At 37.9% G+C, this 144,179-nt stretch overlaps 7 protein-coding genes across 15 annotated transcripts; 4 read left to right on the top strand and 3 right to left on the bottom strand.

Moving 5' to 3' along the window:
* The first annotated feature begins 24,813 nt into the window (after positions 1 to 24,813).
* On the top strand, positions 24,814 to 32,519 carry LOC113535812 (interferon-induced GTP-binding protein Mx1). Its single transcript, XM_026929338.3, has 12 exons — positions 24,814 to 25,141; positions 26,432 to 26,569; positions 27,173 to 27,327; positions 27,510 to 27,648; positions 27,797 to 27,995; positions 28,252 to 28,330; positions 28,450 to 28,572; positions 29,073 to 29,214; positions 29,557 to 29,715; positions 30,454 to 30,530; positions 30,666 to 30,923; positions 32,018 to 32,519. The coding sequence occupies exons 1-12, from the start codon at positions 24,952 to 24,954 to the stop codon at positions 32,240 to 32,242; spliced, it is 1,884 nt and encodes a 627-aa protein (XP_026785139.3). The 5' UTR covers positions 24,814 to 24,951; the 3' UTR covers positions 32,243 to 32,519.
* Positions 32,520 to 33,476: 957 nt separating this feature from the next.
* LOC113535702 (interferon-induced GTP-binding protein Mx1) lies at positions 33,477 to 41,170 on the top strand. 2 transcript variants are annotated; one of them, XR_003403632.3, is made up of 13 exons: positions 33,477 to 33,797; positions 35,434 to 35,586; positions 35,816 to 35,970; positions 36,403 to 36,541; positions 36,659 to 36,857; positions 37,666 to 37,744; positions 37,833 to 37,955; positions 38,456 to 38,597; positions 39,061 to 39,219; positions 39,366 to 39,442; positions 39,620 to 39,877; positions 40,162 to 40,438; positions 40,643 to 41,170. XR_003403632.3 is itself a non-coding variant. In XM_026929206.3 (12 exons), the coding sequence occupies exons 1-12, from the start codon at positions 33,608 to 33,610 to the stop codon at positions 40,384 to 40,386; spliced, it is 1,899 nt and encodes a 632-aa protein (XP_026785007.1). In that variant the 5' UTR covers positions 33,477 to 33,607; the 3' UTR covers positions 40,387 to 41,170. The 2 variants fall into 2 exon arrangements, 1 of the variants encoding a protein (XP_026785007.1); XM_026929206.3 differs by having other exon boundaries at positions 40,162 to 41,170.
* A 1,494-nt stretch (positions 41,171 to 42,664) lies between these two features.
* Positions 42,665 to 47,107, bottom strand: pcnp (PEST proteolytic signal containing nuclear protein). Of its 2 annotated transcripts, none has more exons than XM_026929276.3 (5): positions 46,963 to 47,107; positions 45,715 to 45,920; positions 44,353 to 44,421; positions 44,209 to 44,264; positions 42,665 to 43,206 (listed from the first exon to the last, which is right to left on the bottom strand). In XM_026929276.3, exons 1-5 carry the CDS (start codon positions 47,003 to 47,005, stop codon positions 43,098 to 43,100), a joined length of 483 nt encoding a protein of 160 aa, XP_026785077.1. In that variant the 5' UTR covers positions 47,006 to 47,107; the 3' UTR covers positions 42,665 to 43,097. The 2 variants fall into 2 exon arrangements, with proteins under 2 accessions (XP_026785077.1, XP_026785078.1); XM_026929277.3 differs by having other exon boundaries at positions 45,715 to 45,917; positions 46,963 to 47,102.
* A 1,991-nt stretch (positions 47,108 to 49,098) lies between these two features.
* On the bottom strand, positions 49,099 to 53,196 carry mylz3 (myosin, light polypeptide 3, skeletal muscle). Its single transcript, XM_026929303.3, has 6 exons — positions 53,065 to 53,196; positions 52,712 to 52,739; positions 50,953 to 51,096; positions 50,068 to 50,238; positions 49,759 to 49,836; positions 49,099 to 49,559 (listed from the first exon to the last, which is right to left on the bottom strand). The coding sequence occupies exons 1-6, from the start codon at positions 53,065 to 53,067 to the stop codon at positions 49,531 to 49,533; spliced, it is 453 nt and encodes a 150-aa protein (XP_026785104.1). The 5' UTR covers positions 53,068 to 53,196; the 3' UTR covers positions 49,099 to 49,530.
* Positions 53,197 to 57,242: 4,046 nt separating this feature from the next.
* On the bottom strand, positions 57,243 to 64,137 carry lancl1 (LanC antibiotic synthetase component C-like 1 (bacterial)). Of its 3 annotated transcripts, none has more exons than XM_053229786.1 (11): positions 64,020 to 64,137; positions 62,871 to 62,968; positions 62,667 to 62,784; positions 61,784 to 61,991; positions 61,543 to 61,690; positions 59,905 to 60,051; positions 59,637 to 59,819; positions 59,236 to 59,412; positions 58,695 to 58,767; positions 58,329 to 58,407; positions 57,243 to 57,840 (listed from the first exon to the last, which is right to left on the bottom strand). In XM_053229786.1, the coding sequence occupies exons 2-10, from the start codon at positions 62,955 to 62,957 to the stop codon at positions 58,331 to 58,333; spliced, it is 1,218 nt and encodes a 405-aa protein (XP_053085761.1). In that variant the 5' UTR covers positions 62,958 to 62,968; positions 64,020 to 64,137; the 3' UTR covers positions 57,243 to 57,840; positions 58,329 to 58,330. The 3 variants fall into 3 exon arrangements, with proteins under 3 accessions (XP_053085761.1, XP_026784451.3, XP_053085760.1); XM_026928650.3 differs by lacking the exon at positions 64,020 to 64,137 and adding an exon at positions 63,316 to 63,983; XM_053229785.1 differs by lacking the exon at positions 64,020 to 64,137 and adding an exon at positions 63,385 to 63,981.
* Positions 64,138 to 64,993: 856 nt separating this feature from the next.
* LOC113535562 (zinc finger protein 585A) lies at positions 64,994 to 84,743 on the top strand. 4 transcript variants are annotated; one of them, XM_026928963.3, is made up of 9 exons: positions 64,994 to 65,240; positions 65,995 to 66,049; positions 67,819 to 67,939; positions 68,036 to 68,152; positions 69,645 to 69,916; positions 70,107 to 70,174; positions 70,352 to 70,542; positions 77,186 to 78,530; positions 82,894 to 84,743. In XM_026928963.3, exons 2-9 carry the CDS (start codon positions 66,011 to 66,013, stop codon positions 84,098 to 84,100), a joined length of 3,360 nt encoding a protein of 1,119 aa, XP_026784764.2. In that variant the 5' UTR covers positions 64,994 to 65,240; positions 65,995 to 66,010; the 3' UTR covers positions 84,101 to 84,743. The 4 variants fall into 4 exon arrangements, with proteins under 4 accessions (XP_026784764.2, XP_026784761.2, XP_026784762.2 ...); XM_026928960.3 differs by lacking the exon at positions 77,186 to 78,530 and having other exon boundaries at positions 64,995 to 65,240; positions 82,557 to 84,743; XM_026928961.3 differs by lacking the exons at positions 64,994 to 65,240; positions 77,186 to 78,530 and adding an exon at positions 65,247 to 65,524 and having other exon boundaries at positions 82,557 to 84,743.
* Positions 84,744 to 88,823: 4,080 nt separating this feature from the next.
* On the top strand, positions 88,824 to 105,945 carry LOC113535442 (macrophage mannose receptor 1). Of its 2 annotated transcripts, XM_026928727.3 has the most exons (7): positions 88,824 to 98,569; positions 99,036 to 99,180; positions 101,080 to 101,121; positions 103,251 to 103,640; positions 103,816 to 104,160; positions 104,356 to 104,718; positions 104,805 to 105,945. In XM_026928727.3, the coding sequence occupies exons 2-7, from the start codon at positions 99,036 to 99,038 to the stop codon at positions 104,807 to 104,809; spliced, it is 1,290 nt and encodes a 429-aa protein (XP_026784528.3). In that variant the 5' UTR covers positions 88,824 to 98,569; the 3' UTR covers positions 104,810 to 105,945. The 2 variants fall into 2 exon arrangements, with proteins under 2 accessions (XP_026784528.3, XP_053085897.1); XM_053229922.1 differs by lacking the exon at positions 103,816 to 104,160 and having other exon boundaries at positions 88,824 to 99,180.
* Positions 105,946 to 144,179: the final 38,234 nt, after the last annotated feature.

The following is a 144,179-nucleotide window of genomic DNA, read 5'->3' as shown; positions in this document are numbered from 1 at the left end:
AGTACATCTAATCCCTCACTATAGGTCTATAATATAGCCTGGCTTGTTTCTTAGCACAGTTGGGGAAATGAAGCAATCTCACTTCTTATAAAATCAAGAAAATGGCAACTTTGCACAGCACCGGGGTTAAAAGCACGATTAAACCCTCCCTGTCATGGTTACGCCTTGAGACCGATGGCTATAACGCCATGCAAGGTGTCATATACTAACTGAACTCATGAGCATATGTTAGCCACCAGATGTGCCGTTGGTTGTCTGCTTTCGTCTTGGCAGCACCGAGCCTTCTGCTCCAGGCTAAGGACTTTCCCTTTTTTTTCTCCCCCCGCTAAGCCGCAATGACATGACGTCTCATTCTTTCAGGTTTTTTAAGATAGATGTGGCTCCTATAGGCCATGTCTGTAATTTAGTCTATTGTACTGGGATGTTACACAGAAAAATCGTGACAGACTGAAAGCAGTCATTTAAGAGGGTCTAAGCCTCGGTCTAAAGAAACAATTAAGGGTTCCGAGCCCGAAAAGCTTCATGGAGCTGAACTTTGACCCTCAGGGTCGAGGCACAAAACAGGGATTAGTAACCATCTGATTGCTTTTTGTTACAGAATGGTATACAGAGTGATTGGAGTGAAAGAGATGAATTTCTAAACAGGGGAAAGGACACAGGGAAAAAATAACCAAAGGATCCTAAAGAGAAATGGGTATAAAAGAGATAGACTCAATAGCAAATAGATTTGCATTTAATACGCTCTATTTTTAGGGTTTTGTTGCCATGTTTTTTTAATGAGAGTAATTGCTTTTGTTGTTTACCTCAGAAAAAAAAAATAACACACACGTGACAAGCCCCAGGAGTGGACAAAGCTGTGTTTCCTTGACAAACACTAAAACAAAATGTGACAGCGATGCTCGAGATGCATGAAGCAATTTCCAGGGAAGCAGGTGAAGACCTAAGATACAGCCTTGAGGCACACCATGAGTCTCCTCCACCTCCTTCTTCTCCTCTTTTTTTTTTTCCACGCCAGCTGGTCGTCTGGCCTCACCAGTGCTGTAAATCTCCAAATCGCTTTTCTCTAGGTGGCGGATTTCACACGTTGCTAATTGGCAGTAAGGAAAAGAACTTAAAAAAAAAAAAAAGCACTGACAATTTCAAACATTTGGTCTCCCAAACACTTTGACCTTTTGTTTGCAATGCTTTGTTAATTAAATTAGGGGTGTGAAAATTAGACAAATCTTGTCAGGGAACACAATCAGCTATGGAGACATCTGTTGCAAATGATAGCTGTAAAAAAAAAAACAAAACAGCACTGAAACTTTTTTTTTTTTACAACTTCATATGTGGGGCAAAGAAAGTTGATGGTTCTGTGTTGTGACAGGATGTCGAAAAGGAATGCAGGCAGAGGCTGAACTGAAGTGAATTCATAACGTCCCACATAGAGCCATATATATCCTTCATAAAGGCCTCTGTAGTGTGTTGTTTTATGTCTATATGGATTCAGATCTGACTGCAAAAGCCATATAGATTAGATGTCTACAGATCAAAATCTGATTACTTAACCCAAATCACAGGTACAGTTATGAGTGGTTAAAACAAGGGTTGGCTTTTTTTTATTTATTTACCACAATTTTGTTTAAATATAAATTAGAAATTTGCAATTGTCACTCACAACTATGCTATCTTTCTAGAAATTGTTTGTAATTAAAAAAACATCAGCATTTATGAAGCACCAACAATTGCAAATTTGTAAGAATTCACTCTAACTTGGATGAAAGAATCATTTCACATGATTCATATGATTCATATGAATCCAATGAAATTGCTTAAGAATTTCTACAAAATTACGCGTGAAATCAGGTTGGATTTTTCACAAATGGTAAAATTGCATACATTTCTCATGAGATCGAGTAATATGTGAGCACATATGGTACATGTTATGCCCTGAAATTGCACATGTGAACGCAGGCAAACACATCATATTAACAATACATATCATTTTAAATAAACACACATGCTACATGTGAATCTTTTAAAAATTCACATGTGAAAAATAAATGAAAAATTGTGAATGAAAAGTCACATCACATGAAAATAAAAGAATTATGCGTAACAAAAAAAATCACATGGAAATAAATGAAAAATTGTCAAACAAAAATTACATGAAAAATGAATTGTGTAAAAAAGAAAATGACATGTGAAAACCAAAAACACATGTACTACATGTGAAAATAAGCAAATTACGTGCAAAAATATCCATATGTGAAAATAAATGTAAAATTCTCAAGAAAATCACAAAAAAATCACACAAATCAAGTGAATTGTGTAAAAAGATCACATGTTAAAAACAAAAACATGTACTACATGTGAAAATAAATGACTCATAAAAATCATATGTAAAAATGAATTAATTGTGAAAATAAATGAAAAACTACATAAATACAAGATTTGAAAATAAAAGCATGCGCACTACATGTGAAAACAAACATGAAAAAATAAATGAATTGTGCAAAAAAAAATTCACATTTTTAAAATAAAGGAATTACATAAAAAAATACATGTAAAAAAAATAAAATAAACTTTCACTACATGTGAAAATAAACTGTGGAAAAAAGAGTTCAAAATAAAAGCACATGGACGACATGTGAAAATTGGCTAAAAACACATTAGCATTGTGGCATTAGCATGGCAGGATAAAACACACATAGCTTTCTTAAACTCAGGGAGCTGATGGACGGATCGAGCCTCGGTTGACTCGCTGCGGGCCGTCTCTGATTATCAACAGGCTGATGGATGAGGAAAGTGCTCTCCCGGGTAAAGCTCAAATCCTCCATCCTAATCACATTTTCCCCTGACATTCAAGACGGGTCGCGGGTTAACTAGCGTACAGGGACGGCTTGATTTTAATGGCTTTCTACTTCAGATGAACCGTCCCGTCCCGGACATCAGAACGAAATAAAGCGGCTCCTTCCTCCGCCGAATCGTCTTCTTCTTCATCTTCTTCTTCTTTAGTTTCTTGCTCTCAATCATCATCAGGCCTTGTGCAGATGTGATTAAGTAATGACCTGATTATTCGTTTCTCTGAGAAATCGGAGAAAACCGAGTAACTGATGGAGCTTATTCAGTCTTATAGTCTTCCAACAGATGCTAGAAGATTCCAGGCCAAATATGGTCGAGTTTCAGGAGCAGTTATGGCACTGGTTCATGAATTGTGGTCTAAAAGTAGCTGAAGATTTTGAACATTTTCACGGTTTTCAATGTCCCGACTGCAATTAACCGTATCTAATGCGTGTTCTGTATTTTCGATTTTTTGTCTACAGTGAAATAAAACAGAGACAGAATCCAAAGCAAGCACACAGGCAAGCAGTTTAGGGCTAAGCGTCTTGCTTCTGATAAATGGCACATGACCTTGACCAATGACCTACCACTATTGACTTCAGTCCAGTACTCATCCATTTAGACTCTGTTTTTCCATGACAATTGTTTGACTTTTGACACAACAGCACATTGTCATGTTAAATAGGCTGCACAGTAGAAAGAAAAATGGAAGCGTGTAAGGAAGAATGAATACAGGAAAAAGGAATCTAATAAATCTAGCTGGGGCGAAGGGGGGGGTGCTGTGGGGAAGGACATTGAGAGGAAAAATATGAGTGCATTTAAAAATTGATGCAAAAAATAAACGTTTAAACAAAGCAAGGAAAGATAGAAAAAAGAAAAAAGAAGATGGATAGGCAAATGAATAAATTACAAATGTGAAGTAATAAATAAAACGTGGAAAAGAAAGAGGTTAATGAAGTAAAAAGAAAGAAAGACAGAAAGGAAGGAAGGAAAGAAGGAAATAATAAAAGAACGAATTAATTTAAAAATCGGTGTAAAGAACAAAGGAGCTAATGTAAGGAGAAAGAAAGAAAGAAAGAAAGAAAGAAAGGAAATAGAAAAAGAGTGAATGAATTTAAAAATGGATGTAAAGAAGAAAGGAGCTAATGTAAGGAGAAAGAAAGAAAGAAAGAAAGAAAGAAAGAAAGAAAGAAAGAAAAAGAATAAATGAATTGATATAAAGAAGAAAGGAGCCAATAACATAAAGAAAGAATTCATTTAAAAACAGATGTAATAAAGAAAAAGTAAAAAAGAGATGTAATAAAGTAAACAAAAGAAAAGAAAAAAGAAAGAAAGAGTTGAAAAACTGATTTATTAAAGAAAGAGTGAAATAGAAAGCATCTAATAAAGTAAGGAAAAAGAAAGAAAGAAAGAAAGAAAGAATTGAAAAGTTGGATATAAGAAATAATAAAGAACAACAAAATTGAGATAAAGAGTAAATAGAAAAAAATGAACAAAGAAACGAAGAATATAAAGTAAGCAAGAAAGAAAAGAAAGAAGAAAATGATGAACAAAAAGAAGTGACCAGAAAATGAGAAAGAAGGAAAGTGTGTCAAAAGAGAGAACTGAAAAAAAAGAAAGAGTGCGGAAAGAAAGCAAGAATGAAGAGAGGGAAAAAAGAGAAAGAAAGGGAAACATTAAAACGGAGAAGCTCTTGAATAAGTTTTTCTAAACTTTAGACAGAATTGCGGACTGAAGATCTTGTTAGGTTGGACATCTTATCGCTTCATGCCTGTTTCCAGCAACATCGGTGTCTCTGAGCTCATCGTCCTTAAAAAGGACCTCACACTTTGTCCCTCCTCCTCCTTCTTCTTCTCCTCCTCCTCAAGGCAGCCGTTGTTTTTTCGGGCCTACGTGTGAGATCTACCGCAGAAGTGGCGCTCCGGTAGGCTGGAGGCCATATGGGCACCCTGTTGCAACAAGCATGCAATTAATCCTGAATTAGTTCAGCCAATCTGCCACACGCAGCAATCTCATGAAGCCTCCGTGTGAAGCTGAGCGTGTGAGTGAGTCTTCCAGGACACGTCAGTGCATCCGCGCGACATTCGTTTGACACTGAGCTCCAAGAATTTCCGTCCACACGTCTCTCTGGAGACGCGCCGCGACCTGGAGACACTGAATAATTCAGGGACAGCGTTTGGGATTCCTGGCGCTTCAATTATACAGTACAAATGATCACTGAAATCCTACACAATTTATAAAAAATGTGTTTCAACTCCGCTGATAAAAATGAAGCTCGTCTATATAATTGTGTCATATCTAAATAAGAAAGTTCGATTTTCTCAACAGATGTATTTTTTTACAGAATTGTTAGCTAGCATGCTAACTTTAACCTGACAAGATTTCTGAGAGGATTTTAAAATTCAAGTGTAAAAGTTCATGACCCTCACTGCTAAAGCTAGCCAGCTGGCTAATATAAGCTAAGCTGACAGGATTTTGGAGTGAATTTTCAACTCATAAGCATACACATTTATAATATTCACTACCAGCAGCTAGCTAGCCAACATAAGCTAACATGACAGGATTTCTTCGAGGTTTTCAGGCAGAAATGTTCATTGTCTTCACTGCTTATACTAGCTGAATAGTTGTTAACCTGACACAATTTCTGACAGGAACTTATTTAGCTCATATTTATAAATAGATATAATCTTTACCACGTATACTAGCTAGTTAGCTAACTAGCAAGGATAGTTAGCTATGAATGTTCATTGTCTTCATTAAAGTTCATGACCCTCACTGCTAAAGCTAGCCAACTGGATACCATTCATAAGTCAGAAGTCATAATCATAAACCTTTATAAACTTCCCTGCCAATTGCTTGCTAGCTGGCCAACATAAGCTAACTTGACAGGATTTCTTATAGTCTTCACTGCTGATGCTAGCCAGGTGGACAGCTTTAGCTAACCTGACAGGATTTCTAAGAGGAATTTGTCATATTCATAATCTTTACTGCTTATACTAGATAACATAAGCTAATCTGACAGAATTTCTTAGAGGATCTTTGAAGATAAATATGCAGAATTCTTACTGCTACTAGCTAGTTAGATAACAAATGCTACTTTGAGAGGATCATGCTACATGCAATTTCTGAGAGGATCTTTAAGCCATAATTATAAATATACATAATCTTCACTGCTTATACTAGCCAGTTAGCTCAGATGAGCTATTGAGACAGGATTTCTGAGCAAATTTTTTTGATTATGTTGATAAAAATATGTTGATATTCATGACCCTTACTGCTAAAGCTAGTCAGCTGGCTAACATACACTAAGCTGACAGGATTTTGGAGTGGATTTTTTTTCAAATCATAATCATAAACATTTATAATCCTTACTACCACTTGCTAGCTGGACAACATAAGCTAACATGACTGTATTTCAAGGTTTTTACCTGAGGTCTTAAGGTGTGACTATTTGTAGCCTTCGCTGCTAATGCTAGGCAGCTGGGTAGTGTTAACTAATCTTTCTGAAAGGGTTAAAAATGTTTTTAAGCCATAGCCAAAAATATTTATAATATTTACTGCTTAGCTAGTTATCTAAAATAAACTAATCTGGCAGAATTTCTGAGAGAATTTTTGTCATGTTTATAAATGTATATAATCCTCACTGCAAATGCTAGCTAACATAAGCTAATCTGACAGGATTTTTGCAGAAGATTTAAGTCATATCATACAAGTTCATAATCTTTATTGCTTATACTAGCTAGATTGCTAACATGAAATAATCTGACAGGATTTCTTAGAGATTTTCAGGTGTGAATTTTTATAGTCTTTACTGCTAATGCTAGCGAGCTAACTAAGATTTCTGTGAGGATTTTTAAGCCATATCCATAAATGTTCATAATCTTTACTGCTTAGACGAGTTATTTAGCTAACAAAAACTAATCTTACAGGATTGTTTAGAGGATTTCTACAATGTTTACACCCCACTGCACTACCATGCCATACTCATACACTGTATTCTTTTTTTATATATTTATTCTTATTATATATTATTTATAATGTTAAATAACTTTTAGTATAGCTTTTGCTAAAATAAGCTAGTTTGACAGGATGTCTGAGAGGATTCTAGGCCATATTCAGATTTTTTTTTTAATTTACTGCTTATGCTAGCTAGTTAGCTAACATAAGCTACTCTGACAGGATTTATGAGAAGATTTCATTTTTTTTTTAATTATAATTTTACTGCTTAACAAGTTAGCTAATATAAAATAATCTAAACTAAGGATTTCTGAGAGGCTTTCCAAGCCATTTTCATATTTTCGTAATGGTGTACTGCTTATACTAGCTAGTTAGCTAACATAAGCTACTCTGACAGGATTTCTGAAAGGGTTTAAGTTTAATTTTTTTTTAAATATAATTTTATAGCTTATAATAGCTAGTTAGCTATCATAAGCTACTCTGTCAGGATTTCTGAGAGGATTTTTAAGTCATATTTTTAAAAGGACTTAATCTTTGAAGATTTTGTTTTATCAGGTTCCGTATTTGGAAAAAAATGACAATAAATACCGTCTAATGGGAAAGCACACTGTATTTCATTATATTATCATTAACTCTGATAAAATGAAGATGATTATTCTGAAGATATGGAAATTTGATGGATACCTGTGAGCTCTGAGCTACACACCCCTTCAGGCATCGTGCTAAGACACTCAAGAGAGAGAGAAGCCGAGGACAGGAAGGCATTCATTCTTTCTTCAGTGAGAAAGATAATTTCCTGTGACACGCTCCACCAGCATGACATCATAACTCAACGCCGCTCGTCTCGAAGGTACATGCGGGTGGCGTATATCAACTTTATTGCTTCTCCTTCAGAGCCGCGAAGTCCTGAATCAAACGGCAGATCTTTATCTGAGGCTGCGTTTGAAAAAAAAAATTAATGAAGATAGTGCAAATAAGAGCACGATGATGAGCTAAATCTCTCACTTTCATTTAGCTCTGGACACATTAGTCATCTCAGGTGAAGTGCTCCTTTAATCAGTTTGGAAAGTGATTTATTGCGAGGTTTGAAGTCTAGCGCGAGGAACCTCTCCTGTTCCAGTCACGTTGTCTTCAACGCAATTTTGTTATTTTACGTAGACAGAAAAGTTTAGCTGCTATATTAAAAGCTGCTCTATTACGTTATCAGGTCAAATAAATGTTCCCACCATACCAAGCATCACATGAATAACTATTCTAAAATATATTAAAAATTAGATGGCTCCACCACACTGAGTGTAAAAACTGAAAGAAACATGACATCATAAATATATAACGAAATAATTTAGAACAAAAAAACTAACAATATCATAAAAAACAATAAAATACAAATAAAATAGAAATTAATATTAATATAATTAAAAATAATTATTAATTATTATTAATAATTAATATTAATATTTATTAATATATAAACAATGAAAAAATGTTTAAAAATAAAAAAATGCCTCAAAAATAAAATTTAAAAATGACAAAAATTTGAAAGTAGATACAAAAAGGGAGAAAATTAAACTATAAAATAGGGAAATAAAAAGAAATACAATTAATATTATTTTAATAAATAATTTAATAATATAAATTAATACTCTGAATCTCTGTCACTCTTTTTGTTAGTCTCTTCTCCTCCATCAGGTTTTTCTTTTCTCCTTGTCTATTTCTTAGTATCTTTCTTGTTCTTTTCCTATCTGTCCCTCTTTCTCTTTACTCTCTCTCTCTCTCTCTCTCTTTTCTTTTTCTTCCAACTCGCTCTTCCTGCTCCATCCATCTCTGTCTCTCATTATCTGTCTTTTCTCCCTTCTCTATATCTCTACCCTTTTCTCTTTGTCTCTCTTCCTGTCTTTATCATTCTCTCCCTCCCTTTCTCTCCTCCTCTTTACTTCTCTCTCAAGCTCACCCTGTTCCTTTTCTCTTTTTTCGCTCTTTCTCCATTTTCCCAATTTCCTCTGTCTCTTTCTCTCTTCTCCATTTCTCTATCGTCTATCCTCTCTCACTCTGTTTTTGTCTGTCTCTCACTATTTGTCTCCTTCTCTCTCTTTTTCCCCTCCTCCATTTCTGTTCTCATTTATGCTTCTTCTCTCTCTCTCTCCTTTTTCTGTCCATAGTCTCTCTCTTCTTCCTTTTCTATCTTGTTTCTTTCCCCTTTTCTCTCTTCATTTCTCCCACTTTCTCCCCTTCCTCTTTCCTTTTCTCTATCTTTGTCTTCCCATTTTCCTGCCTTTTTCTCTCATCCTCCTCTTCTCTATGTATTTTCTCTCCTGTCTCACGCTATCTATCATCTTCAGTTTTCTGCTTCTCTCTCCATTTCTTCTCCTCCTTTTCTACTCTCATTTTGCTTCCCTTTTTTCTCTCCTCTCTCATTTTTGTCCATAGTCTCTGTCTCCTTCTTTTTCTCTCTGCTTTTCTCTCAGTCTTTCTTCCTGTCTCTACCTTTTTTCTCTCTCTTTAGCTTACTAAATCCTCTTTCCCTCTCTCTCTGACTCACTCTTCTTTTTTCCATTCTTCTTCCACTCTCTGTCTTTCCATCTCCCTTTGTTTTCTTCTCTCCTCTCTCCCCTTCTTCTCCTTTTTCTTTGTTTTTCTTCACTTCTTTCACTCCCATTTTTCTCTCTTTCTCAATCTCCCTCTTTCCCTTTCTTGGTCTCACTCTTCTTTTTCTTCTCCTTCTCTGCATCTTCCCATCTTCCTGTGTATTTCTTTCATCCTGTTTTTTTGTTTGTTTTGTTTCCCTTCTTTCGCTCCTCTCTCTCTCTCTCTCTCCATTTTTCTTCATACCATCTCTCTTTCTCCTTCCTTTTCCATCCCTTTTCTCTCTCTGTCTTTCTTCATATCGTTCTCTCTCTCTAATCTGCTTTCTAACACCTCTGTCCCTCTCTCTCTTTTTTTCCAATTTTTTCCATTTCTTCTCCCCTCTCTGTCTTTGTCTATTCCTCTCATCTGCTCTCATCCTTACTCTTCGCTACTTTCTTTAATTCTTATTCTCCTTTTCAGTTCATTTTGCTTCCCCTCTTCTCTTCTCTCTCTCTCTCTCCCTCTCCATCTTTCTGCCCTTCCTTTTCATTTTTCTCTCCCCTTGTTTCTCTTTAATCCTTCTCTCCTTCTCTTCTCCTTTCTTCTCCTTCTCTTTCTGTCTATTTCCATCTTTCTTCCTGTCCCTATCTTTCTCTCTCTTCCCTGCTTTCTCTTCTCCTTCTTCCCTCTACATCTCTCTCCTTTTTTTCCATTTCTTTCCCTCTCTGTTTCTTTCTCTCATTTCTCCCCATTTTCTCCTCCTCTCTTGAGTTCTGCTTTTGTTCTCTTCTCTTTTCCATACTTTCTCTTTCTCCTTGTCTTTTCTCTCTCCTACTTTCTATATGCACTTACATTTCGAGTCTTTATTATTAGTGTCAGATAAAATATTCATGCAATATTCATCTACATCTCTCTCTCTGTCTCTCTCTCTCTCTCTCTCTTGTCTTTCGCACTTGACACCTTCATCCCTGTCTCAAACCTGCAGTCCGCTAAACATTCCTCATTTTTCATTTGTCTCTTTTAACGTTCGACTATTTTAAAGAGATTGTGAGGTGTGAAGTCCACGTGAAGTACACACACACTCCCCCTCATTCCTTTCCTCTCATGTGCACTTGCACTTGATTCCCTGCCTTCATGGTGTGTGTGTGTGTGTGTGTGTGTGTAAATGACTTTCCAGGCCAGAAGGTTCCAATTTAACCGCACGCAGTGTATATTTTGCATTGGGGAGGAGGGCACGCTCGACATGTCAGAGAAAAATGGCTGAAAATATATAATTATGAGACCCCAAAAATGGCTTCAGTCCGCTCCATTGGAGAAAAAAAAAGGGTTAACTAAACATTTCAGTGTCACCGGGCAAGTCCAGTGCGGTGAGGGAGAGTTAATAAACACGTCTCACAGCATGTGTTTGGCCTTCCAAACGCCCGGGTCATAAATTACAGAGCAGTGTGTTTGTCTCAGCTCCTGATGGTTTCCTTCAGAACCCTCGCTCCTGACAATCACCACAACACAGCTGTGAGATCCGCTCTGGACCCCTGAGCAAAAGAAATAAATAAATAAAGTTAAAAGAAATTAAGAATTTTAAAAATGTGGGAGTAAAAAAAAATAATTAATTAAAAAAAAAAAAAAAATGTTGGGGGTAAAAAAAATGAAGAAAAAAAGAGATTAATGACAAGTTGAAAAGAGTAAGAATAATATTTTAAATAGATATTTTAAAAAAGATATCAAGGGAAAAATGAATAAAAAAAGGTGAAAAACACAAAATACAAAATAAATTTCTAAAGATAAAATTTTTTTTTTTAGTGGTGTCACATAGGCTACTTATAAAAATGTCCTTGGTTGTTAGAAAGCCACTTTATAAAATAAACACCTAAATAAATAATAAATAAATCACTTCAAACACTCCTGATCAAAAGAAATGAATAAACAAATTGAAAAGAAATTCCGAATTTTAAAAATGTGGGAGTAAAAAAAAAAGACTACGTTTTAAAGGTAAAATTAAAGAAGAAAAAAAAGACATTAATGAGAAACTGAAAAAAATGAAAATAAAATTAATAATATACACGGGTACTCGATAGATATTAAAAAAAAGATCTCAAGGTAAAAAAAGGAAAAGAAATGAATAACAAATGTGAAAAAAGCAAGATACAATATAAATTCTAAGCTAAAAAAAATTAGGGTTTTTTTTTCTTTTTTTGGCTGATGATACATAGGCTACTGTACAGGCACTATGTAAGTTAAACATTTAAATTAATATTAAAGAAATCACTTCAAACCCTATAAAGAACAGTAAAATAAAACAAAAAATCAAAATAAATAATTGTAATAAAGAATTTGTGAAAATAATGAAAGTGAGGTGAAAATGTTTTTTAAAGGAAAATTCCAGAATTCTGTAAAATACAAGTATAAAGAAAATACATACAAAAATTGAACAATTTTAAAGTTGTGTTGGGGTTAGAAAAAAAATTAACAAATTTTAAAAGGTTAAAAGGTTAATTTTTTTTTTTATTTTTAGAAAATTAGAAGTGAAAAAGAAGACTGTAAATGGGTAATAAATATTAAACATTAAATAAGAAAAGGTTGGGATAAAAAACAAATAAAATAAATAATATAGAATTTTTTAAAAAATGAGGAAAGAATTTTGAAGAGTTTATTAAAAATATGAAAGAAAGTAAGTAAAACAAATTAAATAAGAGTCTGTTTGTTATTCATGTTAGTGAGTCAAGTATTTGTATGTCTAAATATGTGTGTGCATGTGTGTGTGTGTGTGTGTGTGTGTGTGTGTGTGTGCACCCTCAGGAAACATTTCTATTATTTCAAGATTGCATAAACCAGATTCCATTAAAGCAGGAGTGCTGTATAAAAAAAAAAACACTCACAGCAACACTGGTCCATTGAGTCCTGTGTGTGTGTGTGTGTGTGTGTGTGTGTGGAGAGAGAGCATATGAGTGCAAATTTAGTGTGTCACTCTCTAAAAGTAATCTTTACTTTAATTTTGAACTTTTCATCTTTCAAAACTCTCTTTTTTTAACATCTTAAATTCTATAATAAACACAATATTGTTATGATTATTTCATCCATTTATTTTATTTAAAATTTTATTTTTATATATTTATTTTATTTGTTTTCACCGGATTTTTTTTTTTTTTTTAGTTTTTAGTTTTATTTTCTCTTCTTTGTTTTTCCATAAATTTGTATAATTCTTTGTGTTTTTGTTCTTTATCTTTCACCAAAACTACTTTACTTTTTCATTAAATAATTTTTTTTCTTTTTTTTACATTTTCTTATTTACACAATGCATATTGACTATACATGCACACACACACACACACACACACAAACACACACACAATATATATATATATATATACACATATAGGGATAAAAATAAGATTGTATTAATTCACCAAATGATACCAGATTCCAGAGTCCAATACTCAGCTGTGTCTGTAAGGTCCACATGTCCTTTGGGGTACTCACAAGTGCCCTCTACGTGCCATTCATGCGCCATTAAAGCCATTAAAAAAGCCCAAAGCACTAAAACGAAACCTGATCCTCCTTCTACAATGTGATATAAAGTACAATATTGCTATGACTGGCACCTTATGAAAGGAAAACTCCGCCCTCAAACACATTCGATCTGTTTATACTGAAATATCTGGTAATGTGTTTAGCAAATGTCTTGGTGTTTTTATCATCCCTGTCAGAAGTTAGCGGATGTGCGGTGTGCCAATGTCACGGGGAGATGTTGCTAATGCTAGCAGTTACGATGGCGATCAACTAAAGGACAAAACAGTCGAGTTGCTGTGGAGACGTTGATGCACGACACAGTCGCACTGAGTTACGGCAGAAACTCGGCTCAGCTAGTTAGCGATCTCTGAGATGACAAGCACGATGTTAGCATGAATGCTGACGCTTTGGAAGCTGATCTGTTCAAGACTGAAGGACTAAAGCGCCGCTGCATCGGTTTCTTTAAGTAGAGGTGACATATTACATTTTTTGTTACTGGATTATAAATAATAAATTCTTCAATAAACAGTCATTTAATTGAAGACGAAATATTTAAGATACCTGGATGGTGACCAAGAATATTGAAATAAATAATTCAAATTTTTATGTAAATATTAATTTCATAATTATTTTCATTCATCTTCAGTAAACCAGGTGGGAGTCAATCAATCACAGGAATTATTATACAGTTTTTAAAATTATTTATTTATCTGTCTGCCTGTCTGTCTATCTATCTATTGATCTATCAGTATATCTTTTTATTTATTTATTTATTTATTATAATCAGTCTTTCATTCCTCTTTAAAAAACAGTTTATCCTGATCTGGGTCACATTATTATTATTATTATTATTATTATTATTATTTATAACGATCAATTATTACATATTAATTATGAGTGTTATTGGATGACAAATGTTGTAATTTAAATTATAATTAAACCTTTAAATCAATACTAATCATTTACTTAAATATTTATTTAATAATGTCACAGTGCCATGGTTTATTATTGGGGTTTATTGAATTTAGCTCACGTTGTTTTCTCATTCATTCATTCATTCATTCATTCATTTGTTGCTCAGATAAAAAAAAATTTCTCACATTTTTTGTCCTGTTGGAGTTGGAGTAGAACTGTTCTTCGACTGATCTTCCTAAACTCAACATTTCTTAAAGTGTTATGCACCATTTGCCAAACTGATCCTTTTTTTTTTGAAAAATGCTTAGATGTTGAAGACCTTTAACACGAGCAGACTTGAGAGCGTTGCTCGACAGATGTGTTACATTACGGCTGGAGTGAAAAAAAAAAACGAGTGAAGGAGTCATTAGCATTTAAACCTCATGTAGTGAAGTGGAAAGAGTGTGTATGTGTGTGTGTGTGTATCGAAGGAGGAAAAGGAGGTGCATTGTGGCGACAGAGCTCCCCACCCAGCGTCACACAATGGAGGAAGTCGTCTCTGCATTATGTATTGTATTTAGCATCGAGCTCAAGTCTGAGGCGGGGAGTTTGTCAGATTCTGTACACAAACCCAAAGACACAAATCATGACTCAGGCACAAGGCCAAGTGCGAAGAAAATGGATAATAGCTGCACTGTAGAGTGTGTGTCTGAGTTGATGAATGCTTCTTGGATACAAAATTAGCGTTAGCTTCTGAATTAGCGGCTTTGCGATTCAGGGATTGCGAGAGCATGTATAAAGTGTTTGTGTTATAAGTTATAAGTTTGAAACTTCATGCTAACTGGTAACTTCTTAATGTTAAGTGTGTTAAACTGATTTGTTTCTAAAGAGTTAGCATCGAATTACGCAAACATGACTATGGACATTTTATTCAGATCAAAACACAGGTGTATATGCTAGCTTTCATTTATGCTAGAAAAAAATTCATGATAAAGGAATATACAACGCAGAGCGGAACAAACACGTGAGTTAGCCTTGTACAAGTGTTAGCTAAAATGGAAGCAAAACAACAAATCTTGACAAACTGCTAACTTTCTAGCATTAAACAAGTAATTATTAAGTTCCAAAGAGTTAACATGGCGTATGAAAAAGTGGATTTATATACCATCATTACACAAATTAGATTTCCTGGGTAGCTAAATACAAGCATGGAGCATGTTAGCATAGAGAAAATAGAATTTCTTTTCTTTTTCTTTTCTTTTTTCACTACTAGTGGATAGAAGAAATTGGATTTCATCCTGACTATTTTAATATCTTTACGTTAAATGAGTTAAAAATTGTGACAGAGCATAGCTTTCAGAAATCAGAAATCTGTATGTTGTTTTTGCTAAGCATGATTGATTTAGCAAAATGTGTTAGCATGGAGAAAATGTTCATTTCTATAGGCACAACTGTGGATTTTTAGGGCAAGGCATATAAAAGTGTGACTTTGAGCCATGTTTAAATTTTTTAGCCTCTTCCAGATGGGTTATAGATAAAAAGCAGTGAGAATATAACACATCCAGCCATCACTTTCATCTTCGCCATTTGATGCCGCCTCAGACTGCACGCAGGTTTGACTGTGTATGAAAGTAGTTGAAGCAATATAGTCGAGGCAATATGGCCATTGAGCAGAGAACATCTGTTCAGTGTCCCAGAAATGTAGAATACAAGACCATTTTATGCTACAGCTCGAGCGAACTGGCAGCCGTTACGCCAAATGGCTTGCGACAGAACGCCGGTGATTAATCTGTGGAGAATTCGTTTGATATATATTCAAGGCATGGCGTACACGGCGTGTCAGTATGGTGTGAATTTCCAGAACGAGGAGTCTCTTCAACATCGTCCGCCATGCTGTAATGTACTACAACCATCAACAGTGAAAAAAATTTCAGAAAGATATACAACGTGGTTGAGGGTATTAACACGGGCATGCCAGAAGAGATGATATCACCATGGGGATTTGAACAAATTGGGCAAATCCAATATATCTGTTCAGAGGGGTGAAGCCATCAGTCAAAACATATCAGTTTCTGTTTATCGGGATTGCTTTATGCTTCTTGGACCATGCTACTAATTTCTGTCAGCTACAAATCTTTGCCTTTGCATCCTGAGACATTACAATAAGTTACTTATAAAGTTTATATATAAAGCAAAATTCTCAGACCCAGGGGTAGGTTACTGAGGAGGAAATGGAAAAAAATACATGCAGACAAAACACTCAAGCAAAATAATACAAATAGACAAATCATTCAGACAAACAAACGTGCAGAGAAAACAAAAACAAAATAATACAGATAAAATGAAAAAAAAAAAACAAGAGGGTAGTAAAATCGAAAATAAACATTCAGGCAAAATGTTACTTAGATTAAATGATAAATATAGACAAACCGCAAAATATAAACAGACAAAACACTGAGACAAAATACTGCACACAAAATATATATATATATATAAATTTCAGAAAAAATAACATACAGAAAGAAACATTCAGACAAACCTACATATTCAAAGGAATCATATGAAACAAAACAATACATACAGACAAAACAAGCAAAGCAATACATACAGACAAAACTAGAGAAAATACTTAGAAAAGTTAATACGTTAAAAAGTGAATATTACATGCAGACACAAATATTACTTCAGCCAAAAATTTATTTACAGACAAAGCACTTGAAAAAAAAACAGACAAAATTCTCAGTCAATATAAGGTAGATAAATAATTTGGACAAAATTATTGATACAGACTAAACAAACAAACAAGTATTTTGTCTGTATGTAATATTTTAACTGTGTACATTAATTTGTCTACATACATTCTCTGTATTATTTTGTCTGTGGTTTGTCTGTGCCTTGTTTGTGTCTTGTCTCTGTGTTTTGTACATTTGTTTTTTTTTGTCTGTATGTATTATTTTTGTTTTTTTGTGTTATTTTGTCTATGTATTTGTATCTGTATGTATATGTATTTTTGCCTGGATGTTTTATGTAATATTTTAACTCTTTATGTAGACAAATTAATGTACACAGTTAAAATATTACATACAGACAAAATACTCTAGACAAAACAATACAAAAATACAAACAGGCATAATATGTGGGATAGAATAATACAAAGGACAAATGAATGACACCTACAGACAAAACACTCAGACAAAAAATACTCATTTGGACAAAATAATACAAGAAAAAACACAAACAAAAATAAATCCAGACAAAACAGACAAAATAATACAAACAAATACTTAGACACATAATGCACACAGACAAAACACCATAATACAAATAAAACAATACAATACAAACAGACAAACCACTCGGGCAAAATACTACAGACAAAATTCAAACAAACAAAACACAGACAAAATAAACATTCCAGAAAAATATTACAGACAGAAAAATAACAATAGTAATAGACACATCATCATTGCACACATGTAAACAATTAGACTAATTTTTCAGTCATTTGATGATGCTCGTGAAATAAATCTGTACACACAGGGTTTGTGGAGTTTTATTTTTAAACAATTTTGTTTCTGACAGTTTTTCAACATTAAGGAACTGGTAATTTTCTGGAGATTTTTTTTTTTTAAATTACCTTGGCATAGAGGAAATGAGACTAGAAGTGGAATAGAAGTGGAACACAATGGTCATTATATATATAACGGTAGAGCAAATAAACGTCAGCCGATTATCACACCACTACTGTACACACATGAGAAGATGATATTGTGGTTTCTCCCACAGTAATCATCATACCGTCCATTAAACACAAATCAGAGTGATTCTTTCCGATGGTACAGGACTTCGAAATCATTTTGGTTTAATATATTTCAAAGTCTCTGGACTGCAAAAATAAGCAGACAAAAAAAAAAAAAGACATTCTGGTTTACATTAGACTCTGGCCTGATTAGGCTGCCTAGTCCAGAGATAAAAATGACACATGAGGAGGACCAGACACACACACACACACACACACACACACACACACACGTATCACTATGGTGGTCTTAAACTAAGCGTTACTCTGGCTTAATACTACTACTCCTACTACTCCGTTCATGTATGCACATGGCCTAATCATTTTTCATTCGGTGTTAAATTTCCCTCAACACACAGTCATGCTGTGCTAACGTGCTAACACAGCTACCAAAAAAAAAAAAAAAACAACAGTAATGAAGGAAAAAGGCATCAAGAATAGCTACAATGTCACTAAAGGAGTTAAAATGCTATTAAAAATGCTTCAAATTTTAAAATTCTACGTCGAATCAAACTAAAATGTTGCTCCGGAAGCTAAAAATGTTGAATACTCAATTCCGATTGGTCGAAAAGTGTTGATTCATTTCTTATACCAGCAGCTCTGAGAGCAGTGTAACTGCAAATCACAGCATTATATTATAATAAGTTCATTCTAATACGTTATCGTTTCTATAGTAACAGCTTATTCGTAGGGATTTTTTTACGAAATGGAAATGTGTAATTATTGAGATGGGGATGTTTTCTGTAAGATGTTTTCTTTAACATTTAGGGAAGGAGTCTCCAGTGTCAGTGGAGTTAAAAGTCGTAACTATAAATGGATAAAATGTATGATGTGTCGTTCTTAAATTAAATAATCGTAATTATTGGCAAATGTCTGTGGTATAAGAGGAATAAAGCATGTTGGGACGTGTTGTTTTTAGGAAAATAACGGTAACACCAGCTCTGTTTCATCACACCATCCTGACGTTGATTATTTTCCTGTAACAGTACAACACTGTGTGAGTGTCAGCGTGCTATTCCTTACTTAAATTCTGGGAAATGAGCGCCAGTGTTCCTTCAGGAGCAAAATTAGCTTTAAAAAAATTGTACATTTGCACTCAAGAGGTTAAAATGTCGTGAAAAAAGGATTACACGCTGACTCGGTTACACACATGTACTTTTGTTCCTCAGACTTTTCTCAAAGCTGGGACTTATGGGTTCTTGTTGAAATCGACGGAAGGAAGCCGAGCTCAATGAGGGGAAAGGTGTGTGTATGTGTGTGTGTGTGTGTGTGTGTGTGTGTGTGTGAGTGCGTGTGTGTGTATGTGTGCGTTTGATTGATTTAGACAGGAAAGGGTCGGGATAATACATGATACTCTGTAGACTGTTATCTGCGGAGGAAAAGGTCATTCCCATGCGCAAAAATAGACAATCGCACGTACGCTGGATGGAAATGATGATGATACGGTGAATTGTGCGGATTATTTATGGCGATGATGGTCTCTAGCATGTTTACATGGGGTTGAGTATTGTCACATGCACAGGGTTCGATTTTCTTACAAGGAGGTATTACGGAAAGTAACTTTAAGGAAGAACTGCTGTTATAGAAAACTAATCAACAAGTGCATCATTTTCCTATAACAGCACATTCTGAAGTGTTTTATTCCTCTTATATCGCAGCAATTTGCAAATTTTTTTTTTTTAAAAGAACACATCATACTTTTTATCCGTTTACAGTTGCATTTAATGTTATGGAACAGCCATGAAACAAGTTAGTTCCTGTTCTGAGTTCCTGTAAGAGTGGATGTTCACTCTTTATGGTGTATTGCTCCCTGTTCAGGGTTCATTTCTAGGGCATGTAGCTACTTTTTCTAGGGGACATGATCACTTTTTTAGGGCATATTGTCAGTTTTCTAAAAAGAATCGTCACTTCTTAGGGTGTGTGCTCATTTCTGTAGGAAGTATGGTCACTTTTATGGTACTTTTTAAATTCAGATGATCACTTCTTAGGGCATAAAACCACTTTTTCTAGGGTGTAAGATAACTTTTTAGGGCATAGTGTCACTTTTTGTATGGTGTATGGTTACTTTCTAGAGTACTGTATAACTTTTCTCACTTTCTAAGGTGTATAGCGACATTTGTAGGGTGGATTTGAACTTTTTATGGTATATTGCCCCTTGTTTAGGGTATAGGGTCACTTTTTAGGGCACACTGTTACTTTTGAAGTTCAGATAATCACTTCTTAGGGTGTGAGGCCACTGTTTGGGGCACAGTGACACTTTTCTAAGAAGGAATGTTAACTTGTTAGTGTGTATGGTCACCTCTGTAGGGTGGATGTTCAACCCTGATGGCCTGTTGCCCCTTTGTTTAGGGTATAGGGTTAATTCTAGGGCACATTTCTTCTCAGGTGGATGGTCGATGACCACTATTTAGAGCATAGTGTCACTTTTCTTAGTAGGACGGCCACTTCTTTGGGTGTATAGTCATTTTTATAGGATGGATGGCCACTTTAGCACACATGGCTACTTTTATGCGGTCGCTTTTCAAGTCATTTTTTGAGGTGCGTAGTCACGTCTTGGGGCATATTGCTATTTTTGTAGGCTGCATGACATTTACACATTTTAGTGCTTATTAGCGTATCCTAGGGTGCTTTTATGGCCTTTCATATTTGTAGGTGTTTTTATAGCATATTGCCCGTAGATTAGATTGGAACATACTTGATTAAAATACACACAGACTGTGTGAATAGTAAGTAGAAGATTAAAAAAAGAAAAAAAATTAAAACCTTTTTATTTTTGTGAGATAACTGGCGACAAATTTTGAGCAACCATCTAGTGCCATCTAGTGTTTAATGCCAGCTATATATCTCTTTATTCAGACTGTATGACTCTATACACCTAAAGACCATCTTACTATTACCCCTTATTACATCTAAATGGGTTTTAATAGAACAAACACATCATTAAGCACATTTTTAAGGTTCAGTATGTTTACCTTCCATGACATACGTCTATGAGGTTGCAGATGTCAGCTTTACTCTATTGTCAAAAAATCCTGTTGATTTTTAGTATCTTATTGGAAAACTACTTGTGTTTTATTGGAAATAATGTCTTGTTTTTGGAAGGTTTTTGGAAATTACAGAGTTTTTGGGAGTTTTAAAAATGTCCTACAGGATATATATATATATATATATATCCTGTAGGACATTTATTGGAAATTACACAGGATGCTTTGGGAGTTTTAAAATCCTAAAAGGTTTTCTTTAAAATTAGATTCATCCTATTACATATATACAGTCATGTGAAAAAATTAGGACACCCCATGAAAGCCTGTGTGTGTGTGTGTTTTTTAACATAGTTAAACATATGGACATTTGCTCTTCATTTTAACAATATTGAGAGATTCAACTAATATAACTAAACAAATAAAACCAAAGAAAAGTCTTTGTAAAATGTAATTTAAAAAAAAATCCAATTTCTTGTGAGGAAAAAGTAAGGACACCCCACATTTATTTGTACTTAAAATGGCTAAAATTACCTACAGGTGTATCACATCAGGTGCAAATTATTAGAACATCATTACAGAGCATTTTGAAGGAGGCTTGCATTATTTAAACCTCAGACATTTAGTTTGGTTTGCTCTTAATTGTTGAAGTGAGAGGTATCACCATGGTGAGATCCAAAGAGCTTTCTGAGGCCTTCAGAAAGAAAATTGTTGATGCTTATGAGTCTGGTAAAGGATATAAAAAGATCTCAAAAGAAAAATCATTTACAAGTGGAGAACATTTAAAACAACTGCCAACATGGACAGGTCAGGCCGTCCAAGCAAACTCACCCCAAGAGCAGACCGCAAGATGCTTAAAGAAGCCTCCAAAAACCCTAAAATACTATCACGGGACCTACAGCAAGCTCTTGCTACAGTTGATGTCAAAGTGCATGAATCTACAATCAGAAAGAGACTGCACAACTTTAATTATCATGGGAGGTGTGCAAGGAGGAAACCTTTGCTGTGTAAAAAAAACATGAGAGCAAGACTGAAGTTTTCCAAAGAACACATAGACAAAGGCCAACACTTCTGGAATAATGTGCTTTCGACAGATGAGTCTAAAATTGAATTATTTGGACACCATACCAGAGGACATGTTTGGCATAAACCAAACACAGCATTTCAGCAAAAGAACCTCATACCAACTGTGAAACATGGAGGTGGAAGTGTTATGGTTTGGAGATGCTTTGCTGCAGCAGGCCCTGGCCAGCTCACCATCATAGAATCCACTATGAATTCTACATTGTATCAGAAGGTGCTTGAGGAACATGTGAGACCATCTGTCAAACAATTGAAGCTGAAGTGGAACTGGACCTTGCAACATGACGATGACCCAAAACGTACCAGTAAATCCACCAAGGACTGGCTGAAAAGTAAAAAATGGAGAGTTCTGGAATGGCCAAGTCAAAGCCCAGATCTAAATCCTATTGAGATCCTGTGGGGTGATTTGAAACGGACTGTGCATGCAGGAAACCCCTCAAACATCACACAGCTAAAAGAATTCTGCATGGAGGAGTGGGGCAAACTTTCTTCCAGTCGATGTCAGAAACTGATCGATGGCTACAAGAAACGTCTCACTGAGGTTATTTCAGCCAAAGAGGGAAACACTAGCTATTAGGGCATAGGGTGTCCTAACTTTTTCCTCAGTTGAAATACTCATTTTTGTTGATTTCTTTTGTTTAATAAGTGAAAACAAAGTGATTTTTTTGTTGTTTCCATGCAACTGCATCACTTTCATCAACAGGTACAAATTAAAACAAGATCAGAAATTGACATGTTGACATTTCTTAATAAAGAATTGAATATTTAATGGGGTGTCCTAATGTTTTTTTTAACATGACTGTGTGTGTGTGTGTGTGTGTGTGTGTGTGTGTGTGTGTGATATATAATCTCCCTTGTCAAATAAGAAACTTGTACAGGATTCTAATTACAATTTCTATCATATTTTGGAACCATTCCTATAAAATTTCTATAAATAATAAAAAAACAGGATATTTATATCTGAGACAATTCCTATAAGAATTTTATAGGAATGCTTCCAAAATATGGTAGAAATTCTTATTAGAATTCTTATTGGAATCCTTTAGGATTTTTTGATGAGGGTCATTATGTAAAAAAAGAACAAAAACAAACAGGTTCCCAATCCTGCTCCTGCATGTTAGTGTTTTTCCTGCTCTGAGTCACACAACAGGTACTCTTTTCCAAGAGACACAGTGGAAACAGAGCTGTGTAAAAGCACACCCTTTAAACAAAATAAGATTACTTAATAATAATTAATAATTCTTCATCTGTTAGCCTGTGAGCCTGAGTGAACAGTATGCGGAGAAGGTGCGTCTGTGCATTGATAGTAAGGTCAAAGTGATGATCAGGCCTCACTTTTAAGGGTGTGTTAATGCTTTTTTAGGGCATGCAGCCAATTATTAGGGCTTAGTGACACTTTTTAGGACTATGTTTGTTGTGCAGATGCTTTTTTTTATATGGCGTATTGCCCCCTGTATAGGGTATAGTGTCAATTTAATGGCACATAGCTACTTTTCTAGTGCATATGATTAATTCTTATTGGTATATAACCACTTTTTTAAGAGGAATGGTCACTGCTTAGGGTGTACGGTGTAGTGTCACTTTTAGAGCTTGCTGCAGCCCGGATTTGAAACCCGGCCAGGGAACCAACCCCCAGCCAAAAGGGTTGCATGCAACGGTGCACTCTCAGTGCCGGCCCCAAGCCTGGATAAAATTGGGGAGCGTTGCGTCAGGAAAGACGACTGGCATAAAAACTGTGCCAAATCAAATACATGGACCAATGATCTGCTCTAGCGACCTCTAATGGGAAGAGCTGAAAGAGAAGCAACAACAACAGCTAGCAGCAAAGTTGGAGAAAATGACAAAGGCCAACAGCACCATCTAGTGGTTAATACTAGCTATATATCACATTGTTCAGACAATGTGACTGTCTATACACTTAGTGACCTGCATATCATCTTTCTACAACCCTTTATTACACCTAAATGTATTTTAATAGAACAGAGAAAATGATTAAACACATTTATAACGTTCAATATGCTTACTATTTTTGAATAATGTTGACTTTTTTATGATTGTTTATAAAAACTATCAAAATACATAATAATTTCTAAAATGATTTGCTGGATGCTGCATAAGTTTGCAATGTATTCTCATTAGTTAGATGCTTTATGTTTATTTTTTTTGGGTTGTAAATAAGCTTTGACTCTGATGAAGTTCAGAAAAAAGAATAACTGAGCAAAGAATAATGGGCTACAAAAACTTTAGCCTGGTGAAAATATCGATTTAAAAATTTCGACATTTGCAAATGTTATAGTAGTTTCTATCATTTATTCAAACCGAACTAAATATAACCTTTTCTTTCTTCTGTGCAATCTAAACTTAACACGAGGCTTCGTTTCTAGTTTGGATTTTATGCTGAAGAGTCGACTCGCTGAGTCGATTCTTTAGAACAAAGCTGTTTAAGCGAGTAGAGTTTATTGTGTAGGCCAGCTACAGTCACAGACCACTACAGAGCACCCAGATTGTCTAGTCTGTATAAGATAACAAAAAACTTTTTTTGTCTTTAATATGTTTGTGTTTGAGAATCGACTCCAGGAATCGACTCGATTAGAAGAATCATTTAGAAAGAACCGATTCGGTGGCAATTTGCAAGACAGGTGAAACATCCTTGGAGCACAGGAAGTGAATAATTCCAAGAACCGTAGAGGAAACAGAGCTGTAAAAGCGCACAGGAAATAAGATTACATTTTAATAATTATTGTTTGTTAAAAAAATTACCTATTGCTCCTTTAACCTATGCTATAATACTTCTCATTCTCATTACTTTGCTGTAATTCTGAACACATCTACCTAAATAAAACTGTAACACATCTGATTTTTTTCTGTTGAATCTTACCAGGAAATGAAACCTAATACAAGACGAAAACCGATGCTTGCTTTCGTTTTCTGCCTTTTATTCCACAAAAGGACTCGATTCACTGAATCGATTCTTTGAATCAAAGCTATATAAGTGAGTCGAGTTTATTGTGTACGACTAGCTACAGTGGCAAACACTTATGTTGTCTTGTCTATATAAGCTATCAAGATATATATGATAATTATATATATATATATATTTGTCTTTGACAAAAAAAGGGCTTTAATTTGTGCTTGTGACTCAGAGAATCGACTCCGTTAGAAGAATCATTTGGAAAGAACCGATTCGTTGGATTTGATCAGTAAGTAAAGCAACCCGGTGTGTATAAGTTTCAGTTTTTTAAGAAGCACAGAGGAAACAGAGCTGCTGTGTAAAAGCGCACACGAAGTCACATTCCTTGTTCATAATTGTTGATTGTTTACCGAGTTTCTGAGCTGTCGGAGATGAGCGCGAGCCTGAGTGAGCAGTATGAGGAGAAGGTGCGTCCGTGCATCGACCTGATCGACTCTCTGCGCGCGCTCGGTGTGGAGAAGGATCTCGCGCTGCCCGCCATCGCCGTGATCGGAGACCAGAGCTCGGGGAAGAGCTCGGTGCTGGAGGCGCTGTCCGGAGTCGCGCTGCCCCGCGGGAGTGGTGAGACTCCATGGGGCAACACAATTTTTAAATAAAAAAAAAAAAAAAAATTAATTAAACAAAATTTTACATTTTCAAAAATCAAAATTTTTTATTTATTCACTTTATATTAACTGTTTTCATGCATTAAACATAAACCCTTTTGAAATATTCACATTCATACCACTGTTCATTCAACTAAAAAGTAAAAACAAGGTTATTTCACTTTCACAGTGATATTAATAATAATATACTTAATACTTAGTCTGACATCAGTGACCTTGGACTATAAAATACATTTCAAAAATCACACACACACACACACACACACACACACACGCACTCAACATTACATACCATTGTATAATTAGTTAAATAAAATGTTATACTAATATAATCTGTACATGTAAGTTCAGCATATGTGAATTTCTCTAAAGGAAGATGGAAAGATGAAAGAAGGATATGCAAGATCAAAAAAAGTTCTTTATGCTAAAGTTGTTGGATGCAACACAAACAAAAAAAAACGTAATTAAGGATAAATGGTGTCTACGGATCATCTTTATAGACATCATCAAACTTGACAGGCTTGCCTTGTTTCGTACTGACAGAAACGCAGCTCTGTGCTGTAAGGCTCGTGTTGGTGGCTTGTGGGTTTACGTCAGCACGGAATGGTGCAAGAACTTGGTGCTAGTTTCTAGTGACTGCTGGTCGCTGGTGGAGTTTGTGACTGTTAGATGCAGACCATTTTATTTCCCACAGGAATCCACCATTGTCCTTATAGTGAGAGTGTACATTCCCCCCAGCGCTAATGCTAAGGAGACACTCTGTGAACTCTATATGCACAAAAAGCTCTGTCTCTTTTGGCCAAGTTTCTGTGTTCCCATTGGTTAGGTCATGTCAACCAGTTAATGATGATTGCCAGAAGAATCCATCTTTAGGAGCCCAGCCAGAGAGACAAGAGCATACAAGCAGGAAAAAAGAGCAGACAGCACGCAGACGCAAGGATCCATTTACCTCAGAACTATCTCAGACCACGTTATTTTTGTGTTGTGATTATTTTCTGTATGCAAACATCTTACGTTGTGGTGTTCAAAGGCAAAAATTATATAAGGAGGCTGAAGGGAAAGGGATGAAACGTAGTCAAGAACTGTTTAAATGGTCAATATGGGAATAGAGTGCAATGTAATGCTAGCTAACTAGCATAATTAGCTACACCTGCTGTTCTCAAATAGACACTGAAGAAGAACCTAAAAGCGAAAAGGATCTATTCAGCTAGTAGCATCCATTAATTCTCTGCCAATAAACACGCAGGTATCGTGACGCGATGTCCGCTCGAGCTCAAGATGAAGAAGAGCAGAGAGGAAGACTTGTGGCATGGAAAGATCCAGTACCATGATTATGAGGAAGAGATTCATGATCCAGCAGATGTGGAGAAAAAGATTAGAGAAGGTATTGCACAGACTCTGATACATAACATAAAATAACTTAAACTATATTATTATCATTATTATTATTATTATTATTATTATTATTAAATCTTCAACTCTGCCATCAACAACTAAATCAAGAAAATTTGAATGAGTACTTCTCTTGCTTATGCTAATGTGGCTAATATTTCATGAAAGCTAGCAGGGAACATTGCACATCTTCCCATTTCCTACTTTTTTTCTACTCATAGTAACATTTTATATTGTTACGCATTGGAACATAAATGGATTTAATTAGGATTATAGATATGTAATAAATCTACCCAAAGTAACCCATAATGCTAGTGTGTGTGTATAGGAATTCCTCCCTTTGGTGCGTTAAGTTAGCCATCTTATTCTTTAACATTAGCTATCTAATTCGTTTAGCGATTTCGTTTCTAATGTTTACCTAGCTACCACTGTTTGGATATTTTCTCTTATGTTACCTGGCTAGCTTTTTTTTGGCTTTTTAATTTTTAATGTTTTTTTGGTTAGTGATTTTCTCTAATGTTAGCTAGCTAGTTTTGCTTAGTTATACACATTTTTTTACCAGCTATTATTGGCTTATGTGCGTGCCCTTTTTTAGCTCAGGACCATATGGCTGGGGTCGGTGTGGGCATCTGTGATGACCTCATCAGCCTGGAAGTGACATCAGCCAATGTTCCTGACCTCACGCTCATCGATCTGCCTGGTATTGCGCGTGTGGCAGTCAAAGGCCAACCGGAGAACATCGGAGAACAGGTAAAGTGAAATTAGGGATTTATTAAAAAGTTTTATTAGGGATTAAATAATAAATCAATTTTGTAATGTGGTATTCTTAATAAATATGGCACTAATATTACATGGTAAATCCTGATAAAAGATTAAAATGAACCATTGTTGTATTGAGCTGTAATATCAGCACATGAATGACTTTCATTCAGATTAAGAGGCTGATCCAAAAGTTCATCAAAAAGCAAGAAACCATCAACCTGGTGGTGGTGCCATGTAACGTGGACATCGCCACTACTGAAGCGCTGAAGATGGCTCAGGAAGTTGATCCAAATGGCGAGAGAACCCTCGGTCTGTGCAGCCTTTTCATCAATGTATCATTTTAATATATAGCAAATTGCAAACCTGGTGGTGTTTCTTCTTCTTCTTCTTCTCTAACTACACCACATGCGTTAGCTGTCTTCCATGAGCTTCTGTGTGTGTGTGTTGACTATAACAGGCATCCTAACGAAGCCTGACCTGGTGGATAAAGGCACGGAGGACACGGTGGTGTCCATCATCCGTAACGAGATCATTTACCTCACTAAAGGCTACATGGTCGTCAGGTGCCGAGGGCAGAAGGAGATCATGGACCGCGTCTCTCTGCACGAAGCCACCGAGAAGGAGAAGGACTTCTTTAAAGACCACCTACATTTCAGGTGCCATATTTTGTTTATATTTGGAGGGCAGTTATGTCTTCAGAGTTGTCATTTTGAAATGTTTTCAAATCAAGTATTTGGAATTTGTCCTTGAAATTCCTTTAAGGATTTAAAGGAGCAGTATGTAGAATGTTAAAGATATTAGTGTTAAACATATTAGCTAGTAAAAAGGGGTCATAGTGATCACTAAACCAGGAAAAATGGATTTTATAAAAAGCTGAGTTTATGGTTAAGTATGGTTAATTATTTTCCACAGCACGCTGTTTGAGGAAGGCATGGCCACCATTCCCAAACTGGCTGAGAAACTCACGCTCGAACTCGTTCTTCACATCGAGGTAAAGATAGCTTTGTTTAAGGATCCTGGAGATTGTGTACTATAAAAAAAACCTTGCTCATAGTAAAAATCCTTGCTTTTCCTGTGTGTGTGTGTGTGTGTGTGTGTGTGTGTATTTAGCGATCTCTTCCACGACTAGAGGAGCAGATTGAAATGAAGTTGGCTGAAATCCAGGGTGAACTGGATCGCTATGGCTCAGGGCCTCCTACAGAACCAGGAGAGAGGATATATTTTCTGATTGACGTGAGTGCTACACACGATCCAAATAAACTTTAACAGTTCCTAAACTTTGAAATAATCATCATCAATTCATCATCACTGTAGTAAATTATAATCATAAGTGATCACTTCTAGTGTTTCCAAATTCAGCTTACAAAGTGCTTTGTGATTGTTAAACAATGGAAATTATACACTAACCACAAACCGTAAATTCAGTCTCACTTACCAGTTGAATTTAACCCTGTTGATCGTTTCACGTAAATGTTAACCAGGCGCAATTAATCTTTCCTGCTAATCATCATAACGGGCCTATGAATTTATATTTATATGTATATTTTAAATTAGAGAAAGCATACAAATTTGATTAAACTTCATATTTGAGCATCTTTATGTCGTTGATACACTGGCTTTCCTACCTCACCTAAGTGTTTTCTATGTAATTAAAGAATTTTCTGGCTTTTCCACCACGGAGTGTGGTTATTTTAAATTAGACTGCTGATCTCCGTTTTTGTGGCGTTTCATAGAAAATCACAGTGTTCACTCAGGACGGCATCAACCTGACAACTGGAGAGAATCTGAAGAGCGTGTCACATTTCAACATCTTCTCAGGTCTGAGGAGGCAGTTTGTTCTCTGGAAGATTCATCTAGACAGCTCAGGACTGACATGTAAGTAGAGGTTTGACGATATATTAGTTTGGCTCTACATATATATCTATGTAGTTATCTTTCTATCAACATAATTTTCCAAAAATTTCATGCCAAACAAATGCATGAAAGAAATCAGATGTTTTTTTTTATATATATATATCAAAGCTAAGAAGCTAGTGATTGAAGAAATGGTACACATACAACATTATAAGTGATAAAGATTTGTCATTTTTCAAGAATTTCATACACTGTGTTGTTTTGTACGGTATAGCTGTCCATTTTTTGAGAGAGCATAGAATGGAGCAACCCGAAGGTCACGTCATTTACCATTTATCCTGAATACTTTGGGGAATTTTCTAGTTAACAAGAGGATTGAGAAGGAAATGAAGGACTATGAGGAAAAATACCGAGGCAGAGAACTCCCAGGATTCATCAACTACAAGACCTTCGAGGTGATCGTGAAGGACCAGATCAAGCAGCTGGAGGAACCTGCAATCAGGAGACTGAAGGAAATCTCAGGTATGTGGCATGAACTAGTTTGATGTTAAATGTTCGGAGCCTTATCTTAGGCTTTGTCTGCATTATGTACATTGCGAACTTGCCTTTGGAATAACACGGTGTCGTTGCCTAGATTTGTCCAAAATGTTTTGTGTATACAGTAGATATAAAAAGTCTACACACCCCATTTTAATGTGATAAAATGGCAGGTTTTTGTGAAGTAAAAAAATGAAACTAAGACAAATCATGTCAGAACTTTTTCCACCCTCAATGTGAAATTACGACGTATAAGAATTAAGTGAAAAACAATCAAAAACATTTTAGGGAAAATAAGAAAAAAAAAATGTTACAATAACCTGGTTGCATAAGCGTGCACACCCTTAAACTAATACTTTATTGAAGCACCTTTTGATTTGATTACACCACTCAGTCTTTTTGAGTAAGAGTGTGTGGCACTCTTGACTTCGCAATATTTTCCCGCTCTGTCTTGCAAAAATATTCCAGATCCATCAAATTGTAAGGGCATCAGATTTCACATTAAAAGTAGGAAAAGTTCTGACATGATTTGTCTTAGGTTCATTTTAGTTTCATTAACAGGGGTGTGTAGACATATAGTAGAAGTAGAGAAACACCATGACTTACTACTGCCATCATATTTCCACATAAAATTATCATCCCCATTCTGGGTTGCCTTTTGTGTTTATATCAATGTTTATTACAGGATGTTGTATTTACAGAGATTTCCCCATCTGTCTATAGATCTCATTCGGAAGGGTTTCATCCAGCTGGCCCAATACAGCTTCCTGGGCTTCCCCAATCTCCTCAAAATGGCAAAGGTATGCCAAACAAACATTACAGACAAACTGCCTATGTTTGCTGGACCATGAGCACCAAATGACAATGTATGATAAACATGAAGCAATGTATCATGTCCAAGCATGTCATGGTGTGATGGTTCTTCATTCTTCCAGACCAAGATTGAGAACATAAAGCAGCTGAAGGAGTCCGAGGCCGAATTGATGCTGAGGACTCAGTTTAAGATGGAGCTGATTGTCTACACCCAAGACAACATGTACAGCGACACCCTGAGCACGCTGAAGCACAAAGAGGAAGAACAAGAGAGACTAAACTTTGGTGTGGCTCGCCCTCCTCAACATAGTTTATACAATCACTCAGACAGCAAAGCCACTCTTGAGGAACTGATGCGTCACCTCAAGTCCTACTACAACGTAAGTGTTCTTGCAAATAACAGCCTCATGCTACTTTGAAACCTTAATTTAAAGCCTTGCTAGCTCTCCTTTGCTATTAGACACATCAGCATTTTTGGCAATTTATTCTACTTTAAGGACATGAACATTTTTTTCAGTCATATTACTTCCAGCACTGAATTATTATTTAACAAACATGAAACTTGCAAATCGTAATCAATAAAAGTTTGTCGAATCCTGCAAGAAAAGCAAATGAAAACTAAACATAGGCCTTGGGTTTTAACATCAGGCCCATTGCCCAGTCACGTTTAGATTGTATGTCTGGCTATCCAGGTGATTATTAATATAAAAAACAGGTAATAAATACAAATGCATATATTCTACATTTTCGACTACCCACTAAAACGCACAACACATGTACCCTGACTCGTGTATGCAAACTGGAACCTTTTAATATGCTCACTGAAACTGGGCAGTTGAAGATTTAAAAAAAAACAAAAAAAAAACAGGCAATGTTGAACTGTTCAGCATAGCCTGAGCCTAGCCTCAGATTCCTGTTCTTGGCTGACAGGAGTGATCTTCTGTCCATGTCGTAGCCCATCCACCTCAAGGTTTGATGTTTTGTGCTATCTGAGATGCTTTTCTGCTCACCACAGTTGCAAAAAGTGGTACCCTTCTCCTCTGACTTCGCTCAACAACGAGGCAGATCTGCCGCTCACTGGATGTTTACACGAAGTTACACACAGTCATTCAGTGTAAACTCTGTCGTGTGTGAAAATCGCAGAAGATCGCTTTTTTTTCTGAAATACTCAAACCAGACTGTCTGCTACCAACAACCAACAACTATGCCATGAACAAAGTCACAGAGATCACATTGTTCCCCATTCTGATATTTGATGTGAACATGAACTGAAGCTCTTGACCTGTCTCTGCGTGATTTCATGTATTGTGCAATTGCCTGATTGGATAATTGCATGAATGAGCAGAGGTACAGGTGTTCCTAATAAAGTGGCCAGTGATATGTTATTATCAGTTCTTACTACTAAACAATTATATGTGAGCTTGATTGTCTGCATTGTGGATTTTAATTCTTTCTTAACTGAACATGTGTTTAGATTGCGAGTAAGCGTCTGGCTGACCAGCTGCCGCTGGTGATCAGGTACCTGCTGCTGCAGGAGTCGGCGGCGCAGCTGCAGAGAGAGATGCTCCAGCTCATACAGGACAAAAACAACGCGGAGCAGCTGCTGAAAGAAGATCATGACATCGGCAGCAAACGCAACAACCTGCAAAACCGCCAGAAGCGTCTGATGGAGGCCCGCAACTACCTGGTCAAGTTTTAGAGTCGATCATGAAATATAGTGTCTATTTTGGTAAATTATACTGATATATTTATGGGTGGTATTTCTGATTGGATCAAATAGCTATTTAAAATCCCTCTGTTACGTTTCTGTTAAAGGAATTTCTTACTGTACTGTGTTGAGTCTGTTACAATTATATCCTAGATTTTTTTTATATCCTTTTTAAAAAATTTTTTTATTGTTTCCTGTTTGTTATACTTGCTAGCATAATTCTTTATTATTTCTTTTTCAACTGGACTAATAAGGATGAATTAGGAAAACAATTTCATAAAATCTAGTTTGTACATGTATTCATAAATAATAAATAAATCAAGTTCTACTTGTTTTCCTCTCTTAATAACATATACAGTATGCTGTAAGGGTGGTGATATATTAAAGATACCATGTATCACTGACTGCTCACTGCCCTGTTTAGCTTGGCGCTCCCAGTGGTCAAAAATGGGAACTACACCAAGTGCTCATAGAGGCCAAGTTGCTCACTCTATGAATGTTTTCAGTGGAGGTGAAAGGAGCATTAACAGATTTGTAAGGGTCCCAAACTGGGCTACTTTAAAAAGTATGTAAACACATGTAAACACAAACACACATTCCGGTCCGGAACACACTTTTCCAAAGGGGCTTTCAAAGCTATGTAATAATTTTAACCATCAGCTTAAACCATTGTGTGTGTGTTTGTTTTCATCACGTTCTACATAATTTCCAGCTTATTCATATTATTAGTAAGAAAAAAAAATTACCTATTGCACCTTTAACCTATGCTAACCTATAATACGTCTCATTCTCATTAATTTGCTGTAATTATGAACACTTTTACCTAAATATAACTATAATCAAAATATAAACCAGGCTAAATGTAACGCAAATCTTTTCTGTTGAATCTTACCAGGAAATGAAACCTAATACAAGACAAAAATCGATGTTTACTTTCGTTTTCGGCCTTTTAGTCCACAAAAGGACTCGATTCACTGAATCGATTCTTTGAATCCAAGCTATATAAGTGAGTCGAGTTTATTGTGTACGACTAGCTACAGTGGCAAACACTTATGTTGTCTTGTCTATATAAGCTATCAAGATATATATGATAATTATATATATATATATTTGTCTTTGACAAAAAAAAAGGGCTTTAATTTGTGCTTGTGACTCAGAGAATCGACTCCGTTAGAAGAATCATTTGGAAAGAACCGATTCGTTGGATTTGATCAGTAAGTAAAGCAACCCGGTGTGTATAAGTTTCAGTTTTTTAAGAAGCACAGAGGAAACAGAGCTGCTGTGTAAAAGCGCACACGAAGTCACATTCCTTGTTCATAATTGTTGATTGTTTACCGAGTTTCTGAGCTGTCGGAGATGAGCGCGAGCCTGAGTGAGCAGTATGAGGAGAAGGTGCGTCCGTGCATCGACCTGATCGACTCTCTGCGCGCGCTCGGTGTGGAGAAGGACCTCGCGCTGCCCGCCATCGCCGTGATCGGAGACCAGAGCTCGGGGAAGAGCTCGGTGCTGGAGGCGCTGTCCGGAGTCGCGCTGCCCCGCGGGAGTGGTGAGACACCATGGGGCAACACAGACATAATATTTACTTCCTTCTTAACTTGATCTGAACTTGTGTTTAGGTTATGTGATATGAATATGCAGTTTTGTATTGCAACAAAAACTAAAGGACAGAGGATATCTATGGGAGGATGGTGGGATAAGTGGATGAATGAATGAATGAATGAATGAATGAATTGATGCACAGAAAGATAAAAAATGACCAATCAGTATAAAACATTGTTATGAGCTTTTAGTCCAAGCATGAAGATTTTCTACAGGGTGTCTATGGAAGGATAGAGGGATGAAAGGATAAAAAAAGGATAGGTACTAAAAGGAAGTACAGTTCCAGTTTTTTTGTTGTTGTTTTTTTTTGGCTTAAAAGATGGCTACAGCTTGAAAATTAATGCATAAAAAATGCATCAACACATTTCTTTGGAATCATGGCAGGATGAAAGTATCAAAAGTGGTAGAAAAATTAGGACGTTATATATTTAATGGGCTCAAAACATTGAATCCTTTTTACAAAATTCATTGGAGATGGGAGGATGAATGGAAAATGTGAGGGATGAAAGGGCAGTCATGATTTCATTTTTTTAGCAGCTGTATCTATATATACAGTTGGGCAGGTCTGGTTGACCATTTAATGAGTAAGAAGATCAACAGGTTTCTATTGGGTTGTGTAGTGAAGTAAGAAAGGAGGAATGAAGGAGGAGTGGAAATACATGTAGTTGTGTAGTTATGTCAGGACTATGTCAGGCGTCAAAGGACATTACATTATGACAATCTTTGAAGGATGTAAAACAAGCAGTAAAGAAGAGATGTGAGTATTTTACATTGCCACAAAGTTGAAAGCATACGATTGTCTAGAATGTCTTTATATGCAAGAGCTTAAAATTGAAAAAAATTTCCATTCACTGGAGCTAAGGGGCCCAAACCTGTTCCCGCACGACAGTGCCCCTATGATCTCAACCTCACTGAACACCTTTAGAATGAACTGGAACGCTCCTCAACCGACATCAGTGCCCATCCTCACAAACCTCACTTTTGGCTTTGTTCCAAAATCTAATGGAAAGCCTTCCCAGAAGAGTGGAGGCTGTTATAACTGTAAAAAACGGACCAACTTTGGAATGGCATGTTCACCAAGCGCATATTGGCATGATGGTCATATATCCACATACTTTTAGCCGTATAGTGTAGATTTGTGTTCACCATATTCTCTGGAGATGTGGGTGCAATTTCATATCCCAATGAAAGCATAACTATCCATGGCTGGGAGTCCAGAGAGTTTCTCTCTTCCTCTCTCCCCCTGTCAAGTCAATTGTAGGCATCTGTAGGATCTTATGTATATGGAAAAAAGCAACTTTTCGCTTTCCTCGCAGTGGTGCCCTGGGACGTAGCGTGACCAAGAGTTTGAAACGAGTGTCTCAGAGAAAGCCCATGCTAGCCTTCACGCTGCCCGCATGATAGGAGAGAACTAGCTAGTGGCTGGACTTTGGTAAACACAACTTTGGTAATTTCACCATTATATCACGAGTGATCCTATTTATAGCTACCTCAACAAGCTAGTTTCACTGTTGCCTGGTTACAATTTATCCACCAGGAACCGCCCACCTGAGTGTTGACAAACATTTGGTCTATACACACAGGTATTGTGACGAGATGTCCACTCGAGCTGAAGATGAAGAGGAGCCGAGAGGAAGACTTCTGGCATGGAAAGATCAAGTACAAGAAAGATCATGATCAGGATCATGAGGAAGAGATTGACGATCCAGCAGATGTGGAGAAAAAGATTAGAGAAGGTAGTACTCCACCTGAATCCCTTTTTTCACTCTGTTTGGACTTATTCTCTAATGTCCGCTAGCTTTGCTTGGGCTTCTTCTTTATCGTTGCCTAGCTAATTTGGTTGGTGTTAGCTAACTCCAAAAGTTTGCACGTATTCTTTATTGTTAGCTAGCTACCTTTGCTTAGTTATGTACTTTTATACCTAGATGATTAACTATTACTGGCTTACGTGCATGTCGTTTTTAGCTCAGGACCATATGGCTGGGGTCGGCGTGGGCATCAGTGAAGAGCTCATCAGCCTGGAAGTGACGTCAGCTGATGTTCCCGACCTCACACTCATCGATCTGCCTGGTATTGCTCGAGTGGCAGTCAAAGGCCAACCAGAGAACATCGGAGAACAGGTACAGCATCTAATACCAGGTGTATTATATGAAATAAGCCTAGTGTCTGATGTCTCGTTAATGAACAGACAACACGAAATTAGAATGATCTGGATGTATTTCACGTAAACCAGACTGTAAACTGTGCTCTGAGAAAATATCAAGTACAGCATCTTCCTACAAAACAATTAACCCGATAAAAACATCTTAAATGTAAAACTCAAAAAAGCAGTTCATCGCTAGTAACACGCAGCAGGTGAGAAAAAAAAAGTTGGGTATGGTGTATTGTCCTTGACAATCAGGCATGAAATGTACTTAATAGCTGTACAGAGACAGTTTTCCGAAGTGCAACCTAATCCAATTTATGAGTACCACAATGGTACTGATGCTTCCCTAAATACAGTTATGATATCTAGTAATACACACTAATACGAACTAATGACTTTCATTCAGATTAAGAGGCTGATCCGAAAGTTCATCACAAAGCAAGAAACCATCAACCTGGTGGTGGTGCCGTGTAACGTGGACATCGCCACTACTGAAGCGCTGAGGATGGCTCAGGAAGTTGATCCAAATGGCGAGAGAACCCTCGGTCTGTGCAGCCTTTTCATCAATGTTGCCATGCTTTCTTCTTCTTCTTCTTGTTCCTCCACATGCATTAGATGTCTTCCATGAGCTTCTGTGTGTGTGTGTGTGTTGACTATAACAGGCATCCTAACGAAGCCCGACCTGGTGGATAAAGGCACGGAGGACACGGTGGTGTCCATCATCCATAACGAGATCATTTACCTCACTAAAGGCTACATGATCGTCAGGTGCCGAGGGCAGAAGGAAATCATGGACCGCGTCTCTCTGCACGAAGCCATCGAGAAGGAGAAGGACTTCTTTAAAGACCACTCACATTTCAGGTGCTTTGTTTTACTCTAGGAGGGTCTATCAGCAAATTTGTATTATTCCTAAATTATATTGAACTGATAATGAATTGAGATTTATAATTTGAACTTGTACTATTTGGGATCGATTATCAAAGAATATATAGATTATTTGAGCTCTTACTAAATCTCCATGATATTTTTTTAAAATTATATTAATTATCCTATTTTTTGATTAACAATATTAATAAGGCATTAATATTGTTGATTGTTAATTGTTCATATTTGATTAAGAATTACTTTATATTTTACAATTACAAAACTTTAATTAAATAATTATTTATTTTATATAAAAATCTAATTACATAAGAATGTTATAATATTTACATGAACAAATAATGTCTTAAAAATATTTGAAAATTCAGTATTCACTTTGAGAGGAAAATTGAAATACTTGATTACCAACATAATTACTTTTATTTAATTGAATTAATTACTTTTATTATTGTTATGAGTCAATGTGTATTTTTCTACCATTAGTAATATTCCAGTATTATGTGAGAGTCATTTGAATTAAACTGATAATGTACATATGAATAATATTTTATTATTACAGCTCTGAGTTTTACATGAAATGCATAATAGCAAAAATTGTACTTTAAGTATTAAATCATTACATTAAAGTTATTTGTCAGTTATTAGAGATAGCGATCACTAAACCAGAAAAAAACGACTCTTATTTTTCTCTCTTACTGTTCAGTCGGGTGTGACAATGACAGAATTGTTGATATTGAACTAACACTACATGATCTGAACGTAAAATGTGGTTGATGTTGTTTTACAGTGAGCTGTATGATGAAGGCATGGCCACCATTCCCAACCTGGCTGAGAAGCTCACACTCGAACTCGTCCATCACATCGAGGTAAAGATAGCTTTGTTCCACTATTCCTCAGATTGTGTAGTGAACAATCCATCCTGGTAGTAAAATGTGTGTGTGTGTCTGTGTTTAGCGATCTCTGCCACGACTGGAGGAGCAGATTGAGATAAAGTTGGCTGAAACTCAGGGTGAACTGGACCGCTATGGCTCAGGGCCTCCTACAGAACCAGGAGAGAGGATCTTCTTCCTGATTGACGTGAGTGATACACACAATCCAAATAAAGCTCGACAATGAGGTTCCCGCACACTGAAATAACAACACTGGTCTCTAAATTATCCACTTTTCCAAATCAACTTACAAAGACCTGCGGAAGTTCGTTGGTAAAACACTGTGCCATGACTGCATGTCTTCAATACTGCTTGCTAGTGCAGTAACTAAATTAGCAAGCTAGTCAAGACAAAACGAAAAGCTTAATTACATCACGACAAAATAAAAAATGGCAATGTAACAAATTTGCAATGATTTATGGAATCAGTTATTCATTCCCTCATTAAAAATGTACACAGTCTTGTATCTCAGCCTTATTTTTCTGCTTTTCAAATGTTATTTTGCCTCATAAAAATCTAGCATTGTTAGATATTAAATTTAACATGCCTCAGAAAACTTTCTATTTACTTATGACTTGTGTGGCTTTTCTATAAAGTCTTGGTATTTTCAATTTCACTAATGATTTTCCTTTTTATGGTGTGTATTAGAAAGTCACAGCGTTCACTCAGGACGCCATTAACCTCACGACCGGAGAGGAGCTGAAGAACCTCCAACATCTCAACATCTTCTCGAGCCTGCGGAGGCAGTTTGCTCTCTGGAAGAATCATCTGGACAACTCAGGAGAGACGTGTGAGTAGCCGTGTGATGATATATCGCAGATTTCAGGGACACGGTGCTTGGCCCCCTGCTTTCTCAGAATTCCATTATACTTTTTTTCTCAAGCAAGTTTCGAAATATAGTATGTTGGGCTACATTCTGGTATATAAGCCTTATTAATTTAGATAGAACGGTGATAGGCTTAGGCTACCTATGACTTTGAAAGTTTGAAAATCATTTGGCCAGGCACTGTTTAGGGAAGGGAAGACCGAATTGCTGTTTGTTTGTTAAGTATATGAAAGAAATACTAAACAGTTGGTATTCTATCTAAGCTGGGAAGCTAGTGATGAGATGAACAAATGCTGCATGTACAGTGCGACATGTGATGTGTAAAGACGCTGAAATCAGAATTGTGATAATTTCGCAAACTATGTTAAAAGGTTAGACAAGTGTTGCGCAAGTGTTGTATCCCTGAATACTTTGGGGGATTTTCTAGTTAAGAGGAAGATTGAGAAGGAGGTGAACGAGTATGAAGAAAAATACCGAGGCAGAGAACTCCCAGGATTCATCAACTACAAGACCTTCGAGGTGATGGTGAAGGACCAGATCAAGCAGCTGGAGGAACCTGCCATCAGGAGACTGAAGGAAATCTCAGGTATATGGCATGAACTCAGAGACATAACTAGAGAAAGACTTTCATATTTCCACAGATCCTAACCACATTCTGGGTTTCCTTTGGTGTTTATATCAGTGTTTATTACAGGATGTTGTATTTACAGAGATTTCCCCATCTGTCTTTAGATCTCATTCGGAAGGGCTTCATCCAACTGGCTCAATCCAGCTTCTTGGGCTTCCCCAATCTCCTCAAAATGGCAAAGGTATGGCGTACAAACGTTACAGTTAAATGTTAAACTCTGCCTATGTTTGCTGGCCCATGAGCACCAGATGAAAATATATGATAAACATGAAGCAAAGGTCTAGCACAAGAGTCAAGCTCTCAAGGAATGTCGTCTTCAAGCATGTCATGGTGTGATGGTTCTTCGTTGTTCCTCCAGACTAAGATTGAAAACATAAAGCAGGCGAAGGAGTCGGAGGCCGAATCAATGCTGAGGACTCAGTTTAAGATGGAGCTGATCGTCTACACCCAAGACCACATGTACAGCGACACCCTGAGCACGGTGAAGCTTGAGGAGGAAGAAGAAGGGAAACAAAAAATTTGCATTCCTCGCATTGCTTCGTGTAGTTTATACAATCAGTCAGACAACAGAGCCACTCTTGAGGAACTGATGCGTCACCTCAAGTCCTACTACAGCGTAAGTGGTTATTAGCTATAGTTCATTTTTTTCTTGCGAATAGCAACATGCTACCTGGTGCCTGTTATCTTAATTAATGTTGTAATTATTAGCTATTTTAGCATTATTTGACCACAGTAAAATGGCACAACAATGATTCTAAACCACATGTTACTCTACAACCTTAATTTATAGGCTTAGTCTATAAATAAATTTTTCAGACGAGTATGTACTAGCTCTGATCTTTGCTTAGTTTTGCACTGGAGCTACGAGCTTAATTCTTTCTTAATTGAACACGTGTTTAGATTGCGAGTAAGCGTCTGGCTGACCAGCTGCCGCTGGTGATCAGGTACCTGCTGCTGCAGGAGTCGGCGGCACAGCTGCAGAGAGAGATGCTCCAGCTCATACAGGACAAAAACAACGCGGAGCAGCTGCTGAAAGAAGATCATGACATCGGCAGCAAACGCAACAACCTGCAAAACCGCCAGAAGCGTCTGTTGGAGGCCCGCAACTACCTGGTCAAGTTTTAGAGTCACATATAGTGTCTACTTTGGACATGGCGTTACTGTTGATCACTCGAAGGCAAGTAAAAAGAGTGATATACATTCAATAAATAAATTATAATAGTAGCAATGTTCCAATATTATAAACATTTGTCTTTTACTATGCTGTTATAAACTGATTTAGTTCCCATAATTAGTGAAAGTGTGTGTCAGCTATTTAAAATACCTTTTTTTGTATTGTATATTGAAATTTCTGCTGCTGTCTGTTTCCCTTTTTTTTCAGCTGGATCAATCTTTCAATATTCTAGTATGTACATGTATTTACCCTATCAAGCTGTACTCCCCTCTTACTACCATATACAGTACTGTATGATCATACTGTCAACATAGCGTGTCATAATATTAAAAATACACTATATGGCCAAAAGTTTGTGGACACATGATCATCACATCAGTATGTGATTTTTGATCATCTCATTCCAGATGTAGTCCCCTGTTGTTGTCATAATGACTTTCACTCTTCTGGGAAGGCTTTTCACTAGATATTGGAGTGTGGCTTTGGGGATTTGTGCTCATTCAGTCGCAAGAGCATTAGTGAGATCAGGCACTGATGTTGGGTGAGGTGTTCAGTGGGGTTGAGGTCCTATTCACTGTGTTTATGAGAAAATTCCACGGAGACAGCTCACTCTTGTGATAGATAGAAGTTAAAATAGCTCAGAGTTCGTGAAGAGACACTGTTTCTCAATTTCAGAGTATGTCAGTTGTCTTGAGTCTATTCCTAAACATTTGCCATAAAAACTGAGTGAAATGATGATATTCCTGATGGTTTTGTCTTGTTTTGACAGTCACTCTGCCTTCACACCTGAGGCAAATGTTGATATTCTTGGTTGTCACATACTCCATATAAAAGACTTAATGGATATATGCTAGGTCGCTAAATCATTACGCTTAACAATTAGCTAACGTATGCTTGGTGTCCGTATTTCCCAGTTGCCTAGTAACGGCATCACCATGACTTTATCACACAAAATGAATCTTGCATATGCATGAATATGCAAGAAAGCTTGGACCTCGGGTTAGCGGTTTATGCTAAGCGTAAATTCAGTGTGATATTGAGTTGTCTTGAGTGTCGTCCTAAAAAATTACCATCAAATCTGAGGAAAATATTGACATTCTTAATGCCTTTATCATGTTTCTATCATCATTCTGCCTTTACGTTGTCTGTATAAATCACCTCAGGTGGAGTTTCACTCTCTCTATTTCCCATTTTAACCAATTAACAAATTCAGAATTCAAATGGGACTATTTACTGTATCTTTGCATGTTTTTTCAGTAATTTATCTTCACATCTGAGTGAAATGTTGATATTTCCGGTCATTTCCAAGGCTAATTTACCTTTATTTTGTTTGTATAAAAGACCTAATGGATACATGCTAGGCAGCTAAATCTTTAGCCTCTTTAATTAGCTAGTTTATGATTGTTGTCCATATTTTCCAGTTGCCCAGCGACAGTGTTGTCATGACTTCAACCCAAAGCACGAGTTACTTATAGAGCCTTCTAGAATAATAGGCTACAAAATAAATATATTCAGTTGTTACAGCATAGCTAGCTTCTTCCTTGCCAAAAGCAAGGATAATTTATCGTTTATCCTACACTTGTCATTGTTAATTATTTCTTTGCTATATTTGCTATATCTCTAACACTTACCACACTTCGGTTTCCTTATACCTAATGCCAATGTGGAAAAAAAAACCAAGTAACCCAAGTTTTTTACTCATCACTTTCATCTCACTTACATAATTAGGTTACTACTGCTAGCTATAGTTCCATGCTCAATATACTGTGTGCTAACGAATGAAATGTGCTTTTCATTGGAGATTTCTGATTTTTTTTCTGGATGATGTGAGTTGATCTGTATTTAATACAAGGTGAATACTACCAAAGTACCAATCAGAATTAGCCATCTGCTTACGTCAGCTCCCATTTTACTCCAACCACAGAACCTTTTTTCCTGCTGTCTCAGCCTCTTTGTGCCTGAGTGAGCAAAACAGTACCTAGGTTTTTTTTTAACCATTTTATGTACATGGTTTTAGCATGATAAACACTTATTGACTGACAAATCTCTGCAAACTATTCACAGATTATAAATCAGTTCGAGATAAAAGTATTTTGAGAATGTAAGTAGCTCAGGAGGTCTTCGAGGCGCATGCTGATGACATCACACGCCGGTGTTTGGTCAAAAGGAATGTTCCTATGTGAAGAAATCATGTTTACTGAAGACAAGCGGGTGAAAGAAGACACAGCCTTGTTTCATCAGTTAGATTTAATCCTCTTTCCCAAAGAAACCATCACACAACATAGAGAAAACGTATACTTACTCCGTATATTTTAGTGACGCCACACATTTTATCAGCATCAGGAACTCTACGTATTATAATCTTTTTCCTTATTGCTAATAATGTCTGTCTGATCAGTATTTGGTACTACAATTTATCAAATATGCTAACTGTGGTACATCTGCAGGAAAATATGAATCACTGTCAACGCCATCCACATAAATTAATGAAAGGCTATGATTCGGTGGTAAAAAACAAAAACAATCATACACAATAAAAAGAGGCGTCAGAGTGGGAAAGTGGGAAAGTCTCATCACGTATGTACATGTATATTTTACAAAAGTCTGTCGAAAAAACAAGGGACAAAAAAAAGGACTGAAAGTAGAGTTATAACGGCAGGAGTTATTGGTCGGTCTGCGCTTTCATCTTCCTCTCCCAGAGCTTCTGGTGGTCGGAGAATCCTTGCTTGCCTTTGTTGAATGAGTTGGGGCCTGCCGAAGTCGGGGTGTCCCTGTAAAAAAATTAGCTTTGTGCTGGTAAAATGGAGACGTAAAATAACGACTGACAAAAATAAATAAATGAAATAAATAAATTAATGAATAAGGTCATTCGCATTGTAAAATAAAATAACTGTAATCCAATTCTTCCTGTTGGAGTGACTACACTTTGAGAACTCAATTCTACATCATCTCTTCAGTTTATTAAAGGCAACAATCTACGAACTGAATATAGCTGCAAGCAGCGATTAAGGGGGCCAAGCACCTTCTATTCCCACACTTAGCGACGGAGGAAGACCAGAAGCCACTGGGAACATCAGCGCTTGCTGCCGAGGAGCTTCACTATATTCTAAGGCAAAATGTCCAACCACCGCTGAGATATCGCCTCACTTCCTGGTTTCAGTAGGCCTCCCTAATGAATTAATCTTAACTCTTAACTTTGGGTAAAGTTGCTAAATATATGTGAGAAGTTTGGGGACTTAGTCTTCAAATTCCTTTGCAGGTTAAATGGTTGATTTCCTGTTTCACAAATCACAAATTCGTTCCTTCGTGGGAATCAAGAGAAACAAGAACCTTGAATTGGTGTTGAGTGGTTCATGAGCAGGTTTACGAATTTGTGAACTATAATGCCAGAGGTGAATTTAAACAAAACTTCTTGCACTCCCTGACAATGAGCTCCTTCAGTTATCTACAAAAGTTTGGTCAGAATACGTCACACACCACTGCTGAGTTACGCCCACACTTCCTCTTTGGTGGCTTTGTTTGTGTGTTACAGACGAACCGTATTGTACATCAAAAATCTGAGAACCAACTTTTTTTTTGGGATGGTCTCATGATGTTTTGATGCAAATTTGGTGATGATTGGACAAAATTTTTGAGAGAAGAAGGAAGAAAAGCGTTTTTGTAAAACAACAATAACAACATACAATGCCAATACAGTACCTGAGCACCTTCAGTGCTTGGCCCCCTAATAAACAACGATTTTAATAACTATAGCAAATAAAAAATAGACAAACCTTCCAATGTTCTTCATCCTCATCTTCGCTTCTGGAGGCATCTCCTCTGGTTCACTCTATCAGGACAAACAGAAGCATTTTACATCATCTGATAAACCTAATCTCATAACAGCTTCCTGTCTGCGTGGGAGAGAAATTACTCACGTCGTCATCGTCATCGAAAACAGATGCAGGTTTTTTGGAGGGTAAAATGGGCGCCACTTCCTTCGGTTTCTGGAAAAGATTTACACGCTTCAGAGAGATGTCCGTGTCACATTTAAACCACAATCAACACTTAACGAAAACAGTGGAACATATCGCTGAGTCAGCTGCTAGTTTAAGTCACAGGCCGAACTCAATTAGCTAGCTAGCTAACGGTTGCCTTGGCAAGATGCTCCAAAAATCTAGTTAGTTTGAATAATCAATTAAATATTATGATTGCTAAAAATAAATATTTAAGCAAATGGTTAGAGTCAACTTGCAGACATAAGCAGTTTTTTTTTTTCTCTTTTTTTGAGATGTAGACAATGGCCATTTATCTCCTGCAGCCACTTAAATGAAGAAAAATCACTGGTCATAATATTGCAAAGTTTGTCCAGGTTACAGAAAAAAAACGTGACTGAGCCGTCTGGAAACCGAAAGAGTCGACGATTATTGCAGACATCAAAGAAAACGGAAACAAGCTAACATCTAAAAAGAGGACATGCTTAGCTAGCTAACAAGCTGACTAGCTAGCAACATCACATTTTAACATTTACATATGCGATTTAAAAACCTTGAAGCGTAACATCTAAACAATTCGCTCATTCAGTGAGTCGGCTCATCTGGCTCAGCTCACCATTACGAGCTGGACTGTGACGTCATTTTGTTTATTATACGACAGAGTACGGATTTACGAAGCGATTCCAGCCACAAGAAGAACGTTCACGGCTTAAAATAGAGCAGATGGTTTTTTTTTTTTTTTTTAAACAAAATATGACAATGAAACGGCTGGGAGCTGAAAGAGTCGAATCTTATCGGTGAATTGAACCAAATGATCTCCTGTCTCCTGTCAGTCATAAGATTCTGGGGGCGGAGCTTCCTATACATGGGCGGGAATTATTCAAATACTGAACCTACCAAACTGTTACAGACATTAAAAAAAAAAATAAAAAAATCACTAAAATTACCGAATGCACGTTTAAATTAAGATTTTCACAATTCTACGCAAATTAGTTACGACGCTGTAACGTGAAACAAACCCAAACGATCGGCTCCAACGATGATTCAGTGTGTGTGTTTTGACGTTTCTTTAGTTCCGCACTCACAACGTTAGTACCTAGGTGCGATTAGTTAATATTAGTAGCTATATATAGCTACTACTGTTTATCATCGGAACTCAAAATGCATATACAGACCACGCCCACAAGAAATAAACTACAAGCAAGACAACAGACTTTTCTCTTGTTAGTGTGAACATAGGATTATCTAGCAAGCATTACTATTATTATTATTATTATTATTATTATTATTATTATTATTACTTACGCTAGCTCCTAGCTTGATGGAAATAGGAGCAGGTTTCTTAGCGCTACTGACGCCCGGTTTGGGGATTTTGGGAGGCGCCGGCTGGTTCTGGAGCTCGTCCTTGGTGGCTGGCCGTTTCCCCAGACCTCCTCCTCCTCCTTCTCCTCCTCCAGGGCTGTTAGAGACAGTGTTACTTTTCCCACCGTTTGCCTTCTCCTCCGCTCCTGCTGGAGGCGAAACAACTTACCAAGGTGAGCGACTGTAGCCGTGGTGGCCAAAGGAGAGCTACAGTTACCTGGAAGATGAGGGACGTCAGGAGGACCTGCTCAGACGTGCTGCTGGGGAGCAGAGAAGCTCAACTTCTACTCGTCTATCCACCTCCATCAGCTTACTCAGCTAAGCTAACCTGCTCGCTCTTTATGTTTACACGTCTTGCTTTTACCGTCTGCGCCATTTCCTACCCGCTCACTTCACGTTATACCACAGCGCTGCTGAAGACCGGTTGATGCATTTTCTCTAACAGCAGCTCTAAAGGTAGTATGCTGTTTACGCAATGTAACTGTAAATGGATAAAAACTGATTTTTTACATAATACATTTTTAAAAATGCAACCATTGGCAAATCGCTGTGGTATAAGTCAAAAAAAAAACACACACACACACTTCAGGATGTGCTGTTAGAGGAAAATCATCAACCTCAGGGTTGTCACAGTAACTCCACATCAACATTCCACCATCCTGGCGTTGATTAGTTTCCTATAACAGCACACCCCATAAGTGTTTTACTCCTTACACTGTGTATTAGAAGCTATTAAAGTAAAAATCACACCCAGAGAGCAATGACTGATGATTTAGACACGCAGTTTGCATGATGCTAATCTGGTGGCCATAAGCTTTCATTACTTGTTAGCTACATTAGCCTTGTAGCTCGGGTGCAACATTAAAAACCAGGTTAAAAGGTAAATTATTTGCTATAACTACAAACATTGCTAAACTTTATAAACCTCATTAAGAGCAAATCCAACCATTTTGTTTTTAACCTGTAAATAAAAATACAGTTTCTAACCCCACCTCCAAAACAACACGACGAGCTAACGTTAGCTTAGCAGGCTAGGCTAAATTAGCTGCTTGCGACAATCTTGGCTATTTTTGTGCATTATTTGTGGCCTGTCTTATAATGATAATGATAATAATAATCCAAATGAAATGAAACAGCTACAGCCAAACTTGTTTTTGTACTTAAAATGAGAATTAGCGTTGATGAGTTCACCTCCAGCCCGAGGCCCTTCGCCGCGGTGCTGCACAGCCGCCATTGTAGTGAAAAACTTTCCGGAAATGGAACCGCGTACGGGTGACGAAAAGGGACAAACCGCGCGCGTCACGAAAGGCGCTTCGTTTTCTCACTGGAACTGTAAAAGTAATTTTAAAGTTTATAAGCTTAATTTATGTCTTGTGGTACACTGTAAAGCATAATATAAAATATTATAAATATTTATTTTTTGAAGTAGTCGAAAAAATATTATAAAGTTAGTAAATATTAATTGTAATTTTTAGCAACAACAACAACAACAATAATAATAATAATGTTTAAAAATATAATACATTTTTGTGGTAGACTGTAAAAAATAATATAAAGTTTATAAATATAATCAATTGTGATAAACTGTAAAAATTATACCAAGTTTTATAAACATAATTTTTGTTTTGTCATAGACAGTAAAAAAAAAAAAAAGTTTATAAGTCTAATTTATTTTGTCATAGACTGTAAAAAATATTAAGGTTATAAATATAAATGACTTTTTGTTGTAGACTGTAAAAAAGACAAAGTTTATAAACATAATATAAAGTTAAATTTAAATATAAGTTTAATTTTAATTATAAATTTATCTTTGTAGTAGACTAAAAATAATATAAAGTTTATAAACATAATGCATTTCTGAGGTAAACTGTAAAAAAATACTCTAAATTTTATTATATCACTTATTTTTGTGGTAGACTGCAAAAATAATATAAATAATATTCATTTTGGAAGAATAATTGAATAAAATTTAAAGTTTATAAATCTAATTTATAATGTGGTAGCCTGTGAAAATAATATCATGATTATAAAAAAATAGGGAATGTGAAATGGACCATGTATGGATGCTGAAAAGGGACAAATTGAGTGTGTTTTTCTCATTTTCTCATTGACATCCAGACTGCAAAAGCCTGAGAAACGCACACCACAAGATTGAAAAATCATTTGAAATGATGATTTATGATTTTATGATTTATTATTCCTATTTTTTTTACGTTTTTAGTCATTTGCAACATCATTTGGTGATTAACACAACTTCTGAATTTGTTAATAGTGTGCATATCTGATCCAAAAGTGGCCGTTGTCCTGTATATTTGCAGTTGGACCAGATCTAAACCAGTTTAGTCTTCTGTGATCTCTTATCCTGATCCTCCTGGAGCTCTCGGTAGTTTAACCAAACTCTCAGTCCATGAGTTTTGGGATTGATAGCTCAGCATGGCAAAGGTTTACATCCTACTTACCAAGAAGATTTTTCTACAGGTATCCCACAAGGTTCAGTGCTTGGTCCCCTTCTGTCTCCTTCTGTAACGGATCTCAGGTGGCTTCTCTTACCACAGTTATGCTGACAAAACTCAATTCATCTTGAGCCCTTGTCATCACATCGCCGTCTCTCTGCTCAATTAATACTGACTCAAAAGTTGATTGACTCACCCATTAGTACTTTAGTAGCGAGTCTTAACTTTCAATTTTTCATACAAAAGACCAAGCACAATTTATTAAAGTTATGACTTCCTGTTAAAGCGATCTCTGTCCTGGGATGGTCACAAATTAGGGCATGAAAAAAGATCCAAGGAAATAAACTATTAATCTGAGATAGGGAATGAACAAATTAGCTGGCTGTAATTTTTAAATGTTTTATTTATTAGGTGTTTATTTAGTAGCTTAGTATGAACTACACCATCTTATGGTAATTATCATTTAATCATATAATAATAATTTTGATTAAGTGACAAAACAAAAAAATCAAGTGAATAAATTGAAAATAATTTTTGTCCTCTCATTAGTTTCTTAATTATTCATAATAATTAATAATGAATAATTATAACAATTATTAATTATAATTATATAATAATTCTATGATTGTAGACTATAAGATAATATAAAGTTTATAAATATTATTAAATTTCATGTCATCTGTATGACAACTATTTTACAAGTTCTTCTTGTGTATATACTTGGAAATCATTTTATTTATTTATTTATTTAATCATCATAAAATAACTAGTCAGTTTCTGATGTAATGCTGTATTAATCAGGCAGCACTGTTAAGTCATATGTGAGAAATGGCAGCAATGCGCTTTTGTAAGAACAAAATCAAAGACCAATTGGAACTTTTGGAAAAAGAGTTTATTGTGAAACATGAGTGTGTGAGGTCTGGGCAGTGGGGACGGCGGCCAAGTGTCGTGCCTTTAGCACGGCTGGAGTGTCACGGGTGGCCGAGGAGAACAGAAAACGCACCCTCACTTGATGAGTGGACGGTGACTATTCCCTCGATTTCCACCCAACTGTGGAACGCTGTCCCTGGGCCGAACAGAAAGGAAAGACGCAAGGGCCAAAAAAACTGCATTGGGGGCTGACTTCCAGAAAGAGAAAAACGTGGGCAAAAGGCAAAAAAATAGAGAGAATGGATTTAGAAATGACATCTCATAGTCCTTTTTTTGTTGTTCAGTTGGTCTTCGAAAAAATAGTTGACGTCCTGACACCATGGGGTCTGTAGATACACCACCTTTCTCTCACCACTCCCTTGGAGAGGGGGGCTTCTTACACAGACAGGATGTGCTTGACAAAGCCTGTGAAATGAGAAGGAGACAAACATCAGATATGAGCTGGTTTCTAAAAACAGCAGGCTCAGCTAGCTATAATGGACTTAATTAGCAATATGTATGATGCTGTACCATGTACTGAGTGATCCATGGCATGAGGTTATGTATAGGCTAGGTTTTTTTTGGCTGGGGCAGAATGTTAGCCTGGTTCATTTGGAAGTCTTACTTTCATAGTTGACAGAGCCGTTCTCGTCCTCCTGTCCTTGCATCAAAGCGTCGACCTCAGGCTCGGACATCCTCTCTCCTGTAGAAGGGTGGGACGTTCAATGTTACAACTTTATTCCATCAATATGGAAAATACACTGACTAAGTCTAAGGTAAAGATATTTGGAACCAACATTTCCCATGAGAGTGTTTGAGGTTCTTTGTTTTTCCCCCAATTTGGCCAAGCCATGAAAGGCAACAGTAAGGCAAAGGCACTCAAAATAACCTGAGCGTATAACCATTTCCCACAATCCATTACTCGTTCACTCACCCAGTGTGGACAGCACAATGCGCAGCTCAGCGCCCATCACTGTGCCGTTGCCTTCCTTGTCGAAGACACGCAGACCCTCAACGTAGTCATCGTAGGTTCCCTTCTGGATGGTATCCACAGCCTTCAGCATGGGCAGGAAAGCATCAAAGTCGATCCTCTTGTTGGCCATGTCTGAAAACAGATGATACCACTCGTTAACACCAAATCTGTGACATGCGGCACCAAGAATCACCAACATGTTTGGTAAATGAGGCTCTGTGCTAGCAAAACAGGTGGCCATTGTTCAGAGCTTCCTGTGTAGAAATCACTAGCAAACAAGTTAGCCATCAATGTGTCAGATGTAGTGCTGAGTAATTAAATTGAAGTCCAAAGCTAAGCAAGGTGACTAGCTGTTTTAGTCCATAATATGCCTTAGTTTTTAAAAGACAGTTTTAAGGATTGAGTGTGTTGATCTCCTAGATGCTAAGTTGTATAAGCTAGCAATGGAAAGGTGGCCTAAAGCTTAGCAAGATCTTAGCCTGTTTTTTTTAAATCATTTGAAGGATTGTGTTGGTGTTTTGAGTTCAACTTGGTCTCCTAGCATAAAACAAATTACTCAAAAAAAAAAAAGAAAAGAAATAACCTGCATTTTTTGTAACTTTACCTCCACTAATGGATAAAAAGTTTCTTTTTTTGTATAAGCTAGCAGTGGAAAACTAAAGTTAGACTTAATAAAGTCCATTATAAACATAATAGTCTCTTTGGGTTAAGTTATGGGACTGATTCAAAGTCCAGCACTTAGCAAGATGACCAGGTGTCCTAGCCTATAATTTATATGTATGTATATATATAGATATATGTATGTATATATATATATATATATTGATTGAGAGGTTGAGGTCTTGCCTTCGGGGGATGGGTCACCCAGAATTTTCTTGACGTCCTTGTTGGTTGGGTTTTGTCCCAGAGCACGCATGATGTCAGCAATCTGGTTGTAGGCAATCTTGCTATCGCCAACTCTGTCAAAGAGACCAAAGGCCTCTTTGAAGTCTGGAGAAAGGAGATTAAGATATATTTAGGCCTAAATTTGTCCATTATATGGGATTTATCAAGGCAGCAGCATGGTGGTCACAAACACCAATGCTTTTATCCTTACAAATCCGTAATTCCTATCTATTTTAATTGCATTTCATTACCATTTTAAAGAGTGCCACTGATATCCTGGTTAAATGGTTATCCTGGTTGATTAAGAAAGTGAAGATGGTTGCCTTTGCCCTCAGCACCCTGTGCTAATTAACAAGACCAACTATGTGTTCAAGAAGACAAGGAGTGACCCTCAGTTGGCGTTGCTATTTCTATGGGTCTAAATGGAAAGTGATCCAGTGACAGATTGATGGCCTCGTGCGGACCAGCTGTTCCTCTTTCGGGCGCCATTTGGTGGTGTGTTAGCCGATACGTCTTAAGAAAGTAGCTTTCACCAAACATGGCCAAGTGAAACAGAGGAATGCTGACTGAGGCGTAATCCGCAACCGTGAGTTAACAAGATGTCTTTTTCTGGGACTGCAACTGTACTCACGCCTGTCAAATACCGGAAGGAGCGTAGCCTCCTAACTATAACGCTAAATCTAAAAAGCGCTCAGAGATATGTTGGAGATTAAGGGATCAGCATGCTCATTATGGTCAAGACTTACCAGGGGACCGAGAGCAAAAAATGCTGGATCAATAGATCACATTACAGCAGTTTAGTTAGGGCCATTGCCTTACATATCCAGCATAACAGCTGCATTGAATCCTTGGATCTTTTCACTTAAATATATATATATATATATATATATATATATATATATATATATATATATATATATATGAGCGTTTTTAACAAGAAGATTGAAAAAGTTTGAAAAGGCTTAACATACACATTCTTGATATATTCCAACATATGCTCCTGTTGTATTCCTAACATAATGAATTAATCAGGCTTTTAATATATTTACAGTTCTATATCATGTAGATCACACTCAAACCACTATTTATCTATGTACACTACAGCACACCCTGCGCTAGAAGCTATATTTAGCCTCACTTTTCTTGAGGTGTCCTTGAGTTTGGTTGGTATTTCAACATCTGTGGCTGTTTACATAACATTCAACTTGCTATCGTCAAAAACATATGGTAAAAAAATGTATATATGCAAATTTCACACACTCTTTTATTCCATGCTAGCACGAGAAACTTTAAACATCATAATTATCCGACTAGCTGCAGGACAGTGTAACCGTTCATCCTACAATTTTGACATGTCTATCCTCACTAATTGGAGATTGGGATTAGTGAAAATACATCATCTGTTTTTAAAGCGAGATTTATTTTTAGGTTTAAGGTTGAATTAATGAGTTTTTGGACAGAATTCTTCAAAATAAAGTTGTCCATCATGAGACCATATTAGACTTTCTGTTGGGAGATATGAGACAGAAATAGCGCTGTGGCACGTTGGTAATAATATATATGTAAACCTACTTTCGAAAATGAATATTTACCTAGATAAATAGGAGTACAATTAGGACTATTTTGCTGACTTAGGCTAATCTAAGAATACACTAATAAATAAATAAATAAATAAATAAATACACTTTTATAGCATTTATACAAACATTTGTATACTCACCCTCAATCTGGTCAGCGGTGAAATCAGACTGGCAAAGACACAAATACAAAATCATTCTCGATTACATGACTACAAATGGTTAATAAATGCAGTAACATTATTAAAACCATTAAGATTTTGTTTATGCATAAAAAACTGAATTTATTAAATACACGTCTATTTAAAATCATCCCTCAGATGCATTCTTGTACACTGAAATGATCACAGCTTTGTCTCAAATAGCTTTGGGAAAAAAGGGATCACCAGCATCCTTTGCTGAACGTAATCCCAAATTTTTGCTCAAAGATATATTTCCAGACCAAAAAAAAAAAAATGAGAGAGAGACAGAGAGAGAAAGAGTCCCAAGTACACACCATGATGCAGTTTAGATGGAGGGGAGAAGGGGCACAAGTGAAGAAGCCGTAGTCCCAGGAGAGTGGTCCTGATCTCTCGGTTCGAGGCCTTCTTATTTAAGCCGGGCCAGTGATGTCACAGGGAGGATCGGTTGACGCTTCGTGACTTTCTTTAACTTTCTTAGGGCAAGTCGAATGCTTGAGACGCGCCCTCCTCTAGGGCACTTGGTATTTTTAGACTCACTCTCCAGGCCACTTTTTTGAGACCCTGTTAACTTTTGGTCAGCATTATATTGCTCGTAGTGCATCGTTACATCATGTTCAAATTGTAGTTGACTGTAAAAACTGTTCAGGATGAATATATGCTTAATGGATGTGTTGTGCACCAAAATGGAGTTTTTAATGCAAAGAAAATTAAGAGTCTTTTAGTCTGCAGCAGTGATATTTTTAACCTGTGATGCCCAGCCACATATGGTTATATAAGGAGCTTGGTAAATGTCAGAATGTATTTACTTGGGCTGTAAATACTAAGAATCCTTTTTTTTTTTTTTTTTTTTTTTTGCCCTACACGCTGTTTTAATTAATTTAATTAATAACCCAAATATCTATTACTGAATATTTTCATTTAGGGTATGAAAGATTTTATGATATGATATAATATCTGCGATATTGGGTTTGGATAATATCATAACATTATTTAGCCTTACAACTTCAAACAGGATGACATTAAACTCGTAAAACGCTGAAGCAGCAGTGGAAAGATCTGTGGTTTTTTTTTTTTTTTTGGGTTACAGAAAATTCTGGTATATTTTAGGAGGAGTGTGCATGCTGATTTAGCAATGTTAGCCAGGCTAACTACAGCACTTGAACTAAAATTAGCTGTCAATTTAGCTAACAATACTTCTCCTGCAGCTAACCAAGTTCAACAAGAAGCTAGCTAATATTAGGTTAATTATTATATTGTAAAAAGAAAAAAAAAAACAGTAGTCAGAAACCTAGCAAGCTAGCGAACAGTAAAACCAGTAGCAAGTTTGTTACCAAGCTAGCAAGCATTAAAACCATAGAAGCTATAAAGCTAGCTAACAATAAATAGAGTAGCGAGTTTGATACCAAGCTAGCAAACATTAAAACCAGTAGCAAGTTTGTTACCAAGCTAGCAAACATGAATACATCATGTACAGTACATTTCTGAGATAATCTAAACTTAATCTGGACAAATCCAAAGCACATCACACAATTTGTGTAAAGGAGAAGGTTGTAGTCTAGAAACGTATAATACAATATTGTGGTACATTTGAATGAATTTGGTACATGTCTAAGAAAGAGTGACAATCCCCATCCAGAAACATGGCTTCTGAATACCGACCGCATGAAAAGGCCTCTAGTGTACAATCTATAAGCTGAACAGTCACATCTGAATTCCTGTGACATGTTGTGAGTCATTGCTTGCTCACCGCAGTCTCCTTCATCACCAAGAACATTCATCACCATGCATTTCTGTGCTCGTAATGAGCTCTTTAACATGATTCCTAATTCCTGACTGTCTTCTACTTCATTTCCCAAACATGTAGCGAGTTTCATAACACCAATGTACACATGGATTTTAGGGGAGCTCTCCTAAATTCTTTTAAAAGAAAGCAAAATTCAGAGGTGTGGCCTCGGTGCCTGTCAGTCCCAATAGAGGAGGTGTGGCCTCTTTGGTTATCAATCTCAGTGAAGCAGGTGTGGCCTATATGCTTGTCAGTTCAAGTGAAAGTGACTTGTAGCCATGATGTCTATCAGTATTAAGTGAAGGGGGTGTGGCCTCTGTGCCTGTCAGTCCCAGTAAAGGAGGCGTGGCCTCTGTGTCTGTTAGTTCCAGAGAAAGAGACATGGCCTCTGTGTCTGTCGGTCCGAGTGAAGGAGGTGTGGCCTCTTTGCCTATCAATCTCAGTGAAGGAGGCGTGGCCTATATGCTTGTCAGTTCAAGTGAAAGTGACTTGTGGCCATGATGTCTATCAGAATCAAGTGAAGGAGGTGTGGCCTCTATGCTTGTTAGTCCCAGTAGAGGAGGTGTGGCCTCTTTGCCTATCAGTCTCAGTGAAGGAGGTGTGGCCTCTATGATTGTTAGTCTCAGTGAAAGAGGCGTGGCCTCTTTGCCTATCAGTCTCAGTGAAGTAGGTGTGGCCTCTATGCTTGTTAGTCTCATTGAAAGAGGCGTGGCCTCTATGCTTGTCAGTCTCAGTGAAGTAGGTGTGGCCTCTATGCTTGTTAGTCTCATTGAAAGAGGCGTGGCCTCTATGCTTGTCAGTTCCAGTGAAAGTGACTTGGCACCCTGTCTGTCAGTCTCAGTTAAGGAGATCTGGCATTTCACTGCTCAAAGCTAACCACTGGTTCTCAAGCTGCAAACAACAACATAACTAATCGTCCCCTAAAGAACTTGTCAGAAGTAAGGTGACTAAAATCCACAGATTTCAGCAAGGTTGCCAACCTTAAATCGGGCACTTCAGACTGCTAATAGTTCTGCTGAGATTGCGTGCAAGTTTCAAGGTGGGATCTTAAAGGAATAAAAAAAAAAAAAGTTTACACAATGTACGAACTGGTAATGATACAGTTGTCTCATAGGTCCAGTGCAAAACTAATTTAGCAAACTTCAGATAGAAATATGTCTAAGTAGATCAGTAAGTGGAAAAAAGTGTTATTTAATAAGTTTTTTTTTGACTGAACTTTCTTTAATTTGTGGGTTTTGCAAAAGGAATCCCTGGACATTTCATCTGCCTTGGTTTCTTATTTAACCTTCATTTAGGATGTGTTTCACTCCATGACCTAATGTATAATTGGAAGGATTAGCTACATAAAATGATGAAACTCTTTGTTTTTGATATACCGTTTCATAGATAATTCAACAATGCTTAACTCTTTGAGGAATATTGGACATTGCTTTTGGAAAGAATCCAATATATATGGTACAGTAGGACATCTTGTTTGTAAGGTTGAGCAGAGGCAATATACATTTCAGGCACCTTGCCAACAAGGTTCTGGTACTTCTTGAGGAACTAAAATGTTCCAGGTCGAGTTCCTGTTCTGTGGTTCCATGGCATTGCAGGAACTGTGACTGTTATAGCAAATATAACAGCCTGGATGACTCTGGAGATGGAAGGAAAAATGGTTCCAAGAGCTAAAGTCAGAGGAAAATCATGTTCCTGAAGATGTTCTTGGGTTTCACCACCCAAACAACACCTGCCCAGTGGTGGTTCTGTGGCACTTGTGCACCTAAAGAGTGATCTATATGGAATATGGATATTATTAATATTCATTGTATAGTCCACTTCTTGTATATGGTAGTCCTTCTTTTATGGTTTGAGTTTTAGCTCGGACACTCACTGTGTATATTTAGTAAGCACTCTTTTCCTGCATGGGTTGTGTGCTTTTTTTCAAGATGTTTCCCTTTATAGGTGTCCTAACGGGAATACTAATTAAACAAAGCTGCAGGACACTTGACTTGTTCCAATCCACATTTAAGAGTGTGTTCAAAATAGCCATGAAAGTTATCAAGACTCCATACGAATCTTGTACACTTTCTGTTGATAAAATGCAACCCTTCTTTCTTTATGTCTTACCCCTTCCTTTATCTTTAGTTCCTCTCTGTCCAGAGGTGTCGATTTCTTTCTCTCCGAGACTTCCCAAGGGTCCTACATGTCTTACGCTCGACCCATGTTCCCTAGCAGCAGGCCACGGATCGTAAGGATGCCTTACAGAGGCTCGGGTTACTCGTTGCGCTTAGAACTGATCCAGGATCAGCTTCACCAGATGGCTGATGGGGGTTTTACACACTTATCGTTGTACAGCAGGCTGATCTCTGATCGCGGTTTAAAAAAAGCTGTAGTGAGAGTGCTGTATTGTGCATAGTAGAGGAGGTAGCAGCCTTATTTGGATTTGGCAGCGAGCCTTGAGGGAGTTATTACTCCTGATCCCTGCCTCGTGTAATCACGCCTGTGTGTTTGTGTACATTTTTTTTTAGGCACGTGATTGTGCTTTTTATATATGATGAAAGTGTGTGTCGTTCTAATGCTAATTTGCTTTAAAGTATAGCAAATCTTAAAAATTTTAACAAACGTTTGAGGGGTTTTTATACATTTCAAAATACCATCTCAATTTATCATATATCTCCTTTAAGCAAATTTTAGATGAACATAAATAGGAATAAAAACACATCATGATCATAGTCCGTTAGCTTTTATTACTGAGCAGATGCAAATGAAAAAAACAAACAGTAGTGTTACTTCCTTAAAAGAACAAAACAAAATAACCCTGAAATCTCTAAAATGATCAGTTACTATTACTTTCAGACTAGACTTTCAGAGTAAACCTGCATAAATACCAGAAATAAGCAAGTAGCTTCATGTGCCTTGCACTACAATTGTTTAACAGCTCACTGTTATATGAAAAGCAAATGCAGAGACGATACGCAAATACAAAAATATCACATTCCCATTTCTTGTTTAATTATTGATAACAATTCACCATAGCAACTCTCTAATACAAAGATTTCCAAATACAGTGCACAGATTTAGCTCGCTACTTCCTGTTTTTAGTTTACGACGTTAAACTGGAAGCAAGAACATGGAGTGTGAATAGGACATGACCGCGCAACAGGCATGCACACGTTCCCTACAGCACGGGGAGCAACAAGAACACGGCTGTGTGTGTGTGTGTGTGTTTGTGTGTGTGTCTCCTGTCCTGGAGGAGGCTAAAACTCCAGGCTGAGGTTTTGCACTTCAAGCGCTGATTAGCGTGCGACGTTGCGTAGCAGTGAACCTGTGATCAGACCAACACAGCAGACCAAAACAAATCAAGTTCAGTGTCTTCATTTTCCTCATGTGCATTTAAAAACTATTTGAATATACAGTTTCACTTAATTATGGTGAAAAACTTTCCAGATTTTTGGACAGACTGCATCAAAAACATGTCTTATCTTATACTGTAGGAATAAAATGTCAAAATTCAATAGCTATTTTTGTTTATTTAAGTATTCCTGTCCATTTGAGTCTATGTGTATTACTCAACATGTACTTGGAAAAAGCTTTAGCTCAGCCCACTTGGCACAATCATGTCATACTAATTATCCTACTAATTAAAAGCCTGTTTTCTGCTCTATAAGTCAATTTATGTGTCATTATCACGTTTACGCTATATACGCTAAATCAAAAAATGTTAGTTTCTAGAAATATTCAATCCTATCACTGTTTTGAAACATATAACAGAGAAATCTCAGCAAAATGTTGATGATGATTTTTTTTATCCACCTTTACACCTCAAACGCTGGGAACTTGGCTGTCGTCGGCTGCAGGAGGTCGGCGAGGAAGTAAATAGTTCCAGCCATTCCTGCAACAAAGAAGAAGAAAAGAATTTAGTACGTCTGATGCTACGAATTTGGTGAAACGTAAAAAAAAACACACATAGTTTTGCATAAAAGATAAAACTTAATGATAACATGCGACATGCAAATATATGCTGATCCTATATATTATCAGTAATATTGTCCAAATATATATATATTTTTTTAACATGGGGCATCACCCCCACTAACAAATGATGACTAGCAATAAAAGACACTTCATCATCATCAAAATTATTATTATTATTTTTATTATTAGTTTAATAAGAAATACCTTCAAAGAGAGAGAAAGGTGTGTCTGGAGTGCGACAGCCATGTTTCCCATAGTTCATGCACCAATCTGCAAACTAACGACAGAAACGTACACAATCATCACAATCATCACAATCATCACAGACACTATATTTCCCATCATGCCTTGACATTTTAAATAATGATACAGCTTTTGCTAATTGAGAAAAGAAATGCTGATTAAGAAAAGAAATGCTAGTTTATATGCTTTAAGCAAAATATTGTCAAATATCACTTTACTTTTTTTTATTCTATAGTTGCTTATACTTTTTTTTTTTTTTTTTTTTAATTTTGCAGTTAGTACTGGTATTTCTGGCACATACAAATAAAAAGTAAAATATAAATATAAATAAAATAACAGTTTCACTGTACAGTGTTACATAATAATAACTTTAATTAATTAATTAATTAATTAACATATTTTCCGGGGCGATTGATAAGTAATTAAGGAAGCATGCAAAGTATTTTATTTATTTATTTATTTATTTATTGGATATTTTTTGATATCCAGAAAAGTGTGTTACCGTGCAGGCCCTGTAGAGGTGTCTGGGCTCCTGCGTGAGTTTGTAGAGAGCCAGAAAGGCGTAGGCGTTTCCTGCTGCGCCGTGACACAATCCGTAACCTTTCTTTAAGAGACCCCTGTGCCAGATCACCTCACCGCACTGCATGGCATCATGCAGGTACTGCTGCTCACCAAACACCTTCCGGTTGGGAAAGGATGAAATAAACCTACTGTATATAATTATATACTTATTGGCCAGGCGCTGCAGTGTTGTTTGAACAAAAAGGATTAATACAAACTGGACATGAATTAAGACAAGATTTAGTCTCTTACTGAACTCCTACAAGGTGTACAGTAAAGTGATCAGTTAGTCAGGGCTGGTCTTAAATCAGTTCTCGATGGTTTTGATTCTTTTGGTCGTACCTTGTAGGCCTGCAGAAGCATGTAGATGACTCCGGGAGAGCCATGGCACCAGTGCACCAGGAGATCACGGCTGTCGTCGACACACGGAGGGTAATTACCTGACGGGAACTTCAACTGGCACAGGTAATCCACGCTGGGCTTCACGAGGGCTGGCACGATGATGTGGTTAGAGATGAAACCGGGCTATAGGGATACAAAGAGAATAGCTTTTATTCCACTATACACACACACACACACACACACACACACACACACATATAAATTTTACCTGCATGAGATAGTAGTAGATGCCTGAAAGGCCATGGGCGGCACCCACATACTGCTCCTGGTACCACTCGTACATGAGTGGACTCTGATGCTCCACCCTCATCCTCTGAGCCAGATTCTGACCTGATGCCAACACAGCATCACAGATCTACACACACACACACACACACACACACACATACATACACAGAACACAAGTCAACTATAAAGAACTATTTTTATTCCATCATTCAGTAACAACTTTCCACAAACTGGAATACCTCTTAAAATTATGTGATAAAGTTAGTCACTGCTGTTAAAAATGACCACGGATGACGATGTAAAAACGCTGCTAGAGATATTTTAGTGTATTGCACTAAGAGAGACTGAGGACTGGGATAAGGACGACTGGTCCTTTATTTAACAGCAAAAGCGTGGCAGGCTTAGTATAACAGCCGAGCTCTAGATGTCAGACAACGAAGTCGTTAAATGTGTGGTCATGAAACGCAGAAAGCCAAAGGACTTGGTTGAGGGGGATGAATGGCTGAAGGCACTCCAACTTCTGGGGAGGCCAAGATGTAGGATCGCAGATGCCAGATTCCATTGGCCATAGGAGGACAACTATGAGTGTCAACACTAGTGTACATAGAGGTAAGGACTGGGTGGGCCTGACAGGTACTGTACAAGTTATGGTGAACCTGGGCAGATCCATCACTCTAGTTCATCCATTGGTGGACTGCACGGACTCAATATACCAGGACCTAAGAATCAAGGCCTGTGGTGGCGGGAAATCACCTCGAAATTTCCAGTTCCTGTCCTTCTACAACGCAACTTCATGGGCTATTCCTGGGCTCCTGACCCCAGTACACCACCCTTGGAGGACCTCAAGCCTGTTGTGACCATGGAGTGCACTCTTGGCTGAGGATAATAGCGGAAAGGCGGCTGACCCCAGAGGTGAAAGAGTCCAGCTCATTAACCCTGCATCCTGTTTGTTTGGGTCCCATCGTGCAAGCGCATGTTCCTCATGCAGAATGCCATCTGGCAAGGATCATGTACCATTACATAAAAAGTAGAACAATGGAAAAACAAACCTTTATAATTGTAATACAACAAGCTTTTTTGACCAAGATAGAGTCAGTGTTTTGAAAAGAGTTCACAGAACCCTTTATTCTGGTGGATCGGGAGCCTATCGCAGGAACACTGGGCGTGAGGTGGGAATATACCCTGGATGGGACACCAGTTCATCACTGGGCAACGAATGCCATTAATCGATTTAAAAAATGGACTGAACTGGTGCCTATACTCACTGTTTTGATCTCTCTGCAAGTGGCCCAACAAAAGGGTGGAACGGGGATCAGATTTTCTGCTAATTCAAGAAAATTCTATCTAGGCCTGGCTAAAGGCACAGTATCTAGTTACTGGATCATCCCCTTTCTCAGAAGATAGCAGCAGTACAAAGCACCCATGGCGAGACAGCACCGGGGGATGTTGGCTCCACTGATATCACCGCTCATGCAAAGAAAACTCACCAACACCACCAATCATGCTAGAACATACTGTCAGCTCACATCTCCTGTTCTTACTCTTCGTAAGAGTAACGGACTGATGCAAATTCTGCATCACTATACAGTATGTAGAAATGAGCGTCAGGCCTACTGACCTGCTGAATGTACTGTGTGGGGATCTTCTCCTGCTGGAACTGCTGGTTGATGAAGATGAGGGAGAAGAGGAAGCCCACACGGCCATACAGCAGCTCGTTTGGGAGGCTGCCTGAACCTTTTACTACCGCTTTGTGCAACTGCATCAACCTGGGAATGTGCAACACAGAAGCACAAAAAATGAAGCCAAATGACTCTGGACTCAAACTTTCTGGAACGAATTTATGGGATCGTGATCGCAACCTGTTGATGCACTCCTCGGATTCCTGGGTTCTCTGTAAGCGGTGATAAATAACAGCGGCCACGGCAAGCGGCCCGGCGTCTCCACACAGGAAAGTCACCCATCGCTGGGTTAAACTCCTCAGACTGCGGCCCACGTGCTCCAGCGCCCTCTGGAGGAACGCAGGGTCACCATAGACCGAGTGAAGGTGCAGGTAGAGCAGGGCGATGCCTAAACACAGTTAAAAAAAAAAAAAAACAAATAAACAATGATGAGTGACTACATGTTCAGCGGCTTCAAATGGTATGAATTTATACACGGGTCTAGAAGTATTGGCACCCTTGGTAAAAATGGGTTAAAAATATATATATATATATATATATATATATATATATATATATATATATATATATGAAAAATCATCAACGTCAATTTATTCTAATAATAAAAATACATTTATTCAAATTGATTCTTATAATAAAATAATTTATTTACTTAATAGTTTAATAAATAAAAACATTTATTTATTTATTTATTTCTATAACAAAATAATTTATTCCAATAAGAAAACTCAATTAATTCCAATTTATTCGTATAATAAAATTATAGTAAATAAAACTCTTTTTTTTCCCACTTCTTCTATTCATAAACGTGTATAAATTCATGAACACAATGCTATAACATTAAAACATGGTTACAGTTAGCACGATTTTTTTTATTTATTTCAGAAGTAAACATTAGTAATTAAAAAAAAAGAAAATAAAACATTGATGATAACATTAATATTGTAAACTTTGATGAATGTTTTTTGACAATCCGCTTCATTCCTCTTGATATCGAAACTTGTCCAATCAACCAATCTAGCTGTGATAAATCATGACCCAGAGATGCTTGCGTTTCTCGAACCTGCCCAGCCCGTGTATCCGGTGCAGTCGCCCGGGTCGGCCGTCTTCAGCCCGTTTTCCATCACGGCCAGCAGCTCTTTAATCTTACTGCTAATACGACCTGCGAAAGCGGGCGTGAGCTGGAAATAGAAAGGATTTACAATTTAGAAATATAATAAATGTTCAATATTTATCCTCTTATTTACGGTGGCATGGTGTAACTCACTTTGCCTTGAGAGTCAAACAGGTCCTGTGTGCTCTCAGGGCCATTATAGTCCAGGTAGGGGTTCTTTAGAGCTCGCTGGTCCGGCATCTTCCACCTCGCTGCACAGGATTGTAGTACAATGTTAGCTTTTAAACTGAAGATTGATCTGCCACTGTTATTTTGCAGAAGCATGATGTAACCTATGAAACTGCTTTCACTAGTGTCCATTTTGTTCAGCTAATATAACACTGGCTAGCAAAAAATGTGTGCGAATAAATGTGCTCACTTTATTAATGTCACATTATTAAATGTCACACACAACCCTCTGAAGAAGCTGCTGTGAACGTCAAGGAAAAAACAGGGGAAAAAAAATCTTTTGTGAAGCTAGTGAAAGAAGGAAAACATGGAAATTTTTTTTTACTCATTTTATAGTTATCAAGAAAAAAAATGCTGCTTGTCATGTTACCAATAAACCGGAAAGTGCAACCTCGTCTGTCCTGAAGACTGTCCTGTTGTGGAAACGTTCCAGCTTTACCTTTTTTGACTGTTACAAAGTGCTGACACTGGAGACTCCTTCCAAAAAAATGAGATAAACGTCTCACTACAGAAAACGTCACCATATCAACGATTACGTGCGTTTTAAATCGGTTTGCTGTTACTAAAACGATAAAGAAATGATTGTGGGGAATGCGTTAATCAGAATGAATGACCAATCAGAATGGAGAATTAAACAGCGCTGTGACGTAATAAGGCGGATTTTAGAGTTGTGACGTGTACCAGCTGTTTATAAAAAAAAAAAATTCTCCAAGATGCCATTTTAGATCTGTGTGACGTATCAAAAAATAACTCCGGCCTAATATAAGGGGTGTTTCCAGTTAACTTATTACTAGATTACACCTAATTAATAAAGCGGAAAAAACACAACAAAATAATATTTATCGTATCTCTAATATTTATCTTTAGCTATTTATTATATTTTCTTCATATTTAGCTGCAACACACAGCACAAACACGGCATAACGTCTGCACAGGCCGTAGCTTACTTAATAATGTATAATATATTCGTGCAATTTACGAATATTCACCAAATATTTACTTATGAATGTAAAATGACATTTTAAATGGAAAAGGTGAATGATTTAAGCAAGCTACGCTGCAGCGAAAACGTACCGTACAAGCTTGAGCTGAATCCCAAATAACGCTACGTTCATTATGTTCGTGCACTAGTTAGGGTAAGACATAAAGGGTCCTACTGACTCCATAGTGCACTATTATATCGAGTAAGTGTTTGTTTGGGACGCGGCCCAGTTTGTTGCGTCTTCTTCGTGTTGCTGTAGTTGAAGCGCTGTAGGCTACTGTTTGTGATTAGTGCCACCTGGTGGACAAGTGGCGCAACAACACACATTCACTGCAGCAAAATAGATTGTATTAAACGTAATAATAATAATAATAATAATAATAATAATAATAATAATAATAATCTCAGCTCAGGGAAGATTTCCTAGTTTGAGAAATTCAACAAGACAAAGGAGTTAACACTGTCCAATTTCTCTGTAAACTGACAGGCTGTGATTTTTGAGAGAGGCAGAGAGAGAGAGAGAGAGAGAGAGGGAGAGAGAGAGAGAGAAGCTGGTGAAGAATGACTGTTTATCACTATAACATAGGTGCTAACAGGAACTAACTTGTCTCTCGGATGTTCTACAACATTAAACCAGACTACGAACTGTTAAAATGCACACTGTGTCATTCATTAATAAATTAATTTTAATCACTGGAATTGTAATCGTTAGACAGTCGCTGTTGTATAAGCGCAATAACACACTCCAGGCTGCGCTTTTCACAAAACAATGCACTTTGGGGGGTAGCGGCACTCCACTTGCACGTTGTGCTGCATCACACCACCCCAGTGTGCATTAATTTTGTATAACAGCATGGACTGGAGTGTGTTATTCCTTACATAAATTAGTCTCTTCTTAAGTTACAGGATGTGTCGGTGGTGAAAAAAAGATAAATTAAAAAAACATGCAAAATTTATTTTAAAAAAGGCAAAAAAAAAACAAAAACAAAAAACCTATTAACAATAATAATAATAATTCCGCCAGGCCGCTAGGGGGCGATAACTCACTCCTTTAATTACTTATCGGAATAAATTCAGCGAAGAAGAAAATTTTTTTTTCCACTGGCGACGGTGACGCTCTGCATTTTTTTCGGCTTGGGAAACTGAGCTCTGTCTCTCTCTGTCTCACTCAGCTAATCATCAAAAAAGCAACAATTCCGACCGAGTTTTAATATGACTAAGTTAATCTGATCGAGTTAAAAACAAATTATTGCTCGTTATTGTGTCTGAGATAAATTAAACCGACCCTCGCTGGCTGAGCTGCTCGGCTAACGGTGAGTGGCTGAATCCCAAATCAACTTCCACTTCCTGTGCACGCGCACTACATAGGCTGCGAAAACAATGCCGTCTACGCCCTTTGTAGTGCACTTCATATCCATAGGGACGCTATTTGGGATTCAGCCATAGTGAATCGTTAGGGTGCTGGTTCAGCTAGTTTCATTGTTTACTTGAATAGAGGTCCTTGTGAAATTGCTTTGAATGATGTTAACGGATGATTATGGAATTGATTTCTTTATGAATTAGCAATGTATTGAGTTTTTCTGGGTTAAATAACCAGGTTAGTGTAGCTAGCTTACATTGTTCTGTTCGGCTGCATTTTTAAACATCATTACACATTTCTCATTTATCATAAATGTGTGTGATAATTTAGCGCCAAGCAGCAAATAAAGTCTTAATAAATGTTAAATGTAACCTGTGGCGCTGAAAATCTGAGCAAAACACCTATCTGTAATCTGCCCACTGCAGTGTAACGTTTGCATTCATCACAAAAGCTTTAGCTGTTAGCATTCAGCTAGGTGTTAGCATGCTAGCTAACATCTGAGAGATTGGGAATGAAGCTGCTGTTAGTGAGTGAATGTTTCCCCCACATTCCTTACTGAAAAAAACACTAATTTGCCATCATTGACTGAAATAATTGTATGTTTCGCAATTGAGGCCGATGTCTTTTTCCTTTGTGAAGCTCTCTTGTATGTAAAAATATGTTGTATATTTCTATACTTTTTAATAAAATGAAGTGTTTTTCTACAGACGGTGGTGTCTTGCGATGCCTCGGACGCAGGTTCCTGATCCTGCTCTCTCACAGGTATTCTTCTAAATCATGCTTGTTTTTAACCGCCATATTCTCCAGATTTTGGTCTTTTGTTAGTTCCCAGGTTCCTAGCTAGCTCTCCCGTATCATCTGACAGGGCGAAGGCTCGATAGCAGAAGCTTTCTCTGAGGATGCGTTCACACCTATTCGTCCGGTTCGTGCTTGGTACGAGTCCAAGACAGAGAGAAATTCATATTTTGGTTTAGTTTCTTTTCTCAATGAAACGAACCGAAAAGCCAAAAAAAACCAAAACAAAACCCACAATTGGCTGGGGAGTGTGTAGGGCTGAAAAGTCAAGTGTATCCGTCTGCATCCTGTAGGATTACAAACCACGCTTCTTACAAGTTACGACCATGACAATAGGTTAAACATTGATATTTTGAGAGAGAGAGTGAAGCTGGTGAAGAATAACTGTTTATCGCTATAACATAGGAACAGGAACTAACTTGTCTCTCGGATGTTCTACAACATTAAATCAGACTGAACCGTTAAAATGCATGCCATGTCGTTCATTAATAAATGAATTTTAATCACTGGAATTGTAATCGTTATACAATTGCTGTTGTATAAGTGGAATAACACACTCCAGGCTGCGCTTTACACAAAACAATGCACTTTGGGGGGTAGCGGCACTCCACTTGCACGTTGTGCTGCATCACACCACCCCAGTGTGCATTAATTTTGTATATCAGCATGGACTGGAGTGTGTTATTCCTTACATAAATTAGTCTCTTCTTAAGTTACAGGAGTGAAAAAAAGATAAATTAAAAAACATGCAAAATTTATAAAAAAAAAAAATAAAAAAAAAATTATAATAATAATCCCCCCAGGCCGCTAGGTGGTGATACTCACGCCGTCAGGATTACAAACCACGCCCCTTACAAATTACACCCACAACAATGTTAAATATTCATCAGGATTACAAACCACGCCCCTTACAAGTTACGCCCACAAGCATAGGGTTAATTTTAGGGAAATTGATGAAATTTGCACGCCTGTTTTCCAGTGGGCGTGGTAATGTTGTGTAGTGTGATTTGCTACTAGGCGTTCCTTATAATAGCCGTGATTTGTAGTCTTGCAGGACGCAGACAGACCCTTCTCGAAAAACTCCTTTATTCATTGGTCAGAAATGCGACCTTTACCAAGTGGGCTTAGAAATCAAATACAAAAACATGCCCAAACACTGAGAACACGTCGCTGTGCTAAATATCTTACTAGATAATTATAGAAATGACTATGAATGTAAAACATTTTGTGCATCACATCCTTTATGTATTTATTTATTTATTTTTTTGGCCCGTATGTTCAAATCTCCAGAACACGTCGCATTTCCGCAGCACATACTCATACAAACTCTGTCCTTAGTTTTTTTTTTTTTTTTTTTTTTTTTTTTGGTCATCATCTTCAACTCAAAGCACACACTGTGTTTCGTTCCCTTCCTCATATTTGAGGTGATTCAGGATCGAATCACTTTCTTGCTGCAGTTGAACCGCGCTCATGGAGATGGTCTCGGACCGGTTGTTTTGGTCCTCACCTGATTCTGATCTCTGTTCTCACCTGCGCAGACAAAACGCAGCAGGGTTTGATTCAAACGGACTAAACACTGCATATGTGAAAGTACTCCGAGACCCTGCATGCGCATGTGACATCACAAGGCAGATGAACACCCAGGAATCCCAATTAACTGACGTTCACTTGATGAAAAGCCTTTAATTTGACAGTTTTTTTAAAAATTTGCCAAATAATTTTTCTGCGGCTGTCAGGTTGATGATGTCCAGACACAGACTTGTACGAGCGGAGAAACATCGCACTCTGAAGGACTCGTGAACCCCGTGGACGAACAGAACGAACTTCTCGACGACGAGTTTGGATCCGACGAGTCCGGTTGGTGCACAGATACTTGGCCTCTGTAAACATGTCGATGGACCTCTGTCGGTGTGTCTGACTGTGTGTGTGTTTCTTCATCTGTGTGCATGTTAGGACACTGCTTGAAGGAAGAGTCTCTGGAGCTGAACGCTGACGATCAGGGAAATGATCTCGACAGACTGAATATCATCTGCATTAAGGAGGAAGATCCTGAAGATGACGACTACCTCTGTAAGACAGCAGGGCACATCGGAGTCCACTCAGTGACACGCCCTATGTAGTGCACTATATCTTCCTTATATACTACAAAATAAGCTATTTAAGGCAAGACACTACAGGTAGTATTTTAAAACAATGAGCTGATATTCTTATTTTATTTATTTTTATTTTTATTTTTTAAATAAAGACATTTATTTATGCAAACAAGACTACAGCGAAATAAATATATGTACGTTTGGATCATGTGAGACCTAAAATAAAACCAAAAATCTAATCTTTGGTTGATGGCACTTACAGATGTTTTTGGAACATCATTTCTTTATTGTTTAACAAAATACCATACACTGTTTATAGAATTTTTTTTTTTTTTTTTTTTAAATATCATTTTTCAGCTTATGAAGGATTTCTCTCTGAAATGTTCTAATACAAATCCAACAATGATCAACATCTGGAAACATCCTCTGTAATATCCTGAATACAGGTCTTCTAGAAACTGAGATTTTTGGTCTTGAATATAGAGGGAAAAAAAAACATATTTTGAGAAAATGTGTTTTTAAAAATATAATGTGATTTTATATATTAGTGCTTCAGTAGGTGTGGTTTCTAAGTTTTATAAAGGAAATTGATATGTATCAAAATGGCATACATTGAAATATATAGCAGGACACAAGCTTTTCAGTCAAATAAGATTACTACAGTGTAAGAAAAGAGATGCTGTGGATGCCATTTATCACAAAAAAAAAGTCTGAAAAGATTGACATTGCAAAAATAGTCATGTGTCAATATCTGTAGTGTCTTGCCTTAAACATGGTTACATGATAACCTATCTGAACATTTGTAAATATCTGAACACAGATAAACCTCTTGAAGATGGATAACTGAGATATATATCTAAACACTGATAAACTACCTGAACACACACAAACTGCTTGAACACAGGTAAATGAATGGTAAACTACCTCAACACTGAAAAACCATTGGAACATGGATAAATGATGAACTACCTGCACACACAAACTATATGAACACAGATAAACTACCTGACCACGGGTGCACGATAGCGTACCTGAACACACACAAGCTACTTAAACATGGATAATGAACGATAAACTACCTGATGAACTACTGAAACGGATAAATCATAAACTAGCTCAACACGCAAGTTGATGCCTACATGAACACAGAAAAACTATTTGAGCACATGCACGACTGTCTAAATGCACATAAGCTACTCGAGCAAGGATAAATGATAAATCAGCTGAACAAAGATGAACTACACGAACAGATAGACATTAACTACGTTAACAGAGATAAACTACAGAGATAAGTCTAAAGTACTTGAACACCAATATCCTACTTGAATGATCACATTGACAAATATTAAAGTGCTTGAAACAAGGATACATGATAACTTACTTGAACACATAAATAACATACCCATATGCAGTCAAAGTAAAGTCTTTTTTTTCCATTTCATTTGTTCCATTGCATTCTCTCCTTCCAGACTGCGAGGCTTGCAAATGCTTTTTCGTCAGCAAGTGCGAGGTTCACGGTCCGGCTCTATTCATTCCTGATGCTCCTGTTCCCATGGGGGTCGCTGACCGTGCCAGACGAACCCTTCCACCTGGACTAGAGATTCGGAAGTCCGATGTTCCTGATGCAGGCCTGGGAGTGTTTAATAAGGGAGAGACTGTTCCAGTTGGAGCACACTTCGGACCCTACCAGGGAGACCCGGTAGACAGAGAGGAAGCAATGAACAGTGGTTATTCATGGGTGGTGAGTAATATAATCAAAAAATATTAAAATAATTTAAATTCAAACTAAGCACCGGTAAATCACAAGGACATCTTCATAATGATTGGTAAAAGAGTAATTGCACATGGTACTTTACCTTAAACATCATCGTTGATTTTAAAACAATTATGTATGTTAATGCACAGAATGTAACTGTGCGATATTTTTGCAGATGTACAAGGACAGGCAGCGAGAGGAATACATAGATGCTACGAATGAGATACATGCTAACTGGATGAGGTGAGGAATACACTGCTGATGGCTGTTAGATCATTTGGAGTCACTTATTTAATTAATTCAGTTGAAAAACCTTGTCTTTCCCCTGCCACTAATTTACTGTCATATGCTTTTCTGTTGCTCTTTGTCTTACTTTTCTCTTTTCTTGCTCTTGCTTTGTCACTATTTCGCATTTTTCAGGTATGTGAATTGTGCTTGTACTGATGAAGATCAGAATCTCATGGCATTTCAGTATCAAGGAGGGATTTTCTACCGTTGCTGTCGACCCATCAAACCAGGACAGGAGCTTCTAGTGGGCTACGACGAGGAATACGCCAAAGATCTCAGTCCTGCATTCGAATACCTCTGGAACAAAAAGTGTTCCACAAATGGTTATGTACCAACATTTTAATTTCATTATGCTTATTTAGACTATGATTTTTTTTAAAAAAAGCATACTTGGTACATACTACATACGCTTTATGCTCATGCAGACAGATTCAGGTAATAAGACTTGTGAAGCGGGTACCGTAAGTGAAGTAACGTAAATGCCTTTTATACATGGAAAGCATTGATTCTCTTGTTTTTAGCATACATACATATAAGCAGTTTTCATTGACCATGTCCATTCTGGGGCAACTCACTTGTTTAAGATTCTCCAGCTTACTAGTATATTGAGTTGCTCTACTGCCAACTTCCCAAGTGTGACTATGTCATTGGTTAATCCAGTGTGTTCCGTTGTTGGTGGGACCACAAACTAATCATTATTTGGCTAGAACTAGTGGTATTAGGTATATATTGACTTCAGGGCTTAAACCGGACCTGCTTGCTATCCCTGGGCTGGAAGTAACCTCTACTTCATGTTGCTGAACTAGAGTTGATTTCCCACTTGGCCTTTGTTACCAACCAAATCAACATCTCTCTGAGGGCTTGATCATGGGCCGTGAGGGGATTGGGACATGAGTGGACATGTTGGTTGACTTGGGTGTTGACACTGGAGGTTGTAGGAAAGATAGGAACTAACTAAGTGAAAAGGTGTTGAACAAGACTGGCCTTAACCAGTCAGCTAAAATTTCTTTCAAAGATTCTTAAATATCTGAATAGGCTGCACAGTTGAGAGTATTAGGAATAGTAGTTCTATTCCACTCCTCCTAACTGCAAGGGGTGGCGTTTTAACACTTTGATACCTTGTTGTGCACGTGCACACATATGTAGAAACCTTTAACACAAAGTTACGTGGTGACCTTATGACAAAGTAAAATGCCATCAATATTGGCTGGTATTCTGTTTTAATTCTTTTTGCCTTCGTACAAATCAGGTGTTTTGGGGCTATCTGTGTAACAGCTTCTAATCTTAGTCAGAGCTTTAGTTGAACCTGTCCTCCATGTTAGTTTCTCAGGTCTTCAATTGGCTACAGGTTAATGGATTGGGGGGCGGTGTCCAACGGTGTACTGGGCGCTTGGTGTACCCTTGGTGTGAGAAGGCCATGAGTGGGTTTGTCTTCGTAATTACATGATTATAACACTGAGTCAGGAGTGTGGTGGGGTGAGTTTGCTCTTCACTAACTTGCATTTTTGTGCTGGAGTGGTAGCCCTCCATCTTCCTACATCAACACTGAGCAAGGTTAGCCTTGGTGTCTCTCAGCAAAGCCTTCTGGGCAACTTCCAAGGCTTCAATCACTAGTAGTTAACCTACGTCTTCAAGAGATCTTCAGCGGTAAACAGAGTTTGGGGTTAAGTCACCACTGAGAGGTTTCTGATTTCAGTCTCTGGTTCGCTCAGCGATTTATGCTTTCACAGCCGTTTGCTCTATAGTAAAGTAGCAACTTGGTGGTTAGTCCTTGGATTAGTGCTTTTGATTTGCTGAATGAGTTGCAGAATTGCAGAACCCACTGTTTACAGTGCACTGTGCTGTGCATCAACAGTGAAGTGCAGAGTGGGTTGCTCCTTAGAATAGTCGTAGAATGGTCGTGGTGAGTCTGGGTATTACTGACTTTGCTGTTTACAGTACACTGTGTTGTACACTTTGATCATTTCAAAGAGGCAGCTGTCAGAAGTTTCATGCATAGTAGTCTTGGGACGATTGGAATCACAGATGGAATCACACGACAGGAATCACAGATAGATTCCAACTATTGTGGTTCCAACTATTGTGATTTAAATGTCTGTCGGAATACGTGGTGTCCGAGGATTTAAGATTGAAAAAAAAAATTAATTGTGTTGTATTCCATAATATGTTTTTGCTATTTTATAGTTCTATACAAACCTTAATTGTCTGCTGTCTGACTGTGGACCAGAAGCACGAAACATCTTTCTTTGATGCATCTTAGCTTCCTTTGTATATACTGCCAAACAAATGAAGCCGCAAATGTCTTAGCTCTCAAAACGTGTTGTTAATCAGGGCTACTTTGTCATACAAGAATTCAATCAGTCTCTGCTCCTGTTTACCAAAGAGCATGTGCACGTGCACTTGATATAATTTAATTCAAATTTATAATGAGTTTAGTTACAGCTGATAATGCGTTACATTTATTTACAGTCCTGACTTCAGGTTTGCGAACATTCCTGAAGTTGTTAATGGGTAATTAAGCCCCAAAAAACTGAGTAAATGCTCAGGCTAGGGGTTAAAACTGCAGCTATTTCAGTAAACAGTTCCTGGTATTGTTTCTGCTGTAGTGACGTAACGTGACACGCAGTTGTCTGGCCCTCCCACCTTCTTTCCCCTCTCCAGCTAGCAGACTAAGAAGAAAGGCTCTAGAGGGCCATAAACCCAACCTCAAAGTGGCAATGGCCTGTGTTGTTTGGTAGAGAACTGTGGCTGAGACACAGCCATCAAAAAGGAGACTCATGCCCTGGTGTCAGAAGTGGCTCAGCTTAAATGATTGTAGAATAGAAGCCATGTACAGCGAAAGCTTGCGCCTGTTGGTGAAGTGCTTATTATAGCAGGAGCCGGTTCTGTCTGCCACCGCTCATTCTTTTGTGATATGCACAGATTCAGCTCTGAGAACTTACAAACCATGCTACAGGAGTCATGCTTGAGCAGTCAAGTTCTAGCGTTTCTGGAAACCGGGGACAGACACCAGCAATGTGTCACTCATCTTGGCACTGATTATGGTAGAACAGTGGTCTTCAGTTGGAAGATTCCCTGTGCTAATTATGCAGTGATGCTGAGCCAATAAAATGGTCAAAGCTCTCATGCTATGTCGATAGCTGTGTCTGGGAAATTTTTCCCAGCAGACTGTGAACCGCCAGCTAAGCCGGGAGATGCACCTTCAGCTTCGACAGTATCTGGCAGCCTTTACCAGCCACAGAGGCTGCTGGTAGGCGCCAAACAGTCTGTGACTTGTTTGAGCCATTAAAGTACAAATATCACACTTTTTGTCTGCACTATTGACTTATTATTAACCGTGGATACCTCCATCCCATGGAGCCATTCATGAAGGACATGAATTTCCTCAGAAACTACATTCGTAGTTGTGGCATTTTCACGGTTTTCAGTCTCTGCACGAGCTCTCGAAGCTGAATGTCCATAATGTTAATTGGATATGTAAGAATACTTGCAAAGTCTCTTCTAGTAAGCCGAAGAAAGGCTTCAAACTTTATGCTCAATCATAAATACACAACTATGAAAGTAAGAAAACGACTATTAACAGAAACAAACACCCAAATCAATGTTAGTCCATGCAGTTTACTGCAGAGTAGCTTGTGCTGTTGCTAACAGGGGGAGCCCTGAGTAACAAAGCCCCTAAGTGCAAGTAGCCCATTTGAAAGATAGATCCCATGGTCAGAACAAGGGATTCTATTCCAAATCCAGAAGGATAGTGGTCCTCATATGAGTCTTTTAAGCTCATTTGTTAGACTGTGTCATATCAGTGAGTCCCTTCGTGCCGTCATCACTCTGGGCTTTCGTCATCATACTTTTGGGGTTGCCTTACCAGCTTCGGTAGGCCGCTATGGCGGTTCCAGGTCTTGCTGCCATTCTTGAACCGTGAACCGCACCTACAGTAGTAATCCCTGCAAGGGTGGTTGGAATTAAAGTGATCTTGGAAATCAGTAGAGCCTGCAGCTAACCCCAGACAGGAACATATACTTGTCCCAATAAGCAGGACATGAGCTCCAACTCTCAGGAAGCAGAGTTTTTTTTTTCCCAGCACCTTTCTGGAAAAAAAAAACCTCTCCTTCCTAACTGTATTTGTGACTGACAAGTTTTTACGTATTTTATTATTATTTTTATTTATTTATTTATTTTTTATACCTAGCTTCTTTCAGAAACACCCACTCGACAGCTAATGTCGCTGTGATTGAAAGGGGTGGGAGAGTATGCCATCCCTCCCATGAAGAGAGCATGACCAATTTTGCTCTCTAGACTCCAGGCCATGGATGGTCGTGGTATTGGTGGGATTCTGACTTGTTCGAACTGTTGGAACTTTTTGGAACTATCTCACCAATGATAACCCCTGGAGAATGACTTATCCACCAGGTCAGTACAATGGGGCAGCTTACAAGGCTTGAGTGCCTTCTATGCTGGGAGCTTTTAAGCCTATAGGAGTGTTTCTGAAAGAAACTAGGTGGCCTTCAATTGCCATGCTCCTCAGGAATCAGATATAATCTCCTCCTTGTGTTGGAATCTCTTAATCCCATGCCATTCAGACTCAGACAAGATGCTCATATAGATGGGATATTATTATAGACAGCATTTTTGGCTGACAGTCACCTCTGCAGAGGGCTGGGAGGACTGCATGCCTTGGCAGTAAGATTGCCCTGCATGCTCTGACAACCAGATGGATTCAGTGTGACCTTGTGACCAAACTCAGGGTTCCTGTTTAAGGTTATGTACCTCAAGTACCTTGGGATTGACAGAGGGTGAGTCAGTTCCAAATGACTTTATATTAAAGATATTGATATGTGTGTGCATGCACACTAGGAGGTATCAAGGTGTTGAAACACCATTGGAGGTTATCCCGAGTTCATAGATCATGGGTACATATGTAACCTAATTGTTTCACTAGTCTTTTAAAGGTAACAGGTGCATTGTAAAGGCTAAGTACCATCACTTGACACTTTAAGAGTGAATCTGGAGTGAAACTCAGAGTCTCTAGGCATTTGCAGGATCTCTTAATACAAGATCATGTAGATAGTCATGTATTGAGCAGATCCAGTCAACGTCAATGCAGTCATCAATCTTTTGTAATGGAAATGAGTCTTTTTTAATACCTTCATTGGTGAATGTCCAAAAATCAGTTGTGCCAGACAAAGCCCTAAAGACTCTCTAAAGTTTTACATTACTATGGCATGAGCAAAAAATGGTCTAGTCTGTTGGAACACATCTAGCTGTCAGATAATGTGTTCCTCCCAGGGAAGCAAGGTTGGCCAACTCCTTTTATCTTTGCCACCTACAGACTTACAGATGGGTGACATATTAAAGGAAAAAAATGTAATGTGCATAGTAAGGTTTTGGGCACTATGAGTCGCCAGAACACCCTCAGTGTGACTTGAAGTCTCTACTGTTAATGCAGTGTTACTGAAGAGATGGAACACTGTTCTTCCTGAAGACGTTCTCTCAGTCGGTGTTTTGATGGTGGTGGGGAGCACTGTCTAAAGCTCATACACAAGTATTCAACTGGGTTGAGATCTGAGATCATTTTGATAACCACCACACCACTCAGTGAGCCCTTGTGCCCTGTGGATGGGGCGGGGACGTCTTGGAAGAAACCACTCCCGTCATGATAGAAGCATGATCAGTCAGAAGAGCTTTGTATTAAATTGGGAACAAGTGGACCTAAACCAAGCCAACAGAATGCCTCCACAGCATAAAAGCATCACCCATTTTATTTTTTGTCACTCGTGCTGGTATTGCCCTGTTTCGTCTTTTATTGCTCTTCTTACTTGCATCCAGAGCCAAGCAGTAAGGTGAGAGATGCCCTGTCACTGTAGTGGTTTTCTTGAGGTGAGGGCAACTGCACCCACAGGTAAGTCAGGCTTTTGACTTGACAAACTGCCTGCTGTGGTTTTCCCCACCAGTTCCACCTGATATTTTGGGTCTATATCCATTGGCGAACAGATGGACAGGTCAGCAGTATTACTTTAATGTCTATGCTGAAGATTCTTCTGGGGGAACTTGTTATAGAAGCTACCACTCAGGAAGGACTTCTGGGTCAGGTTACATTCTGGTACATTATGAATGGTGGATCAGTTTAATGCATTGATGATATTCTTATTGTTCCTGGGACCTTTACCACTCCTGCGATGGGATGTGGTGTTCACTTTCTTTGATCTACCCTTTGAGCCATCAGTAGGCCTCTATTGAATATCACCAAAGACTGCTTTTCTATTGGTGATTTCTTTAGCCCACCATGTGGTTAAAATCAATGCACTGTTGATAAGCCTACACTGCTTGCTGTAGAATGTTGCTGGTTCTGGGGTCATCCTTCCCAAACTGGCATTTTATCCTAAGGTCTTATTTCCTCAATAAGCTCCCTTTTATTCAGTGCGTGAGATTTGAGGTTTGGTGGTTCACCTGATTGTTTTGGCTTAGTGAATGTACTAAGGCCTCCGTTGTTGACATGGGAATTTGCTCTGTGCCTTGGGAGTAACTACAGGAGCTAAACCAATCATAACAGGTGTCATTGTCTTGTCACTGTAGCTGGAGCATTTCTATGTACTGGGCATTCCATGGAGGAATTAAATCTGGTCTAAATCTATGAAGCTGCTACCAGAGGCTGCTGCCTCACTTCCGTGTTAGATCAGCCCCTTTTCTAGCGTGTGGGTTTGTACTTGTTATTTACCAAGAGTCATACTGCCTCTGGTGGTGTGTAAAGATTAGTATGTTAGTGCTCGGATGTGAAAGTTGTGCTCGGATGTGAAAGTGTTTTGTTATTGGTTGTGTTGAACTACATGGCTTGGTTGGCTACTACTACTGATACTAGTAATAAACATTATTCTTGTTGTTTTTGAAGCAGTTCATAAAAAATATTGTTTCCTAAAAATTTAAAAAACTTAAAAATTGAAGTTGTCTGTTTTTTTTGTCCTGCTCCAGAAATGAATGGCATCCTGTTGCAAGCCTTCTCCTGCTCCTTGTGTGCACTTTCCTATACATCTTTATTTCACTTCCACAAACATATCAAGAGATGCCACTATGAGGAGTATGTGAGACTGATGAATTCAGGAGAGATTACCTATGAAAAATTAAATCTGATGCCTACCAACAGCTCCAGTAGTCATCAAATTAGAGCTGACTCCTCCAGTACTTTGTGCATTACAACCTCTAACAGTCAAATGCAAATAAAAACTCACCACTGCTCAGATTGTGGTGAGAGTTTTATTCAAGAGCGTGAGCTTGAACTACACCAGCACCTTCACACGGGAAAGAAGATAAAGTCTTATGAGTGCTCACATTGTGGGAGGAGTTTTACTCAAGTGAGTCATCTTCGAGCACACAAGCGCATTCACACAGGAGAGAGGCCGTATCGCTGCTCAGAGTGTGGAAAGAGTTTTATTCAAAGGAGTAATCTCAGAACACACCTGCGCATTCACACAGGAGAGAAGCCATATCGCTGCTCAGAGTGTGGGAGGGGTTTTACTCACCAGAGCAATCTTAACACACACCAGCGCATTCACACGGGAGAGAGACCATTTCACTGTTTGCTGTGTGGAAAGACCTTTGCGCAGCAGAGTGCTCTCCGGCTACACCAGCGTGTTCACACAGGAGAGAAGCCGTATCGCTGCTCAGAGTGTGGAAAGAGGTTTGTTCAATTGGCAGGTTTGCAGAAACACCAATCTATTCACAAAAGAGAGAGGCCATATCACTGCTTACAGTGTGGGATAAGTTTCACTCATCGGACTCATCTCCAAGAACATGAGCGCATTCACATAGGAGAGAGGCCGTACCACTGCGCACAGTGTGGGAAGAGTTTTTCTCACCAGCGTAATTTGCATCAGCACCAGCTCATTCACACAAAAGAGAAGCTATATCACTGCTCGCAGTGTGGGAAGAGTTTTTCTTTCCAGCATAGATTGCAACGACACCTTCGCATTCACACAGGAGAGAGGCCGTATCAGTGCCTACAGTGTGGGAAGAGTTTTTCTTCCCAGCATAAATTGCAAGTACACCAGCGTGTTCACACAGGAGAGAAGCCATATTCCTGTTCACAGTGTGGGAAGAATTTTACTAGTGCCAGTAGTCTCAAAATACACCAGCGCATTCACACAGGAGAGAAGCCCTATCATTGCTCACAGTGCGGGAAGAGTTTTACTTGCCGGACTAATCTCCGACAACACCAGCGCATTCACACAGGAGAGAAGCCCTATGACTGCTCAAAGTGTGGGAAGAGTTTTACTTGCAAGTCTAATCTCCGACAACACCAGCGTGTTCACACAAAAGAGAGAAGCCGTACATTGAAGACACAAGAACAAGAAACCTGATCATAATTACTGATTTCAGGTTAACTTGTTTCATAGTTGGGCAGCATGGTGACACAGCAGGTAGTGTTGGTACCTCACAGTTACAGGGTCCAGTAGTGTAGAGTTTGACATGTTTTCCCTGTTTCTGCAAGGACTTCCTCCCACCTTCCAGACATGCCAGTAGATGGATACTCTAAAATTCCCTGTGTGTGAATAAATGCATGAGTGTGTGATTTCCTCTGTTGTCTGGTGTCCCGTTTAGGGTATATTCCCAGTGTTCTTGGGATAGGCTTGGGATAGACCCTAATGAGGAAATAGCTGTTACATAAAACTGAGATGAAAATGAAAATGTTCTGCATTTTATGTAGCTAATGGTCTTGTATACTTGTTGAGAGCATGTGTTGAATGTTATATTGCATTCATATGTTTTCTTTGTCTTAGATAGTAGCTTAAATAGTGTGCTAAAATATATAAAGAACATTTTCACTGTAAATCATGTTCCATGAAATGGATTTTGAACTTTTTTCTCTAACATTCTGTATCGTATCCGCTTATTTTAATACTAACATGAATAGCATTATATATAATGTTTATCTTTTAATTTAATTAAAAATTGCTATCAAGCTCTAGAGTAAAAACATTCTTACTGAGGACAGATGTAGTACCCAACATCAGTATTTCTTTTAATAGCATTTAGGAGATGGACGCTTCTGTTCATGTGTTTTTAGATATATCTTCCGTAGCTGTGTTTGCAAATTACAAGAAGACAGAAATGTAGCAGGCCTAACCTTGTGGGACACCATATTGAACTATTTTAGGCACTGAATAATTCCAATTGATTAAAACAGTGATAACAATCTGTCTAACCGAGCATGTTTTAAAGCCTGTCTATTAAAATATCATGATTAAAATGGTGTCAAATGCTGTACTCAAGTCCAGTAGTACCAACACATATACTCACATGTCAAGACATGCGGTTGGTCATTTGCCACATTAGCCTAGCACTGATTCTGTATTAGGACGCTTCCAGAAACCAGAAAAACATCTCCAAAATTTCCGTATAGTAAAGGTGTGTTGGAGATTTTATGGGTGAGATCCAAACGGATCAAGAATCTACTTCTTAAGGAGAGGCTTAGCAGCAGCTAGCTTGGGGACATGGCATGAGCTGAGTTAATCACTGATTTAAGACACGTATACAGATGGTTGGACTACAGGAGAAGAGCATCAAGCTATAGAGCTAATTATACACAATGGGAGTAAACTTATAAAACTTTATGCAGATAACTGTTGGGCATTATGTAGGGAGTTAGAGAGAGTAGGGAAGCTCTACTGTGATGTGTCAGACTAAATCAGATCCAGTCAGATTAAATAATGTATACATCAGTTAAAGTAGCATTAAAAACTTTAAAAACTGAGCATTAAAAACTGCTATGGGTCATAAAATCCAGAGCAATGTCATGTACAAAAAATTAGTAACATCAAATAGAAGATAAATATAAATGAAAATCTCAAAAGAAAATTAAACCTACAAAATTGAAAGCAATGGGGAAAAAAACACTAATCTTAAGCTGTCCAATTAATTCTAGACTATGAAGTTCTTATTTTTCTGTATGTCATCCCACTGATGAGGGGCAATAAAAAAAAATAAGGTTTCATTTCTCATATTCTGTATGATGAAATCTGAAGGATTATGCTGGATTTTTTTGAATTTAAAAAATGTGTGTAATTGGCATAGTCACAAGCCGCTTTCTAACAATTGGGAGTCCAGCTGATCAGCACCCAGGCAGTATTTCACCTCTCCTGACTGCCAGGGGTGGCGAAAATCATCCAGAAACCTTATTGTGTGCCAAGTGACGTATGACACAGTGTATACACTAAATATGGCTGTCATACAGCCATCTTTCTCCCCTCTTCTTGCCTTGTATACATCAGCCTTCATGTACACCATATGGAGCTGTGCCCTTAGCAGCTTGGGACCGTGGATGGAGCTACAGGTATCCAGTCCTCCAAAGCTGGTGACTGTTATCATCTCCTATCTTCTCTTCTGCCGCAGTGAGTGTGTATTTCATATATTTCTAGTTTTTTTTTCTAGCTTTGAATTGGTTTTCTTCATTGTTGTTGCTAGCCTTATTAGCATCACTCACTGCGCAGTTCACAAGTCAGTTTTACAAACTGCTTTGTGCCATTGCTCAGTAGTGGCACTTACTTCTCTTTCTCCCGCCGGGTTGGGTTCTCCCCTCGGCTCCATCTCCTCTGAGCATTTCACATCCTCTGTCATTTGCCTGTCCAGTGGGCCATAGGGTAGTCGTGTGGGGCACCCTTGTCATCCTGCACACATTCACCCTGAGCCTACTAGTTGGAGCATACTGGGGTGAAGTCAGGTTCACTTCATTCTCCTCTCATCTCTCCAGTTTCTCTTTCAACGTTATCTGTTCAGAGTTTTTTCCAAACTCCCCACTGTCTGACTGATGAATTTGGATAATCACTGCCAATGTGTTTGATGGGGTTCCCCTGCCTGTACTGCATATTGTTCAGGGCTGAGTCTCCTATGTTATCCCCTAACACATAATCCAGTGGTTCTGGTTACCTCTGTTTATCTCTCATTCTCCTCAATGGGTCAGTCTGTTTTCCAGGGCACAGTTATATTACCCTGTGGAATCTGCCCTGTGTGCTAGGGCTGCTCTTTGGACCTGCTGCCAAAGAAGCCCTGGAAACATTTCAGAATCATGAAATCACCAAACGGACTGGCCACATGGTACTTTTAGGTCATGACAATGCCATTGCATGTTTCAGCACCCACAAAGGTTCCACTGATCTTGTGTGGGGCCCTAGGTGGGCAGGGCCCCCCTCAGTCACCCTGGCATTAAAGGGTCCTATGTGGTATGCCCATGAAGGCCAAGGAATGGCAATTACTCATTGTGCAGTAACTACATCAGTTCAGTGGATCCAGATAACAGTGTTACAGAGCTACAAACTCCACTTCCAGAGTTTGTACAGTTCAGAACAATGGGTTCTACACAGTGTAGTTTCTTGTTCATAAGAAGCCCAGTGGTTTTCACCCAATTGTAGATTTGTGAATGTTGAGCCAGGATTAACCAAGCACAATGGGGTTATTAGGATATTCTGTAAACAGAAAAGTGATTTTCTCTTTGTGGAATTGTAGCACAGCAGTGTACCACTGATTTTCTGTCCAATTCTTGTACAAGAATGGAGTCCTTTAGAGGTTGCACTGAAGTCCCAAAATAAAGTACTGTGTTAACGTCTATTAAGTTTCTGGCTGCCCAATGAATGAGTGCTGCAAAAGGAATGAAGGTGTCTGATTGCTGGACTATGTAAACTAAGAAAAATGTTTTGGTGAAATGGTATAACATTGTACTAGCATTTGTTGGGTACTGCACTGTTCAGATGATTGTGTCCTTGCTACTTGGTCGGACTGGATCTTGAGCAACCTGTTGGGTGGCCTCTCCATAGTAGAAGCCAGTAGACAACCTTTCTCCAGACAGGACTGGCGTTCTTTTACAGTTAGCATGGTATGAACAGTTTTTTTTACAGTTCTAGAGCTTGAGAGAATGGAGACTCTTAGTTGTTCTTCTGTCAAGAAGTTTGTCTAGACGAATTGCCCAAGTGATGAGCATGTCTTCTGACAATAAACTGTTGCCAACTTGGTAATCATGTCCCTTCTAAAAGTCTGACAGAATGCAGTGATGAGTACAGGCTTGTACTATTTGCTTCCAGCAGCCATGTCAAACTTACAGGGTATAACTGGTCATATGACTGCAGAGTGTAGTCAGAATACTGAAAAAGATAACAAAGGCTTGGAAGTAATATGCCTGTCACAAAGCCTGGTTGGCAGTCTGGTTTACTTTGGCAGTGAGAGTGAATAGTCTTTTATTATTATTTTTATTATTGTTGTTGTTGTTGTTGAAGCAGTCCATAACAAATATTGTTTCCTAAATTTTTTTGCATTGCATTTCAAGTTATGTTTTTTTTTTTTTGTCTTGCTCCAGAGATGAATGGCATCCTGTCGCAACCCTTCTCCTGCTCCTTGTGTGCACTTTCCTATACATCTCTGTTTCACTTCCACAAACACATCAAGAGATGCCACAATGAGGAGTATGTGAGACTGATGAGTTCAGGGGCGTTTGCATATGACATATTAAATCTGATGCCTACTAACAGCTCCAGTAGTCATCCAATTGGAGCTGACTCCTCTGGTACTTTGTGCATTACAGCCTCTAACAGTAAAATGCAGATAGAAACTTACCACTGCTCAGAGTGTGGAGAGAGTTTTATTCATCAGAGTGATCTTAAACTACACCAGCTTATTCACACGGGAAAGAAGATAAAGTTGTATCAGTGCTCATACTGTGGGAAGAGTTTTACTCAAGCGAGTTATCTCAGACGACACCAGCGTATGCACACAGGAGAGAGGCCGTATCATTGCTCACACTGTGGGAAGAGTTTTGCTCAACAGGGTAATTTCCGAACACACCTGCGAATTCACACAGGAGAGAAGCCGTATCACTGCTCACAGTGTGGTAGGGGTTTTACTCGCCAAAATGCTCTCCAGCTCCACCAGCGCATTCACACGGGAGAGAGACCATATCAGTGCTCAGAGTGTGGGAAAACTTTTATTCAAAAGATTAATCTCCAAATACACCAGCGCATTCACACAGGAGAGAAACCGTATCACTGCTCTGAGTGTGGAAGGGGTTTTACTCACCCAACGTCTCTCCATGACCACCAGCGCATTCACACAGGAGAGAAGCCGTATCAGTGTTCACAGTGTGGGAAGAGGTTTTCTCAACAGAGTACTCTCCACATACACCAGCACGTTCACACACGAGACAAGCCGTATAAATGTTCACAATGTAAGAAGAGTTTTACTCACCAGAGTCTTCTCCAACAACACCAGAGCTTTCACACAGGGGAGAAGCTGTACCACTGCGCACAGTGTGGCAAGAGTTTTGCTTACCAGCGTACTTTCCGAAGACACCAGCGCATTCACACAGGACAGAAGCCGTATTGCTGCTCACAGTGTGGAAAGAGCTTTACGGAAATGGGAAATTTCCAAAAACACCAGCGGATTCACACTGGAGAGAAGCCGTATCACTGCTCTGAGTGTGGGAAGAAGTTTGCTCAACTGGGAGGTTTCCAAAGACACCAGCGCATTCACACAGGAGAGAAGCCGTATCATTGCTCAGAATGTGGGATGAGTTTTGCTTATCAAAGTACCTTGCAACGACACCAGAGTGTTCACACAGGAGAGAAGCTGTATTCCTGCTCCCAATGTGGGAAGAGTTTTAATTATCTAGAGGGTTTCCAAATTCATCAGCGCATTCACACAGGAGAGAAGCCGTATCACTGCTCACAGTGTGGGAAGAGTTTTACTTGCAAGTCTAATCTCCGACAACACCAGCGCATTCATACAGGAGAGAAGCCCTATCACTGCTCACAGTGTGGGAAGAGTTTTACTTGCAGGTCTAACCTCCGACAACACCAGCGCGTTCACACAAAAGAGGGAAGCCACACATTGAATGCAACAACTTAGTATATTACAGATTTTGATTATTGGTTAAAAAAAAAAAAAAAGAACCCTGATTATGATTACTGATTTCAGGTTACCTTGCTTCATAGTTGGGTAGCATGGTGACACAGCAGGTAGTGTTGGTGCCTCAGCTCCAGGGTCAGAATAGTGTAGAGTTTGATGTATTCTCTCTGTCCTCCCACCTACCGAAGACATGCCAGTAGATAGATACTCTAATTTGCCCTAGGTATGGATATGTATGAGCGTATGATGCCCTTTGTTAGACTGGTGTCACAATTATGATATATTCCCATCTTGATCCATGTGTTCTTGGAATAGGCCTGTGTTCTGGATAAAGCTGTTAATGAAGAATGAGATGAAATGAAAATGTTTTGCATGTTATGTAGCAAATGTTATTGTATTCTTGTTGAACGCATGAATTGAATGGTATATTGCATTCACATATTTTATTTGTTTTTAAACTAAAATAGTGGCTTAAACTGTGTGCTGTGATAAAATCTATACAGAACATTTTAATAGCAAGTCATGTGAAATGGTAGTTCCAGCTTTGAATCATCATGTCTCTTGTCCCTTTATTTTAATACTAACATTAACGGCATTATATATAATGTTTATTATTTAAATAAAAAAGACACCAGAATCTAGAGTGAACCTTACCCTGGGACTTATTGCACCACATCAGTATTTCTTTCTTTTTATTCCAATTCAATAAAAATGTATTTGTATAGTGCTACTGGCAGTAGACATTGGGATTATATGAGAGTAGGTAAGTTACCTACTGGCTAGGTTAGTAGGTATGTTTCTATGGTGTCCAGGTAAATTTTCCACAGCCACAGGAGGTTAGCCATAAGTATTGATAGCTTCACAACAAAGAAACATGATGAAAAGAAGTAGAGCATTTGGATCAGTTGGAGAATCTGGGAGAGGAGCCACAGCAGGAAAAATGTCAGGATGTGGAAGTGGCATTACATTGGCAGCTGGAGTGCAAAAACAGCTAAGCATGAGGGGCAGACATGGCAAGAGGCCACCTTTGTATATTGTCATCCTGCACACTCACCATCAACCAACCCAAGTGATGATGTGAGAGAAGGAAACCAACAGCATCAAACAGGAACCATCTGTATTCTGGAGCAATGGTAACATAAAAATAAGTATTGCATAGGTCCATGGACAGGAGCAAGTCCTATGGTTTCACAGCTTGAACTACATCTGTCACCCATAGCATACAAAAAGGGAGTATCTTCATAAACTCTCAACCCTTTCTGAACAAGAAAATAAGTTTCCTTTGCTTTAAAACATCTTTATAGTGTCTTTCTCCAATAGAATGAACTCCTTGTGACAGAGTGACCCTCCTACAAGCTATTATTTGCAGTTGTTAAAGACCCCATTACCAGTCCCTGCCCTTCAGAAGTGTGCTTTGTAAGAATGAGTGGGGTGGGGACTGTTTAGGTAGATTAAGGAAGTTCAGATGCTTCCCCGAAAGGTAGTAGGTGGGTCCTCCATAGTTGCTGAAAGACAAAAGTTTTTTTTTTTTTTTTTTTTTTTTTTTAAGGGCTCCACAGGAGTGGTCCTTTTGGCCATGCTTTTTTGATGATTAGAAACCTGCACCCTACTACCAACAAGATAACTTCTGTAGGGTTTATTTGCACAGATCAGGCAGAGCAGATCAGAGGCCCCTGGTCCAGTGCTAGAAGCAGAATATCCAACATAACTGCAGTCTAAATTGTTTTGCAGTATGAAACCATCAGTGATGGTTGATGAAACCATCAGTGATGCCTGCCACAATTGCTTGTCTTGCATGTGCCACAGAGCCCAAACATGGGTGAGCTGGGACTTGCCTGAATCTCAAACGAAAGCTGTCAAATACTTGCACTGTGGCAAAGCACACTCCACTGTCACAGGATAGCTGCTATCACAGATAGCTTAGAGCCTATCATTGGTGCACATGAGCTGGATGTGGCAGAACCAGACCTCTCCTCAGACACTGCTGAGATTGCAGTTTAAAGGTCATTATCAGCCTGCAAGAACTTCCTCAACCAGCAGTTAACGTCTGTACACATCATCTGAATGCAAGTGTAGCTCCTGCTTTTCTGTAACCAGATTGACTAGAAAGAGTCAACTGACCTGGGTTTGGTTTTCCAGAACTAGAAAAAAGAGATACCTGTGGAAGGTCTCTGTTGAAGCTTGAGGGAGAGCACTTGTTATGAGAGCACTCAGGCTTAAATTTTATGCTGGTTGGTTCTGGCGTTCCAAATTTATGCAGCCCCAGAGCAACAGACCCACGATTTCTGTGCACTTCGGACAGGCATGGTCATGCGGAGTGCCAAGCTGTTAAGTGCCATGCCCGACTTGTCGAGAGAGACAAGCTTCTCAATTTTTTACACAGGTGTTTTTACACAGGTGTCTCTGGGTCTGTGTGGCCAAGTTCCTTCTTGCTCAGCCGTTTTCAGTTATCACTGTGGTTTGTAAAGGAATGCTTCCTAAAAGCCAGGGTTTCAGGCACTGCAATTTTCATGTCGTCACAGCTCGACTATGATTACTTGTTGTTGTGAAGTCCTTGTATCATCCTGCTGGGGTTGCTCGAGGGCCTTGGCAGAGCACTATGAATTTAAATTTGACCCTCTTCTTAAGGAAGTGAAAATCATAAAAGTCCTTTATCCTGATGTCTATCATGCAAAGAAACTGCCAGATCAAGTTATTAAAATTTGATCCCTTCACTGTCTCAACAATAAGCCTCGCAGTCCACAAGAGTATGAAAGGAGGGATGAAGTGCAGGATGAATACTAATGTACTATCGAATATTCTTCATTCTGGGGTCAAAATCTCTCAAAATCCCTCAGTGGATAAAGTTCAGCTGTGTGTGTCCCATAACCTAAAATGAACAGCTTTATGCATTGTTAGCAAAATCCATCTAGACATTTAGCTGAATGCCAAATGGCCCTCTTCTTCAAAACTTGGAATAAAAGACAAAAGGGGTTTGTCTCCAACAAGCCTAAATGTACAGTTTTTAAACATTATCCTTACAAATAAACCCAGACACCTAGTCCTGCATGATTAGTATAATGCCACATAGCTGTTTTAGGCAGAGACATCATTTGGATAATGGCTGTGAAACAAATAAATGATAAGGATAGCTATTTCTTTGTGTTTTATCTTAAATAACAGAATGTATAAATGTATTCACTGTGCATTAAAGCTAAATGGTTGACTTCATGTTGTAATATAGCTTTTGATGAGTGCTGCATGGTCATGAATGAAAATTGGGAAAACGTCGTGATGTTAGAGTTGATGAACAACCTTTAACTGACACAACTGTTTTAAAAATAATGTTGGTCTTTAAAGTTGTAATTTCTTTTTGTTAAAAATAGATGAAGCATTAATGAGGAATAAGAGTGCCTAACATGGTGATTCATAGATCAATTATGCATTAAGCTTATATAAGCTTATATTAAGCTTATTAATCTTAGCTTATATTATAAGCTAATATAGCTAAGACAGGTTTTTCATGTTAGACATTTTCTAAAACACTAATTTTAGCATTAACAGTTCTCTCTCTAATAAATGCTTTTTAAACTAAATGCTTAAAAATTGGAAAAAAAAATTGGAATATTTCTTTCATGCTTCCATCACTTACAGCCCTACCCAAACACACAGTTGTCCTTAGAAAATGCATTTCTAGTTGTACAGATATAATCCAGCAGTTACAGTTTAATGTTAAGTGTTTTCAGTAGGCCAAGAATGACTGCTTTTACAAAGCATATGAATAAATTAATCTAGGCTACTCAACAGCTAATAAGATCAATTACATTCAAGGGTCCCAGTGAGATGTGTAGCTCTGTCTCTCTATCACTTCCTCAAGTGGCTGTGGCATTACTCTGGAGGAGGCACAAGAATACACATGATGCTTTGAAAATAATTGACTGCTGTTTGTATTATAATGGTAGAACTGAATCAGTTTCAATATTGAGTGTAGGAAGGACATTTTGTTCTGCAAATGAAAACAGCTAACATGCTCTTAAGCAGAAAACAAATGATCCAAAAGGGATTTTTTTCCCCCATGAATGTATGTCCTTAATTAATCACCTCATAATCTCCTACTCCGTAAAGGTAGGTAAAATCACTGTATTTTTGTGTTTTGAAATGTATCTGTACTAATAGTAGGTTTAATTTATATATAGTGCCCTTTCTCGATTTGAAGGTCACTTTACGAAACACAGAAGTGAAGAAAATTGTGCACTGTAAGCTATTACATGCTCAGTCCTCTAGGTGACAGTGTTCTTTTAAACCACAGCCTGAAAGGCCAAATTCAGCCCTGATTCAACACTTGTAGTCTCATTGTGTCGTGACAAAAGTGTTTTCAGTCTGGGAGCAGAGCTGTGGTGTACACAACCTACAAACCTGAAAAACTCTCAAAAATGGCTTATTTTTATAACCCAATTACACTGCAATTTTCCAAGAAAGGTTTTATAAAAGTGGTATATAAATACTTGTGTACTTTTATTTTCTCTCTGTATTAATTTCTTTATTGTGTAATTTGTCACTGAACAACACAGAACAACTCTATATGGCACAACTGGCTGGAGATGCATCAGTTATTTTCTATTTGTCGTTACACACACACACACACACACACACACACACACTATATATATATATATATATATATATATATATATATATATATATATATATATACACAGGGCAAAAATAAAATGCACACAATTTTGCCAAATGTAATTGATCTTTCAAGTGACACCAAACTATGTACCGAGAACGAAAGTAGTTTGTCATCAAAGATGGAGCTAAGACTATTATTTTAAACCTCTGCAATGATCTTTTGTTCATTTTTATTGATAACAGTGTGTTGGATCCCACAAAAACATCTGTTTGAGAAGCATGTTATGGTGAGGGTGATGCTTTAGGCATGCAGTTTGCAATTTTCCAACAATCTAGACTCATTCTTTACTAGATAAACACTTGTAAAAAATTTACATATTGCTGCAGTATGAGAGGAATAAAAAACTTCAGGATGTGCTGGTATACGAAATAATCAACTTCAGAGCGTATATTGACCTCACTGGTTGATATTTTAAAATAAGAGTAACAAGAAATTTTGATAGTTTTTTCTCATACATCTCCTCTACTAGCAAGACTCTTTCCTAATCAAAAAAATTGCTAACAGAAATTCACTGAGTGGACTTAATAGACAAGTTCCTTATTAAAAACAAGAGCTCAGTGTAATTGAATTGGAGGCTAAACCTCTCACGGGAGGGTTCCTAATCGCACCGTAGTCATTGTTACCATTACAGTAACACCTGAATCTGAACCTGCTGAGAAAAGGTAGAGGAAAACAGGTGATAGCTTAAAGCATAAAGCAAAGGACTTGCTTGCTTGCAGTGACTTGCTTGTGAAAATTCATATGAATTGGACCTTGTAACATGCACCCTTCCTTCCCATCACTGCCCAATATCAGTACTGAAGTTAAAATCTTTTAGAAGCCTTGATAGAAGCAAATACCAGTTATTTCTCATGGCACAGCAGTTTAACATGTCGCAAGCATTCAGGGCAGGTTTGAAAAAAGCATGGAGGGCAATAATAAATGCTAGCATATTGTGGACATTAAGCACTACTTTATCTGAGGACCTGCCAATTCTGCCATGTTTTATACTCTTCTCTTTTTGGCAGAGAAGTGCAAGAACATTAAGTGAGCCAAGCAGTAAGCTGACACACTGTTAGCTAGCTGAGGAAAAGAGAGGAAGAGCTAAAAATATGTCACCCATAAGTTGATAACATGGCAAAAACTGGGTGGTATATTCTTGTCATAATTATATCTGGGTCATAACCATTATGAGCAATGCAAGAGTCAGATTAGCAATTTAAATCTTTGACACACGATATACCTGGTTACATCGTAATTGTTATTTTCAGCACTTAAATGCTTAATATCTAATAAGTCATAATGTAATAGAAGGTATTATATTTTTGGTCTTATGACATTTTCGCCTTCTAGACCAAGCCCAATTTGTAATAACTCATAATCTCATAAGCCATAATTTCATAAACGTTATCACTACACTACACTACTACAATGGTGTTCAATGCTTGATTGGTCAGAAGGTATTGATTGATCAAATCACAGGTTTATATTAATGCTTTAATTCTAATATGTTACTGTTTCTATAGTAACGAATTACACAGAGACTTGAATGGAGGATGCTCCACATGAACAGATGTGTAATCTTTAATACGGTGACGTTTTCTGTGAGGAGGCATTTATTTAGCAATTGTCTCCAGAGCAATTGCTTTGTACCAGTCAGAGGTAACTTTCAAGTTCTGCAACATCTTCAAGACAGAAGAGTTTTCACTTACTGTTTTTTTTTGTCTTCAAGAGAGAGAGAAAAAAAGGGGCTGTTATATCTATACCTGCTATAATGTAAGTGAGAACAGGAGTGTTTCGTGGATGTTCTACAATGTTACAACACTGTTGTGGTATGAGAGGAATACAGCACTGCTGTTCTAGGAAAAGAATCAACTTTCAGGTGGCAACAGTTACCACTCCATCACTGATTATTTTCCTATAACAGCACATCCAGTTGTGTTTTTACTTATGTAATTTGTTTTAATGCATTTCTATATAAAGACTTGCCCCAACTTTGACTCTAAGTATCAACATAATATCATGTTTAGAAATTTATAAAGATTTTCAAAAGCTGACTCATGATAAAAGTTCAGAAATTACTTTGAGGGAAGGACTAAACGTTTGTAGCCTTCCTTTTTTTTCTCTTATAATGACTTCAGGTTATAAATATTGTAATTTATTGCCTTGTTTTCCTCCCAAGATTCTCTCTACATGAGAAGCTTTTGTCCTCTTGACAAATACATCTCAAATTCAATTTACTGCTACCATGCATCTCCATATTTCTGGTACATTTACCATAAATCCAGCTCTGCTCAAATTCCTTGCATCTATGCCAGTGAGAGATGCTTACCTCATTTGTTTTGGCTGCAGGTACTTTGCACTGTGTTAACTTCCCATTTGCAAGCACTGTGTGCTTTCAAGCACAGCACTTGACTAATGACTCCAGATCACTGCCATTATAGTGTATTAGCCTGATTACTCAGGTCTAACCAGTGACAGATTAAATAAAATCCCATAGCTTGCTCAGAGGACACTACTGATCTGTAACTCACCACCTGCCTGTTTCCCTCCTCATCATCTTGTAATGTTGGAGTACATCTTCATGATGATGTGTGTGGTTTGTAACCGTGTAGCTCCTGCATCAAATAAAAAAAAAAAATACAAATAAAACTTGACCTTTTGGGTTGGAGGTGTTCTAGTAGCAATACAATAAAGCTATAATATGATGTCAAATAACATACCATGCTGATTAGTCTATTCTTGCTGACTGAAAGCAGGGATAATAATTAAATCTAAATCAAGTTGGTTGTTAGTTGTTACCAGCATTACCAGTTACAAAAATTCTAAACATATGGCATCATAATTATTTGAAATAAATAAATAAATAAAGTATGTGAAAAATCTATCCCCAAATTAAAAATCCTCAAAAAATAAACAATATCCTTACATAAATTTTGTTGATTTTTATGGCAATACATAAAACAAGGGTTCCAAGCACTTTGTGATTGGCCCCCTGAATATGCAATGTTCAAACTGTACTGAAATTCTCTGCAGTTTCCCATCAGGGGGCAGTGTGTGATCACAAATTAATGTCATTAACATGCTCTAGGCTGTCTTAAAATTAGAGTCGGGTCTTTAAGTGCCTGTTGTCTTCTGTTTATGAAATTAATGCAAAGCTGGTTATTCTTAATCAAAGTCTGTTACAGGTTTTATTAGGTGTTATACTATTTGAAGCTATAAGCTATGTGATTAAAGAATGGGCCAAATAGAGGTGTGCTTTGTGACTGGGATCCCACAGGACCCAACACTTGAGCAGTAGGTCTGATATGAAACTTTGGGCCCTGTTTTTTAACATTGGAGCTTATTGGATATAGCAGGTTGCTTGCACTTTTTTGCTAAGTTAATTCGTCCATCTTTACTAAATGCTTTATCCTGATCAGGGACTTTTTAGTTTAAATTACTAACTTAAATTTATACTGTATTTGGGAAACGGAATCAATAAATAAAACTTTGAGGGTGAGTCTATGTAAAAATAACCACAGGGGCAGGCAGGATTGATCAGAATTCCTTCAAGAGCAGATTGGAGTGGGATTTTTAAAAAAGGTCCCTGCAGGATTAAAATTCCTTTCCCTCTATGAACTACACTGACATAAGAACTTAATAAGAAGGCCTTTGCTTGACTAAATGTGGACACACCACATGCCCTCTGCAGTTCTTCAGCTCAGTCCAGAAGATGACAGTCCTACTGAAAACAGTTAAGATAAGAATCAGGAAACTCTAGGGTAGCTTATTTTTTAATGCAGTAAACACAATGTTGGCACCTCTAAGGACCCTCGTTCATAATTTTCATCCTGAAAGTAAGTTTCTTTACGCATACACACACAACAGTGTCTATAGTCTTTTACAGACAGCACTTGAAACACCTATTTGAAACATTTGTGACACCATTGACCCGAAATATTGCTTTGATCAAATATTGCTTTATCAAAGTTGCCAAATTATACTGTATATATGACTTCAGCAAACAAGCATGTATTTTGTATTTTCATACTGTCTTGAAATGTTGGGTTTGGGTTGCTAAGAGGCAAAGTGAACCCCAGGGTAAGCTTGTGTCAATGGTACTGGAACTACCAATCTAGAGTCAGCCCTAATAACATAGTTTTAGTCTAATGGACTGATTTAGATGAGTCAGCAAGATTTCCACAGAACACCTGATAATAAATAATAATAATACGTTTATTTTATATAGCACCTTTCTGCAAACTCAAGGTCACTTTACAATATGAAAATAGATAAACATGACAGCAGACAAAGAACAAAAGGAAATAAACAAGAAATCCATGGCATGAGTCAGATCATACAGTCAGAGATCAGAAAAACAAGAAAGAAAAAGATGTGTTTTAAGGTGGGTTTTGAAATCCTGTAATGAAGAAAGATCACGTATGTTTTTGGGAAGAGAATTCCCAAACAGTAGACCAGTATCTGAAGAGCGTAATGTGCGAACTGGGGAGTAAGTATGAATGAGATCAGAAATGTATGGGGGGGCGAGACCATGAAGTGCTTTGAAGGTGATGAGGAGAACCTTGTATTGAATACGAAAACGAACAGGTAGCCAGTGAAGTCTGTGTAGGATGGGAATAATATGAGAGGATTTCTTAGAAAAAGTGAGAACCCTAGCTGCAGAGTTCTGGATATATTGGAGCTTATTTAATGTTGTGTTTGGTAGACCATAGAAAAGAGAATTACAGTAGTCGAGTCGAGAAGTGATGAAGGCATGAACCAGTGTCTCAGCGTCATTGATATTTAAGAAGGGACCTAAACGAGCAATATTAGGGAGGTGAAAGAAGGCAGATTTGCCTTCTTTCTTGTGAGTGAAGAAACGTGAGGAAGGAAGGAGAGAGAGGAGTCAAAGATTATACCCAGGTTTTTAAAGGTGGTGGAGGGTCGAACCAAAATCCCAGCAATGTTAATATTATCAGCATAGAAAGGAGTAACATCTTTTGGTGAACCGACAAGTAGTAGATCTGTTTTGTCAGTGTTGAGTTTGAGAAAGTTACTGGTCATCCAAGCATTTATATCATTAATACAAGCTGTTATGGAGTTGGTGGGAAAAGGAGAGCTGTGTTGAGAACTGATATAGAGCTGGGTGTCGTCTGCATAGCAATGGAAGTTAAAGCCGTGATGACGATTAATGTAACCTAAATGTAACCTGATGTCTGACTGAGCAAAAAAGCTCACACTATGTAATTTTTCACAGCAGAAAGAGATGATTTTGGTGATATTAAAAGAGTTTTGGATGACTGGAATATTTATGAGTATCTCTTCCACTTGTATCTTGCAAGAGAATGTGTTCCAAGCAAGACTGTTAAAAAGTGTGAAAGAGAATTTTGAGACTTACAACACTTACATGTTATATTTGTTTACACAAATTAAGTCCATTTAATACAGAACATACAGTAGTTATTGTATGTAATGTTTCCAAATGTCACACTCTTTCTACACAAACAATACAATAATAAAAGTCGAGTCTTTATTTTACTCATTTTACTCACTTATGCATTTGTCCTACTGTACTCCTGATTCAGGGAACTATTGAGCCAAAACATGCATGTTAGTTCAGTAAATGCATAAAAATGCGCCATGCATTGAGGCAAATTTGGATTCTGTTTTTGTATAGCCACCATAAACATACACTTACTCTGTTCTCCACACTATGGATCAAAGCAGAATGCACACCATTAGTAGGCAGAGAGAGGACCAAACACGCTGCAGTGTTGATCCCCCTAAAGCCACTGGAGTTTTCCAGCTGTACAGCTACACAAGAGCACACACACACACACACGTTGTTCTGGGATCTGTGTGTATGCTCATTCACTACAAATCCAGCCTGCAGCCTGTGGCCAGCTTTTCTTTCTCCTTGAAGGTCAGAAACTCTTGCGTAGAACCAACACACAGATTCTGTAACCTCAAGCAGGATAATAAGTGAACATGGAGGTCACACATACAGTAAAGTACTGTGGGTTTTCTACCCACTCCTACACTGAAAGGAATCTTTCTTGTGAAATTACTCTCTTGAAACCAATTCTCTATCCACACATACCTGTATTTTTCTCCATTAGGGACCTATTATCATGGTTTAGGCATCCATTTTCCTTTTTTTCCCCACCAACTCTTATCCTGTCATTCTACAATTGTTAGTTCCAGCCACTGTAAGTTAGTTACTGTTATCACTTATGTCATAGCAGCTATACACAGACGTTCACTCACCTTTTTTTTTTTTGTGGAACCTGTGTCCACAACCATACACCTTGGTACCTCAGAGGAAGTAGGAAGAAAATCATACCCACAACGGACTTCCATATGCTTTTTTTTGAAGATCACCATGAACAACAAGAGCAAATGGTGCATTTGGCAATGTTTACGTCTTGTTCAGTTGCTCTTGATATCAAAATATATTTATTTATTCCAGACACTGACTAGATGGCAGCTGATAAACGAAGCAAGGGAGAGATAGACACCTGGAGGAGGACACCTGGGAACGAGTGAGGAGTGCAACATGACTTTGGTCTACTCCCTTCACACTCAATGACATCTTACTTTATTTTTCACTCAGAGGCATGACTTTTTCTTTCCTGGCAGGAGGTTGAAGAAGACCAAAAAAATTTATTTTTATGGACAAACATTCTGACCAGGTAAAACTAATATTAGATACAGTGCTTCAACCTACAGTAGTATTGACTGGCTTGCTCTGACAGCAGTAGTTGTTGTTTATGTCGTGATTCATGTGTTAAAAACTAATACTCTTTGTTGCTTCAGGCGGGAATATGTTAATATATTATTTCAAAGCTCAAGTACAAAATGTGTTGTTTGTGGCTGCACTTACAACCAGGCGAAACTTAATTTTGGCTTAAAGAAGAGTGCTACATACACAGACCTAAAGTTAAGGCAGACTCCTCCTAGTGCTGTAGCTATAAAAGACTAGTAGAGCTCAGATAATGCTACTACTACTAGCCTAATACCAATACTAGTAATAATAATATTATTAATAATAATAATTATCAATATCATCTTTTTTTATCCTTAATTTACTGACCTTCCACAGTATTGCAGCTGCGTGACTACAAGAGCGTCCTGGACCTGCGATACATGAGCACCCTGCAGTCTGTATGACACCTGATGTTGCCACTAAAACCCAAGCTTTATGGTGTAAAACTTTCAGGCTTTGACTTGGCTCTACGTCAGCTTTTAAGTACCCAAAATCATTTCCCACATCCTTAAGTAACACATGACTGTGAAGATACTGGTAAGCCTTCGCGCTTTTCAAATTGCTCATCACAAGCAACTGAATCAACAAAATAGTTAAATGTGCTACTGTAAGTTATCCGCGGCCACTTTTATAAATTGTCCTCCCATTCCTCTATTAAGAAAGGGACGGGTATGTTGATGTTGTCCTTTATAGGCTCTGTCAGAGTGTGATTCTACATCTAGCTACGTATGATTCCACATCTTGCATCTTGAGCCTTCTTGAATGAATGAATGATTAGCGACACCGCTGTGATAGGTTTGTTTACGTCTGAACGGAAATTACTCCCATAATTTGCGCAAAGCATAATGAGGCGTAGGAAACAGGTGGATATAGGAAAGAAAACAGTGGCCTTAGAGCCTTGTGGAACATCAAACTTCACTTTTGTATCGATCAGTCACATAAGACCTTAGCGAGGAAAGATCCATTCCCTTAACTCCAACAAAATGTTTCAGCCTGTCTAGAAGAATATTGCTAGATACAATGCTGATCAGAAGCCAGTAATAGGTCATTAAGGCCCCATCCTTAGCATTTCAGCTACTATGCTGCTGTGATTTATAGCTTTATGTTAATGGTGGATTAAAATGCAATTATAGTGACCTCTGAGGGGAGAAGGTCTTTAAGGTTTGGGACAGACAGTTTGTGGGATTTGTCATTAATCTTACAGAAAGAGATTCATGACTTATTCACAGTGACCTTTGGTAACTCATGGGCCATAGGTATGTGTGTGCATATGCATATATTATTTATTTCGTCTGTTTCAACAACAGAGTCTGCTGATGTACAATTGTGGAGAAGGAAACGATCAATTAGACACCTGATCATAATGACGCAAAATGGAGAACAGTGTTTATTTGTAACTTTATTTGTAATTATGTTCTGTGCTTCCCAATCTATTCCACAAACATTACTTCAAAACTAAAAATATTATCCAGGTCCTGGGGAAATAAAATGTTCATGAGGAATAAGATGGACAAAAGTCAAGTCAAGCAGACTGGGCTTAAGCACACTCCATCCAAATTTTTGCATCAGACAATACCACAGACAATTGGCATAAATCAATCAATAGAACAGCTGTTTGCTAGGAACTACCAAGTATCCACCATCCATCTGCTTTCACAGGTACATTACACTGACACACACATATACACCCAATCACACCACGAAAAACAACACTCCCTCTCAGACCAACAAAACTCAGAATGCAATCAGCCCAACAAAACTCAGCACTCCCTCTATCCCACCCTATATTCCAGCAGAATAGGACGTGACAATCTGAGGCTAATTATACAATTTGTCCATATTCTCTAGCAATAACTTGCTACTATTTCTGTTGTAATCGTAGATTGCTAGTATTTGGGAAACATGTAGCTGGATAGCTTATATTGTTTTGTAATTGTAATGAACACCTACTTAAGGTAACATCTGTGTTTCCAAAAAAGTTGAAAAGTTGAGTTCTTTTTTCATTTCTCATTAGACATACCCATTAGCACTAGTAAAGCTGTAAATGATTAGCAGGATTTTTTTCTCCCAATTTCTCCCCAATTTGGTTACTTGCTTATTTCCACCCACCAGTCAGCTTTCCCCTATCATACAACACTTACCAACTGGGGAGGGTGAGGGTTAACACATACTTCCTCCAAGACATGTGAAGCCAGTCACCGCATCTTCTCAAACTGCTCATGGTAATTTGATTGACAGGGATGAGAGAATATGCCATCCCTTCAACCCAGATTTGCTCCCTTGGCTCCTGGCCACAGATGGCAGTGGCTTAGGGCAAACGGTTTTCTGTTGCGCCACTTGAGAGCGATTAGCAGGATTATTTACAAGTTGTCAGAGATTGTAGCATAAAGTATATTTTATAGCAAATAAATAAATATAAATTCATGCATCCACTCTGAAGAATGTAGGAGAATGTCAGCTTTCTAGCTAGCAAAGGTATTGCTATCTAAGTTTCCTTCGGGTAACATCAGCACATCAGCTAGCTTCTAGCAGTAGTAATTTATTTGTCTGCAATAATTTTAAATGTTTGAAATCTGAACTTTTTCCAGAAAGTGGTTCAATGCCTGTTAAGTTTTTTTAAAATTTTTTTTAAAAAAAACATGACAGCTGTGAAAAGTTTTAAAGAAACAAAGCAGTGAATCCCTTTGGTAAATACACTCTTTTCAGTTCATCTCTTGTTGCGCTGTTTAGAAGGAGGTACTGAGAACGCAAGGTCTCATCTACCGCCGATTAAAATCCCAGCAGCCCCTGAGTCAATCAGTGGAACAAGCACTAGAAACAGACTTACTTGTCTTATTTTTGTTATATGATATTTTTATATTTGTTAAATAATAATGAGAAATATTAGATAACTTTTACTTTATTCGAGATATCTTCACTTGCTACGATTTCTTGCAGTGAGATTTCATCATCTAGACTCTTCTATGAGTGAAAAGGACATATTTGTCTTTGGCCCTCTGGATGCCTGTAAACACATGCAAATTATTATACTTTCCCGTATGCTGCCATTGCACTGACACATCCGTGTGTAAGTAGACTCACCTTTCCCTGTAACCACATGTTAACCACACGTAAAAGAAGACTTACAGGCTCCTGTAACCACATGCAAAATATATACTTTTTCACAGACATTGCCATCCTACTGATATGTCACTTGTTATTGAACTCCTGTATACTGACATTCGAGGATCACAAAGAAACACATGAAGAAAAAAAACACTGGAGAAGACAGAAACAAAAAATACTCAGTGTGCACAATTTGGCTAATAAAAATACACACACAGGAAACGACCAGGTGTGTGGTTTTTGTTCTCTACACTGTCTTTTAGCTACCCAATACCCGATCATGGGCTTCCGCTAAGAGAGTGAAGAGACATGAAAACATTCTAAGGCACAAGTTAATGATCAAAATAGGCAAATTCTAAAACAGACTGACCATAGAAACTCATGCAAAGAGCCCCAACCCTGAAACTGTGCTCTGTTGTGTATTTCAGATGACGTCACTCTCTAGGTTTGCATATGACAGAGACAGGAGGGGTGAAGAGGACAGACTAGTGAGAGGACAGACAAGTGAGAGGACACTGAGGTACAACAACATACAGGGAAGAGAAATACATACAAAAAACTGTGAGCATCCAGGTAAGAGATATATGCAATTACTTTAAAAAAAAAAAAAAAAACCTTACCAATATGGTTGTTTTGTTGTTGATTTCATGATTAACTGCTGTCTTTTGAGCAAATAATGACATGTTATTAAAGGATAACTTCATAAAGATGCTGTAAGAGATGCATGAGCATTGGAATATGGTCTATATTTCTATAATATTGCATTAGTGTCTAGAAAATGGATATGGCAGAGTTGTGCTTTATAAAGTAAATGACTTTAAAAACGAATGAGGAAATTACTGTATTACACGTTCATTAAAAAAAAAAAAAAAACAGACAAGTGTAGTGATACAAACAGGGAAACATCCCAGTGTGGTTTTAGTAAATATCAGCAATCGTGGAATGCCTCTTGTCCAGTCAGATTAGTGGACCGGAACTAACTGTTGTATAATTGTTGATAACTGTTGTTTTGTGAAATGTTAATAGAAAAAAACAAATTAAACATTTTGGTTGATTTATCTCGATCATTTAATCATTTGTTTTTGAAGTTTTTATTTAGTTTGGGAACTGATTTGTTTTTGAGCGTTATGTATATTGTAAAGCTATCATCATTTCAGTGTCAGAGAGTATGTACAATACAAGCTTAGTCAGGGCACACCCTCCCATATTCAGTAATTGTCCATAAAAACATTTTAAGAATACAGAACAATTCTTATTCCTGTCAGGCACTATAAAGATTGATTAAACAATCTGATTAAACAAATTTCAAGCACAAAATGTTCCTATTTTACTAACAGATCATTTTGCTTATTTTAGTGGGGTGGTAGACGGAAGCAAAATTATCTTTTAATAGAATAAGAAATTTCAAGCATGAAATTAGTAAATATGGTCAGAAATACTCTCAATTGTCTTATATTTGCTACATGACAATCTCATAATGAGAAATATTAGATACATTTTTCTTTAGTTAGCTTGAGATATCTTCACATGATATATATATATAAATTTTTTTTTTTTGCTGTGTGTAACCAGTCCAGCCATTCTCTCTCATCAACAAGGCATTTCTGTCAATGACTGTACTGTACTATATAGTATATGGGTGGGCGTTATAACAGGGGTGTGAAGGTGAAGCCAAAATGTCTCTGAGTCCCTCTAGTGGCACCTTATTGTCCACATATATACAGTCACTGGTTTCTGCCCACAGAACTGCTTCTTTTTTTTTTTTGGCATGATTCAAGAAATCAGTAGTTCCTTCAATACTTAAACCAGCCCCTGCAATGGTCAAAGTGACTTTTTTCATCCAAGTGCCAAGTGATTGAAGGCTGATTGAATAATTGCATTAATGAACATGTGTACAGGTGTTCCTAATAAAGTGAATGTTGAGTGCATCATATAGTGAGTTAGGTTCATCACATTTTAGAACAATCTAATAAAATCTAATGAAATAAGTGAAATGATGCATGATTTGGGGGAAGGGACTTTATTTTGGGAAGAGGAGCAGCAACACTGCATGGTGTGCCGCAGTATGTAAATATTTACGGCTCTTGTTAAAGGAAAGAGTGTCTACTTATTTGAATAGTACTAACTACAGTTTCACTGGTGTGCACAGTAAAGTCTTTATTCTCATAAAACTTCTGTAATTTTGAGCAGATGGTGATAATGTCAGATAATTACATCCTTAGAAGTTGTGAATACATGGGGTTGGTCCCAAACTACACATTATCATGATAAATCAATACACTAAACCTGCCAACTCTCCAATGCGGAACCTGGCCTAAAATATTGTAGTTGCATGTACTAATTATATGGTATTAAATTCTAACGCTTGTGTTATGAAATTATATAAATTGTCTTCAAATGAATAATGTAGTAATGTCTTCAAATAATGTAGTAAAGTAATACATTCTATTTATTTATTTATTTTTTTTACAGAAATGGGTCATAACTGGGTTTCTGTCATCATCGTTTTCTCAGGTCAGTGTGTGTGTGTATTGCAAGCTGTGTATATTTGCATGTTTATGGGAAAATCTCTACTGTTAATCTGTTTCAGTAAAGAAGAAGTATAGTCTCTTGACTCAAAAGTTTGAATCATGCATCAAGTGTGTGTGTTTGCCTAGCCCTATAGTTTTTGTTTGGATTTTAATTCGATTATCTCTACTTCTTCTGATTCTCCTCTAAAATGCTTTGGGCATCCATGACTGTAAATTTTGCAGCAAGGCGCAGTGTCCTCCCTACTCAGGAAAGTCAGGGGACCTGCACTGGCCCGATGGGTGGCGCTATAGTGCAGTGTTTTATGTCTTAGTCCCTGATATGTAAGACATATAGTTAAATTTGATCTTAACATGATTCCATTGGTCATGACAAAAATTGTATAATTCATCTATACCAGCGGTTCTTAAACCTTTTGCAGCTATGACCCCTTTAACTGTAAAATAATTTCCACAGACCCCATTAGTACATATTTATTTTATGAACGTAATTCAAATATTCAAATACTAGGGTCATTACTAACATTTTATATGTGTACAAAAAAGTTTTGTCTATTTATTGGAACCATTATTCCTGAAATTTCTACTTACAGAACACTTTTCTTCTTTATTTAAAGAAATTCAAATGTTCATCTCTAAAACGTAACTAACTTTAGTTAGCTACCGTCCACAGATGATACAGATTTCTTTTCATACATTTTTGGATAAACTCAGGCCTCCTCAACACTGTCTGTTTGTTCAGTCATTCATTTTGCTTGTACTGTGCAACACAGCTCCAATGAACAAGATGTTTTGCTAGAATGTCAAGCTTTTTAACACTAGGCTATATTGATAAGTACTCTATGACACTAATAATGACATTCTTCGATCACGAGGAACAAGTAAAACTGGGGATCGAATTATCCGAGTTTGAAGAGCTAGACTATGCTCTATACTCACAATATAAAAATGCCTCAGCTTGACATACAGTATAAAATAACAGCAATAGTATAAGAATAGTAGTTCTGTGCTTAATATTCATGACATCAGCTATGTCTATGCTCACAACAATCTGCCTTGTTGACACAGTAACTATGACAACCACAATAGCGAGGCAAGTTCAGAACAGGCTTCAGGCGAACTGGTAAAATTTGCTCCCTTCTGACGGGGACTACAAGCCATTTTCGTTTACCATCTGCAGGCCACCCAACCTTCCATAACAGCACACGATATTTTCCTCCTGTTTTCCACGTTATCCATGACTGGAAACTTAGTCAACAATATTCCAGGTTTTCCAGGACACTTGGGAACCCTGTAAGCAATACCTTTTATTGAACTTTCCCTAGTGTTCTTGATGTATCATCAAAAACCCGTGTCGGATTAGAACACAGTAAATAACCAAAACACTTCAACATATAAAAATAATATGGCTTGACCAGGCCAATCAATTCTTCCTAGGGAAAAGCCTCTCCAGATGACGTAACTCATGAATGCATTGCTGGATTTATCAACAAAAAACAGACATGATTCTATGGAAGCTCAATGAGTTTGATGTGTGTTTAATAATAGGGGCACTGTAATATCCAAATGACTATTTCTCAGGAATGGCATTCATGACTAGTTCTCTTCGTGATAGTTTTTTCTCTCAAATCAATAATTATCCAAAGCATATTGACATTTCTAAACAGTAGGACTACCATAGGTCAAACAATTCTCCCTGGTTGAGCTTAGTTGAAACTTCTGTAACATTTTAATGCTTTAAAGGAAATGAAATGAAAAAGTCATATTCAGGATATGATTCTGAGTGGGCCATCCTATGGCTCAATCTTGTGATAGCAAGGTGCTATCTAGCTCATGGGTTCAAATCTTGCATGCAGAATCTGACAATTCATACAGTATATTGCAGCGTACACAAATCCACAAATCCATCAAGAGGTTTAAAAAGGGTATGGGTATAATTTAGCCAGTGTTTGCTCTAATATTGAATTTGACCATTCTATTTTTGCTATATTTTTGCATAATTATGGTTTGCATAGAGATGTATGTTCAGAAATGGTCATTTCTATTATGCTGCAACTTAACATCATATTATTTTCATGCTCATTTTCTCATGTCTCATTTTCATGCTTCTTACAGTTGTTTATAGTGCAGAGGCATTAATTCCTCATCGCTATCACTTTGTGAATGAGAGTAAAAACTGGAGTGAAGCTCAGATTTACTGCAGAGAGAAATACACTGATCTCGCCACCATCAACAACATGGAAGAGATGAAGAAGCTGAATCACACACTGAAGACGGAAACTGCAGAGCGAGCTTGGATCGGTCTACAGAGAGAGGGCACTGGGGAATGGCAGTGGTCTCTGGCAGACCAAACTTTCTACAGAGACGGAGACACTTACAGAAACTGGAGGAGTGGAGAACCAAACAATTGCAAGAAAAATGAGTTCTGTGTTCAACTCATTATGAACTATGGCTCGTGGAATGATGAGCAGTGCAATGAGAAAAGACCTTTTGTGTGTTATGAAGGTAAGAACTTACACAAATGTAGATGGTATTACAAGGCAAAAACACTTCATGACTTTACAGTAATGAAAAATGTCTCGATGATATGTGTGTTATTAGCTTTCCTTGAATTTTTTTCTTTTAATGGCAGAAAAGGCAGAAATTTGATTTAAATTGATTTGAATTAAATGTCTTTCAGAAAATGACACAAACACTAACAGATACAAATTGATTAATGAGACAAAGACCTGGTATGATGCTCAGACCTACTGCAGAGAGAAATACATTGATCTGGTCAGTGTGAGGAACCAAAATGAGAATGACGAGATCTGGAGAGTGAGTCAAAATTCAACTAATGAAGATGTTTGGATTGGTCTGTTTAATAACTCCTGGAAGTGGTCAGATCAGAGTAATTCCTCATTCAGATACTGGAGCTCTAACAAACCCAGTGGACATTTGAACTGTACTGCATTGTCTGTGTCTGAGCAACACTACTGGAGTGATATGAACTGCACAGAAAAGCTCCCATTCATCTGCCATGAGAGTGAGTTACATTACACATATTCAACATGTCTACTATATTTATTTCTTAGTGCACAGGATTAGTCAACACCTTTTAAGTCGCTTTGTGTTTTCTGAAACACTGTTCCTTTGATATAGACAACACTGCAGAATTTCACACTATATATTACAGAAATTTCCACTAAATTTCCATGTTTCTTTTTCCTTTTATTTTCAGATAAGCTGATCCTGATTAAGGAGAATCTGACCTGGAAAGAAGCTCTGAGATACTGCAGGAACCATCATTATGACCTGGTCTCAGTGCGCACTGAGGAGATGCAGCTCTGGGTGAAGGAAGTGGCTCGAAATGCCTCCACTGAACACGTGTGGCTCGGCCTGCGTCACACCTGCGCTCTGGGCTTCTGGTACTGGGTGACTGGAGAGATGATCTGCTACCAGGACTGGGCTCCGGGGAATGGGACAGGGTTCGAAGACTGCAGCAATGAGGAGAGAACCGGAGCAGTGCAGTCTGGAGGAGAGCAGCAGTGGATCAGCCTGCCTCAGAGCTACACACTCAACTTCATCTGCTCTACCTATGAAGGTTAGTATTTTTTTTTTGTGCTGTTATCGTAAGATTTATAGATCGAATTTAAAACCTCTCTTCCATTTTTGTTGTCAAATCTGTAGGCTGAAGACAAGCTGTGGTTCATCTTCTGTATCCAACATTCACATTACTCACATTATTCACAATTAACATTAGTATCCCATTTATATATTTTCGACATACTGTACATTTTAAATTTGTAAATTTAAATATAAATTTAAAATGTCTTGTTCATCCTGATTATTTATCTTACTATTCAAATTAAATTATTTGGATGTCCTCAGAATTATTTACCCCCCCTCCCCCCGTTCCTCAACACAAATTTTCTCTGCCAAATTAGATGGAGAATGCTGGTAGGCGGCAATTTTCATGCCATGCCACAGATTTTCACAGGGGTTTGACTCAGGGCCATTTCAGAACACAAACCTTCTTTTTTTCAAACCATTGCTTTGTAGTTTTTGGACCATCGTTCTCTTGGGACATAAATTTTTGCACTAGACACAGATTTATGGTTGACTGGAACAGATTTCACTCAGGAATTTGCTTGCATTTGGCTTCATCCATGTTGCCCTTGATGGCAACAAGATTTCCAGGTTCCTCTTGCTGAAAAGCAACTCCAGAGCAGGATGCTACCACCACCACCACTACCACCACTCTTGATGGTGTTACCTCGGTGTTGGACTGTATTTGGTCTGCGCCAAACATAACACTTTGGTTTTTAGACCAAATGGCTCAAAACCTTTTTCCAAAAGTGCACTTTTATGTGATGTTAGCCTTTCTCAGAAGTGGCTTCCTTCTGGCCTCTCTCCCATAGAGGCCAGGCCTCTGAAGAGCTGGTGATCTTGTTGATGTCTGTGCAGGTTCTCATATTTCAGCCAGTGAGCTCTATAACTCCTCCAGTGTCATAGCTGGACTCTTGGACACTTCTCTTGCAGTTGCCTTTGAGCTTGGTAGTGTCTGGGTTGTGCCATATTTTTTTTCCCCACTTTGTTATAATGGATTTCACAGTGCTCCTTGTATGGTTCAAAGCTTTGTTGATCTTTTTATAACCTTCTCCAGCGTTTTTTTTTCTCCTGTTTGCCATTTCAGCCATGAGACCACCCAAATTCAGTGATATTTTTCATGCCAGCATACAATTGGACACAGGTGGATTTGAAATGAACACAGGTGCACGTTGTTTAACATATTTAGTATGAGTGCTCAAGTAAATTAATTACCTCTCTTAATTTACATCAGTACATCAAAAAGAGAAATGGGTGAATACATGTGACACTTATGGTACATGTAGGTCTGTGTGTGTGTGTGTGTGTAGGTAAAGAGTTAATGTAGATTGCATTTGCCGTGTTTATATTTTTATAAATAGATGGGTCTATTGGGTAATCAAATTAAATGTAATTGTTTTTCATATGCCTTCTTAAAAGGTAATTTAGTATTGTACATAAGACAGATCATGCCGTAAAATCATACATGTAGGTTTCATATACACCGATCAGCCATAACATTAAAACCACTGACAGGTGAAGTGAATAACATTGATTATCTCAATCATATCATCAAACATGTCAGGGGGTGGGATATATTAGGCAGCATGTGAACAGTCAGTTCTCGAAGATGATGTGTTTGAAGCAGGATAAATGGGCAAGCGTAAAGGATCTGAGCGACTTTGACAAGGGCCAAATTGTGATGGCTGGACGACTGGGTCAGAGCATCTCCAAAATGGCAGGTATTGTGGGGTGTTTCTGGTATGCAGTGGTTAGTACCTAACAAAAGAGGTCCAAGGAAGGACAACCGGCGGACCGGTGACAGGGTCATGGGTGCCCAAGGCTCATTGATGTGTATGGGGAGTGAAGGCTAGCCCATCCCAAAGAAGAGCTACTGTAGCACAAATTACTGAAACAGTTAATGCTGGCTATGATAGAAAGGTGTCAGAACACACGATGCATCTCAGGTTGCTGCGTATGGGGCTGCGTAGCAGCAGACCGGTCAGACTGCCCATGCTGACCTCTGTCCACTGCCGAAAGTGCCTACAATGGGCAAGCCAGCATTAGAACTGGACCATGGAGCAATGGAAGAAGATGGCCTGGTCTGATGAATCACATTTTCTTTTACCTCATGGGCATGGCCGGGTGCGTGTGTGTCACGTACCTGGGGAAGAGATGGCACCAGGATGCACTATGGGAAGATGGCAAGCCGGTGGAGGCAGTGTGATGCTCTGGGCAACCTTGAGTCCTGGCATTCATGTGGATGTTACCAACATCAATATTGTTGCAGACCAAGTACACCCCTTCATGGCAATGGTATTCCCTAATGGCAGTGGAATCTTTCAGCAGGATAATGCACCCTGCAACTTACAGGACTTAAAGGATCTGCTGCTGACGTCTTGGTGCCAGATACCACAGCACACCTTCAGAGGTCTTGTGGAGTCGTGGCAGCACAAGGGAGACCAGCACATTATTAGGCAGGTGGTTTTAATGTTACAGCTGATTGGTGTGTGTGTGTGTGTGTGTGTATATATTTATATATATACAGTTTCTTTTCATTTTAATAAACTGAATTTTATGTAATTGGTAGTCTGTTTCATACAATTCTTCAAATGTAATCTTCAAATCTCAATCAAACTTATATACTTATATACTTATAAACTTATGTGTGCGTGTGTGTGTGTGTGTGTGTGTGTGTGTTTCCTCTTCATTAAAGTTTGTGTTAGTCAAATTAGGAAGATTTTTTACAATAAGTCTAAGTAACTTGTGGTTTGATTTGTGTTTATTAAATTCCACTGTATTTGTTAGTTTTTAATTGCTGTTTATTTACAACAACAAAAAAAACTTTTACTTTTACTTTTGCAAATGCCAGGATTACACAGTAAAATGGCTATAGTTATAGACATTATAAAATTCTGATATATTGGGTATGGCTATAATTTCTTTAATTTTACAGCAAAATTTGACCTTCAGTATGAGTTAATGTCTTTCTTTTTATTGTGCATTACTATAATATTAATTAATAATAAAAATAATAATAAAAATAATATTACTGTAATAAACAGAAGGCTTTTCATATGGTAAAATATACAGGCAGGGAACTATTAACCATACTGCAATAAACATTACTACCATAATTTTTACAGTGAAGATCTGCCAACCACATTTGCCAGTTTTTTTTTTTTTTTTTTTTTTATTAAACAGAATATGTTTTCTTACGGTATATATTGTCTACATTCTGCGTTGGTCTCTATACCTTTCATTTTAGAGCATTTGTTTAGTAATAGGCAAGAATACTGCATTGACTGTCGAAAACATGTATTTTCTTTTAAATAAAATACATTTCAAGTACTTATCTGAGTGTAAATCTGTATTTACTGTAATCATTTGTGCAAACACAAAGTGTAGAACTTCAAGGTACTGGGCAAAGTTAGTGGTTGTAGCTTTGGTCGTAATTTAATTTATATGGAATCTTATTAATTAAATCACTTGGATTTATGAAAATTCCTACTAATTTGGTATCATGTTGTGTACATTTGTTTACAGTGGACTGAAATACAGAAACATTTTCTGGAGATAGCGGGGTGTTTTTTTTTTAGGACATATTATACTACCTAGACATATATTTGTGTAGTCTGTGAGACTGAACAAACCCCAAGGATAACTCTGAGCAGTAAAGGGTTAAGAGTCTTGCTGAAAGCTAAAAAAAAAAGCCTGTTTAAATGTCCTCAGATGTTAAAATGCAACCTTCCAGTCACTAGGACAGAACGTCTACCACTCAACCAGCATGTACCTTTTACAACTCGGAGACCATGTCACAGCTCTGTCAGTTTAACTGTGCTGTTTCTCAAAACAGGCCATGCAGTTGCCCATTGCTCCAAATTATTCATTCATTCATTCATTCATTCATTCATTCAATCATTGATTCATTACTGACATGAAGGTCACTTTTTCTTAGCCTTGATCTCCAGATGAAAGCCATGGTTACAGCTTCAGCCTTCAATTGGTGAGTGTTTGAAATATACATGTGATGAAGTGAGACAGCCAATTAGTTTGACTTTGTTTAAAAAAAGGTCATTTAAGGCTAATTTCAAATGTCATCTATAACATTTAGTTGGCGATTGTGGATAAATTTTGGGTAAGAATCTAAAAATGGATCTCCAGAAGATAAGGTAAGGTGGAAATTTTTTTTTCCTGCTTTAAATTTCGGACAGAATTGACAACATAATGATTCAACACTGCAAAATCTACAAGGATTTAAATCAGACCAAATCACAGCCAAAACAAGCTTTACAAATCGAAAATTGATGTTGTGCATCCAAGTCCAGTACACAAAAATGCATAAGAGGAGAGTTTTGTTACATTTCAGAAAAAAATAAAATATGCCTTCAACCTACAATTTTTGTTGCCGGTAGTAAAACATGGTGGTGAATCTATAATGATTCAGACCCTTATCAGTCATTAGAATAATTGATTGCTCTCAATTTGCATTTTATGGCCAAGATACAGTATGAGGCTGTTTACAGATGTCACAGATTTTGCTTCTGGAATGTTTAAAACTGTTCTTGGAAAAAAAAAAAATACAGTATTTCTTTCCTTTGGGGTGTGTCAGCACTTACTTAAATAAAACACTTCAGTATGTAATATTATAGGAAAATAATCAACTTTGTTTCATATAACAGCACACCCGGAAGTATTATATTCCTTTTGTACAATAGCAATTTTCGAATGAAAAAAAATTAGTCATAAATGACACATCATACATTTTAACCATTTATCGTTGTGAAATGTTCATAGAACAAGCTAGTTCCTGTAATCACTTGTGTTATACAGCAGCAGTTATTAAAAGTAGTCCCTCTCTCTCTCTCTCTCTCTCTCTTTTTAAAGTTAATTAGACAAAAATGTAGCTTATGTTATTGAGAAACCAGAATGTCCAAACTCCTCTGTCCTGAAGACTCTGCTATTATAAATAATAGCTTAGATAGATAGATAGATAGATAGATAGATAGATAGATAGACTTTATTGATCCCATGAGGGAAATCCTTGTGTTACAGCAGCATGGTCAGTAGCAAGATACAGCACGTAGACACACAAAATATAAAATCTAAAATACAATAAGTTAAATTAAATGTAGTAGTGCAGATATGGAACATAGTTGTAGATTTAACCAGCTTCACACAGGCCCTTGAATGATAAATGGCCCGTCCAGGGGTCTGAGTGTGTGCTGACAGTCCCTGCCTGCACTCTTCTGAATGAATGAGTAGACACTGGTGCAGTGGACAGTGCTGAATGTTAATGCACCCCCCTCCTGCTCAGAGTTAAAGAGAAGCTGACTCCTCAGAGAATCTGAATCCAGATGAAGGTGGGGAAATCCAACAGACCTGCGGGAATATTCACTGTAGCACTGGCCTGTTAAAGAGCTCGCCTCTACTGCTAAATTTAGATTGCCATTTAAGACTGATAATCTGACTTGATTTTGATTTGATCTGTTTTTTTAAGCTCATGAAATTTTGAAATTTGAAAGAAATTGAACACTTACATGCATAGACAACTTGGTTTCACTCATTTCAGTATGCACATATCTATAACCACTGACTCCTCAATTCATATTTTAACCATACAGTACCTTGCATAAGTATTCCCCGCCTTGAATATTTCCACATTTTATAGTGTTATGAACTGAAATGGATTTAATTGAGATGCCACAAATCTATTAAAACTAGACCTTAATATCTAATTTACACAACTATTTACAAATAAACTATAAGGTGGTTGCATAAGTATTGTTGTAAAACACCTAAATTAGTCCTGGTACAACCAGAACAAAATTAATTTGAATGGAGGTGACCCGTGTGGTGCAATTAAAGCGTGACAGTATCTCAGAATAATTACACTTGTTCGAGAGCATACCGAAACAAACAGCATTAAGAAGCTATCAAAACAAGTCCAGGACAAAGATCTGTAAATCCATCGTTTAAAAAATGGAAAGCATATGGTACAACTGTGACTCTGCTTAAAAGGATGGAATTTTTGTGTATATTCACGACATACTGTATATTTCCAATTAAGTCCATGCCAGTTCTAAATTGTGACTCTACAAAATGTGGAAAAGTTAAGGGGTGTGTGGTGGGGGGTTGAATACTTATGCAAAGCACACTGTGCAACCTTTTATATGAGTTGGATCATCTGGATTCTTATATTTGAGCACAAAAATGTAGTAACAGAATTAGCTGCGTGTCTCATAAAATTTGTATCGATTCTGTTGAATTTCTTTCTAAGTTGCGTGGAAGTGTGATGTGCTACGACGAGGGTTGCCAGATCCGCACGACATGAGCATATGTATAAGGGCATATGTTTTGTAACAACATATTCCTTCAAAAGCAGGACCATTTCCGTCCATGCTACATTACCTGCAGAGCTAATTTTAAGACTTTTGGGAAGGAGACAACTGGCCAGGGCGCTCCATTAAACCCAGCATCTGTTCGACACAAATTGCACCGGTGCTTCAGCAGCAGGTTAAATCACACAACTTGCTGCATGGATGTGTGCAGGAAACTTTCCAAACTGTCTAGAGAAAGTGTGGAAAACAGGATCTTATTCAACACACGTATACTTTGCAGTTTTTATGACACACGCAACATTAATTTTTAATGTTGATGAATTTTCTAGAATATCACAGCTTGTAGGACAGAAGGTCTGAAGTAGTAATTGTTTCTATAGTAACAATTTACATGGGGACTTGTATGGCAGACAGTCCACTTTCTATAATATGTTTGGAAGGAGTCTCCAGTGTCAGTGCATTGTAACAGTCAGAGGTAAAGTTAGACAACTTTACTAACTTCTAACGAGAGGAAAAAAAAGAGAGACTGTTGAGAAAATGACTGTTTATAGCTGCTATAACATAAGTGAGAACAGGAGCTAACTTCTTTAACAAATGTTGACATGTCATTATTTAATAAATTAAAAAAAAGGTAATTGTTGGCAAATTGCTGTGGTATAAGAGGAATAAAGTACTTCCGAGCATGCTGTTATAGGTAAATAATCAACATTGGGCTTTCTGTTTCATCACACCAGCCTGTTACAGCTGGGCTGGGAAAAAATCAGAGTGTAATGAGACAAGACAGCCAATTAGATTGATTCCTAAATCCTTTAGGGAAAAAAAATGTTGTAATTGTGAGTCTAATTATTCCCAGTGTTGGATTAGCAGTGTACATCCTGTAGCTTTGTTTCTGTTTTCTGCTTTAAGATAATTATGAGTCATGTAAAGACATAAATCGCATAAATCGAATTGGCTTGGAAATCTTGTGTTAATCTACATAACACCTCTAGTGACCTTTTCCTATTGCTCATGTTACATTCTCATGTTGTTCTATGCAAACAATTTTGGCAGCAGCAGAGGTAAACAACTGTCTCATTTCCATAATTCCTTGCCAGTTGTGTCGTGCTGTATATGCTGTAAGAGCATTATACCTGATAAGTGTGTGTGTGTGTGTGTGTGGGGCTGAATGAAAAAGTGTAAGGTTTTGGGCAAAACCGGGCCTGTCAAAGCAGCAGCTCCAGCACACAGAGAACTAATTATGGCCTTAATTCAGCTCCAGAAGAGTGCAGTTAAAGCTGTGTGTGTGTGTGTGTGTGTGTGTGTGTGAGAGAGAGAGACAGAGAGAGAGCAGCTAGAAGACAGTTAAAGAAAGAAAGAGTAATTTGTTTAATTTGCTTGAGAAGAAGCAAAGCAAAAGAACTTAAGTGATACATCTGTGTTTTAGTGAATATATTTTTGTTTATGTAATTATCCAGTATATATGTGTTTTCTGTGTGTGTGTGTGTGTGTGTGTGTGTGAGAGAGAGAAAGAGAAGAAAGAAGTGTGTAAGATGCCCTGAAAGGTTGTAGACATTCTTCTCCTAAATAAACTAATAAAATCACTCCATGACCTGCAGAAAAGCTATTCGTATGAGCATTCTGCACTTGATTTACTTCATGTATGGTGATTACTGTAGAAGTCGTTGGTTAGAAACATTCTGCTGTATTTAATTCTTAAAGCGAATGATTTCCACAAGATGGCTGCCCAAATCCTTATGGATCATCCTTTGTCTTCTTCCAGACACAACTCCATAGAGATGTAGGAGATATGGTGAAAGGTGACTCCTAAGGCCATATTGCTTTCTTTCCTATTTCTCAGATGTCCAGGTTATGTGTCTTTGTACAGTTTTTTTTTTCATCTGTCCCTGTCTTTAATCTTTGACTTAGGATCACTGTTCCTGTTTTCTGGTATTTTGTTTTCATTTATCCATGCTTGATCCTGCCATGACTTTTCAACCCTTAAAACATTAAGATTTTCCCCCTAACTTATGCACTTGGTTTCCTTGTATATATGGGTTAGCATATCCTTTATCCTTCCTCAAATAGTAAAGCCTATTTGAGCTTCCACTTCCTTTCACGGCACAAACACACAAGGTAGAGAAATAATGAACTATGTGAAAAATGCCCGAGGCAAATCCCAGACACTCATCTTTTCTCCCTCTAAGATGGACAGCTATGGAACAAAACAAACACCTGCAACCACATACACTAAGACTAAACACACTACCACACACACACTGCCTAGTGCCGCTATAATCACTTGTACAGCTGTTTAGAGGTTTGACGACACACTTTTTTTCTCTGCCTGAGGCTGGAACATCAGATAAAGAAGCTCCTGGTGGACTGCAACAGCAAACAGCATATTACAGCATCCATCCTCTGCTCTGTTCAGCTGAATCTCTTCCTCACTCTGCACTGACAGCTTTTTTTTCCTCCTTTCTCTGTGTATTTCCATGGATTGTTCTTAGAATACTAGTCTTTTTTTTTTTTTTACTGGTCTAACACTATATTTGTTTGGGTATGATTTCAGCAGCTTGTGTTCACATTTTGGAAAGACACATTCTACCTACGTCTGTATGTATTTCGTAGAAGAAACATCTTTCAAAGTCTAAGACTTCTTAGGAGATTGAGTAGTCAGCTCTGTTTTAGAGCAGCGGTCAATAACTGGAGAACTGTCGTCCCTATGTGGACCCAGCGAAGTATTTCACCAGGCTGAACCAAGCACTTGAAAAATACTGCAGCAGAGCCGATCAATGTAGCCTATGAAAAAAAAGCCAAACTTCTATAGTTTTTTTTAAACACAACTTTTCTGTTAGCGAATCACATGCATTTTCCTCCCAGGAACCTCAAAAACAATTGTTCCTCAGACACAAACACAAAAAAGTCATAGGAGCGGGAAGTTTTGACTTTAATACAGGAGGCCAGATATGAAGCATGTGGTACAAAGAAAGGCCGCGTTCATTAACGTGCAAATGTGCCAGTTATTTGCATGGATCTGCTTGTCTCATTTACCGCAGTCACTCATTTATTTATTCATTCATTCATTCATCTTCCAGATCTGTTTTATCTTGCTTTATAATAATTCATTTACATTTTGGGAAATAGATCCAGCTAGGTTTGGTAGAAAATATAGTGGGACCAGGCTTAAGTAGGATGAAATAAACAGCCTCTTTCGCATGAGTGCATGGCGCTAGTCCAAAGTGGTAATTTCAAGCGCCAGTGTGAAACAAAATACAGCTGCTTCAAATCTTATTTATAGCCATGAACTGATTCCTAACGGTTCAACATTAACATTCAGGCATGCTAGTGGCTTATAGCGAGGATTTTGTTGTTTCTGGACACTACTTTTAGGTTATATTTTTGATTATTTATAAAACATTGTTGATAGTTCAACGTCCTTCGTTCTCCTGTTTGCTGGAAACTTGATCTTTAAACACCTGGAGCACCTGGTCTAATTAAGTAAGCAAGAGAGGAGCACTACCAGATGGTTGGAGAAAAATGTTAATAATCAGGTTATCAGAATTCCTGCAGCAGTGGATGATGTCGAGGGATAGATACTGTGAGACTCGATGAACCCATGGGATCTCCATAGGGACAGGACAGATTTAATACAGTGGTGTTTCACTTTGCTAGAAGGGGACAGTGCTTCATTGCTCAGTGTCATGTTTAAGGAAAGAACGTAAGAAGATCGGTAATGGAAGGAAGAACTGAGCCATTGAACTGATCTGAAAGAAGAAATGAAACCAGGAAACCGTTTTAGTTTATTATTTAATATTTTATTTCACACATCTTATAAAGATATAGACATAAGACATAGACTGTTGTAACTGTTGGCAAATTGCTGTGCTATAAGAAGAATACAACACTTCGGGATGTGCTGTTTTAGGAAAATAACTCCACCCTGTTGTTGATTATTTTCCTCTAACAGCACAGTCTCTAAACTAACAGCAAGTCTCTAAACAGACTTTGACAGCTTCCTTATTTATAAAACGATGGCACAATTTAATTGCGCGGGGGCTGAATATCTCACAAGACGCTTCCTAATCACTCCGGTGTCACTGGGCCAATGCGTAACACCTGAACCTGCGGAGAGAAAACTGAGAAAGAGATGAGTGGAAATCGAAGGAGGAAGAGAAAGACTCAGAAAGACTCTTTCTTATGAAAATGTAGATGCACTCTGTCACCTGCATGGAAGGGAATGCAAATGAATCAGGGGTTAATTAGAAAATTCCACAGGGAGTCAGCAAGCCTGCAGCAGACCTTTTCCAAAATCTGAAGGTAAACATGAGATGATATTTAAACTCCATGAAAGTAATGAAAGCTTGTATTAATCTATTCATTCTATTCACTGCAGACTCATGTCCAAACCCTATTAATAAGGCAGCCATGTTGACTTGGACAGCTTGGATAAGAGTGAATCTGAGTTAGACCTCACAACATGTGCTCCTCTTCCCCATTGCTGCCCAATCTCAGTGCTGGGGTTTAAATCTTTTAAAGCAGTGATGGAAGCAGACACTGGTTATTTCTCATCTTGCCACGGCAGTTTTATGTGTCACAAGCACTCAGTGAAGCTTTAATAAAAGTATAGAGGGCTGTTATGAATGCTAGCATGCTGTGAAAGCTAAGTGCTATCTATCTGAGGACCTGCTGAATCTGTCATGATTTATACTCTTCCTCATTGGCCCTGAAGTACAAGAATGTGAAGAGAGTCAAGACAGGATGAGCAATGATCTGAGAAGGAAAAGGTCTCAATATGCCACTCAAAGCTGTTAACATGGCTGAGTAAAAACCATTAGCATGATAACTGGGCTGTCACTATTATTAGCAATGGACATAGCAACATTTATGCATTTCATACCTGTTATTTTTATTCAAATGTTACCAAAAATGCTTAATAAACCATCAGTTTAATGTTTTGCTAAATCCATATTGTAATAATTCCAGCCTGTAATGCATATTATTATATTTTGTTTCTTATTCCATTTTGGCTTTTTATGAGCACCAAAACTTTGGATCCCAAATATCAACATGGTCTCACAATTGTAGATTCAGAACAATTTACACAAATAAGAACAGTTAAGATTACGTTAAGGGGCGAACCAAGGTCATAGCTTTTCTTATGATTCTTATAATGATATCGGGATGGAAATATTGTCATTTTTAGATTGTATTCTTTTCCCTTTCTTCTCTCTTTTTTCCTATCAGGCCTCTCCATATCTCTGGATCATTTACAATGAATCCAACTTCTAAATTCCTCTAAGACAGATGGGTATGTCCTTATTGTTTTGGCTGCAGGTAGGAAATAAAACACTCAGTGTCATGCTGTTATAGGAAAATAATCAGTGCCCAGGTGGTGTGATGAAGCAGAGTTACTGTTACCACACCAATGTTGATTAGTTTCCTACAACAGCATGTCTTGAAATGTTTTATTCCTCTTATACCATAGTGATTTTCCAATGATTAAATTTTTTAAAAATTTAGTAACTTGCAGTAAAACTATTGTCAGACCTGCTGTTATAGAAAATTATTCAATGCCTTCTGACCAACCAGAATCAAGAATTTAACTGCACTGTGTTGATTTTAAGCGCTCGACTCCAGATCTCTGCTGTTGCTGTTGTAGTTTACGAGCCGGATCAACTATAACCAGCGGCAGATTAAATAGAATCTCACACCTCGCTCAGAGTTCAGTATTGATCTGTGAGACACGCTGTAAATCACAAGCTGTTTCTTATGTTCGCACAGGATGATTCGCCACGTAAAATTTTATCGATGTCTCGCTGGTAGGTCGTATAAAACAGAAAATGCCTTGACGTCTTGGGTTGTAGCAGTTTGTTAATTATATATTGTTGCGAGTCAAAAACGTTCAGTACCAATAACTCTTTTTTTATATCCATTTTGGAAAGTCAAATCAGAAAAAATCTATATGTATCTTATATGAAATAAAAGGGGTTGATAATTGAGTAAATATCAGTGTTATCACCAGGGGTGTAGCCAGACCTTTTACGGTGGGCCCATTTTGGTGGCAAACTAGGGTGGGGCAAATACTTATCCACATCCATAGACAATGACATAATACCATAATGTCTATCTGTGTATGGCTTAAGCAGGATCCCCATTGGATATAAAAGGCACACACCTAAGTAACATTTGTTTGTCATCTAGAAAGCTACAAAAAAAGTCATTTCATTACGCATGCTGAATTTAAGAATACAGTGTTATTCCCCTGAATAATCAAAATCGTTAATTTGGAAAAGTTCGCTGACTTGGTGAGTGAGGCAGGGGAATAGTTCGATTTTGTGTTAGCTAGCCTAACTTGCTTGTTCCTGCGCAACATTAGCCTACACTCATTGACAATCCTCGCTGATGGACTATGATACAATGAACTTTCTAACTGTAGTTCATTCTGTTCAGCATGACATTGGTAACCACACTGAATAATAATAATAATAATAATAATGATAATATGTTGTTGTTGTTGTTGTTGTTGAGGTGGCCATGCTTCACGCTATGATGATACTACACCCTTGGCTACTATTTAGCTCCATGCATGATTATTGCCTCCTTTACAAATCTGAAATATGACACCAGGACAATTAAAAAAAAAATTCAAAGTACACCAGTAGCCCTTTAAAGAACAATAAATTTTTTTTTCTGGTATTTTGGTCTATATTTGAATTCCCCCAAAGTTCCTTTATTCCCCAAATGTATTTTTTTCCAGCACAAATAAATGCTGTATCTTTGCCTAAATAAATTTGTAGTTTCTTGGTTCTACATCATGCACCTTGGAACTCCCTCCTTGCAAATTAACACACTGGGGGATTACTGAGGCCTTCATGAGCTAAATCCCGTGTGTTAGGCTGGGAAAAACAAAAGGATACAATGAACCCCATTAACAAGTGATGAGAAAATCCAACACACTCCAGTGTTAATCCTCCTAAAGCCAGTCTCTGTGTGTGAACACACACACAAACACACACACACACAAAATCGGCTTTCAAATTGACAACCAAAATGTAATAACTTTGTATTATAGTGAACATACTGTATATCATAATTTAATGCATATGGCTTTAATGTATATTTCTTCTTGAGTTTAGTTTTTTACACTTTATTACAGCTTCTACACACACATACACACATAAGAAAATCTTATCTTATTCGTTACCCTTAGGGAAACAGTAAAAGTCCACTGAAGCGGCATTTTGCAAGGCTGAGTGATTTCCTGTACGGTTCTGGGCTGTTGGGAAAAAGACGTGTATATTTTAATTATTTTCCAGCTGGAGGCATCTCGCTGTGGCCACATTGTCATAATCATGTTGAGCACCTCGTTTTGATCTCAGGCTCAAAGCTCGGGTGCACACACAATCAATAAACTTTCTAAGAATTTCATTAACTGTTGGAAAGCAAGTTACATGAACTTTGCTCATTAAATATTAATGACCATACTTCATTTTTCAGCACCTTTGTTTTATTAGACGCTGACTGGGAATGAATTTCAAAATTTACTAAATTTTTTTGTCCAAATGATCGTTGTTGTTCTAGATAAATGTAAAAATTAAAATGGAGTTTAGCATCTCAAATAGAGTTATATTGGGAAAATAGTGCACTAGAGGTTCTATTATAGTCTACTGTATGTACCGAGAATATATACGGAATTGAGTATAAATACAAAAACAAAGAGATAAAGATGGTGGATGTTGAACTTGATCCTGACTTTCATAAGAAATGTTAATCAAGCTAAATATCAGTAACAAGAAAATATTCAATGTGGGAAAATAAACAATACAAAATAAGAAATAATATACTGGAATTATCTATGTAGAATAATTTCTCCTTTAAGTATCAAATTAAATGTTAATTTCATATTCGTTTCATTTTATTAATATCATTCTTGATGCTATAACACTTGGTTACAATATTTCACTACCATCTACAAATGATTTGAAACTTCATACTGGAATCATATTACAATCATTTTGTAGATATATCCAAAAAAAAAAAAAAATGTAGTTCATATTAGTGCAATGACTGAATCCAAATTTTATACAGTGAAGGCTGAGCAATTATTGTTTTGGTCTCCTGTGCACAGCCAAAACTGAACAAGAATTCAATAAAGAAAAACGTGTTCTTTTACAAGACCACAATGACAGAATCAATAAAAAACATATATGAGGCTGTTTATTACAGCTGCTGGTGTAGCGGTGTGTGCGGGTGAAGTGTTTAGAGCTTTTATTTGTCAGCACATTTCGCTCTAAAGTTTGTTGAGTCGCTCTCAGGCAAACTGCTGTCAAATGGCACCTTTTAACTTTTTGACTTTTTCTCTTTCAGTCAACTGAAAAAAACAAATGCAACAATCCAGCATTTAAAAACAACAACAACAACAGCAACAAAACAGTGGTACTGTGATGCAAAGGACAATTGTAAATAATTGTAAAACTGTACTTCATACAGTGTAACATAAGTCAATGTTACAATTTCATAAGAATTTACAATAGGAATTACTAAACACAATAAGCATTATAGTCTGTATTCAGAGTCAACTTAATTTGAACAGTTACACCAGTAACTAAATAAATTGTACTGTAATATGATGTTTTTGGCAAACTCCACCCTAGCTGTCAAAAATTCCACACTTTCCAGTGCAACAAGCATTGTTTTTGTGTCTTTTTGTGTCTTTGTTTTGAGTTCTCTGTGTGCTTTTGTTGATTATGTCAAGTGCCCTTCTTTCTGTTCTAATCATATCACTGTCACTGCCCTGGCATTGATTTGTTACCTGATTGTTTTCACCTGTTCTGTGTTAGTATTTAATTAGCTCCTCTATGTATACCCTGTTGTATTATTGTCTGTTGCAAAGTCTAATTGTGCATTTATTGTCATTTCCTCATATCAAAGTGTTTTCACTCTGTGATTTCCATTCCATGTTTCTGATTATGGATTTGAATTTTGAAGTTTGAATTTTGGATTCAGCTCAATAAAAGCATTACAGTGGGCAGTGGAAGCTCAGTGGTTAAGACGTTAGCCTACTGATTGGAAGGTCATGCATTCAAACCCCAGCACTGCGAAGCTGCCAATGTTGGGCCCGTGAGCAAGGCCCTTAACCCTCAACTGCTCAGATGTATAAATGAGGTAAATGTAAGTTGCTCTGGTTAGGGGTGTCTGCCAAAAATTCCATAAATAAATACAAAACAAAAGCATAGAGTTTAAGCACTTGCATCCTGCCTCTCATGGCACGTTATGGAAGCACTTAAGTCCATAATTTTGGCTCAGGTCTGAATACTGATTTGTGCAATTTGTGTAATAACTACTCACTACGTGCCCAAAATCATTTTACAAATAGACACACTGGACATACACATTACACAAATATAATTATAGAAATACAAGTTCAGCCACACACAAGGTGGCACACACACACCATACACAAGTAGTGTAATTTGCCAGCTTCTGTTTTAGGTGATTGCTGTACTAGCGAATTTAATCAATTTGACAGAACAGCCTGAGCACTAACCTTCGCACTCCATTCTGTTACATTGCACCCACTCCGGGGAACACCGCACCACAGACACACATCAAAACATCAACCTTGATTTTTCCCTCATCACTTCCATATGGTGCAATCAGGGGAGCTTTCAGATGGTTACACAAACCTGCAGAATGTACTTCAGGTTCAGCCTGCCAAACTATTCTTCAAATCCAAAAGGATTTATAATGCATAATAGTATAAGGCTCACTTGCTCTTGCATATGCTTTTATCCAAAGTGAGAAACAATTGATAAGGGGCTAAAGGAGTTGTAAGTTTTACATTTTGGACACTTTGTATGTTTATTTGACAAACTGTTCCTTTAATTTAATAATTTCCCAATATATACAATAAAATAGCCAATGTGGCCAGCTGTAGCCAGACAACACACGACAATTACAGTTAGACACAATGGACTGTATTCAAGGATGGTGAAGTTATGTCAATATTTATGCAGGGAAAGTTACACATATTCAGAGTTAGGTTACGCAGGTCCTTATTGTCAGGTCAACCCAGTGTAGTGACTCCAGCTCCCAACATGCACCAGGGCTTCCAAACATGGCCGCCACTGGACTCCATTTCCCACAACACACACTACCTCACTCTCAGTCACTGGACTTTTGATTGTGCACACCTGCATGCAATTAAACACACACACACACACACACACACACACACACACACACACACACACACACACACAGACCCTTTAAAAGAGACTCTCAGTCACAAGAACTTTGCGAAGTATATGCTCAATTCTTTTGTGTCTTCGATGTTACCAAGCCTGTTTATTCTCTGCCTGATCTTTGCCGGTTTTGACCTTGACTTTATTCTTTGTTTTTTGCATTTTGCCTACTCTCTGACATCCTGTTTGTTGATCACCTGACCTCTGGCTGTCCCTTGTTTTTTGATTATCGCTCTTCATTTTTTGGATTGTTTGCATGAGCTTTATTGAACGCTGCCTTACCTGCAATTGCATCTGTCTCAGCTATCTTTACATGGCACTTAAACTGATTTTCTGGATTTCTTATTCAAATTAGTAAAACCGTGAGTGTAGTTCATACCTGATATGTATCCAGAGTAAAAACGTAGGCAGTGGGGTTTAGACCACCACCTTTAAACACAAGCATCTGCCTTTAAGACCGAAATTAAATCAGGGATAGAAAATGCAGATGGCATCTAATAGGAAACTAGTATATTTCTATATATACAGTCCTAGCTTTAGTTATCACATGAATCAATGCAAATTTGCTTATATTTAACCATATGGCTTCCACCCTCATTATTTGGCGGCTTATAAAATAGCACTTGATCCAAAATAGCAAGAAAACCAGGCTTAAGATTAAGGCCTGAATCACGCGTAACTGAAAAACTCCCCCTCAACTCTTGTGTAACTTCTGAATAGCACTTAAGTCTGTACTTACGTCTGAGGTCTGAAGATTTAATGCCAATTTTGGTGTTAAATCCTCATTACATGCACTTAACTCAATATGGCCCAAATATAACAGCTACAACTGCACAGGTAACACAATGTGTCTGGTGGATGGAGAAATTAAATCCCCAATGCTTTCTCTACTCACACATTTTTATCCTTCTCTCTTTTCTTAGTCCCACCAGGTCCAACAGGCTGCTTGTTTTGCCAGTATTTTGTCAGGAAAAGCCTTAGAGACAGAGCAGGAACAGGAATGTGTTTATGTACAAATCGTGTTACTGAGACAAATGTCTTTTGAGGCAAATGTGTGATAAATTTTAGGCAAGTAGCTTGGACAAGCTTCCCTCACTTTAGCCACATTATTCACATTTCTTCAGTCCAAAACTCATGATGAAATCTTCAGACAACAAACAAGTTTTAGCTGATTAGCTACATTTGGCACTTAGAAGAAAGTTGTATAAATGTTTATTTTGGACTGTTTTGCCTCTTTAAACCCTTAACTGCTTCATATGAATTTTAATTAATGTAAGCCAAGGTAAATAAAGACATCTAAGCGAACAAATGTTAAGCTTCTACAGTGACCAAGTGGTTAAGGTGAGGTCGAGGCCGGCTGAGTTCACAATTAGACGTTATAAATGAGATGCAGTAATAATCATGTAAAAAATCGTCCTGAAGTCACTGAATGATGACATTGCTAAAAAAACAGTGCCATCTCTTGGTCCATACTCAAGGTAATCCCTCAGTTTGCCAAACACTCTTTAAAAAAAAAAATTTCTCACAGCCATTTCCTGTCAAATCCTGAAACAGACAAAGGGTTGATTTGGTAAGGGAGATGTTTGATATTCTAATTTTCCATCTGACACGGTGGACACCTGTCTTGTATAATGAATTAAGGCATTTCAATTAGCCTGGCGAGTTAAACAGTCTCCTAGCTCCTTCTCCTTCTCCCTCTCAGCCAACAGTGAGAAACATTTGTCATTTACAATACAGTGTGAATTACTCTGCAGTTTTTATGGCCAAATTATTCTCATGAACTTTATGATCCATACCAATGTACCATACCTCCAGCTACTTCCTTAAGCATTCTCACAGACTGCATATTTCCTTTTAATTAAATAAATAACAATCCTACTGGCTGTTTACAGATCAAACTGCTAAAATTAACACTTTATTATATTAAATTATGTGTATGTAAACAGTACATGATTTCTGAGCAGTTTAAATCGAACCCGAGCTCGAGAGATTTACACATTTTCAAGCTGAAGCACATTGTAGTTTTAAGAAACCCAAAGCCTATTCGTGCTCCTGCTTTATGGATGAGATGATGCAAGAACGAGGCTGGTGTTTAGATGTGTATCCGTGTCTGTAAGGTTCCCTCCGTCCCTGCACTCCTTCACCTCCTCACTATTATCCATGACAGCTCTGAGAGCCCGGAAAGCAGAGGCCATTCATTAGTATAGACCCCATTTGAATTTTAAGTGGTCGGTGATACCAAAACAGCATAGATACCGCGTTATAACAGATAGAACCTTGATTCCTAAACACACACACAGACTTCCACAAACACACACAGCTTCATCAGCTAATCTCTCGAAGTGAATCTTACCAGGACTGTCAGAGAAGGCTGGAGGGCAGGATGTGATGAGATGTTGCCGGGAAGAGAGAGAGAACTAGTAAACATGAGAGAGGACGGCTTGTTATGGTCTCTCTCAGAGATCCAGAGGGACAAGGTGTGAGATTGTGTGTGTATGTGTGTGTGTGTGTGTGTGTGTGTGTGTGTGTGTGTCTCACACAGATACTGAAGTACAAAAAGGACTTATGACCTAAGAGTATCACAAATTCACCTCTCTAGAGAGTTGTGAGCTCCCTTGTGAGCTGATAGGATGATTTAAAGCAATATGATGTAGTGCTGTTGTCACTGATATCTGATGTCACTGATGCAAAATGATGTGGCTCTGTAATGTGCAAAATTGGCTTTGAGGACTGGGAGGCCACGCCTCCTGACAGACACATTGGGCACGCCTCCTTCACTATCACTGACTGGCACAGAAGACACGCCTACTTGAATGGGACTGACAGATAAATCGGGCACACCTCTTTCACTGACGCTGACTCATGCAGAGGCCACATGGCTGGGAGGCAGAGAGGCCACGCCTCCTTCACTGGGATATTTTGCACATTTTATTAGTCTTCCAAGTTCAGGGCTTAAACCTCTCTTTCTTTTAAAGTATGTGTTTTTAAGGGCTTAAGATAAAAATGTGAAAAGCGAATAACCGCATCGCTGCATAAACAACGTGAGAAACCCACAGCGAGCAGTTGGCTGATTAGTATTAATAGCAGTAACTTCACAGAGATTGCATTCAAGCATCGAACAGTTTTGTATTATTTATGACTAAAGTGAAAGTCTAAGAGCGTGGAGAAACATGTTCAAGGGAATTGCAAATGATTTAGTTTGAGTTAATCAGGACAGCCTGTGAGCTGGAGTGAAAATATATCAAAATGTCAGCAACATTTCTAGATTATTATTACATTACACTTTTTAGCACACAATTTTCTCTTTTCTTGATTGTAGTGGATTTTTAGTCTGTTTTTTTTCCCCCTATCGTCCTGCAGCTAAAAGTCTCAGTGGTTGAAGGCTAACATGGTAATTTATGTATTTCAGTGCATTTGGAAGAAAATTACATGTAAAGCCTTCATTTATATGATCTAAATGTCAAAATAAAAAATGAAAAAAATGTCCTCATCCTCAGCCTCGGGCTGTTCATCAGAGTTGCTGTGGTAACCTGGGTTGTCCAGTTCATGTAACACTGTTTTTGTTGTGTGTGATAAAAGGATTCTCCTCAGTGGGGTTCAGTTGCTCTAGAGAAATGACAGATTATTAATGTAGACACACAACAAGAGCTACACAACTGAAAAAAAAAAACATTAAGATGTAAGAGTTCTTTGTGCATATTTACTTCGTAGTGCATTTTTGATTGTGTAGTGGTATCAGTTTCTCTAACAATATGCTCTGAGGTCTCAGAGGTGAAGACTGAGAGAGAGAGAGAGAGAGAGAGAGATCCTTATTCACTGCCAAGAACGAGAGTGGAGAAACCCACAATTTATTGATCAGTCTACCTACTCAGGTCGACACAAGATTGTTCTTGACACACTGGACATTTTTTGGAGGTTACTTGAGGGGCTCTTGTCCTGCCTGGCGGCCAGACATCCATCCTCATCAGTGCTATTCCCTGTGTTCTCTCTTTAATGAAAGCAGTAGGATCTATGCTGTAGTGCAGACAGCTGCTGTTCTCCACCTCTTTTATCTCTTCACTCTGTAGAGCTCCATCACTGTGTTCAAAGTTATTCTGATTAAAAAAAACGGAGAGGCACTTTATACGTCAGTGCTGGTGAATTCTGGATTCTGATTGGACAGAAGGTGTTGACCACTGGATTAGACACCTATATATTCATGCATCATCACTTAGCCATAAAGAAAGCCATAAACGTTAATAAAGCATCAGCACTGATAAGAAGTATTTCCCTTCCTTACGATACATCCAAACATCACTCTGGTGTGTAAACTTTCTGCAGCGAATACACTCCAGTGCCACCCACTTAAGCATCTACAGAAGAAAACACAGGATGATATTCGTTATACTTTATCAAGAGCAGATTGAGTTAAAGTGTACTGGTACATTTATAGGGTTAGAGACGAATGTGTGAAGTAAAGGTGCAGTAGCTGATTTTTTTTTATTTCGTACTCGTACAAATAACCTGGAAAATATGTACAACATGAAAAACATAATGGTTTAAGCTACGAGCCTGGTATCGGAATGCTTATTTGTGTTTAGATAGGCTTCTGGTCACTCATTTTATAGGCACTTCCCCAGTCTGAGATTTGCAGAATAAACACTGACAGTGCTTTTCCAAGATGGGGATTTATTACTGGTAATGGGGATGCACACACACACACACACACACACACACACACACACTACATCTACTGCTACTAATACTCTTCCTCCTATCACAACTACTATCAGATCAGTAACATAGAGATATGTACATAGGTACCCAAAGAGTTTAGTATTGATAAAAGCTGTTAGCATAAAAATTATGAGATTTTTGACTATAAAAAAATTCTGAATTATAAAAGTTACGCAAGAATGTCAAAGCAGCTTTGCAAGCCTAAAACTTGCTCATAAGCTCTGCTTACACAGCACCAGCCCTTAGCTATTATTACACACTCTGTTGGAGAAATGCACAAGGAAACGACCAACCCAATAAAAATATGCTAAAGCTAATTAGCATAGCCGGCTCTTTTGCATGCAGTACCATGTTTGCAATGGTGGAGCATCTGCTACAGGCAAGATTCCAATGTGGGCATTAACTGAGGTTAAGTTTTCACTGGTGTCAATAAAGAGACATTTCCTGCATGCACTGATTTGCTAATATCTTTTCTCTGGCTGGGGAAAAAGAAAAGTTTGTGCTTACATGATGCAGAGGGGCTCATTAGACTGAAAATAAAAAGAACACGTAGAGGGCATGCAGAGAGACTGAGAAAAGGGGCGATGAGAGGAAAAGAAAAAAAGATAACTGACCTCTATCCACCTTTGTTTTTAATGTGTTAGAAATTCTCAGGAGCACAGACGACCTGATAACCTTGTGTCCTTTAAATTTTAATGTGCTCCTCAGATTAGGTAAGGAATAAAACACTCTTGAGTTGTGCTGTTAAAATAATCAGTAATGAGGTGGTGTGATGGAGCAAAGTTACTATTACCACCTTAGAGTTTATTATTATCCTATTCCAGCATGTCATGAAGTGTTTTATTTCTCTTTTACCACAGCAATTTGCCTTGAATTATAATTTTTATTAATTAGCCACTGTTCTCAAGAATTGGGTCACTTATTCCAATGTTGGGCCACTTTTTTTTTTTTTTAAACCATGCCACTTTTAATAGCAGGTGAGTCCCTTTTCCAATAATTGCACCAAGATTTCCACCAGCGGGGCCCCTTTTACTGCCAGTTGTACCACTTTTTGACCAATGGAGCCACATTTTCCACCAACTGAGCCACATGTTCCACCAGTTGGGCCCCTTTTTCCACCAACGGAGCCACATTTCCCACCAATTTAACTGTTTTTTCTTTTCCACCTACTGGGCCATTTTTCCATCAGTTGGGCCCCCCCCTTTTTTTTTTATCAGGAGCCACTCATTTCACCAAGTGATCCAATTTTGTTCCACCAGTTGAACCACATTTTCCACCAATTGTGCCACTTTTTCCAAGAGTTGAGGCACTTTTTAAATCAAGTAAGTCACTTTTCCAGCAAATTCACCAATTTTTCTCCCAATTGTGCCACTTTTTCCACCAATGGAGCCACATTTTCCACCAATTAGATCACTTTTTAAACCAGTGGGTCACTTTATACACTAACTGAGCCAGTGTTTCCACCAGCTGCATCACATTTTTAACCAATTAATCTACTTTTTCCACCAGTGCAGACTCTCATTATCTGGATGAACTGGCTCATGTTGTGATCAAGGAATCAAAATTCTTTTACTTATACTTTGACTTGTCATCTACTGACAGAAAAGTAATATGATGATATATAAGTAACAGAAAAGTGCATCCAAATAAAGGCATATTTTCTCAACCTACTCAGTGAGGATGCACAGTTTGGCAGTGTGATTGGGATGCCAGTGTTTCCTCGACAGCTTTATTGAGTGCTTTAATTTACGTAGCAGGCACACATACCCTGGACAGGATCCAAGAAGCACACCCCTTTCTCTATCGCATGTTGCTGTTGATGCCAAGTTGGCCTCAGAAAGTGCTAATGAGATCTGTTATAGCCAATCTGTTCACCAAAATGTATTTCCACAGCTAATTAGTTCATCAATAATCCATTCTGCAATTATTTGGCAATAGAGTGAAAGGGAATGAACATCCAATGTTCCATTACCTGACCTTGCTGGTTTATATGAGAGACTGTTTCAGTACAACAGAAACCTCAGTGCTAATCTACCTTATATTCATCATACTGCTATTACCATAAACTCATTCATTATTATTCCTCCCTGTGTCAGACATCATCTCTAAATGAGGATCTGCCGCCAAACAGACTGCCAGTGTGACCAGGACAACCTCCAACAGCAGGGATGTGTCGCAGGTGTGTGCAGGATTGATGTGTCCAAACCTCTATATGATGAAGAGCCAGTGTCTGTCTTGGACACACAAGTCATCAATTCACAGTGGACAGGTGACTTGACAGTGTCGCATGGCTAAGTAAAGTCATGCCCCATGAACACTGAAACATGACAGCAAGACAGTGAATGACATTTTACAACATAAACTTGTGTACAGTGGTAAACTGTAATACTCTCTCTTCAGTAGGCAGTTTATCCTGATCAGGGTCACAGTAGATCTGGGGTCTATCTCAGGAATACTGAGGTGGGAATACACCCTGGATGAGACCCTAATCTACTGTGTACAGCAGATATAAAATGTCTACATACCTCTGTTAAAATTGCAGATTTTTGTGATGTAAAAAAATTATAAAAACCAAGATAAATCATGTTAGATCTTTTCCCACCTTTAATATGATAAAGCAACCAACAAAATTTAAGTCAAAAAACCAACAGAAATGTTTTAGGGAAAAAGAAAAAAACGTACAATAAACTGTTTGCACACATGTGCACACCCTTTTTTAATGGGGCAAGTGACTGTGCTTAGAATTGACCAATCACATTCATATTCATGTTCAAAAGTAATTACCACACACCTGTCATCAATGAAGTGATTCTGATTAACCCCAAGCAAAGATCAGCTGTTTCTTGACATATTCTTGGTTTCATCCGACTGATCCACAAAGATCTTACAAAGCAAGTACAGGATCTAACTGTCAAAAGTTATTGATCAGGAGAGGGGTACAAAAGACTATCCAAAACATTAGATGTCCCATGGAACACTGTGATGGCCATCATCAAAATTGGAGAAAATGGGGCACCATAATAACATTACCAAGAACATGACAAGAAGACACTTACCAGAGAGGCTGTCAGGAGACCTACTGCAACATTACAGGACCTTCAGGAATATCTGGAAAGTACTGATCACGCTCTGCATGTGACAACAATCTCACACGTCTGAGCTATGGGGTAGGGTGGCTAGATGAAAGCCCTTTCTCATGGAAAAAAGATATGTTTGGCACAAAATCAAGACATCTTATTACCCAAAGATCACCATACCCATGGTGAAGCATGGTGGTGGCAGAATCATGCTATGTGGATGCTTCTCTTCAGCTGAGACTGGAGCTCTAGTCAAGATAAAGGGAATCATGGACAGCTTCAGGAGGTAGAAGGAATCCAGAGAACCCAGAGGAAACCCACATAGACATGGAGAGAACATACAAAACTTCACATAGACCGTAACCCTAGCTCAGGATTGTACCAGGGACACTAGAGCTTGGCATGATATTTTTTCCCCAAAATGTCCTGCTTTATATTGCTTATACTTTTTTCATCCACCTATAAATACATCTCTCATTACCTGATCATTCTGCAATACATTAACTAGCTATCTTACTAGCATGTTATGACAGGAAAGGACAAATCATCAACTGATTAGCTAGCCCACTGGGCAAGTGGAAGCTCCAATGTGCTGCCCAGTTCCATGTTCTAATTGCCTGGAAAATGTCTATGCTAAAGATTTTTAGCTAACATAATGTAATAACAGATGGTGAGCTAGTTAGCTAGTTAAGGGCATTAATACAGACTGAGGGAAATGTACCAGTTTATGATAATTATTCTCTTCTAAGAACATTTCTAATGTAACACTGTGTTTGTGCCTTCAACAAAAAGCTAACAAGTCATTGGGCAACACTTCAGCTGTGAGATATGGTGTCCTCGCCCATTACATATAAACAATGTTTTAGCTTGGCTGGCATCATTATTTGGCTACACAAAGTTGACAAGACCGTTCATATGTATTCATATGGAATTATAAATACTCTATAAAGTATTTCTTTAAAAATAGATGGAAATTACCTGATGTATGTGATGGTGTGAAATTAATTTCAGCTGAAATGCTACAAATTTGCATGAATTTTCATAGAAACACATGTATATATGTGAATATGAATAAACATTGTATTAACAACATTGTATTAAAGTAATCAATCACAGAGTGAAATTGAAATTACTCTATAATGTGCACTTGCCACTTTTTCTTTTTGGGTGTTTTTGTTCTTATACAAATGTACTCAATATAACCTTTTTTTTCTAGAGGTCTGAGTATGAGAGAGCAAGTCCTCAGCCAAAACTAGGTGTGATAAGTGGCTCTGAACTCTGGTGTCTGTGCCAAGGCAGCTCAAGAAAAATGGTATGTGAGAAAAGAAGAGTGGGACCTTGCAGAGAAAGCCCAGTGGGGTTTTATCACTTGTAATTTGGGGACCAGGATCCTGTAGAATGGAGAAGTGAATCATGGGGCCTCCCTCAGACCATGATGCTAGTGGGGAGTGAGATTGGAAAACCAGTAAACAATATACCTGTTTGTGATTGTGGCTTTAATTAAAGGATTATGGACTAACGACAATGCGGGCGTTTATTTGACGCTTATAAGTAACAGACACTTGGATATCTATGGGTGCACATGGAGTACATTGAGATAGTGAAAGACCTCAAGCAGACACAGCAGGTAGGGTGATCCATTGTGAACATCATCAGTGCCTCTTGCTGCACATGGGGAGAGACGTGACTTTCTGATGGAAAGCCTTGAACATCGGATGCACTGTGAGCAGAGCCAGTCAGCCTTTTCAAAACATCATCATGCTAACAAGCACCTGATGGCCTTTTGGAGATGCAATGCTTTAATAGAGATTTTTTATTTTTAACCTGAATTGATAAGAAAGGCTGCACAATAACCCTAGCCTTCAAGAAAATAAAAAAGACCAAAGAATGAAGACTCTGTCAGTACTCTAAGCAAAAGAGAAAGGGCATGAATATCCAGCCTCTCAAATCCCAGAGTAAAGCCCTGTAGAGTGAAAAGAAAGAGACCGAAAAAATAATGAGAGAGTGTGTTTAGTGTTCCCTCGCCTCTCAGAAGAGGTGACCCCAATTAGTAAGAGCGACCCTCTGCATGTACTCATTTATGTGTGTGCATACAGGAGTGGGGAAGTGTTTGTCTGAGAGGATGCACTTATGCACTTATCTATAGTACATCCATGTGGATATGGGTCATATCTGTTCTTAATAATTGAAAACGTTGTTCTTAACAATGAAATTTTTGTGAATGTTACTGCATACATATACAGATATTAAACCAAAAATCTCAGTGTTTCTAAGTGGAGATTTATGAGCATGGAAAAAAAAGCATTGTTACTATACACCTATTCTAGATCAGTTATTATATAGAAAACAAAACACAACCATATTAAATGTGGATTAAGTTCCCACTTTACTAGTTACTCAGTGTGTAAACCCAATCCTTTGATATTACAGGGTATTTGTACATAAATATATCATATAAACAAGCTGGACATTTACAGCCCTGTATAATTTAAAATATTTATTGTTACACAAGGCAGAGGGAATATACCCAGAATGCACTTGTAGCAGGGAGTTAAATCTCTCAGCTGGACTCCTTACAGTAACACTGAGCTCTGATGGCCAATTTACACCCTAAGACTTTTTAATTAAAGTCTTTTCTATTAAAGCTCTTGTTAATTATCTGTGATGCAGTGTGCTGTAGAGGTTCTCTGCTGGGTTTCAGAAATAATAATATAAAAGCGGTAAATTGTGGCATTTAATCTAATGGTGCATTGCCTTGAATAAGTATTCCCCCCCTTGTACTTTTTTGTTTTCACATTTTGTAGTGTTACACCCTAGAACTGAAATGGTTCTAATTGGTATTATATGCCATGAATTACAAAATAGACAATAATATTAACAAGGGGATAAAATTTGTATAGTTTACAAAATTATTTACAAATAAACACTTGTGTTTGCATAAGTATTCACTCCTGTTGGTTTGAAATAAATCCATCATTAAAAAAACAGAAAGAACCTGTGAGTCCACCTAGAGGAATCTGTCTACCAGAGAAGCAAAATAAAGCCCAAGGGTAACCCTCATCATGATGCTGCCACCATCACACTTCACTGGGGATAGTGTTCTTAGAGTGATGAGCAGTGTTGGCACCAGCAGTCAGTGACCATAGATTTTGGTGGATCAGGACAACGTTAATAACAACATAGTCTCAAACAAAATTAAGTCGAGAGGCTGTCACACTTGACTTATGCTATATGCTATATGCTATACCCCTGAGCATGTGGCAGCATGATTTCTGCATCTAAGGAGCTCTGTTAGTACTTGTTGCAGTTCCCATTTTTGACTACTAGGTGCAATAATAACGCTATAGAAGCTAAGTAGGGCATGTGAGCACACTGCCTGATGATTATACAACCTGTACAAAAGGTGATTTTGTAAAAATCCACTTTGTAAAATCATTGGTCACTCAAAAGAGCATTTCAACAGGAAATGTTGATGAAAATCTATGGAGTTGTGAATGAAGACTTCATGAAGATTAAGTTTGGTTGAAAGGCTGATATGAATGGTAGGGTGCCTCACCTGCGCTTATGGATGAGTGTTGGGTTTCTGCCAAACATTGCACACTGTGCCAAGCCCAAAATGTCCACATTTGGTCTCATCAGACCAGAGAATCTTTTTCCTCATGTCTGAGTCTCAAACATGTCTTTTCACCAACTCCAACTGGGATTTCATATGGCTCGTCACTCCTGAGTGTCCAGACTATAGTTGTGCTAAGAACAGATTCTTCCATCTCTGTTGAGGAACTCTTCAGAGTTACCTGTTGCCTCTTGGTTGCTTCTCTCAGAAAACCAATACTGACACTAATAATAATCTTAATAACTTAATAGAATTGATTCAGGACCAGCAGAAAGACACCACTGAGGGAAAAACCCAACCAATAATAATAATAATAATAATAATAATAATAATAATAGCTTTACTCTCTTATTTTACTTTCAATAAGAAATGAACATAAAATTGATTCTTTGCTTTTATTCTTTCACGCATACCTGTGAAGCGTTCTTGCTCCAGTGATGCTGAGATTGGAGAACTCGCTGAAGTCATGTTCTGGATGTTCAAGAAACCTAAAAATTCATCATCATTTTCTCTCTGAACCAAATTACACTAAACAACACTGTTGACATTTAACAATGACATTTAAATTCCCCTCCTCATCCACCGAGTAGTTTCTAGTGTTCTCGGTAATGGCACAAAAATACACGCTGATAAGGGAACAGAATGAGCACCATGTCAATAAATAAAATATTAAAATAGAACCAAAAATACAATATAGGGTTTTATTATTGACTAGAAGGTGTGCAATAGTCACATGTTTAAATAATGAGTTTTCAGTGTGAAAGGCGTTATTATTTTATCCTCACCTGTGATCTCTTTAACTGTGAGGAACACACTAAGTCTCTCGGGGTCCAAAGCTATGATACTGTGGTACATGTCTGTGTTAGGGAGTGAAGAGAAACATCATAGGCGGGAAGCAAATAGTTGGCCACTTCAGAGCGAGGTTTAAAATGGAGTTTGAAAGCATAAGTGAGCTCCTGAGACACTGAGGAGAAATAAAGCTCATGGAGTGAAGGACGGACTAATGACGTCTCAGAGCAACAAGGCAGCTTGAAGAAAACACTAAATGAGTTCTGACAATCTTACTGAATGATGGCCTGTATGAATCTGTCAAATAACCCCACGAAGCCCAAAGGGTAGACTAAAATAACCACATGGCACTGAGAAGCAATGCAGAAATTAAGTTTTAAAACTTGAACACACTTTGGGAAAATCAAGCTCAGAGACAGATTACTTAAAAAAAAAATCCTAGGGTGAGTCTTGTATGTATGTCAGTCTTTTATGTTTCAGAGAAAAAAAAAGGAAGAAAGAAATCTTCTAAATAACTTTAACTATAAACTATGATGGGATGCTCTTAAATAAATGAATAAATTGCTGTGGTATAAGAGGAATAAAACTCTTCAGGATGTGCTGTCATAGGAAAAGGATCAACTTCAGTGTGGTAACAGTAACTACAGTACTTTTACGCAAACCTTCTCAAAGAAAGAGTAAAAGGAATAAGGAAACTCTGAAAGGACAGATAAAGACAGTCTCAGCAGAAACTTGCTGGTGTCATGTATTTCAACGGTACTGAATTCCCCTTAGAAGGATTCCTGCTGCAGTGCTAAGTTTATTTTGAGGGCCTGTTGGACCCCAAGACCCAGGAGAAGCATTGGCTGAGGTTCTTGTTGTCCCAGCTCACTGGCTGAGTGTGCCAGTGGGCGGAGCTCATGGTCGCCATGGGAAGCCTAGGCTTAGGAAGTATAGCTGAGTTTGTATGCCTCCTAACTGTGGTGTATGGGTGGGCAGAGTTTAACCCCAACTTTTTTGTGGAGGGCCAGCCTGAAGGCCAAACCCTCTTGGCCGTTCACAAGCTTCTACAAGGAGTGCAGGGTTGGAGATGAAGAAGAAGTGAAGTCTCCAGGAGAGCTTAAGCCAGAGGCCTCCCTTGCCAAGCTCCCTACAAGGCGGCCTCCCCTGCCAAGCTCTAGTCAGAGGCTGACAGTGCGGCCTCCCCTGCCAAACTACTTCCATAGGCTGATGAGGCAACCTCCCCTGCCAAGCCCCAGCCTGAGGCTGACGAGGCGGCCTCTCCTGCTACGCGCCAGACGGGGTGGCCTCCCCTGCCAAGCTCCCTCCAGAGGCAGATGAGACGGCCTCTGGTGCCAAGTCCCAGCCTAAGGCCAATGAGGCAGACTCCCATGGTGAGCTCCCTCCAGAGGCCTTCGTTGCGGTCTCCCACGACCTACTCATGCCAGAGCCCGATGGCGCGGCCTCCCATGACCTGTTCACTCCAGAGGCCAATGGCATGGCCTCCCACAACCTGCTCATGACAGAGGCTTACAGTGTGGCCTTCCACGTCCTGCTCACGACAGAGGCTGACAGTGTGGCCGCCCGTTACCTGCTCATGACTGAGGCCAACAGCGCGGCGTCCCATGACCTGCTCATGCAAGAGGCCAAAGGCACAGCCAGAACACTATAGCTCCCCCACCAGAGCACAGCGAGGATATCGCCGTCCCACTGTCTGCTGCCTGCATCTATGCGTCATGTCTTCTCTGAGTCTTGATTACTCGCACCTGCTTTCAGTTTGCCCCTTAATTTGTGTGTATTTAAACCCTTGTGTTTCTGTGTTCAGTATGAAGTATAGTTCAGTGTCTACCCTCCTGTCTTTATTAAACATTTTGTTTCTGTGTTTGCTACTTTGGTTTCTTGACTTATACTTGTTCCTGATTATCGTGTTCTGCCTTAGCCTTGTAGATTCTGTTTGTTCATTGCCTGTCCCTAGCCTGTTTGTTGACCTTGATCTTGCCTGACATTATTGGATTTGTCTGCCTGCCTCTCGTTATAACGCTTTACTGCAACTGCATCCATCTCACCTCTCCTTCTATGACAGCTGGAAGGGGTGTGGATCAAAGAGACACCCATTTAGCATTCAGCCAAATGTGCAAAGGTCAAAGGGGGAAAGTGTAAATGATACCAAAAAAATTGTTGTGCAAGATCTGTTCGGTATTCTGTATAATATCTGGTAGCTTAGATCCACATCATTCTCAACAAGTATCAATTCTCCATGTGTAAATGATTTTTTTTGTCATCTTGCCAGAGCACAAAAAAAAGCAGAGAGTGCTCAGACTTCAAATTCCATAAATCTTCCCTGTCATTTCAATGAGATCGGTGAGCACATTAAACAAAATAGAAAATGAAAGATGGGCTTGTCCTTGGAGAAAAAATGAAAACGCCTGTACAGGGTGAAAGACGAGTAAAAGTGCTGGACTGTAAAACTCATTTGAAGGGTAAAGACTCATAATGCAGAGGGCCAGTGGAGAAAATGGGGCTCTTTCGCATAAATGCTCCAAACAATAAACACATGACTTCACCTGTAAACACAATTTAATCATCTCCTCCGAGAATAAAAACTCATGAACAGCAAAAGCCAAATGTTACACACCGGTCAACAACATTAAGGTCAAACTAGAAGGTTAATGTTTAGTAGTTGTATACACATTTTTAAAAAATGAGCAAATTTCAAGATAATAAACAAAATAATTAATAGAATTAGCAAATGAAACTAAATAGTATTAACTAAATAATGAATCACATACATAAAATAAGTAGATCAGTATGTAAATTATGTACTTTATAAACAAACAAACAACAAATAAATAAAACACTGCTAAGGAATTAAACATGAAAATAATTAAATGGTTATTAAATTACCAATACATTTTATTCTAAAATGTAGTATTACCATTAAACACTAGTTGAGTGTAAACGCTTGCATATCTTTAGGAATTAAACGCCTTGTCTGGACAGAGAAGTTAACATTTAACCAGTTAACAGAGAAGTGATTGTTTGAATGATGAATGGATGAGTTAATGGAACCTGAGTGTGTGTGGAGAAGCCATTCTTCTTTCCTCTGCCTCCCAAACTGTAATCGCAAAATGATTGCATTTTGGCTGTCTCAAATCCTATTATTTCACAATGAGATGGAATGAGAAATGTCACACATTAAAAGATGATGGGCTTCTAACTGGGATAATCTTTTAGAGAATACAGAAAATGCCAGAGGAATTCAATCAGAAACCTAAAAGGACTTAATGTATAGAATTATTGTAATTATCAATGTTACAATACCATGGTTTATTATTTGTGAGTAAATCTCATGCTAACTAAGATAAATCATGTCAGAACTTTTTCCACCCTCAAGATGAAATTACAGCATCTAAAAATTAAGTGAAAAACAGTCAGAAACATTTTAAGGAAAAATAAGAAAAGAAGTCATCTGACTGCTGAAGCCATGGTCTGCAAAGAGCTTACACAGCATGCATGGTATCTCACTTGTCAAAAGATATCGACAAGGAGAGGGGTATAAAAGAATTTTCAAAATATTAGATGTACCATGGAACGCTATGAAGGCCATGATCAACAAGTGAAGAAAATGGGGCACCGTGGTGACATTAGTATAACCCTCCAATATTTACAAAAGGACAAGACAAATACTTACCAGGGAGGCTGCCAAGAGACCAACGGCAACAAACAGGAGCTGCGGGAATATCTGACAAGTATTGATTACTCTCTGCATGTGACAACAATCTCTAGTATTCTTCACATGTCTGGGCTATGGGGTAGGGTGGCTAGACAGAAGCCCTTTCTCACAAAAAACATCCAAGCTCAAATAAACGACCCTAAACCATGTGGAAAAAGTGTTATGGTCTGATGAGACCAATTCCAAAAGGTATAATAATTCCATAATTCCAAAATGTGTGTTTGGTGCAAACAAAAAGCACATCACCAAAAGAACACCATACCCATGGTGGTGGCAGCATCATGTTTTATGGCTGCTTTTCTTCAACCAGGGCTTTTATCAAGGTGAAGGGAATTATGCATAGCTACAAATACCAGCTGATTTTAGGGCAAAACATTCAGGTATCTTCTAGTAAGCTGAAGATGAAAAGCAATTTCACCTTTCAGCATGACAATGACCCAAAGCATACATCCAAATCAACAAAGGAATGGCTTAACCAAAAGAAGATCAATGTTTCTGAATGGCCTAGCCAGAGCCCAGACCTGAATCCAACTAAAAATCTGTGGGGTGGCCTGAAGACTGATATATACTATATATATATATATATATATATATATATATATATATATATATATATATATATATAAATATATATGAACTATGAATTGCATTTTCCAATTAATGTTAATGGCTCAAGGCGATATCACACAAGAAACATTTTCCAAGGACAATCTCATGAATAACCAAGACATGCATTAGTCAATAAGCCTGTAGTTACATCTGAGGTCTGAATACAAATGTGCGTACATTTGATATGAAATCTCCTCTACACATGCATAACTCAATTCTGAATAAGGCCCTATGAGAATAACTTACATAGCAAAGTGTTTTTGGACACGAAAAAACTTTATTTAATAAAAACAAAGCTTCCCCAGGCCGGTGTACTACTAAGCTGCTTTGAGACAGTGGCACTGCATTTAGAAGAAGGAGGAAAAAAAAAAACTAATCAAGATTCTATTACAGGCTGTTACCTGGGATTTTATGGGTGCTTGACCTCAAATGGAGACAAATCTCAGTGTCCTTTGTGGCGCTCAACTCTAGGTGAAACAGATTCATTGCAAAAACAAGGCTCACTGGGGAAAATGTGTTTTCAGTCTGAAGCCGGGCAAAGCTGAAATCTCTAAAAAATCTCTTTAAAAAATATGAAAATATTTAACTCATTTTTTGTGTTTTCTCCAGTCGTCATATTTTTATTTAGGGTTTTGCTGCACAAAGAATTTTAACATTGGTAATGTAAGAAGCTGCATTTTTGTCTTAGTAACTTCAAGAGGAATAAAACACTTTAGGGCATGCTTTCGTAGAGAAACAAACAACTGTGAAGTAAAACTTGAAGTTTTATTCATTCTTTAAATTATATTAACAGCAAAACTCCTGAATGATCCTCTCTACATGGATGATGAAAATTTATTTCTTTTGCTTCTGGACAGTAAATGTTCCCTTATGCGATGCACAGAAGAACTTGCATTATCAATTGAATCATCAGGATTGCATCATCATTTATTATTGTATGATGTCTGTTTGAACTATACTACATCGTACTGCACTTTTCCCATATAATCAGTTAATGCCTCTAAAAAGGAAACCTAGGCATTAATATCTAGATATGTCTGAAGCTGTATATACATTCTGATTAATTTACAAAGAGTTTCTGCCACATATTACCATGTATTAGATTCAGATAGTATGTCACACAGACATTATGTATCATTAGAGAAACTTCATTATATAATCAGACTTGAAGAATGGGCTTTATCACACAATCTGTTATAGAATTCGGACATGATTTTATTGGGATCATGTCATACAGCGTGGCCAGTAATAATCTTAAATGCTGCTCAAAAAAATCACAAACTCTATACCTGACTTAAGGTGACTAAAATAATAAAAATAAATCCACTGCAGTGAACAGGAGATGAATTGAACTGAATACAGATGGGAGTGTTGATGTCACTTGGATGGAATTCCTGTGTAATATATATTTCATGATCTGCAGTCCTGCATATGAGCTTAGAGGAAGCATCTCCAATGCGAAATGGTCTAGATCATAGCTATGAAATCAAAAATAAATCATACACAACCATGACCGCCACCATTAATTATCATATTAACATTAAAGAACTGGGGACATTATTATCCTAAATAACTGCAGTGAAGTGATGTGAAGTACCTTCATTCAGCACCTTTTCATAGCCTTTAATAAGAAGAATATTAGACTCTGTTCAGAAGGGGGAAAAAAAAATTCAATAAGCTTCAGCAGCGGTTGAATGTTTCCTTGTTGTCACTGTAGTGTAGTTGTAAGTAATCACTTCAGCGCTCACGCTGCTGGAATCCAAAAGCCCTTCATACATAGTTATTAAAACTAGTGCAATTTTTTTAAACCCTTGACATTACCTTATTCATACAAAAAGAATATACATTTTTATTCTAGGCACCAGCTGCTGCTTCAGTGCCTTTCTGAAGTGTTTTAAGTTCTACACAGCAATACTGCACAGCTCTCAGAGGAGTTAAAGAAATATTTCCCATCCCAAATCTACTTTTTACAGTACAATAGAGTCGCTCCTGGATTTTAAGAGTGATGGATGTGTTGAGGTGCAGCAGGTAGTGTTGCCGCTTCACAGCACGTTTCCTGGCTCCGTGTTACCATCTGATGGGCGACTCTAAATGGGCGACCTAGCTGTGACTGTGTGTGTGCAGGGGTGTGCTGCGATGGACTGGTGTCCCTTCACTGGTGTGTTCCCATCTCGCACCTGTGTTCCCAGGATAGGATCTGGATTCACTGTGACCTGAACCTGAATGAATGTCTTTAGTGAAACTTTTTAACTATAGTGCTGTTGAATAATTTAAGTGACTAAGCTCCACAACATTGAAGGTAATTATAATTGAATAAAAAGTACAAATTTACAATATTCTTTAACTGATTAATCATTTTGGCCAGTTGCTGAGGAATAACACATGAATAGGAAACTTATCAACTTCAGACAGGTAACAGTAACTCCGCTTCATCACACCATGTTTTATTAATTACACAAGTGATTCTCCTTTAGCTCATTTCAACATAATACAAAAAAAAAAAAAATTAAAATTAAACTACATAAAATAGATTAGATGGGCATGGGTAGGTCTATGGACTTTATCAATAGTTAATCTTATATCTGGTTTTAAATCATATTCTTATATAAATATGATTGAACACCTTTAACAAATAAACAGAATAGTTGATAAATATGATTGAACACCTTTAAAAAATAAACAGAATAGTTTTAATGTTGCATTCCACATTCCCTCTGATCAACAATGTGGCTTAATTATCAAAGCTGTTAATGAGAATATTATTAAAAAGAATATTATTAAAGTGTGAGAGGGAATGTTGAAATTAGCGCTTAATTGGAACTGAAATATGACCCCGTGTTGGAGCCAGGAACGTTTGAAATGCACTTCAGAGGGCTGTAAATGTTGTTTTATTCAGTGTAACAAACTAATGAGTCTAGCTTGTTAGAACGTGTCTGATTGAGTTGTGTAGCAATGACAATGTCAGAGGTTTTATTTCAGAAAGAAAGGAAAAGAAAGTATGTACAGAGAGAGAGAGAGAGAGAGAGAGAGAGAGGGAAAGAGGGAAAGAGATACAGTATTTAGTTGGTGAAGGTTGAAGTAGTTGCCTTTCCTATAGTTGAGGAAGATGGCCAGTGTGTACAGTGTGGCACCGCTAATGATGCATAGGTTCTCCAGATGCAGAACTGGTTCCCGAGCCGCTAGGCGTAACCCCTCACCTTGAGAATTGATTGGAATGGAGGAAAGAAATATCCTCACCATTTGTCTGAGTAAAATATTATCCATTTTCATTTTTAAAAAGACATCAAAACAATATTTGAAGGAATATCATTTGGAGGATCTGTGTTTATCGCTCCAATAAAGTTCCAGAGATGTGTAGAATCAATGGTAAGGAGCACTGAAGCTGTTCTGGTGGATCCACATACACACACACACACACACACACACACAGTGTTCATTATGTTCAATAAGGTAGATGACACGGAGCATGCTGTAGAGGTGAAAACTGTCATGTGGAATTGATTTGTAAACTGTCATTGCCTGCTTGTTTGTCAGCCCGTCAGTGATTTGTGTCCATTTCTCTCTTGGTATCCTAGTCTCATAGCTCTGCTCTTCCCACTCCAATAACTGGCTGAAAAACATTCTGTATGAACGCCATTCTGTGTTGTTTTTCAATCATGTCTAAGGGTATTTTCACATATGCAGTCCCTTTAAATGGAACCTTGGTGTGTTTTGCCCCCTCATTGTGGTTCTTCAAGCAAGTGATAACACGGCGATCATACTCGGGTGCAGACCAAAGCAACAGATCTTTGCGACAAGAAGTAATTTTAAGCCTCAACACTGAATAGTTCCTAAATTATTAAATGACATGTAAGACATGATGTACACAAGGGCTGCAGAAGCAGTTTTCAGGTTTCCGTGCATCAGCAAATCCTTTTCTCTCCTAGATTTGCTCTAGGATTCTTCAAACACAACTATTGTCTAAGTAATGGATAAAGAATGAGAGACAGACATTCAGACTTCACTCATCTTGTTAAATACGTTCTCTTGCACAAACAGACTCAAACATTCAGCCTTCACATATTCAAGTCTTTCACTGATTAGGATTATATCTGGGAGCATTAGGCAATGCAAATGATCCTGGATGAAGTTCTGATGAAGTTCTGATTAAGACTGATTAATTCACACATGAGAGGTTATTTAATCAGACTAGCACCGGGCTTCAGTGCACAATCAGTGCAGAATACAAATTCATCATAAGCCGTACAAGATGTCTATGAAAGTTCTAGAAATTCTCTAAAATGTCTCTCAATTCTGAGATGTTACGATGTGATACTTTGTGAAACTTGGTGAAGAAAGTTGTCCTAATAAAAATAAAATGATTTAAAAAGACTGATAAAAGTGGCCACATGATTGGTTTAGATGGTTACGGGACAGAAACTGAAAAAAAAAATAATAATTTGGTGCAATGATGGGAGTCATTGTCCTTTGTACAGGTGTCTCACATGCAGAGGTACATAGAGGTATATATATGAAAATTATAGTATTTGTTAAAGTTTGCTCAAAGTCAGAAAAAACATCCTGCCATCCTGCCAATGTGTCTCACGTCCTGTGTCCTTTCCTCTTCAGTAAATTGGATTTTCCACACTGCAAAAAATGACATCTTCGGAAATGACCATATTTTGAATATAGTCCATTGTATATAGTATTTCCTGTAATAAGTTCTATGTAAGCCAAATATATGATATTTATTTATTTATTTATTTCAAGCTTAAAAGAGTCCTGTTCTATTGACAGATAATTTTTCTACTTAAAAAAAGCTAAATTATTTGGGAGAAAATGTAAACTTCAAAATGAGTAAAATCATCTAAAAAAAGGCTGGATAATCTTATTCATCTAACATTTCTCATTACGAGATTATTATATAACAAATATTAAACCATTAAACCTATTTGTAGACATATCTACTAATTTCAAGCTTAAGATTTAGATAGCACAGTAGAACACAACCATTTCAAGCTTTCCTTTACAACATCTAGAAATAAGCTTAATAATCCTTTTTTTGTTGTTGTTTTAAAAAGAGTCCAATAAAGAAATACAGTAATTGAATTTGAATACATTCAAAATATTTTTCTGTACTAGGATCTTGTCTGGTTTTGTACCGTTACCTTAGCCCAACAGTCGCTTAACATGCAGCACCACGGATTTCCAGTCATCCACTGGAGGGATGAAACAGAGGCTGTCAGCACACGTTTATCCCATTTATCAGGCTTCTGCTCGAGCTCTAATAGCTCGACTCTTGAGGTCTGACTGCCACTGAACAAGATTTAGTGCAACACCAGATTAGACAGTGAAGTTCTTTAGCTTTCTGCTGAATTCTGATGGTATATTAAACTCAGACGCTAAGTAGGAAACCACTTTAGATGATCAGATGTCCCTCTGTCCTGTTCTCGGTATTCATTTATCAATGACAACTTAAGTTCGTTTACATGAAAGTATGCTAAAATGAAAAGTCTTGACTATTTGGAACTAAAGACACAAGAATGCTGAAGTAAAACTAAACTTATTCAAGGAGCTCTATTGTTCCTTAAACTCCACTCAGTGCAAAGTTAACTTACATTCTCCCAATGTACATATAGTCCAACAGTAGATTTACTGGTACTACCCTGAAGTTGATTAATTTCCTATAACTGCATGTCCAGACTTGTTTTACTCCTCTTACACCACAGCCTTCTGACAATGATTACCATTTTTTCTTGATTAAAGAACATACTTTTATCTGTTTACAGATTCATTTAATGTTGCGGAAAGTCCATGAAACCAGTTCCTGTTATCACTTATGTTAATGCGGCTATAAGCAGTTGTTCCTGTAAACATCTTCTTGTCCTAAAGATGTTAGGAAACTTAAAGTCACACTTTAACTTACCTCTGATTGATCCAAAGTGCTGACAATGGAGACTCCTTCCATACATGTTCAATAAACGTCTACTCACAGACACCTTAACCATATCAACAGTTGCTATGTTGTCACCTAAGTACCCTGAAAAACACCATTATGTTTAAGTGACCAATGTGAGTTGTTTGGCTCAGTAAAGGATTGTGAGGAACTGAGTGAAAGGCAGCTTTCGTCACTAAATCTCGGGTTTCTTCTCTTATAAATTGACTCCTTGCTCATCTGAACACATGCTTTATGACAGTAACAGTGGTGCATTAATGAACTTACACCAGCTCACCTATAAATCAACCACACACACACACACAAGTGCCAGCAACAGAGTACTGACAATTTTTCATTCTAGGCAAAACATACAGATGAAGGAATGAACTCTTCTTGCACCTCGTCAGATAATTTTCCAGCCCTTTATAACCTGAAACAAGTAACATTAATATAACCTAAATATAATATGATTATTAAGAG

Source organism: Pangasianodon hypophthalmus, chromosome 26, assembly GCF_027358585.1.
Source record: "Pangasianodon hypophthalmus isolate fPanHyp1 chromosome 26, fPanHyp1.pri, whole genome shotgun sequence".
Classification (NCBI taxonomy): domain Eukaryota; kingdom Metazoa; phylum Chordata; class Actinopteri; order Siluriformes; family Pangasiidae; genus Pangasianodon; species Pangasianodon hypophthalmus.
This window is presented reverse-complemented; position numbering and strand designations above follow the sequence as displayed.

What these genes read in the sequence shown, in the direction of transcription:
- LOC113535812 (XM_026929338.3), top strand. Translation starts at nt 24,952, where the DNA reads ATGAGCGCGAGCCTGAGTGAGCAGTATGAGGAGAAGGTGCGTCCGTGC. An exon ending in CGCGCTGCCCCGCGGGAGTG is followed by an intron (nt 25,142 to 26,431) that starts GTGAGACTCCAT and finishes ATAAACACGCAG; the next exon opens with GTATCGTGACGCGATGTCCG. An exon ending in AAATGGCGAGAGAACCCTCG is followed by an intron (nt 27,649 to 27,796) that starts GTCTGTGCAGCC and finishes TGACTATAACAG; the next exon opens with GCATCCTAACGAAGCCTGAC.
- LOC113535702 (XM_026929206.3), top strand. Translation starts at nt 33,608, where the DNA reads ATGAGCGCGAGCCTGAGTGAGCAGTATGAGGAGAAGGTGCGTCCGTGC. An exon ending in GGACAACTCAGGAGAGACGT is followed by an intron (nt 38,598 to 39,060) that starts GTGAGTAGCCGT and finishes GGGATTTTCTAG; the next exon opens with TTAAGAGGAAGATTGAGAAG. An exon ending in GAGACTGAAGGAAATCTCAG is followed by an intron (nt 39,220 to 39,365) that starts GTATATGGCATG and finishes ATCTGTCTTTAG; the next exon opens with ATCTCATTCGGAAGGGCTTC.
- pcnp (XM_026929276.3), bottom strand. Translation starts at nt 47,005, where the DNA reads ATGGCGGCTGTGCAGCACCGCGGCGAAGGGCCTCGGGCTGGAG. An exon ending in CCATCAAGCTAGGAGCTAGC is followed by an intron (nt 44,422 to 45,714) that starts GTAAGTAATAAT and finishes AATCTTTTCCAG; the next exon opens with AAACCGAAGGAAGTGGCGCC. An exon ending in AGGATGAAGAACATTGGAAG is followed by an intron (nt 43,207 to 44,208) that starts GTTTGTCTATTT and finishes ATTTTTTTACAG; the next exon opens with GGACACCCCGACTTCGGCAG.
- mylz3 (XM_026929303.3), bottom strand. An exon ending in GGGTGACCCATCCCCCGAAG is followed by an intron (nt 50,239 to 50,952) that starts GCAAGACCTCAA and finishes ATCTGTTTTCAG; the next exon opens with ACATGGCCAACAAGAGGATC. An exon ending in CGGCTCTGTCAACTATGAAA is followed by an intron (nt 49,560 to 49,758) that starts GTAAGACTTCCA and finishes CTCATTTCACAG; the next exon opens with GCTTTGTCAAGCACATCCTG.
- lancl1 (XM_026928650.3), bottom strand. Translation starts at nt 63,469, where the DNA reads ATGGTGACGTTTTCTGTAGTGAGACGTTTATCTCATTTTTTTGGAAGG. An exon ending in TGTTTGACTCTCAAGGCAAA is followed by an intron (nt 62,785 to 62,870) that starts GTGAGTTACACC and finishes TTCTATTTCCAG; the next exon opens with CTCACGCCCGCTTTCGCAGG. An exon ending in TCCGAGGAGTGCATCAACAG is followed by an intron (nt 61,691 to 61,783) that starts GTTGCGATCACG and finishes GCACATTCCCAG; the next exon opens with GTTGATGCAGTTGCACAAAG.
- LOC113535562 (XM_026928963.3), top strand. Translation starts at nt 66,011, where the DNA reads ATGCCTCGGACGCAGGTTCCTGATCCTGCTCTCTCACAG. An exon ending in GTTTGGATCCGACGAGTCCG is followed by an intron (nt 67,940 to 68,035) that starts GTTGGTGCACAG and finishes TGTGCATGTTAG; the next exon opens with GACACTGCTTGAAGGAAGAG. An exon ending in TGAAGATGACGACTACCTCT is followed by an intron (nt 68,153 to 69,644) that starts GTAAGACAGCAG and finishes CTCTCCTTCCAG; the next exon opens with ACTGCGAGGCTTGCAAATGC.
- LOC113535442 (XM_026928727.3), top strand. Translation starts at nt 99,036, where the DNA reads ATGACGTCACTCTCTAGGTTTGCATATGACAGAGACAGGAGGGGTGAA. An exon ending in TGTCATCATCGTTTTCTCAG is followed by an intron (nt 101,122 to 103,250) that starts GTCAGTGTGTGT and finishes TGCTTCTTACAG; the next exon opens with TTGTTTATAGTGCAGAGGCA. An exon ending in CCCATTCATCTGCCATGAGA is followed by an intron (nt 104,161 to 104,355) that starts GTGAGTTACATT and finishes TTTTATTTTCAG; the next exon opens with ATAAGCTGATCCTGATTAAG.